The sequence below is a fragment of the Phalacrocorax carbo genome, chromosome 4 (assembly GCF_963921805.1).
Source record: "Phalacrocorax carbo chromosome 4, bPhaCar2.1, whole genome shotgun sequence".
NCBI classification, from domain to species: domain Eukaryota; kingdom Metazoa; phylum Chordata; class Aves; order Suliformes; family Phalacrocoracidae; genus Phalacrocorax; species Phalacrocorax carbo.
In genome coordinates, this window is record NC_087516.1 from 8,593,006 (window position 1) to 8,737,184 (window position 144,179).

Genomic DNA, 144,179 nt, shown 5'->3' on the forward strand with positions numbered 1-144,179 from the left:
CCCGAGAGGAGAATTCCCAGCAGGACCTCTCTGCAGCAACACTGCTTTTAACTTACCATTATAATGACCATAATTTAGTGCCATTGTATTTCTACCAGAGCACAACACACACACGCACGCACCCACACTGCCCAATGTTAAACATTAACCTTGGGCCTACTATTGACTGCTGAAGGCATCTGCTGCAATCATATGGGAAATACTGGGCATTATTTGGCTCTTCAGGAGACAAAGGCATACAGAGGTCCATGCTGTGTTGTTTCGGGGAAGAGCAGAAAATGTCTGTACAGAGTCAGTTTTAAAATCAGCCTTTAAATTGGGCTTTCATAACTTCTATTTCCAAAGGTTGGTTCAGTAAAGCACTAAATCTTTTCCGCAGCCCTAGGATTCAGAAGGCACAGAGGTTTCCTTGATGATCAACCTTGTTAGCTCCAAGGACCTATTCTTTCAGAGCCCTCATTGTATGGCAAGAAGAAAGAAAAAAAATGAGTTCTTGGAAGTAAAGACCCTCCTTCTGTTCAGGTTTGAATAAAGAAAGGGTCACTGCCCCCAGAGGCTTGCATCTCTCTTTTGCTGTTCTTAGACCACATAAATAGAAGAGTAACACCAGCCCGTAAGTGGAATACATCAGGTTCTGATCAGTACACCAAAGCTTTTGCAACACATGAAACTCATATATGCTGTCATGTGCACAGGGTGTCACCTACACGTTAATCCTCTGCAAGATTGAATGTGCAGATTCTTGTCTTTCTGTGGTGTGTATCTCCTGTTGCATAATCCCCGAACAGCACTCTGCCCTTGGAATGAAAATCTGAGAATGTTTTGAACTTTTTTTAACCTGCAAATAGAATGCTGGTGGTAGGATTAGTAGGTACTGATGGAAGAAGTATTAGGAAGTGGGAATCCTAAAAACCGTCTCCATTTCCTTTTTCTTCAAAGGCCCTGACAGGACTCCCTCCCCCTTGTTTCTTCTCACCCAAACTTACCAGCAAAATCCCTCCCACGAAGTCATCCATGACTGAGCCTTCTTTTGCTTTTTCAGTGTTTTGAAACACCTACCATGCATAAAAGCAAGATATAGCTAATGGAACTCTCCTCCTCTACTCCCTCATACAGCTCATAGTAGCAGACTAGAAGCAACCCACAAGATGGTCCTCTATGTGAGTCCAGCCAGCACCTTGCACATGGGGACAGCTGTCCCTATTAATTGCACTTGGGGGTATCTCAAAATCCAGTGATGGTCCTGTTTGAAGACACATAACAGACCCAAACATTTTACAGTCAAAGGAGACAAAATCTCATTGTTCCCTGATGTAACATGGGATGCTAATTATCCCACTTTTTCTAAAAAGAGCAATAAGGTTGTTGCATTTACCCAAAGCCATGTGAGAAGCTGTGACAGAGCCACTGGATAAGCTCAGGTGCCCTTGGTTCCTGCCCAGACAAACAATTCTTAGGGATGGCATTGCACCAAAAGCCTTACTATACACAGACTTGTACACGTCGAGGTGTGCAGCTGCATTGCCTGGCTCTCTGAGTCACCCACCCTCTTACAGATAAATGCAAGACTGGTTGGACAATATTTGCTTCTCAGCAAATCCAGCTGGCTGTTTCTTATCACTGCATTGATCTCTAGGTATGCATAATTTGATATTTTTTTATTCCAATGCCTTTCCTGGTAAGTGTTGGGGCTGACTGCTTTCTATAACCTCAGGTCCACCTTTCTCTCTTCTTTGAGGACTGAGATTATATCTGCACCCCAAAGCTGCCTGCTTTCCTTTGTACCCTCTGGTGAATATATTCAGTTTAACTATGTTCTCCCTTGTCTGTTCTTTTTCTTTTCTGTCTTGTGTCTTGCCATCTTTATATCACAGTGAAGCATATTTTTTGTTGGAGAAAACTGAAGCAAAAAGACATTAAATATGTCGGCCTTCTGTAGGTCATCTGTACCTCTCCTGTTCCTCATTAGGTAATGAGCTTCTGCCTGCTGCTGTCTTTTTCTTACTTTACTGTATTTATAGCACCTTTCTCCTTGTTTCCTAACACTCCTCAGTGGTTGTAATTCATTTAGCACAGCAACCTTTCTGCCCTACATGCTTATTTTATTCCTTGATCTCATCCTCAGTAATCTGACCCCATTCTCCTTTTTAAAATTATTCTTCTGGGACTCTCCTATCCTTATCCTACCCTCTGGCTATCTGCAGTGGGTAGAGATGGATCTTCTACAGTGAGTGATGTAGCCCAGCTCAAGTGGTTACTGCCCGTGAGGGGAGCTGCAGCTCCTCACCTCTGGCCATGCTGAGCAACCCTGCCAAGCCGTGGGACCTCACTCAAAAGGCAAGTCTTTATCAACAGCATAGCACTTAAATTACTCCCAATCTTTCCAGCCACCACAGACAGAGGGTATGACCCATATCTGGGCCATATCAGGAATATGCAGGGTGACATCCCCCTATCTGCACCCCATGTCACTGACACGCTGTGACAGCAATGGGTGGGAAATAGTGGGCCTCGATCCCATGCCCCATTTCCACCAGCAAAGGGCAAGGGAGCATCCAGAGGGGAGCAAGGCACTACAGAAACCTCTTTGTCCCCCATTAGTGAGGGAAAGCCACGGCAATCTGTCCCCGGTTTTCAAGTGTGCTGGAGACCTTAGCGTCAGCTTGAGGTTTATTTGATCTTCTTCTGCAGCAGGGACGAGCATTTGACTGTGCAGACCTACTGGGGCAAGGTTAAAAAGATGCAGGTCTGCCTTGCTCTGCTCCTCCTCCCTGCTGCATACAGGAACCGACACTTCCCAAAACCACCTCTGGAAAGTCAGCAGTGAACTAACATGATGCTGACAAAAGTAAAGCTGTTAAAAATGTTTGTACCTTTAAAACATGTATCTCCTTTGGCAAAAACTTCTGACACAAAAACCAAAAGCAGTCATTGCCGCACAGTAAGGACAACTCAATTGGAGGTATTGGGAGCTCTAGATGTGTCCCTGTGCATTTTGCAGAAGGGGGATGTCTGAACAAGAGAGGTTCAGCCGTGTTTGACTTCCCAAAGACATGAGGGAGTTGCAACCTTACCGGAACAGGCTCCTCCACGATGCCTAGCAGCACAGCTCCTGCACTGAAGTTCCTGCAGTGCTCTGCCATACCCAGCAGCAGGCTGAAGTGCCTCCTGCGTGACAGAGACTCCAGCCCCGTTTCATGTAACCTCACCAGAGGTGGCCCTAGAAGCCACTGGTAAGGGAGCAATGAATAAAAAAAAAACAATGCAGCCAAAGAGCTGATCACAGCCCCAGTCCAGATAAGAGACCGAAGAGAGCTGATCGCAACCGTCCAGGCAGGACACCAAAGACTTCATCTGTCCAGATTGGGCTTGGCGAAAACAAGAGTGATTCTGTTAAGTTTTGGCTAGGTCTCACCAGGTAGTTTTCATCCTTAGCAGAAGATGTCAAATAATTTGCAGAACACTCGCAATTGCCTTGATACATGCTGGCTCCACTGGCCAAGCATGTTTTTTAGGAAGCACCTTAATCCCAGCGCATACCTCCTCAAAACCCTTCCTCTCTGAGATTTCAAGGACCTGGCACTCAGAAGCTGAGGAAGGGGAAAGCTGTTGTGATTTCTGAACCAGCAGCCCAGGGTGTTTTATTTCACTGCACCTGGAGGCAAACCGCTCCAGAGAGCATCACCGCCTTTGTCAGAGACCACAGTTAATGAAGGGCTGAGAACAGAAATCAACAACCTGCACGGGCCCCTCTTACAAGCTTCCTGGATTAAAAGCTGATTTTAAAATATTTTAAAGATGCATTTTTAACTTCCATAACACTCGCTTACTCACATATATATATGACTACTGTGGTGTGCCAAAGCATCAGTTACAATATCACAGATGCCCTCTCCTGCTGGCACATCTCTAAACAATCTCAAACCTCTTCTTACCAAGAAAAGGTTGTTTGGTTGTGGTTTTTAATGCCTTAATTCTTTAAATTCAGGCAAACTCCAAGGAGTTTCCCAAAGTCAGCCTAGAGCCTGGATAGGAGATCAGCAGGGCTGGTTTATTTTTCAGCCCACAGCTGATCCAGGCCCTCGTCACTGCCTATCTCACCCCGTGTGACCTCGGGTGAACCAGCCTGACCCCACCAGCTCCCATATCAGGTTGTGTGAATGCAATCTAAATCCAGCAAGCAGCCCTAATTAATGCTTCTTATGTTTATTTGACTCACCGAAGATACGTGTCGACCTAAGTAGTAAATCTCATCGTTGCATAGGAACTACAGGGATCAGTTCATTTCCAAATGTGTCCTGGATAGAGCCCAAGATATCTAATACTGTGGGGAAAACACATATTGAGTGTCAAATTAAAGCAACAGGAGCTCTGCAACAAATGGTAACTTCCTCCTGGAAGAGTCAAAGATGGCTGTAACCGCTGATGCTTTTAAATGTACTTTCAGAGTATTAATAGAGCTGATTTAAAATAGTTCCTCTCACTTTGGTTCCTGCTTTAACTCATATCCAAATGCTAAACATACTGTGGCTGTTCCTGCTAATACGTGCTCTGACAAATCACAGCCGTGCATAGGTTTCCTTTCAGTATTTCCAATTTACTCTTTAATGGGAGACGAATGTGTCTTATTTGCTGACTGCTTAATGAATCTTAAAGAATTTCCAGGCATGCAGTGGGATTGTGCGTATTAGAACTGCTTGCACGTTGTTTTATTTGCTTAATTCTGTGCTCACAGGACATTCACCAGCACCTAGAAGTTGCACTGGCTGGTGCGACGCTAACATGTAAATCAGTATATTATGTAAAAAAATAGAAACTTCAGAGGGAGTATTCCCATTTACACTTGACAAGAATCAGAAACCAACATATCAAACTGACAAGATGTACACGTAAACAGTTGCTTTACTCATGTAGTTGTAGGATAGCTATCGCTGTCTGGCTTCGCACGGTAAGCTTCCTTTAGAAATACATCAAGTACCTCATCCTGGCAACTTCAGGTCTGTTTAATTTTATGCAGCTAGGGTTTACTCTTGATTATGCAGAGAGAGCCTTCCTTTTGGTGGCCATGCAAAGGAAAGATGCCTCTTTGTGTACTCGTACATACATTTTGGGATTGGATTTTTTAATTATTTTTTTTTAGGGTGACAACTCCACTAGGAAACACTTCCAGATGCAGTCTTGCTGACATAAATATTTATACTACCACCACCTGCCTTTCCACCTGCTCCCAGCCGCTGGCCCAGAGGTGGGTAGCATGGAGTAAGGGCTGGGGACAAGGGGAAATGCAGTGGGGAAAGAAGCTGAGAGGGGAGCCTGGGGCAAGGGCGCCAGGGCGTGAGGACAGCTGGAGGAGATGTGGAAGGGCAAGGGATGGAGTCATGGGCAGGCGTGGGGGATTTGTAAAAACATAACATGGAAAATATATTTTTGGCTAGGGTGTAATATAATTTTCCCAGGTTTTCACTGGCAAATCTGTTGGAGTCCAATGCTCTTCCTTCACAAAGGGGTTTGTGGGGAGCTGGGTTTCATGTGAGCTGCGGGTATGCGGCTACAGACACTGCAAAGAGCCTTCGGCAACAAAGAGCCAGATGCGGTGAGTTTGATCAGAGTCAGATGGAGTTTGGGGGAATAAAACACCCCAAAATAGATGGTCATTGGAATAGAAACAAAATGAGAAATTGTACATTGACCCTGAACTCATCTAACCGAAAAAAGGAATAAATCCCTCATTTTTCCAGCATAAAAACCTATGCAGTTTTCTAGAGACTAAGAGGCCTTAGATCTTACTGCTTTGTCTTTCTTACTGCTAGTAGGGCATTCAACCTTAAGAAAACCATTAAGAATATGTTTTCTCAGGCTATCCCAGGCTTTCTACTCTTCAATAGCAGGGGAAAAAAATGAATTAATATTATTCTGTTCATTTCAGAAACTGAGAGAGAAGCCTTAAGGATTTTCCTCTCAGAAGTTTTACTTTGCACGTCTCAACTATACCAAAATTAGCCACATTTACTACAGAATAACCCTATGAGTGTTTAGCATATATTTGAAATATACAGGCACGCCAGATAAAAAACAGCAGTTTGAAATCAGTGCACCAAGAGAAAAAGGCAAGGATCAGATCTGATCCTCTGGGGCTGGCTGCTGGCGAGCCTACAGCATGTGTCTGCTCTCCACTTTACTCCCAGTGCCCTTGATTTCTCAGGCTGTTTTGAAAGACAAAAAGAAAGTTGGTAATCATACACCGACAGATGGTTCCTTGGTTAGTTGCTCTTTATTTAGAGGGAAGCAACTGCGATTCATCAGCTTTTTCTTTTTTTTTTTTTATAGCTACATCATGGTGAACTTTCAACTCCAAATCTATTTCTAAGAAGTATTGTGTGGCAAATGTCTATTAATAACAAACCCTGGGCTGACTGGAAATTTCTTTTTTCCACATTCATATTCCATTCTTTGAGATGTTTTCACCCAATTTTTTTTCACTTTTCAATGACAGAGCTGCCTAGAAAGTTTTCCAGTGAATGCCATATTAAAATTATTGCTTTCGTGCCTATAATCAGAACATAGATGTTTCTTCATTATTTTTGGACTTCCTTTCTTTACCTTAATCGCAAATTGATAGCTAATGATCTGCTTGGTTTTTATTTTGATCCTAAACATTTTTGATTTATTATTTTGGGGCAAATATCCTTGTAGCACCTCCCTACGCATACCAGAGTTAAGCTGTATCTGTGAATAGTCCTTTTGAATGGCATTTTACAGAACTCTACGTGCACTTAAAGTTAAGAATGTCTCTAAATGGCTTTGCTAGATAGAAGCATGAACCAAAAACTTGGAAAGATTGGCTTTCTACAATAAATAAAGCTTGTGTTACAGTCCAGCTTGTGGCTGGGAGTTCAATTTCCTTTTGACCCATTTGGGTTGATGTAGGAGTTCATCACACTTCTTAGATCCAAATGAACAGCAATTTCTCCAAGATTCCTTAATTAAGGGAAAATCCTGTAAAAAACCCCAAACACTGAGAGACTCTTTGGGGGCTTCTGTTTCCTGTTCCCCACCTGAGCAGACATCAGTACAGGCCTGCACCAGAATTACTGAGTGCAAACAAACTTGCACATGAAGCAGCACCCAAGTTTTCTTTTACAGGTGTGGAGGGGACTTTCATTGATTCTTTTTTTCCCCAGCAGCACAAACTCTACATATAAGAACTACTTACTTTTTCAGGTATTAAAGTGGGTTAAAGAAAAAAAGGGTACTCTCTTGACCTTTTAAAAATATATTTTTAAAAATTTTAGATTTGAAAAGCAGAAGGGGACCATCTCTATACTTAGTTACCATAAAGAAATAAATGTAGCTGTTCTTATTCCTTTCAAAAGAATTCCTCTGAATTTTGCAAGGAAAAAATCTCAGGGAATTAAAATAGTCAATTTAATATCTTTAATTCTAAAAGAATCTGATCCAAGTCTGCTCCAAATTATTTTATGTTTAGATGTGAGGCTTTGGATTAGTCCATTACAAAATCTGTAAAGTTCAGATCTACCTCAAAACCAGTCCATAGCTGGAAGGCTCAGAGCCGAACTCAATACAATTTCCAGGTCACTCAGCATGATGCAAGTTCAAATTTTGGAATTTCTTCACTTTTTCTCGGGTTATTACAACTACCAAATATCTGCCGCAAGGTTCATTCTATAACAGGGAAAATGAGAGGATGAGTCCCCTTTCCACAGGGGTCTTATGGATATACTACATTGCTGTCCTTCTAGCCAAAAAATGTATATATCGATTTCCTATGAGGAATGGCATGATGTTAGTAGATCAGATCACTGACATGAACAACTCACTCCCTTGCAAACCATTGTCTTCCTTGTCTCTCTTCTGCAAAAAGCTCTCTTCTTACTGATAAAATGCCCATATGACTGGGCATTTCTTCAATTATTTTATCCTCAGTTCACCTGCCAGTACTTGAGCTTGCCCAAGTGCTGCTGAAAGGTATTAGGATGAAGCTACATTTTTGCCTGGGGAAAGAAGATTCCACAAGGAAATCCATTGGGAGGTCCCTTAGACAAATCTATCCAAAGGCCTGGATCAACTGTTTCAAGGATTTATTTCTTGTACATCCTCCTGCTGTGGTTCTAATTCATCACTACAGACAGGGCAGCACTGCCTCGAACATGCCAAGGCAGGCGCTACATGCTCACCATGGTGGAGACAACTACTGGGTGGCTGGAGGCATGTCTTGTAAGCCATGCCACTGCCCAAAACACCATCTTATACCCTGAAGGGCAAGTTTTGTGGTGACATGGTACCCCAGAGGGATTCGAGTCAGACAATAGGACTCATTTCTGAAATAACCTCATAGACTCTTGGTCAGAGAAGTGTGGCATTGGGTGGGTGTATCACATCCCCTATCACCCACAGACGTCTGGAAAGATTGAAGTAGATATAATGGACTGTTGGAGACTATGCTGAAAGGGAAAAAAAAATTTAAAAAGGAGGGCCACAAAAATGATCCAAGGGCTGGAGCACCTCTCCTATGAAGAAAGGCTGAGAGAGTTGGGGTTGTTCAGCCTGAAGAAGAGAAGGCTGGGGGAAGACCTTATTGCGGCCTTTCAGTACTTGAAGGGGGACTATAGAAAAGATGGGGGCAACCTCTTTAGCAAGGCCTGTTGTGACAGGACAAGGGGTGATGGTTTTAAACTAAAGGAGAGTAGATTTAGACTGGATATAAGGAAAAAATTTTTTACAATGAGGGTGGTGAAGTACTGGAACGGGTTGCCCAGAGAGGTAGTGGAGGCTACATCCCTGGAAACATTCAAGGTCATGTTGGATGGGGTTCTGAGCAACCTGGTCTAGTTGAAGATGTCCCTGCTCACTGCAGGAGGATTGGATTAGATGACCTTCTAAAGGTCCCTTCCAACCCAAAGCATTCTACGATTCTATGATTCCTTGCAGGAGGGCTTAGGATAGACTCTCTTGCCCAGCCAGAACTGTTCTTCTCCATCTCCTCATCATGAGAAATGGGCACATTCCCCGTACTTGGCCCAGCTGACTTGCCTTTCAGGCACCTCCCTCCCCCTAACTCAGTGGATCCTCCGGCTGCCCTCCTCCTCTTTAGTGGCCTCTCTCCTCTTCAGGCACTGATCTGAAACCCCCAAGGGTTACACAGTGGGCAATGAGATTAAGACTGGGATTTGTAAAGATGATGCCTTTTTAGACAGCTTAATAGGCCAGATGCTCAGCTGAGAATCAGGCCATCTGTCCACTCAAGATCTACCTGTACCAAACAGGTTATTACTAGCAGAACTGTTAAAAGAGAGAGGGAGAAAAATTGGGACTGCAAACCCAAAACCCAGCTACACAGGGAGGCAGAAGGACCTCCTGACACTAAGCACATGGAAGAGAAGATGTTTATGGCTGATAAAGGCTGATAAAGGCACTAGTAACACAGAGACAAACACAACTGCATGCACCATGAAAAACTTCTTTACCCTTTCAGCAGATATAAAGCAGCCCAGGAGTCACCAAAAAACATAATTATACTAGCTTTAAACACCTTTGCACTGCCAGGGTAGTGTGAACTGAGGCTCCCCTATAAATGAGAGCCAAGCCCAGTCTCCAAAGCCAGCTGCTCCTTTAGTGCAGTGATCTGTCTCCGTACTCGCTGATAAGCAGTCTATGCCCCGTGACTTACAATAAAAGGGAACGATGGTCCCTGAACAAACCCAGAGAAGAGGTATTGATTTGCAAATAGTTTAAAGAATATTCAAGGGTCATGAGCTGACCCTTTTCAGCTCTGACATTTTATATCAGGGAGGATCCTATTGAGATGGGAATTCATATCCTAGACATTGTTTTGTCTTGTTTCATAAATAAGTTGAATAGCTTAATTGATTGACACCCACTGCACTTTCCCAGCTTCCTCAGCCTCAAAAGTACACTGCTGTTTTCTGCCATAAATAATATGAACTTTCAATCAGCCGCCAGGCACAAAAAGGAACTGAAAATTCTTCATACAATAGCTGCAATCTGGCATACGAGGCACCGCAGGTCTAAAAAGGAGAGCAGTATTTGATATCACCAGGTATTCATTTTCTTCCTGCAGCAGCAACAGCATTTTCCTACCCAAATGACCTAAACCCTAAATAAGAAATACCCAGAGGCCCCTGCAGGGAGGAAGACCAGTCTGCCTCGGCATTTATGTGTGTCCAGGGGTTAGGAAATGGGTTTGCAATCCTGTGAACACAACATAGGGAAGGACTTGCTGGACCACCAAATTCAGTCCCTTGGAGGTGCCAATACAGCTTCCCCTCATCCTCCTGGACTCTGATCCAACTCCATCTCAACCTGAGTGAGATTATTTGCCCTCAGGCTCCCCATTTGTCCCCAGATCTCACTCCTCTGATGGTTACAAACCTCCTCCTAATTTCCAATCCATGCTTATTTGTGATTCATTGAGATCAAGCTGTTCTCATGGCAGGTTTATTCTTTTACTTAAAAAGCTCCTTTCGTCCCTGGATGTTTAGCCCCTGATAGATTTAGTGTTCATTTCTCCTCCTCAGCCTTGGTTTCACTAAGGGAAATTAATAAGCCACACACTTTGCATCTCTTCTTTTTAAGACATTTTAATGGCCTTGTCAGCAATTCTAGTGACTTTTGGTGAGCTCTTGGGTAAGCTTACAGCCCACACTTTCAAAAAACGGGTGCAAAAATGAGTTCAAAAGTGTTAAGGACTTCCTCTGGAGAAAGAAAAGTGTGGATGTAAGCACTTACCTTCAGTTGCCCAAGTTGGAAAACGTCGGCTTCTAACATCCCTGTGCTTTAATTTCTCCATCTGTAAAACAGAAAGGACAATACAGACCTCAAAGGGGAGTAATTAAGGTTTCTAAAGTGCTCCAAGATCTTCAAGTGAAAGGTTCAATTCTAAATGCGAAGCTCTTTTGTCTGTTGTTCTTTACTTGTTACTTCTTAAGGACTGCAAAGCCTGGAGAGATGGCACTGAGCCAGACTAAAGCCAAGGAAAGGCTTCCCCATTGATTACAGTGGGAAACTTTCATGCAAAAAATTTCATAGAGGGTGACAGGCATCAGCTGCTAAGACAGAGCAATAAAAACTTGGAGTGAAAGAATACTGACTGACACTATTGCAAGGCCAATTGCTAAGATCAGTAGTTTTTCATTGGAAGAAGCAGCAAACAGTTAAATCTATTTCTCTTGCTTGGCTTCAGAAGAAATCTCTCCAAGGCTGACCACCATACGCATCCTCATCTGTAATTAATAAATGTTTGGAAGGACACTTTCCCACTCAACATATGAAATTATAGATGATCCCTTAATTCCCCAGACATTTGCAAGCCTTGTCTTGTCAGAATTGAATTTACTACAGCTGATTACCCTGAGAATGCACTGACCTTCTTAGCTCCTGCTGTGGTCTTTATTTTTTTGATGGCAGATAATATGGGGACCAGAAACTGGGCACTTGGTAGTAGGGATTATGTGATACTAATGAGACAAAGCTTATTGTTGATGTTAACTGTTATTACCACTAAAAAAAAGTGCACAACTCCAGACAGATGGACTTCACTTTGTTATACCAGGAGGGAGCGATGCATTTTGACAGTAGCAGCATCTATTTAAAATCTGGATCACATCTGGTGCCTCTCTGAAGCAGACCATATCTGATCAATCAGAATTATGGCTCTTCAGTCTCCAGACGAGTTAGAAGAAATTCATTATCTGTTTTGAAGCCTGCTTCTCTTTCATCTACTGAAAAATGAAATAAGATTCATTGTCACTGGATCCATTTTGCTACTGAATGAAAAAAAAATAAAAAGGACAGTAATTAAACTAACTAGCAGGCTCCACATCTGAAGACATGATTAATTCTTTGAAACACTGCACAGGTAGGTACTTGGCTCACGCTAGGCTTCAGCCAACAGTTTCTTAGCTGATGAAATACATATCCTATGACTTATCTCCATATCTGGCTATTTCATAAACTCTTGGAAATACTCACATGAATTTTTCAAACTCTCTCAGAGGACAATATTTGTCTTTCAGGCACATTTAGCCCCTGTGCTGGCCATGCTGCTTGGGACATACCACCCTGAGAACAGCAATGTCTCCGTGGGGCCTCCTACCCGCAAGGATGTCTCCGCTTTCCCGTGTATCCCCTTCTGGACCAACAGTTTTGAATGCTGAAAACTGACACTGAAGTGCTGAGAATTCTTCCATGTGAGGTCTGCTGAACCAGAAAGATAGTGAGAGTCTGGGTTTGTGAATAACTAAAGCAGAATGCAAAAGGATGTATCCTGTTCTGCATCATCTGAATTTAATACAATTTTTCTGATTACAGAGAGAGGTTTTTCTTGCCTTTGCTGATGAGCACAGAAATCACCTCAACTACGATTTAGCCTCTCAAGTTCTTGTCATGGCATCCCTCTTTACTATGTGTTTTCTCTGAGGCCTGCAAGAGCACAGTTCAGAAAGTAGCCTTCTGAAAGCAAGGGACTTTTATTTCCCTCATTCACAACTTTTAACAGAAAACTTAAATTAAAAGATAAGGCATTTTATAGGTGTTATAACTAAAGCTAGTGAGAGAACAAAATGTTATTTTGGGGACAGGGAAACTCAGGCTTTATGTTCAAAACTATAACTTTTGAAGAACAATTTAAAATGCTCATCTACGTTTGTGAAATATTTCTCAAAGTTCATTGTCAAATTGCTATTTTTGATTGATTTGTGCTAATGAAACCCAGAGAAAACATCTACTTTCTTGAGTGGGGTGCAGGCAGTGACCGTAACCTTCCAGAGGAGCATCAGGTGTGCAAAGGAGACCAAAGCTGGCATTAATTTCTTCTGTAGCAGTGATGGATCAGAAGAAAAATTACTTTGATTGCTTATCGACCATGTCCAGATGGGTAAAGTACAAAATTGAGGTTATAATAGCTGCCTGCCCCAAAATGCCAAACCACCCTCAAAATTAGGTGAGGCAGCTCCAAAGCTGTTTATCTACCATGGGTGCAGGAATGTCATGGGAAACTTCACTCTGGATGATATATATCAAAATCTCCTGCTAGCAGTACTATCTTCTCTGGAATTTCTACAAATCATGGATGACAATTTTCTTACCAAGAAGTAAAAGTTAACAGTAACCAAGGTGGAAGTGATTATGTTTGATTCCTCTCCAAGCCAGTTAAAAACACATGCTATTTCAAGACAGCCAGTTTCACAAAGCTGAATCAAGTACAAGTCAGCTGTAAGCAGGAAGGACTGAAGACTAAATGTGATGCTGGCAATGAATAATTTAAAATTATTTAGCTAGATGTAAAAAGAACCAAATAACAACAGCAAAAATGAACTAAAACTGTAATTAAGAAAGCATGGTTCAAAAAACAATCTAGGATAGAAATGGGTGTAAAATGAACAATAATAAAGATGAATGGATGGATGTTTAGAAGATAGAAGTTGTAAACACTGAAAATACATGCTGGAGCTATATAAAATTAATAAGGAAGTAAAGGGACACAAGGAAATACATATGGCCAAACAAAAAGGCAGTAAGAAGCAGGTGTTTGAGTCCAGTAGGACCAAGAGTAACCCTACCAATACTACAAGCCCATGAGAAGTAGGAGCATCAGAATAGTCAGTAATAATGCAAAGAGTCAGAATGTTTAACAAATACATCTATTCCTTGCTCAGGAGAGAACCAGACGTTGTGTTCATATCATAAGGAGAGGATGAATATTTTCCATGCTAGCCATAAGCAACACCGATATAAAACAGCCACTACTAAAGTAACTTCTTAATGTCAATACAGTTGGCTACCTTGCACCAGAATTACCAAAACAACAGGTTAGGAAGCTCCTCCAGATGCTGATTTTAGTAACTCAGGTCCAGAAATGGCAGAAACTTGAGAGAAAGCAAATGTTATGGCAGTGTTTGGACACAGTAAAGGAAATGATCAAATAAGCATAAGTCTGTCAGCCTGACACTTACTGAGGGTAGTAATAACAGAAAATTTGATACAAGCTTTAACTGCTAAAGAATTCAAGCAGGTACTCTAAATAATAACATTTTGCAAGAATTTATAGGAAACAGAGCTTCTAAAAGTTGCTCATATAACCACTGCAAAAGACAGAGACAGATAGGTCCCATTGCTCTCATGTGTTCTCATCTCCAGAAAAGATGCAATATATTCACCTTATCCCATGGGTAAGAAATAGTTGGGGGTTAGGAAAATGTGTCTAAAAATTCAGACTTATGTTCCTTGAAAAACATTTGTTATCAGATTTGGAAGGATGGAGGAGGTCCTAATTAGGGCTGGTACAATTTGACATAATTTTTCATTGAAAATTACCAGCTGTAATCTGTAAATTTTTGCTTAGTTGTGGTGATGCAGTAATAGTTTTTTGTTAGTATCATATTTTAGCAATGGTATAAAGCTTTGAGGCAGTGCAATCCAGAACAGCTGCAGAAACCTAGAGCTGATATGAGATACTCTTCTCCCCTCTATTTTTACACACGCTTCAGTAATTAACCTCCAGTATAAAGAAAAAAAAGTATTTGTGAAAGAAGTAGAAGAGAAACAGCCAACCTCATCTAATTTCTACCCAAGTCAGAAACAGGCATGAAGCATGGTGTCTGTAAATAACTGAAACACTTTTCTTCAAATCTGTCATTTCTTTGCTGAAATAAGGCACATCAAATCCCTTGAGGTGAGACAAATTCCCTTTCTGTCCTAAACTTTCAGAAATAATCCCAGAACATGCTCACTGCTCCCAGATGGAGCATGCAACGGCAGGTTACTGAGTTCAGGGAATGACTGGGGTTCATGCTGACAGTTGCTTTGTGCAGTTATTTCTGCATTTTTCAACAGCCTTTTTACCATATGGAGACTAAACTCACTTTCAATCTCCAAACCATCACACCTGCTTTAAAACTGTCCGTTACTTGAGGGATGGGATTGAAACCCCAGATTAGGACATGGGAGCCTAACGAGGTCAGTGGAAACGGTCAATGCAGTCAGTGAAAACTGGAGGGCTATTGCCTGAAGAAGACACCCACTTTGATCAGCAGGCTAAATCCCACACAAATCCTTTTAACATCTAATTTTTCAGAGAAAATGATCCAATGCTTTGTAGCAGGAAAACAGAGCTGTCTTTTCCAAGGAAGTTGTTTGATATATGTTTCTCTCTCTAATAAAATTTCTCCTTAGGACTGTACAGAAGGCACTGCTTTCTGCTTTCAAGCAAATGTTCTTTCAAAGACCCCATTGTTCCTCAACTTCATGGAAACTTGTCTGCTTCACGGCTCTGTCTCTTAACGCATGACCTCTGAAGGGTGCAGCTACCCCCAGACTTTTGCAAACACCCTGCCTGTTTTCAAGAATAAGTACAGACCAAAGCTTTGCAGTGATTTCTCTCTGCTTTTTGTTCTCTTTGAGAGCATATTCTTCCTCACTTCTGGATGTGTCTGTTGACTCTTTTGAAGGAAGGAAAATGTCAGCGTTCTCCCAAATGCTGTGTGTGCCCTTCCAGCTCCAGCTGGGAAATAACACTGCATCTGAGCCAGGCTTGCAGGGGACGCAAATCCCTTGTACCAAGACTGTCCTCCCCAGTCAGACAAACTAGAGCCACCTCTGCCATGCAGCAGAGAGCTAAGAAATGACCAGCAATTTTCCTCAGGTCACCCTAAGCCATAACTTTCAATGCAAACTCCCCTGCTTGCAGGAACAGGGTGGGGGGTGCACAGTATAAGAATGCCTAAGATGTGAAGACACATTTGCCTCATGTCTCTGATAATCAAGATATGCTGCCAAACAACTGCTTATAGGTACTTGGTTATTGCATCATGATTTGCAATATTCCAGGATATATGTAAAAAAAAGACCTCAAACTGAGACAATACCCTGCAGCATCTCCTCTGGTGATAGAAATATATTTTCCACAGCTGCCAACTTCACACCCAAAGCAATGTCTGTTTAATAAACAGTGAGGGGAGAAAAAAACCCCAGTGTTTCATCAACAATTAGAGAAAACTTGTTAATATGTCAACAATCAGCTATTTTTGCTTGATGACTGTCACCCACTTCCAAATGAGACGTGTTTCTCAGCTGTTCTCATCTGGGACACAGGCACAATATAGGTATACACTAATTTTAAAAAGCAATCAGATAACCTGACTTATGGATTGCATTAAAAGGAATTTCATGGTGGAACACAGACATACGATTATCTTGTTCATATGTATGGTATAAGCACATTTTCATCCCAGTCTGGGTTTGTATTTTAAAGCTAATTACATTTAGTCAGACAAGATGAGGAGATTTTTAAGTGCGTTGACAGTCTTTTTGCTTTGCAAGCCATGTGAATTGCCAGTTATTAGCACCTTACTATCTTCTGATCTTCACCCCTGACATTTTTCTTCAAAGCCTTTCATTTCAGATTCTTTAGGTATTCTTCAGAGCCCTACCTAATCTTCCCATTTGAACGTCATCACTCACCTTCTGCACATGCCAAGCGTTACATTGCTTCTTGACTTACTTAACAATACAGCCTTGCAAGATCCCAAGGCACTTGCTGTCACAGCGCCTGATAATGTAAATACTCCCTGGAAGAAAAAGAAAGTAATTTTTTGTTTATTTCACTGAAATATTGCATCCTAAATTTTTTTTTTTAAAAAAAGTTATTAAAATCAAAATTTTAACAGTTTTTGTGGCTTTTATAAAATAAGACAAAACTCAAATATATTAAAGAGATACACTGAGCTGGACTGAGAGTGCAAAAAAACGTTCTAGTCCTAATTCCTAAAACCAAATAAAAATTCAGGATCTTGGCAGGAGTTAAGGTTCCTCCAGCTGAATTTCAGTAACCTGAGAACTTTAATAAGCTTGGCCCAAACTCTCCAACAGTTAAATCAGCCCACAAAATGGACCCCCTTCCCTGGGGTCCTCACTGGAGCACTCTCTGCCACCAGCCGAGGACATGTCCTGCTTGGTCCCAGCACCGCCGGGAGGTACTCCCCCTTTCAAAGCCAGCCAAGCCCATTGGCGTCACATGCGCCGCCTGCCCGGGACCGTCCCCTTTCTGTGCCTGTGCCCATTTGGCCAGCCCCCCGGCCCTTCCCCCAGCCCGGGCTCCTATCACTGCCGTCTGCACACGCACAGGTTGCAGCCTGAGCACCGTTTTGGCACTTCAAACACACACCACCTGTTTTGAAGGTTAACAGATAGTGACAAGTATAATCACAGCCTCTGCTGAAGTTTTAGCCTGCCAGCCAGCCAATTATGCTATTATTTTCTATAGTGTTTTCTCCCATGCACACATACCCCATCACTTTGCAAGGCAGCTCCGCAGGCAGTTGCAACACGCTCCATTTCAGAACGATGGTCACCTTTTCTTTGCCCCCTTCCTGGTGGTTAACAGCCTTTGACACCATTCCCCACCGTGCCAAGGCACTGCACTGTGATGCTGCTCCTCGAGAGACGCGTGGCATTAAGGGTGCCCCAGCAGCTTCGTCCACCTGCTGTTTGTCAGGGCCACCATGCAAGGTGAGGTTGCCTTGGAGCTCCATCCTCCCATTTTGCTTTTATGGGATCCGAGCTCCATGGCCAAGAGGAGTCACGAGCTGCCCCCATCATGGCTGCACGCTGCAGGACTGGGATTGCAGTTGGGGTCACTGCCAGGGCAGGAGGGGGAGGCTCATATATCCTTGTCTAAATGTTCCCACGACCAGAAAGTTCCTCCTAATCTCAGTGCAGGGGGCTTTCATTTGTCAGTGAGTGTGCTTTGACAGAGGTCTTCTCCCCAGGCAGCCTGTGCTAGTGTTTTGTACAGGGAGAACAGGGAAAAGGGCCTTAAAATGTGAGCATAGCAGCAACCCCTGTAGTACACAGTTTATTCGTGTTCAGTCCTACAGCCACAGTTCCCAGCCATTGCAGTGTCCAGAAAAACAGAAAAACACAGTGAAATCCATTGCTCTTTTCCACTGGAGCAGGCATGTGTTTTCTGCAGGGCTACACGAAGTGGATAGCCTTGTCCTTGTCCCAGCGATGGGGACACCAGCCATGTTCAGCAGGCTCACAGCATCAGAAGGTGGTGTCAGGGACAGCGCTGGCGTCTTCATGGAGAGAAGTCAGAGGCTTAAGATGCAACTAGAAAATGTGTCAGTATTGCTGTTTATGATGTGCCAGCATAAAAAAATGCACAGGGCTATCTCCTTTGAGGTGGGAAGGATGGATAAGGCATAAGGTTTTTCTCTTTGCTGACTTCCCAGCTGCCTAGCGGGGCCTGTAAATGAGCATGGCACTCTCCTAGTCTTGGGGAAGAAAATACCATTTCCTCTATAACTTTCTGGCAAAACACCGGTTTGGGGGGATCCACGATTTCCCTACAGACAGGAAGCTGATGGCAGCATGGTTTCCCATGGGGTCCCTTACTTGCTCTGAGTTGAGAAAGTTCAGAGACATGCGCAGGATCCATTTAAGGAGGTAGTCGTGGGGGGCCTGGGGTTGTCAGATGCCAAAACCTTGTACCAGCATCCCCTGACCTAGGGTTGCACTGGGGCCGCTTGGAGGCATCACATCCCAGGAGACAAACGGAAAGCCTTGGCATAGGAGGAATGAACCTAGAAGTGGTGCTGAGATGATGAACAGCTGGCGACAACAAGCCCAGATCCCACCCGCTCCATGCAGGGACAGGGCTGGGAGAGAGGGAGAAGAGGAAGGTGGGACCAACTCCTGTGCATTGCAGAGTGGCCTTGTGGTACCTGGATGTATCGGCTTCAAGAAATGGCAGATCAGCCTGACCAGGTACGTCTCCTGCCTGAACCATTGGATGGGAGAAGGGTCACGGCACATACCCAAAAATGCAGGTGAAGGTGGCCCTATGGGGAGGTTCACACCAGTTCATGGTCCGCCTGCTCCTGGTGGGGGACTGACACCCCTCCACACGCTGGAGCGCTGGCACATAAAGGCTGTTGTGGATGCTAAGAAACCAGAATGGCTCAGCAAAACAGTCCACAGAAGGGAATAAGTTATTTAAAGGGTGCTTGCCTGGTCTGTGCACTAGCAATGCTCTGTTTGGAGGCTGACAGCTCCACAGGGCAGAGCAGTACAAGGTGAGGCGTTAGGTGCCAAGTTCTCATCAGCCTTTTCCAACCACAACACTGCTGCTAAATTTAAACAAAATCTGTTCCCGTCCATTCTGCATGCTGTGCTCATCCCTGTCACACAGGCAACATGAACCTGATACCCCCTGCAGGGATTTATTTTTTTATTTATTTGTGGCCTGTTCACCTGGTGACCACCCATCCCTCCAGAACATCCCAGGATCTCAGGCACAGCCGGGGTGCCAGCGGCACCCAGCCACCACTGCATGGGAAAGGACGGAAAAAGGCAGTATAGTTGCTGATGCAGTGCACCCAGGGTCCTCAGGAAGCATAAGGATCTGCAGATTGTCCAGCGGTCATGTAACATGGGGCAATGTACCTTCCCCACTAAAAATAAAGGTTGCATTTGAACTAAAGTTATTCCCAAAGAGAGGTTAACTTCACGAACACAATTTTATTTCTGAGAGCAGATCACCTTGGCAAATGCTTTTCCTTTCTCTGAGAGAGGAGAGATGGAGGAAATGCCTGCTCAGAGCTCCTGTGTCCTCAGCTGCACGACAGGTCAGTAAAGAGCAATGAAACACCCTATCAACCAAGCCCATGCTATTAAATTCAAACCAGCGATGCCACACAAGTTTTCTCTGTATCGTATAATCAAACAAAACTGAAATTTCCATTCCTTTTCAACTGCACTAAAGTCGTTGGAATGATGTGTAGGCTAACACCAGGAGAGTTACTGCTGTAAAGAAAGCACCTGGGGTTTAGTTTGCACACTGCAGGGATGGGGGTTATTACCCATTTAATATATTTCTTTTGTCACGTATTAGAAGCAGAGCTTTTAGGAGCCTGAGAAAAGACATGTTTGCATGCTGCCTGTAACTAACACTGTTAGTTAAAACATTCTGTGTTATATTGCTAATAGGATATCAGAAAAACCCTAAACAGGAACAACAGCATTAGCAAAAAGACATCGGGCATGTCCTCAGCAGAAGGAAGAGACAAAACACACCTATATTCCACACTGGCATCCAAAAGTTTCCCATTTGTGAAAGCCAAACTATTGTCATGATCATGCATTTCTGAATGAAATCCAAGATATGTGGGTGGGTGGGAAAATGCCAGGGCATTTTTATTTTTTCTTCAAAGATTTATGAAAGGAAATAATAATATACAAAACCTTTCTACCAGGAAAAAATATTAGAAAAGGAAAAAGAAAAGGAAAAAGGGGGGGGGGGGAAGAAAGAAAAAAAACCCCACCAACAGCCAATTCCGGCTACACATGACCCTGCCAAAGCAGTTTTTTAAGTTACTACCCCAGGAGAGACCTGGGCTATGACTTGGGTTTCCCAGCGTTTAATTAATTAAAGTAATACATAACAACATTAAAGAATTTGTTGGTTTTGCCATGGTCAGTTTTGGCCTGACCTGGAAGCTGTGGCCAAACTACCAGGGCTTTCTTGTGTCTGGGTTTTGGTTTAGGTTTTTTATTCAGTAATCCTATAAGGACTGTCCGTGCTCTCTAAACAAAGCCAAGGCTGTGAGCACCCAATGCCACTGAGCCCAATCCCCCTGATGTGCCCAACAGCTCCCAAACACATGTCTGGACCAATCTTTTCCCCACTGATGACTCCAGCTGCTTACATTTAAAAGTAGATAGAGAAGACAGGAAATTCCCTTTTTCGTTTGTTTTCTTTAGAGTCTAGGTAACCTCAGAAACAACAAGGTGGGGGGCATTTTCAAAAATCTGATGTTGCGTGGTATCCAGGATTTGAAAATCAGAAGGCAAGACTCTCTGACGTTACACAGGCAAGTGTGCAGAGTAATCGCTCTGATAGCTGGACCCAATCTCTTCCGCATTTCTGCTTAGCAGGTTAATGCTGGATCACTCTTTGTGAACCTGCAAGTGATCTAGAGCAGCTACACAAGGCACGTGACCGAAGCCTTCACTCCAGAATAATCTGGAAGAAGGCTCAGATTTCTGTTCAATATCTGTTTTTTCCATGAGAAAGATATGAGCCCTGTCATACAGACTTAGAGACAACTCTGCTTATGATAACTTGTTAACAGGGTAGCAGAGAGATACAACTGCGTTAGCCTTTCAGTCCCTGTCTATGAAAATATGGATGCATTTCTGGGCTGTTGCTCAAGCCCAAATACCAGCTCAGCACCACATGTGTTTGGGGCACTAAATAAAGCCACCTACATCGCTAATGAATAACAGAAAATGGTGGTCAACAGGGAGAACTTCCTTGGACCTTCAGGAGAGGGTCATAGCTGAGCTAAGAGCAGAGACCTGTTCCGTGACACATAACCGAGAGCACACCCACACCACTGAGTCATTCCCCATCACCAGGAAAGCTGAATCCAGCCCTGGTGACCTCTCAGCAGACAAGCTGACCCCAGCATGCAAGGAAACAGAGGGAGAGCATCCACTTTCTTGACTTTGCATCTTGAGCACCACAAAGCAACTGTGTGGGGAGATGCCAGCCTCATACTGAGGTGGAGCATTTTCCTCAGTCCTCAGCCATGACTCTGCAGTTGGCCGTGCCAGGTCTGCCTGTAGCCACCCACCACAAGGACATCATGTATATGTTCATTTTAAATATAGAGAGGTGATCCACTGCCCCACCACTGTGCAGCTAACTGATGCTTAGCCAATTAGATTGATCGGAGTGTCCTAAATGGGATGTAGTCAGCATTTAAGTAGTTCATTGACAAAAATAGAAAATCAGAAGGACCTGGGAGCTATTTTGGTCTAGCCTTTGACTGTAAATGGTGTGGTTGATAGCTGAGACCACTGGCTCCATTACAAGTAAAAGCCCCGTCTAGAGTAAACAGATGAACTGACTCAAATAGACCAGCTTCTGTTTTTACGTCTTTATAAGTTCTTTCCTATAAGAAATACTCTTAACAAGGTCTACATTGTCTTATCCCAAGGCCCCTTACAAGGGAAACAATTAATCCCTGCTGTCTCCAATTATCTCCTCTCTTTCATGTGTATCCAATTATTGCTGTACACAAACATTTTCAGATTATGTCTTTTGATTCAGAATACAAATATCCATAAATGAAAATGTAGCCCATATCTTCTAGCAATATCAGAGGACTTGGTTTCCAGTAGATAAGATTTCTGCACTGAACCACATTTTGGAATGCCATATCCAGCCTCTGATCTCTGACTAACTTAATATTTGCCTCCCACTACAGCATTTGAGAAATGTTAATGGACTTTTTTTTTCCAGCCAACACCTGTGAGAGGGAGGGAAGTAGTATTTTCTCTGTTTTACAGAGGATCACTGTTAGCAGAAACAAGCTAAGGTCAAGGTTATCTGAAATGCCTACAACCCACCCAGAAACAGTCCTTCTGAGGTATTGAAAAAGGTAAGAAATTTGTTCAAAATTGTTATTGGAAGCTAAACTTCCCCTGACAGTAGAAGAACACTTAATCCAGAAAAAAACCCACCATCACAAATCCTAGTGGGTGAAAGCTGAAATAAAATACTGGAATAGATGGTATTTTAACTAGCTGTGAGGATAACACTACTGTGATGTCCCAAAAATGGGGTCCTTCAGTCCTTCAGTCAAGACTGGATGCCTTTTTCAAGCTCATTTGGAAGCTATGAGCTTGATGCAAAATGATATCTTATGGTCTGAATCATGTAGGAGGTCAGACTGAAAGATCATCATAATCCCTCCCAGCGTTGAAGTCTATGACAGATTAGTGTCTTTCATATGGATAGTTCTTGCTCTGAGCAGATGCTGAATTATTTCAGCATTTAAGTGTTTTGCTGCTGGCTCTGATAGGATTCACTGCTCCTACCGTGCAGCCTTCCAGCTCTTTATCTTCAAGAGAATGCTCTGTTGGTAAGGGCTGACATGAGCTTTGTTTTCCAGTCACCATTTTTTTATAACAAGCACTGGATCAAAAAATGGACTGACAACCCAAGATAAGACAGTGGCAGAATATCAGTTTACAGCCTCTTTCTCAAGACAGGCACATCCCAGAAACACCAACTGAACACATGGAGGAAATGCTTGAAAAACACTTCCTGTGCTGTTTTGTTCACATTGCTCCAACATGCCAAGGATTCTCAAGTGTATCTGCCTGGAAAATTTCTGAACAATACCTGGAATTCTAGAGTTGTGCTTTAGAGATGACACTCCTAATATGTCACCTTGAACTGCTGTCCCTTGAGGAGAAACCTACTATTAGAGTCCAGCCTAACTGCAAAATCATGGAATAATTTAGGTTGGAAGGGACCTCTGGAGACCCCTACTCCAACCCCTGCTTGAAACAGGGTCACCTTTAGAGCTGACTGCTCCAGTTTTGAGTATCTTCAAGGAGGGAGAGTCCCTAGACTCAAACTACTAGAAGAGCAATAAATATTGGAAACAAACTCTACTTGACAGCAGTAGAGGGTAGAGCAAGGGACAGTAATAAAGGAAGAGGTTCCCAAGTTGCAGCTCAGAAGCCTCAGACTGGCAGCTTTGAGATCTGTGACTGGAGAGGGGGTAGAAACTCCACCCTTGGAGGTTTTCAAGACTTGGACAGACAAAGGCTGATCTGGCCTGACTTACAGTTGGCAACAGTCCTGCTTTGAATGGGAGGTTGGACCAGAGGCCTCCAGAGGTCCTTTCAACCAGCGTGTCTATGATTCTGTAAATAAATCAATGGATCAATCAGTCAATGGAAGTCAACTTAGCTTTTGTAAAGGTAAGTCATACCTCAAAAATCTATTAGATATTTTTGAAGGATTGCCAGACATGAGGGCCAGAGCAGTTTGGTTGATTCACTGCACTTGGGTTTCAAAAAGCATTCACAGCTAGTAAAGGCTCTGAAGAAGTTATTGTCATGGATTATCACTAACTCATATCAGACTAAAACATAAGAAGTTAAAAGTAGCCATAAATAATTATACATATGCACACATACACATGCGCATGTACATATGTGTGTATATTTTTGTATATATGCACATTCTGGCATATGTAATAGCAGAAGGGTTTCTGGGAAGTCCCCCAACACCTTGTAACCTGTGCTGGAATTTCAGCTGTTCAGTGCAATCATAGTGATCTGGAAAGGGATGAGCAATGAAATGACCAATGATGAAGTACAAAAAGTTATCCAGGATGTTCAGATCTAAGCCTGAATGTGAGTAATTGTGGGAGGATCTCATGAAACTGAGTAACCACAGCCAATTAAACCACAGTTAAGAGTCGGTGTCAATAAGCACAGATTAATGTACGTGGGAGAAAACATCCTAGCTATACATAGGAAAAGGACTGAAGTAATTGTGAATAATTGTCTGAAAATTCCAGCTCAGTGGCTTTGAAAAAGAGTGTGATAGGAATTATCAGAAAAGGGCAGAGAATGAAATAAAAAGTCCACTGCATACCCTCAAATTTTGGAAATTTTAGACAGCCCTGGTCAATATTTCTCAATGGCAACTACAAAAGGTAACGCGGAGGGCAAGGCTGATCAGAGGCATGGAGCAACATCTGTATGCCAAGTGACTGCATCAGCTTTTCAGCATGAAAAGAGCTAATGTAGGGATGGGTCCCTAGATGCAATGACACCAGAAATAGGCTCGTCCATCTGTAGGTTTAATTTCACCTGGCCCTTGCAAAAAGCATGACTATTCACAACTCATATCAGTGCACCCAGATGCCACCTATAACATGTGCCTAAGGCCATGTAAGTATTTCATTTTGAGATGGCCAAATTACATGTATGTGGCAAGGTCTACCAGAACCCTGCCATTTTAATCCACAGAGGGAGGCTGAGAGAAAGGAAAGAAAGCAAGAGACAGACCTCTGACTCACAGGTGCTCGGGTGCGATAAGAATAAATGAGAAACGGTTCAAAACAGGCTGCGTCTTTCACACCCGCAGGCCTCATGATGGGACTGTAACAACCATGTCAGTCTTTGAGTGGCATCAGGAATGGCAGGGATTCGTTTAATGCCATTACTATTTACTTATAAATAGTATCAGTGGGTGGAAACTCCTATTTCCAGTTCTGTAAGGGAACAAATCATTCTAGAAGTCTTCACTCTCTCCAGAAATATTGGCACTGGGGACACGACAGGTTCAACAGCCTGGAGGACAGGGTCTGGACACCAAGAGCAGTGGACAGGACACTATATCGCGTGTGCCAAATTGGGGCTTGTGCACAAAATCTGTCTCACTTGTTACTGTTCCCAGGTAATGAGTCCAGTGAGAGAAAAGCAGTCTGCCCCATGGATCAAAAAGAGCTTTCTCCAGGTCTCAGCCACACATTGCTGTAAGAGGCAGGGACCTGAACTGACAGATGTTTTTGTGAGAGGTGAACAAATTCGTATTTGGTGGACAGTCCTTCTAAAAAGACTTTCACAGAAAGTGCTAAATACACTGGAAGATTTATGATGTAGGACATTAAAAGCTCAGATACCAAAACAATCAAGTTAGTAGCACCCATACTCAAGACCAGCTTTCCAGACACTATGTACAGACCCTTGAGCTCTTGGTATGATAAGCTTCATCCAAATGGATTTGGGCTTCTCCTCCTGGTATGATCAATGTGTAAGTCACAGTCTGGAGCTTCCTGGCAGTAGTAGTATGACTTCAGCATCTCACAGAATAACAAAGCACCAGTATAGAGTCCTGCAAAACCAAGCAATGCCACTTTTGAGTTTCAGTTGTGCCTGATGAGTTTCAGAAACCGAAACTCAACCCCACAGAGCTTTGCAAGTGGAGAGAGTGTCAGGAAAGTTGGCCAGCACCCAAGCCGTCCTGACAGAGGAAACTGGCACAGCTGTTTCTGAAAACACCTACTCAGTTCACCCATGCACCAAGCAGTTTTACAAGTTAGTCATTAACCACCTCACCCCCTCTGAGGCGCACACAAAGTATAACAACCTCATGATGTGGTTTTCTAAAGCCAAGTCCTTTGTGTACAAGTCCCTACACACCCCTTTGGGGTCTTGGTGAGGAGTGGAAGGAAGGAGTCTTGGAAGGAAACTCCCATGATGGTTTCAATGGTACTCTAGCTGCCAAAGAGGAAGCAGGATCCTCTGTGGGTGCAGCCCCAAGTGATGAAGGTGAGTTACAGAAAGTCAGCTGAGGCATTACCGTACCCGAAAACAGCTACGAGAAGTTGTATAGTGCAGTACCGTCCACTGGCAGGAGCTTGCCTGGGATGTGAGAAACCAGAGTTCCTTCTCCATCTGGTAAAGATGCAAATCCCCTTGTTGCAGGAAGGCGTGTTGAACACAGGGCTACTGGCACTACTGGATCAAGCCATGTCCTGTTGAAGTTGGCCCAAGAAGTAGCCACACAGGAAAGATTCATGGGGCTAGAAAGATGCCAGGTGGAGAGAAATGAGACTTGGTAATCTAGGCATTCAGCAGAGGCCTGGCTCCTACTTCTTGCTCCAGCTGGGCATCCTTATTTTCTGACCATGCCCCTGTCTCCAGGACAAACTGCATCACACCACTCATTTCCTCATCTGTCCATGTTTTCAGTGGCCTTGAAGGGCCAGGAGCAGATCATGCAGAAGAGGACCAGACCTTTTATTCGATTTTGAAGGGATCTACTTTGAGCGAGCTGGTTTCTGCCGTGGAGCCCCTGGCCCATTGCCCCCTCAGAGCAGGACAAGCCTTGTTAGCACAAGGGAGGATTTACCGACCACCTTCTGGCACTCGAGAAGGCTGCCAGCAAGCACGGGGGGGGCTGCAGTGAAAAGCTGGAGAGAACATTTAATAAACAAAAGGTTACCCTCCCCTTCACAGCAGTAACATTATGGAAGGAAACAAAATAAAAAGTGACACAGGGCTGAGATAATGCCCTGCATGCTTCCTAACGCTCTGATAGGGTTCCCACTGCCCTTCCAGCCTGGAAAGTCTGGGACAGAGAACACGCCCCAGCCGCGGAGCCCGTGGTCCTTGTCCCTTGCTAGCATCTTTAGGACCCTCCACCCCTAATTGATTTCTGCTAAACTTGCTGTCGTCAGGTCTTGAGCATTGTGGTACCACCCCTGTACCCTGAAGACTTCTTCCAGGCAGCAGCGGTGGTTGTAGCTACTTTCCTCTCTCGCACACAGTAATCTTGCAAGCCTGTGAGCTGCAGTCAGGGAGCGGGTCCGGTAGGTGGCATTTCCTCAGCTGCAGACGGGGTCTGGCCATGGCCGCGCAGCGAGCCGCGCGCCGCAGGCCGCAGGCCTCGCTGAGGTCTGCCACGCGCTCTCGGAGGAAGGAGTTTTACTTCCATCTGGCAGCTCTCAGTGCAACAAATCAAGCAATGCATTGTTAGTTTTAAGACAAAAGGGGAGGGGAAGAACAAAAGATCAGAGCAGGACTGATTTCTGTCTTGTCGTCCTCCCCAGGGCTCTTTCCTGTTTATGAAAAGTTTGCTGAGGGCTACAGATGAGCCTCAAGTACAACCTCTGCTCCAGACAGCCTCGAGCACTTGGGAGGAGGAAATTACTCCAAACTTGGCAACACAAGGCCCTTCTTTGCCTGCATGTCCTGCCACTCACTGGAGAGCAGAAAGCAAAACCTCTCAGAGAAGGCATGCGGAGCGCTGCTTTTTGTCACAGCCCTCAAAGTGAAGGCAAATGCACACTGAAACTGTGACGCTTAAAAGGATGCGGGGAACCCACCGGGCCACCAGAGTCACAGATGTTGTGGAGTCAACAGCACACCTAGAAATGAGGCTGTTTTCCCATGGGATCACACAGAGTTTCTTGTGGAAGTGGCTCAAAGGAAAGGAAGATCTCACACCTCAAGGCTGCTGAGTTTGCTTGCTGTGCTCACATGTGAATGTTTCTGGCCTACAAACCTCAGGCATGCTGCCAAATAGTTATGGGAAGACTTTCCCCTGTCCAAATTGCATTTGCAAGGAGGTAGCATTTGCTGCAGCACTTGCAGAGCCCTTGTTCCTGCAGTACAGACAGTTGTGCTGCCTCCTATCACTGTAACCCCAGACACTGGGCAGGGCTGGTGAGGAAAGAGCCAGGATTGTCATCAGTGCCCTAGGTAGGACCTATCTGGGCTGCCCACCTGGGAGGGAAAAGCCCAGAGCCTCTGGAGAGCAGAGGACCTGGAAACCAAACCTTGTGTCTTTCCTCCCTCTCTCTCAGGGTACGGGAGGAAATCTGGGAGAAAGTGCAAAGCTGCTCCTTCTCTACAGGGACAGGTCAGGATTTGATCTGCCAATAATGCTGCGAAGGACGATGCACAGACAACTCACACCTGTGCACCAGTGATCGTGAAAGGGACCTCAGGGTGATGAACAAAATGTCAAATAGCTTGGTGGGAGAAGACGGTAAAAGAAAGATTTTGCCCAGAGGAAATGGGCCATAGCACAGACCCCATCTCCCAGCTTACTAGCAAAGCTGCTGCTGCATAAACCTGAAGGGTTGAGAGCCTAAGGACCAGCCCTTGCCTTGCTGCCACAGCTTCAGCAACAACCATCGCCAGTAAGAGAAGCAAAGGCCTTTCCCCAGGCAAAGCTGAGGGACCTTTACTTTGCCAAGAACCTTGCTGTTCAGAATGACCAGCTAGAACATGCTCATTGCCATGCCCAGGGAAAGCCCTTCTGAGGCCCCTAGTGTATAAGGTGAGCACACAAACCACCCCTGCGTACAATGAGGCGTGCATGGGTGAGCAAGCACAGTTCGAAGGTGTGCTGTTGACCAGAAAGACGATGTTTTCCTCCCACATGCCAGCCCTGCAAATGCAGGCTGTGGTCTGAAGCCCCCTCCCAGGTCCAGCATCGGCAAGTGGTCTCAGTGCAGTGCCCCTTTGCTGTAGCTGTAGCTCAGGGAGACCATAGTCCTCTAGCACCCTGCTATGTCTGCTGGCATGGGGACACCCTGGCTGTTGGGAAAGAAAGGAGACGTCTCATCTTTCCATTTCCCAGATGAGTCTCCAAGGCAGGCAGTAAACAACCCACAGCAAACGGAGCAAATGGGACCAGAGAGACAGTAAAGCAACAGAGCCATTTTCAGACGGCTGGAGTGTTTTGCAAGCCAGGGGTGATTTAAGTGGAGCTGGCCCCAGATTTTTATGTAGGCAAGGCAGAAATAGCCTTTGTTGGCCAAAACCCAGCATGTCCTACAAAGGTAAGAGAAGGAATCAGAGGAGATCCTACGGGGTCCAAGCGCCGCGCACCCAAAGCATCCTTCAAAGACAGGACCCCACCCTTGCCCCTTGCTGGCACCACTGGTACATGAAGGTGCTACTCAAAACCGGACAGAGTTACAGTTGCACTGCATGAAAGATATCCTTTCCCGACTCTGGTTTTCAGGTTGTTTAATTCCTCATTTAATTTAACCTCTTCCCCAGCCCTGGAGCCCAGGGGCTGTCACCTTGCAGGGCTCTTCCCTTCCACAGCCTCCCCATGATCAGGTCCCTTTCTGGCTGGAGGAGCAGCCTCAGAGCAGCTGCGTACAGGGGACCTCCTGGTCCCCTGCGTGGGCAGCAAGGCTCCCCTGGCACAGCCAGACTCACGCCGCCCTGCCCTGGGGAGGTGAGGCTCTCGGCCACAGAGGGCAGTTGTTCTCCAAGGCAAAACCCGTAAGTGCCCCTCTGAGGGCAGGTCGGTGCCAAAGGACACTCTTGAGCTGGGGTGACACGTCGCACACGGGCAGTGGTCTCCATCCATGCCAATGCACTACAGGTGGCCACAGCAACTGCAAGCTGTCCTGAAACTGGAGCCTTTACAACTAGTTAGATAACAGATATGGTCCATTAGTTTGGCAGGCCGACAGGCCCCCGTGCCAAAAAGCCCATCTCTACTCAAAAGGGACACTGTTAACAGTAACTCAAGAGGATGCAACAGAAGAAAATAAACAACAGTTGAGGCAGTTGGCGTAATTGGCCAGCAGACTAAAATAAATTTATGCCAGCTTGTGAATACGGCTGCTGAGCATGATTCAGTGCATAAATCGTGTGGCACAGAGCACAGGGCAGGCAGGAATAAAATTAAGTAAGAGACAAAGGCCAGGCTGCCTCTTGGAGAATATCACATCCTCCCCCCAACGACCCAGCTTTTCCCATTTACACGCATTTCACTCACATGTGTCCCCTGACGTCATCAATGTATGGGTTTCCCAGCCAGCCATAATGTTTTTCAGGAGGGACATATGCCTGGGCCACTGCTAAAACAAATACCCAAACCCCCCCAAAACCAAGCAGAATTAAAAAAAGAAATTGTTCAGTAGAAAATCCCAACGATTTCAAGTGCTCTTTGAGCACCATACATGAATTACAAAGAGTGAGCCTGCCATTTATTCCTTTGCGGATCACTTTTAAGATCAGCTTTTGTTCTGTGCTTTTTAGAGCAGCTCGAGTCCAATTGACAAAAATTCCATTCCCAGGAGCACACAAGAAAGAACTGGGAGCCCTGGGCTGCACATTTCACCTTTACTTTTTTTATTCTAAAATATAAATGTTTGGCATGGTCTTAACACGCTGAGCCAGCGTCTTCCTTTATGCAGTGGGGTCGACAGCTTGGAAACTGGTATTCTGCAAGGAGGAAGGGAGGATGGAGGCTACAGGTTATGTGAATCACCTAGAGAAAAAGACACTTCAACCAGGGTAGATGGGACCCTACCAAACATGAGCATAACTGCTGCTTCTGGATCTTACAGGCAGCAGAGAAGAAAGCATCTCCCCTTTTCGTATCCTGACCTGGATACATATAAGGCAACTTAGACACCTACTCACCTCCTAGTTTAGCTGCAAACCACTTGCTCTCATCAGCCCTCTCTGTAAAACACCGACCTACCTTTTTTGCAGGAAAACTCCACTTCTTGCTCACACAAAGGTGGTTTCAAAGGCAGTGCAACCCCAATGCTCATGTTCTCTCCCACTTTCATAGAGACATCCCAGTTTATTGCCAGCTCAAGCCCATTCTTTGCAGAGAGCGGAGGGTCTCCTTCCTACAGAGAAAGCACTGAACAAGCTCCTAGCAAGAGCTGGTTTTCTTGCCTCTTTCTTCAAACTGATGGGCTGCTTGGTTGCCCCCTCAAATCCTGGTTTATTCACTCTATCTTTTTCAAAAAATAGTCAACTAAATCACCGTGCAAAGCAATGAGATCACTATAAACTCTGCAGAAGATGTCATCGCTGCTATCCTATGATTCCCTGAGTCTGCTTTGACTGCCTTGTTTTCCTGAGCCATATGGGAAGATACTGCCTCTCAGCAAAATATAGACGTGAGAATTCTCAAGGGTTATGCTTCAGATAACAGAGACACTAGCATTTCCTTGACAATTATAACTCTAAGAACTAGATTTTTTTTCCTTTTTTAATTATAGAAGAAATATTTGGGCCAGATTTTCAAAGGTTAGTTCAAACCCCATCTAGACACGGCAAATAAATAGCCTGGGTTTTCCCCAGAACTTAGAGGCTCTTTGAAAAATCAGGTCATAATAGTCACAGCAGGAGCTGCTGAAGGCAGAGACCTTCTACCAAACCCTGCCCCAAACAGCCTCCTGTGCCGACAGAGTCTCCTGTTTACAGCCTCCCACAGATCCTGGGAAGTAACGTCACACTGGTAGCATCAGACAGCTGGAGGAGGTGGGGACCACCGAAGTTAGTACTGTTAGATATAGCTGGCATATTTAAGCAAATACATTTTCATACCGTGATAGGATGCACAGAATCACTGAAGCCAAGGCCAAGAAGATGCACAGCAGTCATCTAGCCTGGCCTCGTGTGGCCTTCCAAAGAAGGAAACCATTTCCTTCTTTGAATATGACAAGTGCATCCGTAGCATGACCACAAAGTCTCCTAGGCATAAGGCATTCTAGGATAAGGTTAAGTAATTAAAAAGGAATTGTGTTTCTTGCCCATTTGAAACCACGCTGCTCTAGGAAAGCTGTTTGTGAGCACGTGTGGTTGTGCACAGACACGTGGAGCCACTGGCTGCTGCATCGTCTGACAATGAGGAGACTGTAACGTGCATCTTTGTACCTGCAAAGCCACTCATCCAAAGTCCTCCAACTGCCTTGCAAATATTAATTGATGATTCACATCCTGGGGACGTAGGTAAATATCAACTCCCCTGCTTTACAGGCAGATCAACTGTTGCATAACGCCAGTCAATGTCATTCTGAAACCAAAACCAAAAGGTCTTTTTCTGGTTTAAGGACTATATCCCATGCCCTGCATTGTGTAACACTACTTAATGTTACGCAACTATTTTTTCCCAATATTTTATAGTGTGTCTGTCTTAAATTCTGCTGGCTTCCATGGTTGTCTGTTCTGCAACCACAGATAAGTGTTCTGCTTATTTATTGGAGATCTCCCTTATCTGCAGGCTTTCATCATATGCTGGAGTCCCTAGCAGCTCCCATCCCTACAGAGCACCACCAAGCCCCGTGCGCAGGTACTGAAGGGGGCTGTTAGGACCCAAACCTCGACCAGATATCACTGGGGCAAGCTGTGAACCAGACACTGAGATGTTTGATGACTGTGCAGACACATCTGAAACCCAGAAATCCTGCATCAAGCCTGGGTGGAAAACACGTCTGCCCAGGTAACCACTAGCAAACCTAAGCCATCGCTCGATGTTCATTTTCAGCGTTTGGCACACAACTGCCCCCATTATTTGGAGAAACACCATTGATTAGAGGGTTTTTAACTCCCCAGACCTCCCTTGGGCAGTGGGTGTGTTAAACCACACCTCGTAAAGAGGGAGAGAAAAGGTGTGATCTCAGGACAGGCTGTTGCTGGGGAGCGACACAACCGCAGTGGCACATATCTCAGCTGTGGGGCAATTTCTGCTCCTTATTGTTGGGACCTTCTGCTGCTGCTTCTTTATTAAAGTACGCAAAGCCGGCCAGATTTAGAATAACCTTGTTTGCAGCAGATGTAGCTCCAGATTTCATAGCTCTGAGTTCATCTTCTGTTTACTTTGCTCTTGTTGGCCAAACCTGTGGTGAGCTCTGCTTGGGGTGACACCACCAAGTTACAAAGGCTGAGTAGATAAGGAGCAGGAGATGAGTTTCGCTAATGGATGCAAATTCAGCGTCAAGATATTGGGGTCAAGCAGAAAATGGGATTTCTTTTCCCTATTTTGTTTTTTTGGAAACAGGGTGAAACAAGAGTGCTATTCTTGTCCCAACTGCAACGTAGCTGGTGACAACTGATACTAAATGTTGTTACTTGACTCTCTTCCCACCACTGCTCCAATACCCCATGGAGGATGTCTCAAGGAAACAAACTCCGTTTGACAAGACTGTGACAAAACATGCAGCCCAGGAAGATCACCATGGGAGTAGCCAGAAGCTGGTTTTGGCACCAGCCCAAGGCAAGCTGTGATCTGCCGCAATCCAACCATCCACCTGCTTCCTTGTCTTGTTCGTCTTGGGCCTGGGATAGGGCAGACCTCACACTGCCTCTGCCCCCACATCACTCAAGGTATCCTTTTAAATAACTAGACAAGATACCATGCAGTCTTTACAAACACATCTTCTCAGGATTCATTGTGGAAGTACCGTGTTCATCCCACCATAAGGGTGGAGCACGCATTTTGACACCTATCTACCAATCCAATAGCTATGCCAGTGCTTGAGGGTAAAATATCTTCTAGGCAAGTTACCTTGAGCTTCAAACTGATTCCTCTTCCATGAGGACAACATGATGTGTCTGTCCCAGATCTTCCTCCTAACCCAGTGATGTTGAAGGGCTTAACCTAGGAACAATCACAGCTCAGCACGGGTGAGAAAGACGAAGAGTAAAGACCACTTACCAAAGGTGCTCTCCCTGCCCAGCAGCAGCTGAAGTTATAAAGCATCTTCTAGGTTCCTAAAAGGACCATTTTGTTCTTAGACAGGCTCTTTAACTTTTTCCTTTCTCTTTTTGCAGCACAGAAGGGGAAACACTAGCCTTGCTGACTGAAAACTTTGTTTCGTGGAGTGAAAGCTGGCAATACTGAAACATAAGCTCGAGAAGGAACCGTGCTCAAACGAATGCCCTATTGTGGATAAGTTTTCCTCTTAGCAATGGATCAACATAATAATACATCTGTAACACTAGATGCGTCTGCCTGTACTACAGCAAAGGGCCATCTGCCCATCTGCATATACGTTCAAAATGCTGCTGGGACAACCACGATGGCCTCTTAATGAAAGGCACTCAGCAATTAGTACTTAAGTGAAATTGTGCCTGGGTGGTTCTGAACGCTCATTTGTCCTTCCCACTCCAACGCAACAAGTGTCTGTAACTTTTTCCCTTTGTTTTATTCCAGCAATTTCTTTTTAAAGTCGGTGGGGAAGGATGAACACGTTCTGAGTCCTGCAACAGCAGGAGCTGAGTCAAGTTGTAATCAACATATGTCTGGTGTAAGCTGCGCGGCCGCGAATTAGAGGGGCAAACTGCTCATCATTTCCAAAATACCCACCTGCTCAGGGGCCAGGCTGCAGCAAAGCCATCCACTACGTGGCTCCATCTGTCTGATAAACAGGCTGCAGATTTGCTGAAAGCTGAATCATTTTGCCTCTATTTACTTCCTTTCTTTCCCTCTCTTCTCCCCCCGCCTTCTAATTGGAGCTCTCTTGAAAGGTGCAGACACCCACAAAAACAATGCAGCACAATGAGGCCAGCGTTGACGTTCGTTAAACCGCTTCAACCGAAGTCCGTGCCCAGCTGAGGCTGAGCAGGCATAAAGGAGACAGACCTTGTCAGTCTCCAGCCAGAGCAGGAAAATGAAAAAAAAAATTAACCAAGCTACAAAACAGTGCAGAAAGTCTATTTGGTGTGCGTTGTGTTTCAGCTATAGAAAGTAGCTGCAACCAAGATGCAAAGGGTGTTTTAGCACATGGGTCCTGCTGAGAAAACCAGGTGAGAGCACATGTCTGATGTTAAAAGTCCCAAGGACCAGCTCTCCAGGACCGCGCAGCAGAGAGGCAATGCGGGAGGGAGACCTGAGCATCCTTGTGCCCATCCCCAGCTCCACCACAGGCTCTCTCATCAGACCTGAAGTATAGTCCCAACGATTAGATCAAGCACAAGACTTGAGCACAGACCCCAGAGTGTACAAGAAAGTAGTGGAAATTTCGTCTGTTGGTACGGTAGTGTCTGAGCAGATGTAATCAGGAAAGCACAGCTTCTTGGAGGAAGGCTTGTCTTGCCATCCACAGCCCCAAATCATCCTGGCAGTCCCATTGCCAGTAAAATAAGGATATTGTTATCCCTGCTGCAAAAAGTGATGGCCAGGAGGCTAAATTGCTCCTAGCCTAGAAAGTGCAGACTGCTGCACGGAGTGTCTAGGCCAGGACATATTATGGTAACGAATTTCCTTCATCTAATCACTTATCCTTATTAGGGAAATGCTGGATTTCTCCTCTAATCAGACCTTCCATTTCACTTACAAAGGAGAGAAAAAAAAAAAAAAGAGAACTAACTGTGATTCTAAATACATTTTACTAAAAACATTAAACTTCTACCAGACAGTAAAGACATCCTGGGAAGGCACATTATTTTCCTGATAGCCTGGACTATCTCCATAGGAATCAGCTACATTTTTAGATGGACTACTTGAAAAAGGCATTGAAATTAGACAGTAAATGCTATTTGCAAGAATTAACATCAAGAGAAGCACAGATTTTCTGGTGAGAGAGTGAGAAATGGAGAATGAGTCAGGTTTCAAACACCTGACAAGCCAAAAAGGGTGTTTCTGGGGAAAAGACCTCCTCCCTGCAGATGGCGATGGGGTTTCTCCCAGCAGCAGCTCCAGGGCATAGGCAGGAGAAGGCTGAGAGGACCTGATATATGCATCAAGTTAAAGAATTTAGGTTGGGAAGAATATTGGAGAATAACATCCGCCACACACTTAGAAGTGCTGCTGCAGACAGCCAATACTGCTGCCAAGTGCAAACCTGCTTCAGTGTCTTAAATGGTAGCTCTCTTCCATTCATTTTATCCATGATCTGCTGTTTCCTTTGGCTTTGGAAACCCATCTACCAACCTGCCCATCCCAGACAACCTTCCTCCCCAAAAATCCTCTCACTGTGACGAGCAGCTTTTCCCCAGCGCCCCATGAACCCCCACTGCCTGTCGCTCCCCCCTGACTCCCCCACCCCCCCACCCCACTCCGAACAATGCAGTTAAACGTTCAAACGCCCGACAATTTACATGACTAATTGCAGTTCAAAGTTTGCAGGGGTGGATTTCAACACTGCCTGAAGTCCCAGACTGAAATGGTGCTCAGCCTTCAGTCAGATGAATAGCCGTTCATGTTTTTCCAGCCCTGCTCCCACCTCTGCCCAAAAGAAGGATGCAGGGAATCCATGCGACTGTAGCCCCAGCTGCACCGAGGGCAGAGCATCCCTGCCTCCCGCCCTTGGGCCACCCATAGCACCGCGCATTGGAGTTTTGATGGCCGCGGAGACATATGGCGTGCTTTCCAGGAACGGCTTTTACAGGAACCATGTGTTTCGCAACCATGCAGGTGAGAGGTGCCAGTGCAGCACATCCACCCACAGTGTGCAGCTCTGGGGAACTTTTGCCATTGGCTTCAAAGGGGAGCGCTCCCAGGCACCGATGCGTGTTTGGCAAAGGATTAGAAACCCAACCAACATCTCTGCAATGACTGGCTGGGAGCCAGCAAGCAAACAGCAGGGCCAGAGCCCAGCGGATGGGGTTAAGGCAAGATCAACATGATCGCTGTGTTACAGGCGTTGCTCTTGCAGGTGCCTGTGCCAGCACGCAGCAGCGTATCGCTCTCGTGTGGTCTCCTACCGCAGCACCCTCTGCTCCCCCGTGCACCCTCGTTTTGTAGGGGTCACTTCTGCTGCCCTCCTGCCTAGCACCTGCATGGCTAAGAAAGCTCTGGAAACAGGTAGGGAGGAAGGGAAGGAGAGATGCATTTCATAAAAGGTCTATAGGGCATCCTGACCCTGTTTCAGCCCAGCCCAGGGCCACTAGCCCCTGCCCCAGAGATTCTGTAAGATGCCAATCTGCAGTTCTGCCACAGCTCTCCCCACCGTAGGCACCGCTGAGCCAGGACAGACATGCAGGCTGATGTCCCATCCCATCCCCACAGAGGTGCCCGATGCCCAGGGATGCCTCACTCCCTGGCTGTGGGCACCCAGCTCTTGTTCCCCAGTGTGCATCTCCAAACCTGAGACGCCATTCCGTAGACCAGCAGTGGGATGCACCTGCCCCATGCTGGAAACCCCTATACCCGTTGTGGGAGCTGGGCTGAAGCCAGCTGATGTTGGCTGCATCGCGACCAACCCAGTTCTCTCCCAGATCAGGTGTGGACCTGGAGCTTTCCACCCTGTTGCAGAACAAATCTGACACTGGGGCAATAAGGACGGGGGCTACGCCACCCTATGAACCCCAGCGCCTCATTAGGGGGCTTAAAATGGGGGGCAATAACTTGGTACTATAAAACCACAATGTTTTATACCTCCATGCCTGGTTTCAGACAAACGTTCCTCATTACACTAGAGGTGAGGGCAGGAAGGAAGGAGGAGCAGGGCTGTGGACGGGGGGAGTGACTCGGCTCCCTTACAAAGGCCACTTGCACTGACCTTGGGGATCCAGCATTTCCCCCCCTCCCTTAAATAACTTGCAGCTTTTGTGCATGCCCTATTGTGGGGCCAAAGGTAAAGTTTCAGCTGGCAACTGACAAACCCCATCCCAAAGCATCACGGGTACATGCAACGGCCCGGCTAACGAGCAAGCCTATGTTACAAAGCCCAGCTTACCGCTTCGGCCGGTAGCCCAGCTGCCTTCCTGTGCCCCCCCCTCCATTTGCATAACTATCCATTGAGGGAGTGGGGCAGCCTCGCAGCTGAACAGCTGGCCATTCACAACATGGATTATATCACCCTTTTGTCCCCGTCTGGCTCGCTCCGCTTGCATATTCAAGCTTTTCCCCCTAGTCCGACATCTCCTGTGCTGGGGAGCCACAGTGGCACTCGAGGTGCTCCCGGCTCAGCCCCTCTCCACCAGTTCAGTTTGCTTGGGTAGACAAGGACCCGAGAAAAGAATGGAAACAGATCATGAGGGCAGAGCCCTCGGTGCTAGGGAAGTTTAAAGGAACGTATGGAAATGAGGCTGGGTGTTACCATTTGCAAGTGGATTTAAGAACAGGTGTAACTGAATACTGGAGGGTGTGAAAACGCAGCATTAGACAAATTAGCTAGCCAAAAACATTTACATTTAGGAGTCGCTCTTTTCCTGTCCGAGAGCTTCTAGGGTCACTGCTACAATTCTCAACAGCTCTTACTATGCAAGCAAGATAACACACCTTCAGGAGTTCAAGGTCTAGATAGCTTTGTGTATGCACAAACAAGACTTACAGCCTTCCTTACTTCCTTTCCTGCTTATGGGCTAAAATCACATTATTCTGAAGAGCAATGGTTTTCGGAAACTTTTCTTGGTGAGAACTCAAACAGGCTGGTGCCTAAAGACTAGCCCAGCCATTCCCACTAGCCCTGACTAAGGTGGACTGATAGGAATGCCTTTAAATAATGATCTCCTGTATTATATTTTTTTCTATTCAAATGTCTTTCTATCTGCTGATTTCTGTGTTTTTTCCCTCTTTGTTTCTGTCCCCATTTTCTCACTTGCCCTAGTCAGACTGCAATATAATGACATCTGAAAGCAGAACATTCACATTAGACAAGTCAGACACACTCACGCTGCCCTACATGGTGGAGAAGAGCTCCACGACCAGGTCACCCAACATTTTCCAGTACAAGATCCTGAATTTAGATTTGTTTCCAACGGCTTAAAGGTATTCAGACTGAAGTTCTTCAACGTCAGGTATTTGCTCTGGGTTGATTCCTTCCATTTGTTAAAAAAAAAAAAAAAGCTACATTGGTTCAGCATTCTTCATACAAAGATAAGGAAAAAATACACTATGCTTTGCTCAATTAAAAAACCAAAACAAACCATCAACCATCTAGCTAAGAAGCCTTAGCATCTATAGGGACTTTGGCAGGGTTACTGCGATCGTCACAAATCAGCCAGTGTCACAAATCAGCATCTGTGATTCCTCTAAAATTTCATCTAGTTTTGACCTTGCTTTAAGGGCTGGAAAAACACACCAGTTTGTAAATTATTCTTTGAGATTTGAGACTTTAGCAGCTCAACTCTCTAAATATTTCACATGTGCTGGGCACACGTCTGCTGTCCCAGCTCCCCGCTGCTGCACACGCGTACCACCCAAACCCTCCCGACAAACCAGCTCTGGACATGATTTTCCAAACTGAGAGGGGATGATAGATGTTACTGAGCAGCATGGGGGACAGAATGGCTTGATGTGGATGGGGAGACATTAGGGATGCTAATGAGGGGAAAAATTAGAAATAGACGGTCTTGTAATAGCCAGACCTTACAAAATCCAGAGTAAAATCCATGCTCTCTAGGCAGGGACATTGCTTTCTTGGTAAGTAAAAAGCTATGAAGACATCTGCAAAACATGCACCTTATTTCCCCTCTGGTTAATCCATGTTATCAAACAATAAACAAAGTAGCAGGCTGTTAGCTCACATAGTGAATGACTTTGTTGTGGGTCTTAAGATCATGACAATGCTGATGACCAAATCTGGAGAATGAGTATGTTTTCATACCTTTTTTCAGTGGAGGAGTTGTATCACGTAGCATTTTTAAAACTATGCGTTAAAGGGAGGTGAAAATTGCCAAGCCCCTCAGAATTAGCAAACAGCAAATGCAAGGCTGCCTACAGACTCGCAATTCACTGTCACGCACCTTTCTGCATTATGCAAGGTTCTCCATTCATGTAACGATGTGCTTCATCCTCCACAAGAATACATCTCATTCAGTGCATGGAAAACCCACTGGGAGGACAAAGCAGGGTCATGAAGCAAAATCAGGTTGTTATGTGCTGGACTGAAGCCCTATTAGCTGCAAAAAAGCAAAAGCTGCAGACAGTACAGGGCCATCCCCTCTCTTTTCCAAGATCTCCCTCTTCTTCCACCTGAGAATTATATGAGAATGGATTTTGAGGGATATCTGTTTCCCTGAGATGTGAGCAGCCCTGTATTTTGATGACCAATCCCTTTGCTACAGCACATGGCACAAGGGCTGACCTTTCCCTTGCTGTAGCTACCTAGCCATGAGCAACACCCCGACGCTTCCAGAAACCCCTTCAGACAGTGTCTCTAACCCCCCACGTGATGTAGAATAGCTCTAAGATGAAGCAAAGAAGAGCAAAGGAAAAGAGAGAAGGCAGCTGAACATCACCCCAGTCCATAGCTGAGTGCTCTGGGAACACGATCTCACTCCACGCTGCTCAGGGAGGAGCTCAGCCAAGTCTGTTTTGGAAAGTGGGACACAAGTTTTGAGTACCCATCAGAACAGCCCTCACTTTAAATTCACATCATCACTCGCATCAGATGAGCTTACCTGAATCAGGACACCACAGCTCTTTGTCCAAACTGAGACATCAAAAAACTTTTGATCTTGTGGTTTGGGTTTTAAAGAGTTTAAGAAGTGAAATGCTGCTCTATGGAAGTTTTAAACTTGTGCCTACATAGAGTTCACGCAATACTTGCCTGGCTCAGATTACTCGCAGCATAGATCTCTCAGTCACTTTACAATAGCAAAAAAACTATAAAAGCAGTACTGCTGGATGGGTCCAAGAAGCTGCAGACAGTGAAAGCACCCTCATTTTCCCCTAGTAAACACCAGCTTTTGGCATACCGATGACTATTGCATGGAGCAGATGGTGGTGGGAGCAGTAACTTGGATGATGTTAATTACACACAAACTCCAAAACAACTGATGTCAAAACCCACTTTGAAAACACAGCAGAATGGGCTGCTAAGCACGTGGCGGCAATGCTCCTCTAGAACTGTATTTTGTGTACATTAAAAAACTAACAGTCTCCACAAAGGGGTGCGAGGATAAGCGGCCGCAGCAGCAGGGTCCCAGATCCCCACTATTGGATGCTCATATCCCTTTATAATGCTGAGGAAAAGATGGAAGCAGCAGCCCACAGCTCCTTTGCAGGGTGAGCACACACAACACGTGCCACCAACCCAGCCCGCTCACCTCTTTTAAGGACAAAATCTTGAAAGAAACATCCCAGGTGATCTGCTGAGCAGCACTGGATGATTTCTAATGAGAGGATGAGCCCTGCTGTGAAAGCCCACTGTGCAAGCACACAGATCTATACTCTGGTACTTTAAAAAAAGAACACCGTATAGTTTGCAAAATAAACACAGGGAACGGGTTGAGAAAAATTATTCTGGCATGTGCCGACCACCACCGAGGACTACCCAACAAACCGGTGTGTTTTCAGAGGTTCTGCAGAGGGTAGCTTTACACCAACAGATAAGCAGCATCTTTACCTGCAATTTGAAAGTAAATGTAAATTCACCATGCACCACCCCACCAGAATGGACTTGGATTCAGACAATTACGTGTTTATGTTTTTCGGAAGGATGATTTAGCCCAAGCTTACAACATAGGGGCCTATATTGTAGCAAATGTCAACTCTGACTAGGATCTATAGATTACACTTGAACTATGCACTGGGAGCTCCTGCCTCTGCTCCAGAGCGCTTTCCTTGCCACATTTTTCTCAACTCCTCTGCCTCCAGCAGTTACTTACCTTATACCTTTTAGGCTTCCTTGGAGATGCAAGTCGCACAGATCCAAAGGAAAATGGGACGGGAAAGGACGGTGGGAAGTCAGCCAGCCTTTTCCCCTGCCCCAAAGCAAGCTGAAATGCAGCTATTGCTCCTGACAGATGCTTGCTCTTAACAGATCTCCATTTGTGGAAGAACTACTACCATCTCCCCACGCATCTGTTCAGTGATTCCCTGTACGTATTTTTTATTTCTATTTGGCCTTAGAAGAAACTATCACTCACCCTAGCTGCAATTTAATCCCAGTCTGCCATATGATTGCAAGCTCAGTTCTTTCAGTCCATCCTCACAAGTGCATTTCCCCAGTCATGCCACTCTCCACTGGACTCTCCACTTGAGTGCAGCATCTCAAGTTGCATACTTACAGGTGCTCCTGTGAAGCGCAGGATTATCTTGAGTCTCACCAAATGTATTCCCACTTGCAAACCTTAGCCCCGAAGCTTGCTTTTCTACCACCAGCAGGACAAACTGCCAGACCCCTGAAATAATGCTAACTAGTTGTTGGCCAGACTCTGAACTTGTGCAGTTGTTTAACCCTATCTAAATTTAGTGCCTTGCTGAAAAGGATCTTGTCCTTCCCCACCACCTCCTCCCTGTCAGAACCATTTCTACAAGTTGCCAAGACTATTTTGAATTCTAATGCTATCTTATCTTTCACATCTGTCCAGCTTCCTGTTGACTGCAAATTTAACCTGCACACTACTTTGTTATCCAGGCTGCTAATAAAAAAGAAAGATAAGTGACCTACAGCAACTCCCCCAACCCCATGCAATGCCGTGTTCTGTTCTGACACCGGGTGCGAGACGGAAGGAAACCACTCCCCCGACGAGAGCTGCTTCCAGCCTCGCTCAGCCCTACTACCAAATACAATTCAATCTCTGAAACCATGCTTTCCCTTTTTGCAAACCACCTTCTGTATTTGCCCAACAGCCACGACAGATTTTATTCTATGATTGAGTGCAACAAAGGTACCAATTTCATCATCTGTGAATTTCTTTTGGAGTAGGACTTCAGAGCTTGCAGGGGATGCAACGCCAAAGCCCACCCCATCTGAAGTAAGTTGTAACCCACACTTCCTTTCACTCTTGGTTCTCAGGGGGGATTACGTTAGCATCTGTAGACAAAGTGCAGATTCTGAAAGGAAGATTTCTTCATTTGCCAGTGTTACTGCACAGCTGTTCAACTGCTTATTTTCCTGCCACCCACTAATAAGAGCCTAAACTAGATAATTACTACTTCCTACTTTCATGAAACTTGTTCTTCAGTATCCAAAACCACTCCTTTCTGTTTGTGTCCATGAAAGGGCTATTTAGAGTTTTAACAGCTGGCTCACCAGGAGACCGAGTAAGCAGAACGTATCTGTACCTTCAGCTGGGAAACCCCTTCCTATCCGAAGCGCCTGGGTAGGAACGTGGCCTGTGTTAACTGGAAGCTGCGCACCTACAGAAGGGAACTGGGGAACCTTGCCTTTGAGGCTAGAGGAGTCAATTCATTGAGATCACAGCCAGACCACGTTTCAGCATTAGAAGAAATATTATCTGATCTTCTACTCTTGCTTTTTTTTTTTTTTTTTTAAACACTGCCTTATTAGTAGCTTCAGTTCTTGTTATTTTTTTTTCCCCCTTGACAAAGCACATCTTACCTACTTGTATTCATGCCCTGGGGTATTTCCTCCTTCTGCTTCTTCCAGGAGCTTGTCTTCCTTGGGGGAGGAAGAGCCAAATGGATCGCCACATTAGCTCTTCTCATTGCATGCCATTACACTTTTAACTAGAGTGCTTTCAAATCGGTAAATTAGCTTTTAAGTGATCCCAGTTGAACTATTGGCCGTTAATGCAGGATTGTAGCAAAGCTGATTCCATTTACTTATCTCTATTGCTCAATTAAGAAGAACTGCACAAAGAGAAGTATAGTTCTGCAACTAGTAATTGAATTAAAAACAGGAGGGAGCTGGGTTGTTCCATTACCCACAACTGATCACTGCACTACAGCATATTTCCCATCTACCCACAAGGGGAACTGGCTGCACCCCACTTGCTACTTCTGGAAGTAGCTGTTTCTGGAGGAAGCAGCAAGACTAGTGATCCTCAGTTGCATAAGATTATTTCAAATAGCTTTGTGCAAGCGTATGCCACCATCTGTACGCTCTGTACTACACCAGAGCAAGTATCAGTGGGGTGAGATGCACACGATTAACAGGAGCGTCGGAAAGAGCTGAGGTCTTTGCTCCAGCAGCAACTCCTTTATTTACTCTTCTAGAAAAAGTAGAATGCTTTTCATCAACAGCAAGCAGCTTCACTTCCTCCCACAGAATATGTATTAACATATCAAGAACCCATCAAGTCTTTTCTGTGTTCTTGTACCTTACTATGCCCTTACACCAGTATCAGTATCAGACATCACTGCCACTTACACCTGTAAGCCAGGAGGAGTCATTAAAGCAAGAAAAAATTTAGAGCTTCTTAGTGGCTACCCTAACTTTTAAAATTTTGTGTAGATACTGATTTATGTAAGCTGATTCAGTAATTAAAGGACAAGTCTCTTTATGATCAAAGGCTGACCCTAATCACAAGGCTGGAGCCTGTCACACCTTGCCACAGCCTTTGTCATATGCCTCAAGATATTTCTTATTATAATCACATTCCATTAGCGGACTTAAAATATGTTGCTGTATGTTGGTTTTACGGCACAAATTACAGTAGGAGTCATTTCAGCAGACTAACATGATGCACTGAAGTGCCATAATTTAAGCTTCCCCATTTCTATCCAATTTAAAACCATTTTAAGATTAATTTCCCTCTTGTTCAGGAAAATCCTTATTGTAGCTGAACTAACAAAATAAGTATGTGTTGCAACAGCCTGCAATGAATACAGTATTACATTTGAGATTATTACAGTGTATGTAATCACTTAGACACACTTCTGGGACCCAGCACAAGTTATTCCCCAGCTCCCCAGACTAACTTGACTTCACTTTCTTTTTCTGCCCTCCCCCTCCACCCAATTCTGCACCTAAGTACCATATTACAGAACCTGCCACAGCCTACACATTTTCCACTAGTAAAATTCATAAGCAGACACAAGTGCAAAGCAAAATGTCATTTTATTTGATTCAAGGACTATTTTCCTTCTAGTATTGCTGAAGGGATCACCTCCTGGGGAATTGATCATTACAAAGTCCCTGTCTAAAAGTTCAAGTGCTCTTGTTGTACATTCTTTTGAACCACAGAAAACATAATGACCAAGTAGGTGGGCAGCTACTTGCAGTTTTATCCCACCTAAATTAGCATTGCTTCAGGCTAGAAAACAATTCAAGTAGTAAAATCATGGAAAATGTTAACCTTTAAGGTCACTACCATATTTTGATCAAAAAGTTCTGAATGTATGAAAAGAATATTTGTACATGTTATGAAGTTTGTTTTTTGTTTTTTTTTTTTTTTTTTAACCAGACACTGTTGAAGATGGCAGTTAAGTATTTTTGGACCAGTTGCCAACCAGATGTAAGAGTTCTATCCGAAGGTTTATTACCAATTTTGTTATGCAATTCACTGTTCACATTAAGCTCTTTAACAAAAGCAACATATACCCGCACCAGAATCACTGTAGAGAGATTTAGTTTTATAGAATGCCCTTCTGAAAATTCATTTCAAAATAGAGATGCTTTTTCTCCAGAACTGTAAAAGCCATAAAAATGCAAAATATCTGTTAGGAAATCTTTAATCAAAATTATTCCTTAATGTTCAAAATAACATTTAACCTCCTACTTTTGTTGTCATCCACATATTGATCAACAGACTAAACAGGTAACAATGGTTCACGTTTTTCCCCCACCTGAAACATTTCTTCTAACACAGGCCCAAGATAGGCAATACAGAGATTCAGGGACATGGATTATGCATGGCAAAGGTAATCCTCTATCATTTTAATTTAGAACAACTCTGATCCTAGCACACAACTTGCAGTCTCAGTTGTTTTCAATCTGCTCTAGGTCCAAGTCCCCACAGTCTAGAGGGAAGATGCCTTCTTCGGTGCTCTCACAATCACTTGTGTCCTCATCACTTTCACATACTGCAGCTGCTTTCTTATAATCCCTTGTTTTGAAGCTACCTTGGCATGACCCATGATGCCTTACTTCATCCAGCTGCTCTTTCATCGGACTGGAACCAGGGGTGATGATGTTCATAAGATCATTTGAGTCACAGGGGGATGACACAATTGTCTTCATTTGTGTGTCATCATCATCATCTTCATAGTCAAGGGAGCAAAGACTTTTGGAATTTTTTAAAGTCTGCAATTAAAAAAAAATACATGAATATATTAACCATGACTGTACAGGAAGAACAGAATAAATTCCTTAAATTCTTGAATGGATTGAGAACACGTACTCAAAAATCAGAGTGCTAGACGTGTGGAAAATTAAAAAGAACAGTATTCACTTACTGCCCAATCTGGTTTTGTACAGACAATTTGCCTATGTAGCTTCCCATCAGTGATAGAAACTACCAGTCCACTTTTTTATGCAGAAAGTAAAAAACCTAGCTTTAGTCAGCTAAATGAGGAACAAGAGACACCCAGTTTGAAGAATTAGCTTTCTGGCAAATCCAGAGCATAGCATTTGGTAACATCAGCATTTAGGTCAGACAGCTGCACTGCAGCCTAGTCAACAATTCATTTCTCAAAGTTCCAAGCGTGCAGACAATGAGCCCTCAGGCCTCATCTCAGAGACAACAAGAGTCTGCAAGGCAAATGGCACATTTGGGTAACCTCAAAACAAGAGAAACCCAAGATTCTACTGGAAGTGTCTTAGTCTGGAGTCAGCTTAGTTTGTCTTACATTTGGGTGCCATTTGTACAAGAGTTCAGGATTTTCAGAACTGTTTATGAAGAGTATATTAAAAACAGACCTTTATTTAGACAGAGGAAAAAAGAAAAGAAAACCTCAATAAGCGTGCTGCCTCTGTCCCTCAGATAAAAGAACAGAATGCCTAAGCTCCTCATATAACTGTAAGGGATCCTTGACTAGAATCCAAAAGCAGCACTTAAGGAAAAATAGGGCTATATAGACAGCAGAAATTAGATTTTAATATGTGAGAAACTTCTAAATTCTGCCTAACCCAAGCATGCAGTGAGAGGAAGGTGAAATTGTCAGGACTCCTCTCAGAGGTGTAAGATCCAGGAGAATAAAGTTGTGGTGGCTTTGAGTATCTTACTGGTTAAGTGACTCCAGTTTCACATATGCATGGCAATTGTTTTATTACAAGATCCACAGGGAACAAGACCAACTTCCACACCCATTTTCAGCTTCCTCCCCCAATTTGTAATTTCTTAAGTATTTTAGATTTGTTGAAATATTCAGATGAAATAGGACACTTGCAACATTCCCAGTATGCTATATTCCAGATGTTCTTCCAGAGCACTGGATAATCTTTCTACTTCACCACTGCACATCAGCAGCCACGCGAGCAACTCACCAATATCACTGGGTGGTTTTTAAACAAAACTTTACAAATATCAAAGAAATCTGAATTACTCAACCTTGCCTGTATACAGCTGGATGACAGAGGAAAGCGAGGAGGCCTCACTGACATCAAGTGATTTGCCTGACCCCTTCGGGTCAATGTTACATATGGAACACCTTGCAGACAAACCCACTGCTACTCCGCAAGCTCATGCAGTTCCTTAGACATCCCTACATCAAATCTACATAGAAAGTTTGAGGGAAAGCTCACATAGAGGTAAAAAGCGGAACACTTGAGTTTTGGGGTTCAATCACAGCACAACCAGGCTGAGGAGCGAACAGCAGTACTGGTATGGGATGGAGGTTCACCATCACTGGTACCTCCCCACAGGTAACACGCTGCAGCAGCATTCCCCAAGCCTGCATCATATGAAAACACTTTCGTGCCACACACTTCACTACTAATCAGAGGTTTGTTACGCCTGTATCGTACACAGCTCTTCTCTTGCTCAAACAGCTTTTGTATCTTAATATACATTAGAAGATTAGTTAACAAGTCATGTTTTAGGCCAGAAGGATCTATAACAGATAATCTAGTTTGCTTGGACAGACACAAACAAGACCTCATTTAAGAGTTGATTTATGCCACTCCAAGACCTGCATATAAACATCAACTTTATGAAAACACGACTGTTGACCACAGTTCTGTCAGGAGGAATTCACCAAAGTTGTTGTTAGTCATAGTTAAAACCCACATGCGATTTTGCATGTGACTAGCATCAACAAAAATTATAACATTGCACGATCAAAACATTTTCTATTTCCAGATTTCATTCCCCTACGAACACAGTTTTGGTATAAAATACATTCCTGTTTTCAAAACATTTCTATATAGCTCGTTTACAGCTTATTCAAATACAAACATTTGAGCTGCTTTTTATTGACTAGGAGGTGTGAATTTCATTTACTTAAAAGCAAACCAGTATATTTTTGAATTAGAAAGTGTTAAAGGATATTTTAATCCTAATTCTACCTCACTGCTTTGAAAAAGAACACATTTCCTCTTGTGTATCTCCATATAGGGGACAATATTTTCAGTTCTTTAAATCTTATAGTAGGGACTGGGAAGGAAAGGGATCAAATAGGGGAAAGCTTTGAAAGTTCTGCTTTCAATGTTTTAGAAAGGAATTCCCGAGTTCCCCTTCAAAATATCTTTTATTCAATTTACTGCTAGAAATTAATCCAACCACACAGCTGTCTTTCTAGAAGGTTTGTGTACATAAATGGAAAATTGCCTGTTAGCTGTACTGTGCTGAAACCACTTGAATGGGAACTTTTAGCTGGTTTCAACACAACAGCAAGTGCATTCAACCGGTTCTTTGTTCACCCGCTTGTCACAACCACACCGAACTAAAAATAGGTGGATTTATTATCTCACAGCACAATCCCACTTCTTTCACAAAGCAAAAAGGTAGAAATTGCAATGCATTCAAGACCTCTAAACTGCAGCTTTACATGTTACACTGGTACAGTACCACACCTTTCAAGCACAATTGTGCTCAGTGGGGAGCCTGCGAGTACTTGCTCAATGGTCCTCGTTTTATAAAGGATGCTGGACTACCAAGACAAAAGAGTCCACAGTTGGCAATGGATAGAACTCAATCAGCTAGAAGTATTCTTTTGTGTGATGAAAAAAGAAAAAAGAAACTCAGTTTTAAAAGAAGTGAGGCGATAAAATGTCTGAATATTAAGAAAAAACTTTGTACTGAAAACAATGGAGGGGAAGGAAATAAAAGAAATCTCTCTAGACCCTTGCCATACAAAGCAAACAAGAAAGGCCCAGAGTAGCTTGAAAGGAAGCTAATGTCTGTACTCTTTACTAAACCTCCAGCTCAGAAACCCATAATACATCACTTTCCAGATATAAAGAGCAATAAAAAGGTTGTTTTTGTTTTACTAACAAAACTAGAGCATTTGCTACAGTAGTCAAGGGAAAAAAAAAATAAGTAATTTATGTGCAGGAAAACCTTATGTATAATGGGAGCAGCAGTTCTCATGCTTCTTCCCCATGCCCCCATCATACACACCAAGTCCACCCATTTTCCCCCTCGGTGTTGAATGGGGGTGGGAGATACAGCTGCTCTGAAGAGGTGCAGCTGCAGGCAGCTGGCACAAAGCAAGAAGCAGAAGCCTGAAACCACCCAAAAGCCCGAAGTCCCTCCCCTACTGCTTCTCATCACTAGTCATCACAACAGGATGGGCTGCTCCCTGAAGCCATAGGCTTAGGAAGAGAGGGAATTCAGACTGATTAGATTAGTTATCTGCCTTGCTTTCTGTGCATCCTGAGACTTTTGCCTATGACCACACAACACAAGATGCCACTTTAAGAGATACCAGCACACAGCGTTTCTTGACTGTTAAGGTCTCTACCAGGAATATGGAAGATGTGGGTGATGCGGTGGTCCTCATGAGGAGATCCTGGAATTTCCTGGAATACTGGCAATGAATCCAAGCATAACACACTAAGCAGGTAGCCTGACATAGCTTTTTCTGTTGCTTCTCTCTACCTAGCCAGTTGATGGAGATGGGGAAGGAACAAGTTAAATAGGCTTTGAGGGCTTCACAGGTCCTTGTTTCACTTCCTAGACTTACGTTTCCTATAGATTAGACTGGCTCAAAACGAGATGCCTTTGCTGTTGGTAACTCATACCATAGTTACGTTATATTTCAGAAGCACCTCATATAGCAAGCATGACATGTTCATATCTCAGACACTTAACCCATCCCCAAAGAAGTTACGGTTCAGCCTCAGTAATGAAGTCCAGCCATGCTACAAATTCATTATATTGAAAAGACATCATTTAATGAAGCCAGGACAGACTTAAGGAAGGACTTTAAGAACAAACTGTCACAAAAGACTGGTCCTAAGCAGCTCATCGAATCATGGTGAAAACTGCCTTCTGACCATACCATCGCCTGACTGACATCACATCCTACCACAAACAGATGTGAACAGCGTCCCTCCCTGCAAACTGAACTTTCACCTCATGCATCTAATTATTTGCATTAATATCATGACCTGTGACAATTCAATTTGGAGACATGTACAGCGTACATTATAAGTCATTGGAAATCTCAACTGTTTATATAGATTGAAAAATATCCTATCACAGCCCTAATCTCTGTCTTCTACTATGCATAGTGAAAAATAGTAAGGAAGATGCTGTGTTTATGTAACAAACTATGAACCTTTCTGTGGAGTAAAGCTCTTGACTTTGTCTCCGTCTTTTCTGTCTTGAGCAGCACTGAGTATTTTGTGAACACTTCAGCATACACAGATAACCTTAGCTTTAAGAAGCTTGCAGCTGAGAGGAAATACTGCTTCATCAGTATATAGTGCTGACAGGAAGAAAACAATGTAGTATTCCTCATATTATATGCTTGGGGCTTGCTAACACACTCTAAAAGTTAACAAACAACTGGGAAAGCTCCTCCCTGTTCATATGAGAAAAGGTGTAGAAATACATTAAGTTTTTAAATTCAAGTGTCTAAAAAATAATTCAGGTCAAAAACCACTACAGAGTTTTAAACTATACATTTAAAATAAACCAAAAGAAGCCTTTTTTTTCTTGCATTGAGCTACAAACCAAGTAGTTAAGAGTATGTATTTTGTGGAAACAGAATCAAATCCCTAGAAAATTCCTGACACCTTCATGGGAAAAGTCTAATCTCTGATCTTTGGGAACCAAAGATGCCATTCACTTTTTGTAGTTCTGCAGTTATCCTTCATTTTCCTGGAAATTTGATGTGTATTTTTAATATAAAAAATAGTGTTTATTTTTTCTGTAACTAGGAAGTAGAAAAGGCATGGAATACTGGATATGAGAGAGCAAACAACCTCTACCATTTTGCCATGTAATTAGACAATTATAATAACCATTCCTTACACCAGAGATAAAATACTGCCGCAGTTCTTGTAGTCAAACAAGGTACGTCCTATTTGCAAAGCCAAAGACCTAGTTAAAAAATCACTACAAGCTGACACACAGCAATATGGCTATGACTTGAAATCAAAGTTGTTCACTACTTTGTCTCTACTGTATCTTCAAAGGTTATTTTAATTTTTTAGATGTAGGTGCCCAGGAGGAAAAGTAAACTGACATCAACTCATTTCACATCAGATGCTAAACAGCATCATGAAGTAACAGGCTTTTATCTTCCACTAGCCAGACTGTTCTAGATTTAGGCATGCAGTTTTCTGGTGTAGCCTACCACGAAAGTTGATCTATTTATTGGCCTAGATTTTTATGCTTCTATTCTAAATTGTGCAACAGAATCCTTAAGTTTTATGAGCTTTAAGAACTTGTGATTTAATTTGGCTTTTTATTTAGTGTTACTAGTTGAAAAATACTATGGCTTAATGAAATAGAAATATTTAAGTGAAATGCTGAATTTGTCTAATTATACACATATGCAAGAACACAAGGCTGTCATCACATAAGATAACTGACAGAAAATACTGGAATGGTTAAAGTCTACAAATGAGAAAACCAAAATGCACAAAGACTGGGGGGGGTTGGGGGTCCAGTTCTCTGCCTGAGCACCACTGCAATCCACACGCATTGATCACCTGTGCTGGTGGGCAGACTTTGGGAACTGACTCAGGCACTGCAGTCTTAAGACCTGTATAGCAGCCTACTCATTGAGCTAGGAAACTTTCTAAGACCCAGTTAAAATCACTGCTATCACACCAACCTCCAGATAGCCACGTATGAAGACACAGGCATGGCAGATCCCAAATACCGCAGGGATTACAACCACCACAAGTTCATCCTGAACACCTACTTCCCTCTTGCCCCAAAGTCAGACATAAAAGTTACTCATGATAGGCAGTCCACATATAAAATAAAATTTCACATTCAAACTAAGTATCCTTTCCACGTAATTTCCTTGTAGTGGTTTGCAAAGATCATCTAAACTACTGAGAAGAAAACCCACAGGCCCCCTCAGAGCTATTAGCTCACCCCCCCATGTGTTTAGTGCACATATGTGCTCAATTAAGTTCCAACATTAACATAAGAAACTAAGGAATTTCAGTAAAGAAAAGTTCACTCTAAAGGTGTTTCTCTAAACTGAATTCAAGCAGCCAAAACACTACTACTGTTTTTTATTAATTCCTTTCTAAATTAAATTTTGGTCAGATAGCAGCAGTTTAGTACAGAGCTAACATACACTTACAGGAAACTCAGGTGCTGGGGTTTAGCAGTTTCCTCAAGTCCAGGACCATTCATTACAGAGGTTAACTTGTTTTTTAAAGACAAATTGGAAGTTTAATGAGTTCATGCAGTACTTAATGTAATACAGTCAAGAATATGATTCAACACCAATACTAACATGAAGAGGGTGAACATGTATATGACAATTTTCTCCTTATATAAAACCCAGGCCAAACTTAAACTGCATTTTTAAAAGTTTAGAACATGGAATTTTAAATAAGATGTTGGCATCTTACATTTTCTAGTTTGGTGGATCTGTGAACTGAAACCTTTTACCTTAAGTATAAATCATGTAATCTTTTATTATGAGACCATGGATTTACATTCTACAAACACCAGGCCTACCCATTTCACCTGCATGTAATTAAGTAAGAGTTTCAACTATTCTTAGTACCAGTCCAGCAAGCATAAATAGCTACAGATGCTATGAATTATTCCATTAACTAAAACAGAAGAGGCTCACAGTAGATTTAACTGTTCTGAACAGGCCAATAATCAATACAGTGTCAAAGTGGAACATAACATTTGCTTTGTTGCGCTGAATAATACAGTACAAGACTTTGGCCAGGGAGGAAGATTAAGCTAAACAAAACTACTAGATAGAGCAGCAGTGTTCATCTGAAATGCACTGATGTAGTAGAACAGAGGTTTCCTCAAAGGGAAAGAAGCACCACAGAGAAAAGACTCAGAAGGGCACTGAAATAGCAGGAAGAGGGGCCTGGAAGATGAGTTCTAGCTCTGTTACTGCTTAGGCAGCAGCTGCAGTCGGGGGTCTCTTGCAGGACCAAAGCAATTGCTCTGCCTTAAGGGAAACAACTGTTTGCACACCATCTAGTTATTTTTTTACTCCCTGCTTGACACAAAGCACATCTCTAACATGGATTATAAGGTGGATTTATCCACCTAATGGATAACTGAAGAGCTGGACATTGTGGAATTGGGCCTCTACTGTGCTTGAGATGCACAGGCTTGAGAGGCTTCAGTCTGGCAAATTCACATCAGCCAACTGCATTAACGAGCAATGGTGTGATGAACAAACAGCTGCACCGTTTGTGTTCATACAGGGATGATGGACACATCTGGTTTTGTAGTAGAAGGGCACAGTGGGAAACAATGTAAGCACATGTTCTCTCCCAGCAGAAGTGATTCATGTTTTGCCAGGGTTGTTCCATCTTTTCCGATTCAAGAACTTTTACCTCTCCTTTCAGAAAAGGAACACAGGCTCTGGAAACAAGAAACAGCTTAGAGCACATATTACCAGCTTCATTAGTAATATGAAAACATTTTCTTGAGATTTAGTTTAAATAATGTCCAATTCATACAGATTTTCGGAAGATGCATCTGGTTTTCTGCATTTCAAACTGGGCAATAAGTAGCACACTCACATTATTAGCATGAACTACACCCACATCCCCTCACATAGCCATATATATACCCCAACTACTTCACAGTTGCTTAAAACATTGATAACCCTGAACAGTACAAGAAAGCTGTTAAGAATATGATTGCTTGTAGTATCATCTCAGTATTCAGGATCCAAAACCAAAGAGACCATCCTGGGTAGCCAAAGCCTAATAAATAATCCCTCTGGCAGAAGAGCCAAGAGACCTGCATACTACAATCAGCTCTGAAGCAACGAGAACAGAAAAGCTGCCTCCAAACCCAGGAATTTTACTAGGTTTCTAGATTTCTAACTAAATGCACTCACACATGAAGAGAAAAAGCTGTAGTTATACTTCCACGAAACTCCTAATAACCAGTCACATTTTGAAGTTCACTTCACCATGCCAAACTCTCTTCTCAAGTAACAGGGTTTAAGCTGACTGATTATGCACCAGTGTAACACAGGACGGGATTTGACCCTTGTGGCTTCAAAACATGACCATACTGGCTTCATTTCCTGCCATTTATGTGTCATCTATTTTTATAGAGAACTTCCATTCCTGAGCTGTTTAGCCAAGGTCTTATTCCTTCATGACTTTGTTGTGAGCTGCAAACAATCACTTCCACAACTGTATCACATATGCACTGATTTTTGCAGAGTACACCCAAGTACCAAGTTCTCTTAAAATTCCAGGATGTTTTTTTTTAATCCTCAAGTCAAATATTAAGTGGATACAATGGGTCAAATTTATAAGGAATTGGAGAAGTGAACTCCAAATCCTGATTCTAAGGCGACCCTCATTAGTTACTGACAGATGTCAGCCTCACCTATATTATTGGGTTATGCTGGCACTCCATCATAACTAGCATTTTAAGGGATTCTATAATTGGGCCATAAAGTTCATTTCTGCCAGGGAAGGGGGATGGGAGAGAAAGGGGGAAACAACTTCAGCTTGGGGAACCTCAGTTCCCCTTCTTCAGACCAATTTTCTACTACAGAAATACTTGTCCAAAACAAAGCCTTAAGATCTTGTTATACAAGTGCAGGCAGGCACACATGGGTATATACACATGGAGACAAGTGCTGTTAGGAACCTTTTGCTCCACACAATACAAAAACCCCCATAATTTAACCATAAATTCTTGGAGGAGCATTAATTCAAACTGTAGGTGGACTCTCGCCACTAATTATTTCCAGAGACAAGTTGAACACAACACATTTGTTTAGAAAGAACAGAATTAGCACTTTTCACCCTCAATCTCCAAGACACATACTGCATTTTTCTAGTTTAGTATCTGATTTTGGACCATTCTGAACATTTCTGAAGCTGGGTGGCTCAAGAAGCACTCTCAACATCGAGTGACAAGCCTGCTACAGATTTCTTTTTTTTAATACTGAGTCAACTTGTGCTAAAACCTCTGCCTAGCAGATACAATTCACATAAGTTTTATTGGTTCAAATACCAAAGCTGACAATACTTCACCTGTTGATGCTCAGTATGTTTTTTTAAAGAAGTTAGTCAGGAAACCACATATGTATTCCTTTATCCTTCAGCTGCACTGAAAAACAATATGTGGTTTAATACACATCACACCAAGTCAGAGGAGAAACGAAGTATAAGCAGCGTCTCTAAGACAGTCAGTCAAAATCCTAAAGCACCATGGCAACACTAAAACTGAGCTCCACTTCTCACTGTATGGCCAACCTCAGTTTTCCTCTATTTTGTAATAAAAGTCAGAGTCTGCATGAAGAAGGTATACATTCAAGTATTACATACGCTTCCTTTTAAAAAGCCAAATTTGTTTATACTACCACAATTTGCAAACTTCCTAGCATACCATAAAAGCCTTTTAAGTTTTAGTCACATGGTTACTACTATAATGAAAACTGAAATCAGGAAACTCATCAGAAGTCTCATTTATTTAAAATTCAATTTCTGGTAATACTGAAGTTTTATTGCAGAAGCAAGCATCAGCAGCAGCATATAAAGGACTGAGTATTTTAAAGTATATGAACAGATCAGCTATTTGATTATCTGCAGCTAACCTTAACACCAAACCATCACCTCCCAGATCACTTACACAGAAAACATCTGCTTATAACTGCACTCCATTAAAAGTTGTTTTTAATTGCAACTTTAAACCCCCCATAAGCATCTTTTCAGTTTGTACACACATGAAAGAGCGTGCAAACAAAATCAATAGTCCCCATCCTAACAGAAGAACAAATTGACATGTCTGATTTAGATAAATTCAAATCAGTTCATTTTGACACGCTTGAGATCTGTTTTGCTTTTATCTCACCTGTGTAGCAGTACATACATGCAGCAGGAACTGATCTCTGCAATGCAAGACTAACAAAAGACAAAGTGACAGTTAAACTTAAGACTTCCCAAAGTGATTAATAAACCTCTCTGTAGAGAAAAGTCTCAGGTGAATCAGTTCGGTTTAGGTCTTTCAGAAGGTGATGCATTAGTCAGAAAGTGACTGTCAAAAAGCAACAGAATTTTCACAACAGATGATATTCAGAGTATGGAAGACCAAGGCCTTGCTTCAGAATTAAGTGTTCTTCCAGTCTGGTACTATAAAGACGCACTAATCTATTAATTCGATTACCGTGTTACTAAAAGAATACTGAATATTAAGAGAACCTGCTTTCCCAAAATTACCTCAGTTAAACTCAGAATTGTGACTCACTTGCTATTAAGTTTTAAAAAATTAAATCAGGATTTTATTTTTTTTTTGCCAAGAGATCTGGAATAAAGTTCCCATATGAATGATTAAACACTACTTAACTCTTCTGCTAGTCACCATCTCTTGCAATTTAGAGTAAGGAAAAAAACCTACTCCCCTGCCACCTGCCAACACCCAGACAGTAAAACCTGGGAAAAGCACTCTCACCTCTCTTTAAACCCTCTGGTGCTGCTTCAGTACATTAACTATAAGTACCCTATATGTAATGCTGAACCACAGCTCTTAACTCAGTATTGTATTCCAGACAACATCACCAATAATTTTAGCATAATCCAATTTCATGACAGGCTAAGTAATAATTAAAAAAGAAAATATCCACAGCTGGCTGAAACTTGGCTTTTGAGTTAATAGATGGCCCCTCTTCTCATAATGTCAAATGCAGCTGGTCTGGTACTCATTAGCTCTTTCAACAATGAATACTTACTTGTACATACAGGAACTTGCCAGAAAGGAAAAGCAAATCTGCAGCAGGTATTAAGCCTCCTCCTCCTCTTATCAGCACACTGCTTACAGAAAAGTACCATAAACATAAAAAGCTAATTTCAGGTCTGACAAAGCAACACAGTGCTGAACAGCCCTGAGAAGCTCCAGACATTTGTTACAGAATGCCATTTACAAACGAAGGTGGAAAACCTCTATCCTTAATGAGATTTCCCTTCCTTCACTATTGTCAAGGTTTATACTCCCTCACTGTCAGAGCACAGGGAACCTCCACCACAAGGGCTCACTTCATTAAATGCCATTTCGGGCCTAATTTCACGTTGTGACCTACTCTGCTGATGCAAAGAAAGCAATATGCCAGATGCTGTCTGCGCCTGCTACCTCGGTAGCATTTCATTCACTACTCCAAAAAACTTCCAGGCATCCATTCAAAACTAAGTACCCCCAGCCTGGTCTGTCCTGTTACAGGACAAAGTGCTGGCTTGTCTTCAGCTTACTTTTGATGCTTGCCTATCATCTCCCAGCCCAGCCTACTCCTATCTCCTTTCCTTCTTCCCAAGCCTACCGGAATTTGAACTTTAAATGGACGCCCTCCATGGCAACAATAGATAAAAAAGGAGCCTTTGATTGTTCATGCGTTTCAGAAGAGAAAGGAGGAGATTCATCCTGGCTGCGACCTCGCAGGAACTCATCAAGCACAGCTCCCCTTCCATTGCAATGGGATGCCTTAGCCTGTAGCTACTCATTCAAGCTCCCTGCATCTATGTTTCCATTCAAAGAGGATGAATTCTTCAGGTTTCCCCTGTTAAGGAATTAAATGTTGATCCTATGAATGAAGGGCAACACCAAGCTTGGAAAGCTGCCAAATGGTTCTCTAACACTCAGCAGTTTGGAGTTAATTCAATACTTATTGATATCTAGCAGATTTATAGCTGCATTATTTATAAGGAAAAAATCAGAGCCATATTTAGACCTTGGTAATAAACTATTTTTAGCACCATCTGTTTTTCTAGTTCATTCCCTTGCTTAGGCAAGAACACACTTTTTACCCAGTTCCTCCTTCCTTGTCCATTTAAAAGAATCCACAGAGCCTAAACCACACAAGTAAGGATCACACTGAATATTTGTTGTACAGCAACTCCTCCTAATCATGTTTTGGAAACCAAAATTGCTGGCTAATGACAGTCTTGGGCTGATATATAGTGTCTGTTATATTCAGTTACAAAACTGAACAGATTATTTTTAATGCAAGGGGCAATGTGTTTCACACAAAGAAAGTTACTGTCTGCAAAGAAATAACTGATCATTAACTGCATTAAGGCATCTGAGAAGTGTTCACACTCCTGGCAGTGCTTTTCTGGGCAATAGTTGCCATGTTTCACCCTCATTCAACCCAAAGATATTTTGTCACAAGTACGTTCTGCCAGGCCACACTGCTGTTAGACAGGGAGACACAAATCACGAGCAGCTGCTGCAGGCACCTTGCCTCTGCAAGATGAGGTGTTCCAAGCTGCAGCTGCCACCCAGTCAAAAGCTCCCCCAAACATCAAATTACCTCTTCAAGCTTACATTTATATTCTGCTTTTAGTACAGAACAACACTGGTGGCCTCTGCAGCATGACAAGAGGGACAGAGCGAAGGGGTTGCCAGTTCCTTTAATTCTGAGAGGTGCAAGGCTTTGGGTACTTGCATACTGATTAAGTTCTCAGAAACACACTTGATAGCAGCAATATATTCTTCTTTGTCTCCTAACTCTCAAGAGCTTCCTTTTTAACCGAAATAGCAGCACAAATATTTGAAAGCTCTACTGTTAATTGTGTCAGATTAAGAAATTTTAGAGCAAGGCAGAAAACTCATCTAAAATATGAGCTCACAGTGTTCTTACACTTTGCAAAGGGTAGCAGCAGTAAGGGTTGCAAGCTGGTCTACCAGGGCTTGCAGCAGAAGTCAAGCATTCCTGCCAAGTGGAAGACATTCAGCAAAACACGAGAATAAAACCCAGCATGTAGCACGTAGGTCAATTAAATTCTACAAATGCACAACAGAAACATACTACAGCCATTACAATGGGTTCCAACAAGGAATGTCGAGGACTCAGACTTCCAATCAATCAGTATTATTGGTTAATATAACATTCATTTGGCACTGGCCTTGTGACATTAATCTTAAGAGTGTGAAGGAACTAGCAACGCTTGGGATGCTTCCTTCCACTCTACCACTTCTTTCAGTTGAGAAAACAGGGCACAGCACTTCTAACAGCAGGTACAAACTGCCAGGTAGATGGAAGGGCTACTTGGCTATGTGACACAGTCGGGCCATTCCCAGGACCAGAGCCAGGATGCTGAAGTCTGCTCCTAGTGAGAAGCATCTCCATACGCCCTAGTGGCAACCGCTGCGCCCCATCTGCCAGACAAAGCTCAGTGGCTGCTACCAACTGATGTGCCGAATGGTCTGCCCTTCTCAAGGGGAAAAGCTCCAAATCTGTGCTACTTTGACAGGAGACATTTCAACGGACAGTCTGCCTCAACTGAAAGGAGTTCAATAAAAACCGTTCAAAGGAGAGTATCAAAGTCTGCAGTACTTTAGTGGCCATAAAGCACACAGACAAAAGCCAACATATACAGTAACTGTCGCAGTAAATTTAACAGCTATTGCCAAGTATAAGAGTAAAAGCCAGGCTTGCAGCTTGTAGTTCAATTCCCTAAGGCTATTGCATAACCTGCAAATACATTACAACATAAGAACAAATTAATACTGGTGATTAACCAGGAATGTAATCAGAGGATCTGGAAGTCTTCAAAATGCAGCTTGTTGCAAGCATTGCACCAAAGCACCCAACCTTCACATAGGCAAGGATGCTCACTTGTTCACACTTCGTATTAGTTATACATAACTATGCACTTTTACAGATTTGGAATATGCAACCTACCTTACTCCTTTTACAAAGTTTACACCTTATTAGCTAGCATAAATGCATATTTAGTATGATCATGCTTTAAGACAGGACTACAGGGACATGCGTTAGAGTTTCCAAAAGCAACTGGAAAAGATGATGGCAAGAAGAGCCAGGATAACGCTTGTCAGGATCTGCCCATCCACCCTTCCCTTACACACCAGATGGCAAAGGAAAGATGACAGTTATCTGTCCTTAAAAATCATCGCAAAGGACTGATTTACTCTCAAGTCCATACCCATTTGAGAGATGGCCGGATGCCAGTGAAGGCAACTGTGGCAAGTCAAAAGGGTCTGTACAAACTCCATTTATTTCCTGATCTCCCCTTTACAAGTCCATCACTGAAAACCTTCCTAAGCCAATATTCTTATATAGCAAGCCTATTATAAAGTTTAATTACAAATTTGAGGTGAGTCTAGAAGCTAAAACATGCTCTACTGCAAAGTTAAGTATTTCTGTATCATTAAATCCCATTAATCCATTCCTACTCACCTGACTTAGTACACAAAGCACTCTAAATTTAAACAAGCTAAAGAGCCATTCACCAACCCAACTGCACCCTTGCAAGCCCTGAAAACACATCTTCCTGTTCTAACTAAATGAGTTTTACAAGATTAAAAAAGCAACTTTTCTTCCTCTGGGACATGCAATTTTAACAAGCTTTGAAAATTCAACTTAACTATTTCTGGTTCTACAGTAACACATGCACAAGGTACAATCCTACCCTCTCCAGAAAATATTTTTAAATGCTTAACACAAGGAATACTATGCATTGAGCACTTACAGCAGTATACAATCTTTTTGAAATCATGAAGTCCATGTTTTGATTCAGTATTCCTTAACACAAGTACAGTGAATAAAATTCTCTAAAAAACCCAGCTTAGGCAAGCTATTATGCAAAAGTAAACTCCAATTAAAAGCTGAAAGGAGGGAGGGAAAAAACACACAACACACTAAGTTTACATTTTGAAGATTTAGAGCACATGAGGAATCTGAGCCTCTGGATCAATTTTATTATTGTACACTAATGAATAATTTCCAGTGAGGCTCTATGTTGACTATGCTTCAAGCACTTCCAACTTCTGCCACTCTAAGCACACACTAAAGCAGTTACGAGTAACCTTGAAACTCTGCAAAATAGGACACGGCAGTTAAGCCACAAGGCACCTGTCATATGCATTATAAGATCTTATTTAAAGATCTTTCATACTACTTGTACATCACAACACTAACTTTTTAACCTACTATTTCAATCTAAATACCCTTATAACATGCATTTTTTAAAAGGACAGGTTTTAACACACTAGCTGGAGTTGCCCAGCATTAGCTGAAGTTCAGAAAAATTTTACTCCTGCTAAACAATTTACGCCACAGTATTCTTATTCAAATACTGCAAACATTGCAAAGTTCTGCTTCTTACTGTTAATGTGCATTAGTCTAGGAGACAGCCAAGGTGCATACTGGTCAACTTAAAACAGAACTGAAACCTGATAGTTAAAATATAACTGAACAGAGGAAAAAAAGCAGCGTCATACAGTATCAACAGCCTAGCCTAAATAATACCTGGAATATGTAAAATCCTTTCCCAGAAGGACAGTACCTTTGCAGGACTTAACTTGTTTGACCCTTGGTCTTAAAGGCTCTATTAAATTCTGTTTCGGTTATGTGTGCGCGTTTGGTGGCCCAATCACATATAGTTTGTCTCAATCTCCAATCTACCTCTTGCATAAGAGAGACCGCATAGGGTACATGCCTTCTAGCTTTACTCTTCAGGCTAGGCTGAGGCAAGGCACTTTTTTTAGCAGGTCAGAAGCTAGAAACAAGCATTAGAGTGTGGTATTGGAGCCTCGTGCTATATGCGTCTTTCCTGGGTAAGGACAAGGTGGAAGGAGAAGAGAAGACACTCACACCCACAACCCACAGTGGATAACAGTGACTTCAGTCAAGTGCTAGAACATACAGAAGAGGGGGTGCACTGAGCCAGGCCCCAGTACTGATGCAGACCTGAGTATTATTGAAGTGTGGTATCTACCATTCCTTTCCCCTTACACTGACATGCACAGCATGTTCTTTTCCTGCTGCACTGAATCCTGTGCAAGAAACGTGTCCTTTTGGGAAAGAAATAATCGCTAATACTTTTTACTGATATAGCCAGTTACATAAAAAAAGTTACACAAAAAATTCTGCATGTAAAATTTCACGCTTTGATATTTCTCATCAAGGCAAACTATGTAATGATACCTGAAGCACTGGGGCACTGCAAACAGTGAAAGTAGTTAACAGTCCTCCAAAACGTAACCCAACATTTTATCCCATTGCATCATGAACATACCAACCCACCTTTGTGCTACAGATACTTCAATTTCAGACTTTTTATCAATGTGAGAAAAAGGCTGTTTTTTTGAACCCCCCCAAGATACTAAGACATGCTCCTTCTCCATTTTGAGGCAAATGGACACTACTAAGGATTTGCACCTAACAGAGGAAGAACTTGATCAAAAGGATGGAACTGGAAAGAGGCACTCAGAAGCGTGTCTGCATTCAGCTTTTCTGTAACAGTCGTTGTCCTTAAAAAAACTCACATCCTTCCTCACTCGGCAACAGTGAGGTAACAGGCAAGTCAACTCATTTGTGTATAATGTGGGGTCTTGCTACAACTTGTCCACTTAAAATAATGGGTTGTCAAACTGATGGTATGATTAGGGGAAGAAATATTTTAAGAGACCACATTTCCTTAGGTGATACTGCAAAATTATTTGTGCGAAAGAATGTTAGTACTGTTTTCCAATTAAAACCAAAGAGTGTTTCCCCACTACAAGAGAAAGGTGTTTGACAGTCTAAAGATATCCTTTGTCAAGTTGTCCTGTACACCTCGCAATAATTAAGCACAATGCAATTAAACACAAGTTTAGTTCAGATGAATTCACTGGCTTTCATGCAGCTGGAAGCAATGGTACCAGGTCACAGGAAAAAAATTTGTCCAAGAAGTTGCAAAAAGTTAAATAAATTCATCTTCCCTCCTTTCCCAGTTTCTGAAGTATTTTGCATATTTGCTTCCCCTATCATCATTCATCAAAATGCCCAGAAGAAAGAATTTTGGATGAAAAAAGTGATCTGGCAAGAAGATTAGCTCTAAAATGGTTTAGTTACACTTGACAAGCTATTAATTGAAATGATATTTTAGTTTAATCAGTTTATCAGTTTGTATACTTAATTTGAGCACTTTAGTACTTAGACATTTCCTTTAAGTTTACAACTTCCCACATCAATAATGAAGTTATCAGCACCCAGAACCCCAGTGTTGGCTGCTTAGTGAGCAGTTCGAACAAGCAGAGACAGTTCCATCTTAAGAACCGAGGATGTCTCTGCTGTTTTCTAGAAGCTACATGAAGGCAGTTAAAACTGAAGTACTAAAACAAACATCCAGATTAATGGAACAGCCATTTCAAAAGGCACTGAACGAGCTAATTTATTATTATTTTTTAATTACTACAGGTTCAAGACTATTTAAAAAAGGCTGTTAGGTGCATTAAGTGTGTCATACACCAGTATTGCAACTTAAAAAAACTAATGAAAAGCTACTTAGGCTTATGTTTCATACAGGGTGCTGCAGCTGAGACTCCAAAAAGCTTGGTAAGATAAGCTCTTCATGTTTTTACAGTTTTGCTGTTAAAAGTCAAAAGTACTAGTTTAGTCATCACAGATTTAACAGAAATATACTGTCAGCAAGATATATTTTTGACCTAGCAAAATCAAGCTTAACACAGAAAGACTTATCTACTACTTACCCTGCTGATGACTTGCACTAGAAATTATATTTCACCTCACTACCTTCTGCTACATTTCAGAGTTAAGAACTCCTGGTTCAGGAGCTGCATTTTGTTCTCCATCACTTCATTATTACAACAGACCTAATCTCGAAAGTATCATCTTATTTGCCAGTTAATGCAAATATTTACTTGAACTGTTTAATTGGTTATTTAAACTAGACAGGTGATGCCTGATCAAAGTATTTTCCTGAAAGTCAAATATACAACAGAGCAGATGTGTTCATGTGGCAAAGCAACCTCAAAATCTATGGTGTGATCTCCCATACTAGGAACAGTGATGAGAAACTTTAACTGTGACAACAGCTAGTCACCTAGAAAAAAAAGCTGCAACAGCTCCTGGTACCAAAACACGACGAGTCCTAACTTCATCCGGTGTTGCCCAAATACAAGCAGTATTTTTCACCTCAAGCCGACACCTTTAATCTTGATATCTGAAAGGCAAATCTGAAAACAGCTCCTTCTGCTGCACATACATAAAAAGGAATCAAGAGAATTATTCAAGAACTAAGAAAACCAAAGACTTCAGGACCTAAAGAAAAGCATGTTAAAATAACTCATTTTTTGGTCTCTGCTTGCACAGAAAGGTAGACAATTCCCAACATGTAGATAGGAAGCAACTAGCAATATTTGAAAGAACTTTAGTCTCATTTAGTCCTCTTAATTTTCTTTTGTATAGACTTGCCTAGAAATGACCACATTGACTTCTGCCATAAAGAACTTTTAACTCAAATCATTTAATCCTTTGCTTCAGAATGCACAGTAAGAACCTCATTGATCTGACTACTTGATTACTGGGAAATCCCCACATGGATTCCACAAACAGTCAGAGTCCTAACCAATGGACTGCACACTAGCACTATACACCACACCAAACTCAGAAAGTCTTTCTGAACACCAAAAAACCCACCAAAGATTCATTTTCTGCACTAATCCACTGAAATTCTAGGACCTCCTTTTCTTTCTCTGTGTACCAATCTCACAGGAAGTTTCTTGGGTGGAGACATGAAAAAGTTTTAAAACGCCTCTGAACTCTAACTGCATTACTAATACTAGTTCAGTTCTCACACATGCCCATTTCTGCCGTCCAAAGAAACGGACCTAAACCAGAATATGTTTCCAGAGAAAAACCTCAGCCCTGGCACATCTTTAGCCCATTAGAGCTGAAGAGATCACACACCCCGCTCAGCACAATTAATTGCAACTCAACATATTCTACTTATCCTTGCTGACATAATCAAAGCAGATTAGAACACTTTTCCATAGCAAAAGAAGCAATGCAACTGAACAACCAGACTTCAGTCTAAGGGGACCCATAACAACTCCATGACACAACTAGTCTTGGAAGTTACACCTTATCCCAAAAGGAGAAGGGTTAGTTCTTCAAGACGATACTATGACATAGCACTTGGCTTAAGGAGTCAAGATATAGTCTGTATTAAAAGCCCTGAAAGAAACTTGAGCTGCCTACAAAAAACAAACCAGTGAGCCTCAATACCTTAAGCTACTAAAGCATGCACAAAAACAAGTCCAGAGGAAAATAATTGTTTCTTAAATATTCTCCTCAACATCCGTCCAGTGGTCATCATGATCAGATAATTTTATAAGAACTACAGCTCTTCTCGTTTTATGTACTTAACAGCACTGGCATGTTTACCTCAAGCGCATCACACAAACCTGCCCTCAACTCTTATGCAGTCTACTTCAATGGCCAGCTAAAACCTCATGCAGTAGTTCTGCCAGACATATTGCAGTAAAATCAAGAACCTCATACAGAGGTGAGATCTAATCAACATACAAAACAACTGCAGAGGAATGGAGATGGCCATCTATAGACAATGCATATGAGGAGTGGTTAGATGGGGAGGAGGGGGAAGAATGCCCAAAGGAGTACATTACACTAACAGTTCACTAGTTGAGCAGCATCAGCCACATAAGGGAAGGTTGGAATATTTGAGAACTGGATTGAAATGATATCATGGGCACATTTATAGAAAAGCACAAGGTCACACTATCAAACTGCATCATGAGGAATTCATCAGTTGGAAGGGTCAGAGCAGGACAAGAAAAACAAGTGGCTGCAGTCACCAACACAATGCAGCCATAAAAGGAGTCAGAACAAAGCCAAAGCAGACCCAAAGCAGAAAAAATTAGTGTTTCGGGAAAAGAGTCTAAGGTAGGAGAAAGGTTCACAGAATAACTATTTCAGAAGAGCCCATTTTACTTAGCATGGGAAAAAGGACAATCAGCAATAACTGTTCTCTAAGTGTGCATACAGTAGAGGCATCAATTGGAAAGGAAGAGCTAGAGAACCAGCTCTAGAAGACACACTCACATAAGGACAAGTGATATATACCAGCCATGAATAAATTAATGAGAACGCTCTTACAAGCTTATTCTTCTCACCAGTTTTCTATTAGAAGCCAACCATGTTGGGAATCAACAATAAAATCCAGTTTCAGTTAAAACCCATGTTAGCTGGTGTTCACATGCTAATCAAAGAAAAAACTAGAACCACATCAACTTCTGCTTCATTCACTTGCCTTCTGCAGTAAATTGAAGCCTAGAAACCCATGTTCAACAACAGATTTCTTAGGTTTGGCTATACATCTATCAGCTACCACTTTTTGGAGATTTTGATGTTTCTACAGTATTTAAGCCTAACCAAGAAGGTTGTGGAAGAGAAACTAGTGGGGTGGGGAGAGTTACACAAGAACAAGCTTATAAATCTCAGAATATATTTAAGTAGATCACGAAAAATATTTTGAACGCAAGTTGGTCAGCGAAGAGTGAAAGCAGCCTAGTACACAATAAAATATTCCGAGCGCTATACCTTAAATACAGTAAAATAACAAGGAACCAACATTTAAACAGCCTTTGCAACAGAATAGGAACTCCCAGGCAAGATTTGAGAAGTATAAATAGAAATATTTACAAAAAGAACCTGTCTAAAGTTCTCTTTAACTGTATGGAGTACAGCAAGAGGAGACAACTAATAAATTAAATAAGTAGGAACCAGTGCATTTTAGTTGATCAACAAGCTTCCAAAAGGAAACAAAATGCATATTAAAACCAGAAAATATAAGTGGAGAAAGGCATCACTAATAGTCATTTATGCATATTTAACTTTGAGAAACAGTCCAGAATATCTTGCTTACTGGTTTTCAGGTTTTTGTCACCTATATTTTAAGTTGGAGAAGTAAAAACCCAGACCCTACAGGATATTTTTTTAAAAAAGAAAACCACCACTTTTAAACAAATTAGTGATACTCAAGCCCTCTTATTTGTTAGGGAAAGGAATACCACCCTATATCTTACTTTATGTACACAAAGCCTTTTCAGATGGAGAAAAAATCAAAACAGGTATGAATTACATGAAAGAATTTAAATATGACTAATCTGGAATTGATGTGTAGAAGGGGAAGGAGCTTTAATGCAGAGGGAGTTAGCAACAGCATTCAGTGTGCTAACAGTTCCATTGAGGTTTGTTCTTACAGGTTAGAGGTTATTACAAATATGGATGTTCACTAAAAATGCATTTCAACATCCTGCCATTCCTCGTCATTTCCTTCTCTATAATCTTGGGTTTTAACAGTTTCCAAGCATGAACTTCAAGAATCAAGTTACTTCAGCTGTAACTTAAAGGTAAGACTACTGATATAGTTTGTAATGCATATCACAAAACTGGACTTGACCCCCACTCTGAATGGATATAAACCAAATGTTCCCCCATGGAAGGAACAATATAAAGTCTGTTTCATAAGAAGGGAAAGACTTTACCACAACAGAGGAAAAAATACAATGTATGACAGCAGCTGAAGCAGCCAAGTAGTACTGTTTGCAATATTTCCCATAAGATATCAAAGCAAAAAAGTCCTTTTTCTAAATAAACAGAGGAGCAATTCAAAGTGTTCCAAACCTGTCACTCATTACGCTCTGCAGACAATATATTGTAGTGCTAGTTTGAATCTCTCTATTTAGGTCACAGTTCCTGCTACTTCCCCAAGTTACTGTGCTGCTCTGACATGGGACAGAGAAACACCTCAAATTGCCACTATTAGTTGGAGTGAACGTGGCAGTTCGTTGATTTTTGCTTTGTATGAGTAGCAACTGGTTCTTTCACTACTCTGGTTCAGACTCCTGTTCTCCAAAGTTATTTACAGGTGTGAGAGGAACATTCAAGGTAGAAGATCCAGCATTTATCAGTGACTTGTACCTGAATACTATTTATGCTTAAGATGTTGGAAGCCAAAGGGCATCAAGAACATCAGTTTTACAAATAGCACTGCTTGGGGAAATAATAATTGGAAGAGACAGGCATTGAGAGCTATTTATAGACCTAGAGCATAAACTGAAAAGGTTGTGGAGGGCAGCCTCCTTCCTTCCCCCCTCAAATGCCAGCAACCCCTCCTGAAGCACAGAATTATGCTTTTTTTAACCCATAGCTTTAAGGCACTAACTTCTGGATTGTCAAACTGCTGACAGTGGTAAAGAAAAACAAAACCAAAGGATATTCCCAAATTCTGTTTGGGAACAGAACTTTTGGGAAGCTCTTTTGCCACCATTATCTGGTGGCTGGCTGTGCCACGCATCCTAATTGTGATACTTGTGCCGTGGCTCCCCAGAGATCTTAATGTTTTTCAGAATACGCACTAAGACAGAAAAAGCCAGAACCATGCTTAGTGGATTACAGTTTAATACAGTAATGTTAAAGATTCAGAACCACAATCATTGTGGAAATTGGTTTTCTAAAAGTACAGGTATAAACCATAATGAGTGCTGTTTCAGTGAATAACGATCACATTTCAATAAAGACAATCACATTCAAGGCAGTTTGGACACTGGAAGGATGACCCTCTTGTTACAACAGTAGTGTCCAGGAGGGAATTGCGGGTGGGAATCTTGAGGGAGTTCACATGGCTTCACAGCTGCTTGATACTCTCAGGCCCAGCCCTCTAACATGTTATGGCTACACTTGAGTCACTTGGCGAATGTCAGGGTCACTAAATCCCAAGCCTAGCTAGCCAGGGAACATTTCAGTAACTTGCATAAGGCCGCTTCTACAGTAGCCCAAGGTCAGCTCTGTGTGTTAATGTAAGAACTGCAGATACTACCGCCTGCTGCTGTTCTGTGTGGTGGCATGACCGAAGAGAACTCAATTCTACTGGATCTTTCTGGTGGAAGATATAAGATCTTTCTTACTGCCACAGTGAAAACGGAGCAGGATTTAGCCATGCTCAGGACCAGGAGGCACAGCTGGTTTTCTGGACAGTTTATTCTCTATAAGGGAATCTAAACAGGATTTTGACACCAGACCAAAGAACTTGAAAAATCCCTAAACAGAAAGGAGCAAAGCAAGGCAGAGCGACAAAGATAACTCAAAGCCAAAAGGGACTTGCAGAACAGTAATATACAAGAAGCAGAATCCGAAGAGTGGCAAGCTGTGTAAACTACTTAATTCAGCACATGCCCTGATCTCACACAGTAATAAGAATTATTCCTGCTTCCAACGTTCACTTCTGTTATCCCCCCTCCAAAGGAAAGAGAACTTGCAGCAGCAAATGATAGTTCATAACTTCTTTATAAAACATAAGCACATGCAGACACACACAGATCCATAATGGGAAAAGCCAGCAACACTTAGGAAGAAAAAAGTCTTTAGACCATGAGGAATGAGTCAGGAGACGACATGCTGGCTTGCCAATTTCCAATACACACAGACATGTATTTTGTAAGGATGCTTAACTGCCATTTGACAAAACTGTTGATTCCCGGTAGCACAGTTTCATATTTTAGGTTTGTACCGTGTAAGATTCATCCTAGAAGAAAAAGGCTTACATCTGCTTTCTCAAGTCCTGTTCCTGAAGGAGCTGTTCAAGTACCTACCTTATTAGTTGGTTTTGTTTTTTTTCAGAACACAGTTGGGCAGAATAGCATCCAGATTCAACAGTAAGAGGGAAAGACTAGAGTCTTTTGAAACCACATGTCAAACCCCTTCAGGCACAGATCACAGATTCTGTGATTCTGTAAAAAAATATTCAAGTTAAGAAAGCCAGTAATCTGTCTTTGAAAAACAGCGGTTAAAAACCACAAGGCCACTTTTTCAAAGTTTGTTGTGACCTGTACAACTCTTGCTTTGGAACATAGTCAGCAGTTATGTTTCAGTATGGAAAAAGCCTGTTCTTGACAGCAAGATCATTTAAGGCATAAGATTGGAAAAAATGTTGCCCTCTAATATTGCTCAACCTGAAAAGCTATTTGTAACTAAATTAAGGATTTCATTAATTAGCAATTAGAGCTATAGGTAAAGGAACTTTTTCTCATAATGAAGGGGGGAATTACACAATCCGGATTATCCAAGCTCCGACACATCTGAAATGGAGCCCTAGATAGGCAGCAATCCCCCCCTCTTTTTTTTTTTTTTCAATCTAAGTAATTAATTTTGCTTGTGGCAGGAAGAGGTAAAAGCATCAAATTTAAGACTAGCATTATCTCCAACAACTTGTCAAACTGTAGGTTCATCCTCAGGTATTTGTACTGACACCACAGTAAAACAAGTCTCAGTTTACTAGGCCTGTTTTAATAAACAGGATTAGGAAAAATAAGAGCAAGTTCAAATTCAAGCCTGGTAGAGGCTGAACAGCATCTGCTGGTCCTGCCTGAAACATCTGCTCCCCTAAGTCTGAGCCTATACAACAAGCCTCACATGTGCCCTTGAGCTGCCTTAGGAAAAACTTTCCTACTCTAAGACACCCAGACACCTATTCTGAAAGGCCTTCCTTCTCAAAATGGCTGCTCCTTGGAAAATTAACAGCTTCAGTGTCAAAAAATCTTCATCAGTAACATAAGACTATCAAGGAATTACACTAGTTTTATACCAGCCACAGAGCTATACGTGAACAGCAGCAGATGCACTGATGTAGCATGGATTCAGAAGACCACTCATGGTCAGTAGAGCTATGAAGTGCTACTGGACTCTCCTATTTAATAGAAAGTGTGAGCTCTGATGGTTAAGCACCCCAGGCTACTCAAAAGCCTAACACTGCCAACTGGAAACTTCTAACTTGCTGAAGTAATTATTTGTAATACTCTTAAACTAAGCTAAAGCTACATAAAGTGAATAATCTCAAAAATAATTAGGTGAGCCTAATTCTACTTTTAAGTTTAAAATAATCTTTAATATATCAAGGATACTTCTGCTCACCTAAGTAAAATGAAGCTAGTATTACATGCATAACAATACAGGCAAAATACATCACTTGTCTCCCAAACTCTAGCAATGATTATTTTTTTTAATAGATTGAGCTGATCTCTGGTGCCCTAGAATAAACCCACAAGAACTAAGTGAACAAAAGAATCCCAACAGGTAACCCTGAGAACAATTCCCATTGCTTTTGTACCACACAAAATAAAGTGTTGGCATTTAAGGCTTCATATATTAGATGAAGTTATAAACTGGGTAGAAAGTGTTTCTCCACATTATCCCACAAAGAGACAAAATACCTGTCAGATGCTGAAGCTTAGCAGGAGCAGGACACTAGTTATCATTAGCTGTCCCACAAGTCTTATTACTTCCTCATATGGAAAGTTCTTAAGGAGAGTCCTATTCTGAAGCTTGGCAGTCAGAAGATGACTCACTTGCTTTGAGACAAAACATTATTTCTAAAATATTGCCTGTTTCATACAGACATTGTAATCACCATTGTATTCGAAAGAGGAAAACAAGGAAATGGAATTCAGCTTCCCTTCCTCTGAGTTCTCCTCATACAAAACTCAAACCACAGGGGTGGCAAGGGGAGTGAGGAAGGGGAAAAACAAATACTGAAGTGGTTTCTATAACCAAACCCCCCATAATTTCAAAGTAGGTTAAAATGACTGCACAACACTAGCATACTACAGGTTGATCACAGGAAAGCATAGCTTTTGAGAAGATAATGTATTATCACCAATGCCTTGCATACTGGCATTTGCCTAATAACAATTAAAACAAACGTAAGAATTCAAGTGTCTGGAGAACCCAAACTTAAAGCTACACAAGAGTGGATGTGAAAATAATTAAGTTAGCACATCTACATAACAAGACAAACAGAAGGAAAACTAAAGCAAGTGATGAAGGAGGACCTGTAATTCAGAAGAAGGAAAAACTGGTTTAACAGTTTTTCTCTAGATAACTTTTTGGAAAAAATTAATTGAAGTTCCCAATAAGCACTTGTTGAATGGGGGAGGGCGAAGTCTAATTCTCAATTATATGCCAGGTCCAAAAATAATTTGGAAGAAGTTGACAAGTACAGTTTCAACATCTTATTTCGTATTTAAGCATGTACTTTTTCAGCAGTATTGAACTGTATAGCTAACTGAACTGTAAAGTTCAAGAAATTGACATTACATATCAAATGCTATCAGACATGTTTTTACTTCATAAGATTGGTTTAAGGAAAAAACAGAAATGCTGAAAACAAAAACCCGGCATCCTTCCCAGTTTAATTTGTTGGACTCAACATGTATCATACCAAGCAAAGAGGATCATCAATCCAGTCTGCTGCTAAACAAAGTCTCCCACATCTTGCTTTTGTAATAACTGTGCTCTTAAGTTAGCATTGTTCTGCCAGGAAGCCCTTACAGCTTACACAATCAACTGTGCGTATTGCAAGCACAGAAGTTCAAACTGACCATTCAAAAAGAAAGTTAATTCCACAGGACAGTGTCTCTAAAATTAAATCCACAGCACTTCCCCCCCCAATTCTGAACTGAGTTACATGTTACTTATATGGACTTGGATAAAGCCCACAAGTTTTACATGAAAAGCTCAGACAAGTCAGTTCAGTAGCTACGCACCAGAGCACCATCTGGTATCCTAAGCCTTATGAAATTCATTGTCAGGTTAAGTTGTAACCTGACCTGCCTTTCTTGTAGCCAAGGTTGGGGAAGATTTACATAACGTTTATATCCCCCTAGAAGAATGGTATAATCTAATCTAATATCTTACTTCATTTTAGGAACCTAGATTCTTTTCTCACTTCCACAAGAATTCATCACAGCACATTAAAGAACTAAACCCCATGCTTCAGCCTAAGCACCTCCCCATCAACAGTAAAAGCTCCCAACACTTGCTCCCCAACCTGCCCTTTAATCATGGCAAAAAGGTTGTCTTTAGGCAATGCTGCCACACACATTTTAGTGAAGGACTCCGCTCTTTGTACAAGAGTAATTCTGATTTCACCTGGTACAGTGCCTAAACTTATTAGAAGTTAAAACTTAGTGTTGTTGCATTGCTTTGTTAGTTCAGCATGATACCCAGATTTAAAAAAGTAAATTAAGGTTTTCAAACACTTCATATTAAAAGCCATCTGGGAAGGGATAACGGTAACCCTGCTTATAGAAAACAAACATCAGTTTTCAAACACTGCAGTGTTAATAACTACGTAATTATAGATCAGCCTTTTAACTGATGTTAACAAAGTCACTCCTGAAATAGAAAAATTTAGAGACTTCCTACATTATTTTCACACAACAGATGTGCAGTTCATCTATTTAGGTTCAGAAGGATGATGTCTGAAATGACAAAAAACCAAACTCATAACTGATTGTCAGTGTAAAATACAGATTTCTAACAAGGCTAAAAAGCTGTCTTTAAACTTAAGACACTACTTATGCCACAAATGCATACTCCATAAAAATAGTTTAACACCCCCCTGAAAATACTACTGCTATTTAAGCAGGTCCTGCTCCAGCAATGGACACAGCAAAAGACAAGCACTACGTGCTACACATGATTAAGTTTAGAAAGATGCTAACAAAAGCACAGGTATATTTAAGCTACATGAATTCAAATATGGGAACAAATTCCTAGTTGAACAGACCCAACATATCACACCCTGAGTGGAGGCACAGCACTAGCAGAGGGAATGGCTTGCTTTCCTCAAGTCAGAAATCAGCACTGCTTTTCTATGTCAAGATTCCCCAAGCAGCTTGTTTGAGAAGGAAGACACTATTTGAACTAAACACTCCCCTGTATAAGGCTCCCCACTATGGATATATAACAGAATAAAGTTGAGTTGGTTTGGTTAGGATTTTTTTAAGATATGTTTGGAATTTAAGTCCACTTGTTAGTTATGTACATCTTCACTGCAGACCACAGGAAGCCAGGCTTTTTGTTCTGATGCAATACAGGTTAAGGAATAATTTTTTTTGCCTTTTTAAGTTTTGAAAACAGCAGTTGCTTTTTTTTTAAACATAAGAACTTCAACGTAGGAAGCAGCATCTGTGTAACTTCACAAAGAAGAGTAAATAAGATGACTGAAAAGCTTCATCACTTTCTACAAGATACTCATTTTGATTAACCTATTTTACTGGAGTACTCTGAAGAGCTTTAAATTATTAAGAGACATAGCTATTAGTTAAATGAATAGTCTAAATGTTTGACTGGAAAAGGTGATCTAGCTCAACACTTTAGCTGGTCCTACTTGAGTTCTCAGAGAGCTCTGCAAGAAGCCATAAGCCCTTGACTTATTTCTTACAGTAAGAACAACTGCTCATGTGTAATTCCTCTGACTCTCCTGAAAAATGCCAGACAAAAAGCACAATAATTCCTATCATTTTCACAAACCAGAAAAAACTGGACAAACTCCTAGTCTCTAGACACCATACTTAATATCTGCTATCCATCCTCCCACTTCTGCAGAGGTCGCTTTCAAATACTATTTGGAGTCTAAGAAAGCTCATATGTTTTCATTAACCCAGGGACCAGGAAGCTTCATTTAAGTAGTAAAACTACTTTTATTTCTATAAAGTATTATCTGTTACAACAGTAGGAAAGAGACCCAAAGATATGCGCCACTATCTTAAGTGAGTTCAAATGTGTTTTATAGCTTAAGCCTTTGCTTCCCACAAAACGGTTCTTTATCTGCTAAGAAAACCACATCCCTGAAGGCATTTAAAAGGCTACAGCGGACCAAATACTAGAAATATATATATTGTGGGAAGTAATCACGCAGAGATTTAGACAGGATGATTTAAAACATCTTTCCTCACCCATAATTTCCACAATTGGTTTTTACAGATTGATAGTAAGCCAAACAAATAATCACCCACACAAATTTCAACTCAAACTACTGTACATCATTTTTCATTTAATTTGAGGATATAGGAGGCATAATCACTAGTTGATGCATATTGCTCAAAGTTGAGGCCAATTTAACCTACAATCCAAGTCAAAAATACTTGGAAGTTTACCAGACATCTGTTATCCAGAGACAGGTGCAAAGAGTTAAAGGATATCTGTGTTGTCTCACCCATGACAGTGGTGCTGGGACTGTCACTGGTCATCACTGACGTTTACTCAGAAAGTCTCTCCCTTTCATAAATGCCACAGAAGAGCAGGCATCTGGGGAAACTGTTCCAACCTTCCACATCCTATTCCTCTTTCAAGAGAGGTTCTTCCTGATCTCAGCAATTTTTCAGCTTCTAAACTCATCTGCAATGAGTAAATAGCTTGACTAACCTCTAGCAGATCAAAGTCAACTTGCATTCCATTCTCCAAAATCCTACAGGCAGTAGCTTATTTTCACTCTTCTGAAGTTTAGAAAAACCTGCAAGTATCTTACTGTATCCATTTCCATTCAGACATTTGTCCTCCAAGTCATAAGTTTGGCCTTAAAGAAAACACACTTAGAATCTTGAAGTGCTGAAGTCTTTGGCCCCTTCAACACAGGGGTACATTGTATAGGCAAGCAGTAGAAACATTCTCCTTGAGGTCCATTGCTGACTATTTCTCTTTGGCTACAAGTTAAGTTTGTACCTAGAATTACACAAAGTGGATCCAACACTGATTTCCTTAGCTGGACAATTTTGATAGCCAGCTCCATTCCTTTGAACAAGACCATTGACCACTGAGCTTAAATTACTTCATGTCTTTTGAAATACAAGTAATCTTATCTTTTGCTTTCTTATTTTATGATCACTTATAGAAATTACTACCATGGGAAGAAAAAAGGCCCCAGAACTGTTTTTCAAAGCAAAGGTAGGCCAGGATTAGCTCTATTTTTCAAGTGTGAAGTAAAGGCTCCCCTAGGAACAGGTATTAAATTTTCAAACAAGAACCAAAATTCTGTCCCTGGCTCAGCTGTTCTTGCTTCTTAATGTTATACAAAGCAAAACTACTAATAAATTATGTTGCACATTTACATTTGCTACCATTTTATTGATTCCAGTCAACCCCAGCCCAACCCTTCACTTCATATAGCTCATCTGTACTGTACTTTCCACAAAGCATATTCCAAAAGCCAAGGGCATCAAGGGCACCCTGAAGCAGAAGATAGCCCCATACATACATCTGCCATCTACCTTATCTGAGAAGCAGCAGTGCACATCAATGCATCACTGAATTGCAAAGTGTCATCCACAGGTAGAAAAAAAATCAGACCTATATTCTTACCAAGAGATGCTGTACTACATCTTCCTGCAAGAGTAGCACATGAGCTTAAGTGATTAAGACCTGAAATTGTGTTAAATATTTCTCCCCGAATCACACCACACAAGTGCAGCGTGCTAGGCAGAGAACAGCCTTTGCTGACTTAACAGTATCCACAAGCAAAAAATACATCTACCCCAAATAATCTGTTTGTTCCCATTTTGACAGAGGGCTGTAAGAGACAAGCTTTATATAAGCATCAGGCTATTGAAAGCAACATGCTTACTATTTAGAGAACACAATCTGAATGAACTTCATGAGCCAGTATTTAACATACTTCAGCCAGCCCAGGCTTGGCTCACAGGTTACCCTGCTAGCATTGTAAGGGACAATATCACCTTTTTTACCTTACACAGGCTGAAACAGCAGCCTGTGAGAAAGCCTAACACAAGGCAGAGGCAGCTATTTCACCACACTACTCATGTGTAACACTGTCTTTTCCATGTCCATGCTTGAATTCTACTTATAGCAGTGACACTGTGTGCAGCATGGGAACACTAATCCACTTTGTTGTAGCATAATCAAAGCGAACAAATCTACTGTAACTATACCTAACAGGGCATACCTGGGAATTTTCTAGATAGCAAGAATTCAAATAACCAAGGAGAATGCTTCAGAGCTTATTTTGTTTCAACTTAGTGAGGCCACAGCATGGGTAAGTCACCTACCTGTCCACATACTGACCACTACAGCAACTTCAGAGAACAACAAAATAAAATGAACGCTTAATAGTTCTCAGAGAGCAATCACAAGTTTGTTACCCTGGTTTTGTCATTATTTAATTATCTATGATATCTCACCCTTGTATCTATCTATCCACATTGGCTTCTGCAAACCGGCCCTCACAAAGCAAAATTCATGTGGATGCAGAGATTCCACAAGCAAAATCAGGAGTTACCAAGAAAGTCTCTCCAGGAAAAGTAGCAGTCATCTGATCGAAGCTCAGTTGCAGCACTCGTGTTCTGCCCTTCACAAGATACCACCTCCTCATCACACCCTTCAGGGAAATTTATCCACCCCCACTATTCATCCCTATTTTGTGTGCATTTTTAAACTGTTGTGGAAATCACTATCAACTAGTCCCTCTGCTTACCCTCATACCTACGTGACATTAGCCTTGCTGTTTGGCCAGAGTTAACAAGTCTGACTAAGATGCTATCTCCTGAGAGATGTCCTCCTTGCTACGTAGATCTACAATCCACTACATCACTGTGACCTGAAGCATAAAGTCAATAATCATAAAGCAGAGACAGTTTAAGCTCAATTTACTTTTAGGATCAAAGCTATCGAAGTGTTTTCCTAACTGAAGACCTTAACTCCAAGAAAGTCAGTCAAGCATTCAGGTGTTTGGATAAGGTGATGATGAACAGTTTACAAAAATTGAACTGTTGTGGAATATTGTGGAGGTCCAAGACAACAGGTTAAAAAACAGACCTATTTTCTGTTGATAATCTATTTGCAGTTACCAGAGTTTGAGCCACTGATGCACACTTTGAAGGCCCCAAAATGCACACTGGCAGAAGCCAGGCCGTCATGCTGGAGGAAGTATCACATTGCACATTCATTGTTCCCGCATGCCTCAAAGCAGCCGTTCTGTCAGGCAGGGTGCCAGGCTACGCAGAGTTTGGCCTGACCTGGTGTGGCACTTGGGATCCTTCTCAGTATGAAGAAAATCCACTAATATGAAATCCAGATTACTTTAAAGCATTTCTAAGAAGGCAGAAGCACCCTGCACTAGAAAATCTATTTCAGACCCTAAGTTATTCAATGTTTAGAGACCCTTAGAATTTGTGTTGTCTTATCTAGTCCAAAGTTAACACATGAGATACCGTAGCACTGAATAGTTGCAACTACTCCTTACTTGGATTAAGGCAGCTATTTTGTATTAGCTATTTAAACAGACCGAAGACCACTTCAGATAACATGTTAGAGGAGTTTGCTGGGTTATTTTTTTGGGGTTTTGTTTGGTTTTTTTTAAAGCATGACACCAAGATATTTTGGGGGGGGCACTGCCATGCCACACCAATGAGTGAAGAATAGCACAAGAATGTTAAACACCAGAAGGACTTCAAACTGCAGTGTGCTGTTTGATCTGAAACAGAATTAAATATTATGGTCACAATAAAACTTGCTTACACACTGAAAAACATGTGCAACCTCTTGGCTGTTCTTTACTTGTCACACCTCAGGACTGACATAATTCATGAAGGAGAACATTTGAAAAAGCTCAGCGCTTTTCTGGGGTGGAAGAAGTCTTTAGTAATGTAACAGTTCTAACCTCCTACTACAGTTACCAGCCTGAACGCCACTGTTACTCTGTGGCAGCCTCTGTGACAGAGCTGATTAGCTGCAGAAGAGGCTCTTTGCCATACAGAGTCATCTTGAAGTACCAGGCTGATCAGATTCCTGCTGCAGTGAAGGAAGGCCAACACTCCTCATTGGAGCCAGCTTCTTATTTGGGTGATTGTGAACAAATAGCAAGTAGTCATAGATACTGTGTTCTGCTCTTCTACAACTCATAGTTATTCTTGCATACATAACTGAAGAGAAAGTAATTTTGAGTCCTCAGGGCCTGGAAACAGCTATCATATTTTGTTTTTCTACAGTCTTTTCCACATGTTTTTACAGCTGTCCTCATGTTCTAGAAGGTCTGAAGTTTCACAAGTCTGTATTTTCAGCTTCAAGTCCAGAAAAAGATCCTTCCAGAATTTAGCACTACATGACAGCTAAACAGTGGTGTACAGCAGTCTGCCTGATTGTTTCTATTTCTACATATGTTAATTACTCATTTTACTGAATATTAATGTAGTGTTTTCCATGAGAATTGAAGATATGGCATATTCTTTTCCAACAGGGCATAAAATATAAAAGAGGGGGAGTACAGTGAAGGACAGTATGAAGATCTGTGGAAGAAAATAAAATCAAAGCATATAGGAAGAAACAGCTTATGGTGTTAAGAGCTGCCCAATTTCTTTTTAAATCAGGACACATATTAGACTATTAAGAGGCAACGGTGGAAGGAACAAGCCATGAACAAGTACAGAAACTAAGGATAGATTATAAAGACAGATTAATACTCTGAATTTACTCACCCTACGCTAAGCTTAAAAAGCAATGACAATAGGAACTCTGCTTTCAGAATCAGACTTTTGATCTTCTAGCATTTATATTTAGCAAATTAGTAGGGACTGAAGCAGCAACCAAGCATGTTTTCTAGAACTCAGCTAGCAAAAAACAGTCACTAATGCAAAAACCAAACCCCACAAAAGAACACTGTTCACCCCCTTCTCCCTTTGAAGTTCACCCAAACACAGCTATTCAAGACCTTCACTGAGATACAATAGCACTTGCTTCAGATTTATCAAACTAAATGATTCATTTTTCAATATTAATTTGAGATAATTCCTAGCTGAGAGACCTTGAGCAACTTTGGCAGGTGTTTCAACACCACCTCTCAGGACTCCAGAGCATTGGCAGAAATGGCTGCAGACCCAGAACTCCTATCTTCATGCAGCTGTTGCTCCAATATACACCCACAATACAGAGCAGGAACTCTCCCTTCCCAGGACCTTCAGATCTATCATAACACGGTCATCCATGACTTTAGTATTGCTTGTGGAGAACTTATTATCTAATTACTGGACTGGTTTTGAGCAACTATTTGATAAGTAAAGCTTTAACATTTGAGGACATCAAAATATTTGCAGTAGAGCCATGAACAAAAATCCTTAAAAGCTCTTGTTTTCAATACAGGTCTTTCATAAACTGACTTAGAAGTGAATTTGAAATCACAGAAAAAGTATTTCTGGAAACAATAAGGAGCCATCAAGATACATGAAAGAGAGGTCTTACTGAACTTCCCCTCATCGTAGTCCTGATCTTCACTGAGCTATATGCAGATATAGGACACATCCACATCTCCTTGTATGACACTTCAAAACAAGTCTTCTGTAGTATTAGCTTATAATATTCTTGCAAAGCAGTAATTTTGTTTAGGTTTAGAGAGACAAGTTTAAGACCACGCTGTAAGTTTTAAAGCATATACATCTGCCAGGATTTGGGGAATGGGGATAAGGTAGGCTATGAAGAAATATGACTTCTAACGATGTAATGGGTAAGCAAGCTGCCGTTCTGAAAAACCTACTATGTCTTGAAAACTTGATTTTTTACTTCAAATGTTTTCAGTACTTGCTTAGTTTTTAAACATATGTTTTCATTGGAGTTTAGCATGTTTGGAATCTGATGTGTTTACAAACTATACTTTGTACCTTTGATTAAATACACAGTAGTATCTTTATAGGAAGATTCTACTGAAACAGCTGGAAAAAACCCATCAGGCCTTGACACTGTAGAATGAACTTTGTTGCATGAACTACTCAGCTTATGAAAACATAATTTTAAAATAGGTCTTGCAGGAAAAAAGTGATCAAGACCAGCTGAATATTAGTCTCATGCATTCTTCAATTCAGCAGCAGATCTACATAGCCAAGAAACTTTCTACAGACATGGGCTATATTAGGTCTCCTCCATACACACTATTATATGGATTACTTAGAAGGTATAACATCTGAACAACTGAAACTATTCTGCCAATCTGAAATATTGCATCTCACCTCTAGAGCCTGAAGAATGCAAACAGCAGCTCTAGTCAAAAAAGAAGGTTTTCCATTTTACATTCAGTTTCAATAGAAAAACCTGTGTTAGACCACACGGGCCATTGAAAGGTAAATCCACTAATATTTCTGGAGTAGATTAGGAAGCTAATCTCAGTGATTAACACAGCTAATCAGATCTTAACTATTTTTCTAACTAGTAAATATGCATCTTAACCAAAACTCAGAACCGTGTCTAGTCACATCTAGAACAGAACTGGTTACCAACCTTGTTGATAAGCAAAACACATGATTCTGTGTGGCTTGCCAACCAATTACCTACCCCACAGCTTCATAAAAATTCATACTTTTAAAGAAAATCTTTTAAACTAAGTTGTGTCAAAGTTATTAGAGAAGGACAGATGCCATCATACAGACTTTGCTAAGCAAAGTGGACATAAACTAGTTAACTCAGTGGACGTCCCATAGTAGACAGTTCAGTTCCAATATCTTATAGTATTTTTCCCATGCATTTCTAAAGCCTTCTAATACTAAGGTTCCACAGACTGGACATTTTAGCCAGCATCCCATTCTGTTCAGCTTTTCTTTTACACAGTGCATCAAATGCAGGGACACTGGTGCAGAACTATTTCCTTTCCTTACAGTTTTATTGCTACTTCTGCAAACTGCCACCTCCCCACTACTCTCAGATCTACTCACACAAACCTCCCAAGTCTGGTATCTACTGAAGACAGTAGTGTTATATTCTCACAAGCATAAAGTGTTCTCCAACCATAATGTAAGACTCAATTTTACATCTACAGAAGCTAAGTTATCATCTTCAGTTTTAAACTGCAGCAGTTGCCTCTGTGGTCAGAAGCTTTGAAAAAGCAAGCTGTACACATGCATTTGTGTTACATGCAGAGTATAGGCATGAACTGAAGTTTACCAGTTTTTAAATCATCACCTTTACTCTCACATGAAGGAAGTAGAATTTGGAATAACTGGAATAAAACATCTCTCCAAGCACCTGCAGTTGCCATATTAGAACACTATTTCTGTTTCTGACTGCTTATTAGCAGTTTCTTCAGTTAATTCCTTTATATAGGGGTTTGCTTGCTCTTACTTAGCTTTATGGAATTACTCAAACTCTAAAGGGAGGCTTAACCAAACAGATCTGCACCAAGATGACTTAAATCATTACATGCTGTTCTCTGGAAACACAGAGGCATAACTTTTTGCTACCCTTCCCCATGGCTTCCTTGCATTTTAAAATGAAGCCATTTTTATTTGGCCTCTGCTTCAAGCATCTTTTTATAGCTCTTTGTACTCTATCACACAGATTGGACTTCAAGAACTGGGCTTTGGTAGCAAAAAGTAAGTTAGTTGCTAGAGGGTATAGCACTGGTAAGTGACAGAAGCCTGCTATACTGCTGAAGGCTATACTTATCAGTACAAGAACACAAGCAAATCTGTAACTACAAATTAGTTCAGTTTATCTAGAAATAGCCTTTCTGCAAGAGTTCCCTTCACACACTGAGGAAAGGAAAATCTCACCCGTGTCATTTTAAAAAAGTCTAACGATGGTCTGTTCCATCGTACATCCTCCTCCCGTCTGCGCTTTAGCCGGCTTTTCTTTTCATTCAGAACACAAGGCTGAGAGCGGCATCTCAACAAGCCCTGACGCCGGCTGAGCTCAGGTGTGGAGGTGGGAGTGCTGTTGGCTGAAGGCAAGAGATTTCCCGTCTCGGTGATGTGCTCCTGGGAGAGGGAGAGGCGGCGCCTTGGGTTAAAGTCACAAGGGCCTCCAGAATTCCAGCGGGTACTCGAGCTTGTGCTGCCCTCGCTACTGTCCACAAACCCGCTGCTGGCAGAGGAAGGTCTGGGTACTGGTGATGTGTTGAAGCTGGTGATAGTGAAGACATTATTTAGTGACAGTATGTTTTGTGGGAGACTGATACTTGTGCTTCTCTGTAAGGTTGCACTTCCATGACTGTTGCAGCGTTGCAAGGTAGCACTACCTCCACTATTACACCGTCTCTTTGACACAGGAGTCCAAACCTTTGAATTGCCAGGCTTCCACGGTGACCGACAGCGAGCCAGCTCATCTGGCTCAGAGAGGGACCTACAATGGCGTTTCGTTGGTGGTGCTAAGGGTTGACCCGAGTTTTCATTAAGGTTTAATTCGCTTATCCATCCTGACACCATAGATGTACTGGAAGATTCCTGCTGCCACTGCAGGCTACCATTACTGGTAGTGCCGGTGCTGAATGGGCACACTGCAAAAGGGTAAGCTGAATTCCTTGTTGTGTCAGTCTGGATTGGGCAACCCCCATTTAAAGCTTTCCAAGGACTCTCTTCTGAAAACAAAAGAAAGATACAGGTGAAAGATGCAAAGGAAGTCGACAATTTGTTTTAAACCATGAATCAAACTCAAGCTTAGAAGGATGAGCCACAGATACCAGCTCTTAATCAAGATTTCACACTATAGTTACATAGTCATTTTAAAAGGTAGAAAATTACAAAAACAGAAAGATCAAATTATTTCAGAAGCCAATCCAGGCATTCCAGTATACATGTACCTTGTTAATGCTTCTTCCTGTATCTTGAAAGATTACAGCACTGTTTCATAGCAAGCAATAGGGACACATTCCTTACCTGCTTCCTAGTGCACAGCATATATCACAGTTAAAACCTGTAGCAGTGAACAACCTAAAGTACAACCAAATTGGATTAACAAGTAATGTGAGAACCCACCAGGGATTTTTTTATTTAGAAGAGCAGCATAATCTCTTCATAGACTGCTGTCCATTTGGCTTTTATACTTTTCTATTAGAAATACCTTACTAAAGAAAAGTTTCAAATAGATGAGGGCTCACATTCTGCGGTGTGAAAAGCTTTAGTTTAAATTAGAAACAGTAAAAAGTTAAATCAGACTAAAGATTGTTTCCTCTTTTTTTTTTGCTCAAAGTGTAGGAAAAAAATCTTAATTCAATGCATAAAATAGAGCATCCCTTAAGAACCTCCTGCAAGTATTACTGTGAATACAGACATAACCCAGAGTGCACAACTTCTCATCTGAAGTGGCAATACTGGGTTAAAAGCAGTCTGCCACTGAAGCCTCTCACTCTTTTGTGAAGCGTTTCTTTGAGAACATTCTGCACATTTTACAGCTGTTCCTCCACATTATACAATGAAGTGTAAGAAGAACTACAGCAGACTTTGGATTTGCAAATTGAAAAGCAGCAAAACTGTTGGCCAGTTAACAGTGCTTCATGCTTGGTTAGGAAATTTGCTAATTTAAACCAATTAGCCAAGTAAGTTTCACTTCTCCCAGATTTAAAAAAGGATATTTAAAATACCAAGTTTTCCCCCCCTACACTTATTTTAAGAACCTAGATATAGCCTAAACATTAAATACTTGTAGATTCTTATAGTTGGCTGTCTAAACTAAGTTTTAGAGTAATCAACAGATAAAAGATTTGCTGAGTAACTTTAGAAGTTGCAAACCCAAATAGTTGTACATGTTCCCTGCCCAAAGTATGTCATGGATTATCCTGTTTATTTGGATCTTATTTAAAGAACACCCTATTGTCTCAAAATCATTTAACTGTGCAGACAGCTGGCCTATTCAAACAACATGTTTTATTAGAATTCCTCTGTCCTTCCTCCTCCATTCTTTCAGATGGGTACAACCACATACTGTGCTTTGCCTTAAGCATGTAAGCTCTTCAAGGCAGGGACCATCCATAATTCAATGGAAGTAAAATAGCCAACACAATGGGAACCAGATAGTGTTTGAAACTCCTAGCATCTACTGTAGGACAATTTGCTAGCTAGGACTGGCCTGATTTTTAAAAATCCTTCAGAAGCTTTCTCCCAGGCTGGGAGATTGGTTTAAAGTTTACTGTAAAACACCAAAGTCAAGAGTTGCACATGTTTTAATTGTTTACGTGATAGTGGTATTTTATCTTAAATACCATTGCCCTTTGAAACCTCACACAAACCAAGATTCACATTTTATGGCAACTCCCACCGAGCAAATAAAAATCCTCCTTGTTTAAAGATACAACAGAACATGCAAAATTTTGAGCTCATCCCTTAAAGCGGTAAAAAGTTTACATATCAGTAAGTGGCATTTTTATTTTTGCTAGGTACAACTTACTCTTATTCTAATAGGACCAAGGGGGGGGGGAAAGGCAAGTAACACTTGCATGAAGGCACTGGACTTCAACTTATGGTTTGCATCATGCTGGATATTCTGTCTGGCAAAGTATGTAAGAAGGTGTGCAAAGCTGTGAGAGCTTTCTGCTAGCTGAGGAACCTGAAGAGATGTTTAGCATGAAAAACAGAATCGCTGTGCTTCTGTACACCACAGCAGATATTGAACCAAAGTGTTACAAGGGCTTTTACTATGCAAAGCAGATCACAAGTACAAAACTAACAACCAGCTATTCCCAGTATTGTTCAAAGACCAGCTTAAACCAGCAGGCTCTACAACAGTATGCTCCATCCCCCTCACCTTATTTACAAAAGAAAGGCTGCTTGCTATACCAATTACCTCACTAAAACACAGCTAAGGTTTCCGAAGAACTTACCGTTGATTTCAAAAGGGAACAAGCTGCCACTTCTATTCAGCTTCTCAGATGAGTACTGAAATCAATCAGAAAAAAAGTTTTAACTGCGTGAAAGAGCGTACACCTCAAGGAAACGGCATGCAGTTTTCAGTTTCCTTATATGTGCATTTCACAATGTCTTTAGAAGGACGGGGTTTTGCTGGGTATCTTGAAGAAAAATTCCTGAACAGATGGTCTTTCTAAATAAAACCTCTGGCACCTAACTACTTGCAACGTTTCCCGATATATTGCTAAGTATCAAACTATTTCAAGAGTTGCAACAATACCCCATGCGAATAAACTGCAAACTTAAGAGTGATAATTCACCCTTAATGAAAAAGCTTTGAGCTAATTCTCATTTCAGTGGAGAGGAAATTAGTCTAACAACTGGGTTTCCATTTTCAATCTTAAGGGTAAAAAGCAACACACTTCACCTTAAACTACAGGACAGATTCCTGTCTAAATTAAATGTACAAACTCTTAACGGTCCCCAGAATGAACATTGCCCAAATCAGGATTTACCCATATTTTACAGTTTCTTAAGAAAAGATGTAGCAAAATGTTTTCTTATTTCTTAAGTTACAAAAGCCATTCAAAAATATTTCCTATCTAAAAGTCATCTTTTTCAGGCTGACAGCTCTTGAAATCAGTTTCTTGGTGATGGTTCACTACTCAATGCAGAAACCATGCTTAAAGGGCTTCAGAGTTTATGATTAAGCCTGGAAGCTTGTATGCAGAGTGTTTTCTGTTTTTAACTAATTTTACCTAGAAAATATTACTACAAAGGCATTCTTAAAGGGTCTAGATTTCTCAGACAAGGAATAGAGCTTACTATCCAGACTCCTAAAAAGCATTATAAATAAACAGCGAAGGCTCCATCAGAGCCCTAGGGCCATTATTTATTCCTCCATCACCACCTCAGGATGGAGAGGAAGATTGTTTTAAAAAGAGAGCAGCACACTATGAACATGAACATTGTTTTTTGTGTATAGCCAAATAAGATAGCATTGTACATACACTTCCTTTCCAGATACAAAGTCAATTTTTAAACAAACATCCTTGGGCTACAAAGCCTTTTTTCTTGCTGTACAGCAACATACAGAGTGCTAGTGACAACTTCATGTCCTTGAGCCCCACATATAATATACAAACACTAAGCTATGGTAATATTCCCTTGCTGTTATTGTTTTAGAGGCAGGAAATAATGGAACAGATGAAAGGATAGGACAGCAATCATTTTTCATCTTATTTTTTATCAATGTCTGCATATATGAGACAAGCTGTTTGATTTTTCCTTTACATTTGCATCTGTAGATGCATTTATTACTTAAAGAAGCCTTTAAAAGGAGGTTAACAGCAGAACTCCCAGTTTGAATCTCCATCAGATTTGCAGTTAGCCATATTCAAACCATCTGAAGTTTGCAAGATGACAGCAGCAGTCACTTTTACTAGTTTGCTTTTCCTAACTGTAGTTGCCAGTTATTATAGTGTGCATATTTAAAAAACTAGTATCAATCGTTTAAACAGCTACTAAGTTTATCATAGAGAACACAAGAACACATTAAGATAACACTAGTTATATTTCAGCTGTTCCTGAAGGAAAAGCAAACAAATTAAAGAAACTTAAAGATAAGGTTTTTTTCAGCAAATTCCTCTCTCTCCAGTTTTGCCCAAATGAAACGCAATACTGACCTATTCAACTGTCAGATAATAGCTAAGGAAAATGTTTTTGGAACAAAATTCCAAGTCAAGAAGTCTTAAAGTTAATGTATCTTGAACCACGCGGAAAAGTGCAATATGAATGATTTAATCATAACATAATAGGGATGCCTGAAAGACTAGTCACACAGGCTAAGATCTTGGATGCTTAGAAGGAACAGAACCTCAAGGACAATCCCACATGGCAGTTAGATTGTTATTTAGTTTTTACAAACAGTATTCAGCCAAACACATCTTTAATAAGGTACTCTTCACAAATACCTGAGTTAGTTACCTACACTTTAATGCACCTTAAAAAGCCTTATCCATCAGGTAGCGACTAACTACTACATCTTTGACAGCTGCAGAGCACTGAAAGCATTTTTCAAGGGGGACATGGAAAAAGTGGGATCGCATACACACAGACTGTATTTACTACAGAGAATGACCACAATGTTCTCTAACGCAGACAGCAACCCCATCCTCATAGCTATTTCTTGTCAGCTTCTAGGGAAGTCTGTGCTCAGTTCTATGAGAAAGTAGACACATTACAACTACAGCTTGCTCTCTTACGCGATCATTTATACAGAATCCTGCTAAGTTACCAAAAATGCTAATTCTTTGGAGACTGAGACCAAAAACCCTCACTAAAGAACATCACACATGACATCATATGCAGAAAAGGGACAGTAAGCTGCACCATTTCCAGTAAAAGCTCAAGGCACTGAAATAAAGGGTGGCTAAGGGGAGAATAAGTAAAGAATCTCCTTTAGGATATATACTTGGCTTTCTATAACTGAAACTAAATATACTTAATCACTCTCTGGTAGCATATTTTAATGACGTTTGGAAGTCCAAACTTTAGTAGACTATCAGGCTGTAATTTTTTTATAGGAGGGAAGATCCTTTTATCTGTACATCACATGGCATAAGTCCCACTAGATATTACTGTAACTCAGCTCTCCTGGGTTGGCTATGCTTTACCCTCCCCCATTCACTCCCTTTGTGCTACAATCTACCTGTAGCTTCCTGAATGAAGAGCTCTTTTCTAACGATTATACTCGAGAAGAGACTACAGTTGATAAGATCCTTGTCAAGGAAGTCTGCTATCCTCTATATTCTAAGGAAGTCTTCCTTAGAATAAGGCCAAATCATTCAACAAGGTCATTTTCCTGAACAGGAAACTCAGGAGGTCATGCACATCCATCTTCCAACTACTGCTTTTTGAACAGATGTTAAACGCCCACCAAGATCTGATGCCCCTTGAGAAGTTTCCAGGGCAGGGGGAAGCACATTTTTAAGATGCAGCCACATAAAACAATGAAACTACAAGTTTCACCTAAGGTTGAAACTGTTTGCTTCATGCAAGAAAGGGGGTCTGTTTTGAAATGCTTGTTCAGAAGTGGGACGACTTCTGTGCATTTGGAGACTGTGCTCAAAAGGAAAGGAATTGTATGGTATGACATTTAGGAGAGCACTGCAAGTTTAAATTGGTTTACTGAGTCTTAGCAGCTGTTCTTTCGTTAAAATATTCACTTAAAAAGACACCTAGTCTTGAACTGAGTAAATGGAAAAGGCACACAAGTGAGACTGACAATGAATTGCAATTTACATCACTAATTTAAAAAGTGGTCTTTGCTAGCAAAAACCCAACTGTAACAAAAATAGTTCTGGCTATTCTTCTACATAGACTCCAATCTACTACATTAAGAACTTCTCAGCCTGTGCTATCCTCCTCATTACTCTCAATGACTTCTTGGTCTTCATAATTTTAAAATTGATTTCTTTACTCCAAGGCATTTTTTCCAGTTTCCAAGTATATTTGAATTACTCCAATTTATCAGCATTCTTCCCAAACCACAGGAAACCTAGCATTTATTATTCAAGTACTAATTTAAGCACCACCACACACGTGACATTCATTGTTTCAACAGGCCATGCCAGACCTCCACTTCTCTACCAAATATCCTCCAAGTATGACTAGATAGGGAGTTGTGAAAAGAAGCATTGACCTTTACTCAGAAAGTGATTAATTTAAGTCACATCTTCAACTCAGCCGTCAAGTCTTTCAGCTAGTAGATTTCCATCCAAATGTGTAAGCCCAACTCTAAGTACTTCCAACACAAATCAGCTTAATAAAAATTAAAAATAATGAAAATACATATGCACAGAAGGGGCTTATTGTAGACCACCTTCCTTCCACAAACTTGTCTGGAGATGCTCAGATTTACTTCTTAATACTACACCTTGAAGTCTTGCACCTCACACTTACTTCACAAATAGTAGTTTCTACACGAATACCAAGAAAACCAAGCTTAGCCAGAGCATACAGAAAAACCCTCAAGATGAAAATTCAAGAGATCTCTGTTCAAGGAAAGAGAGACCAGCTATTTGATTTAATGATGCCATCAACTCATGAAAGCCATAGTACGTTCACAGTTGTGAGGTAGAGTCAACCAACTAGCAATACTGTTCTACCTTGTGAGCTACAGTGCCCACTTGAGATAAAAGCAAGAAGGTTGTCCTAAGCTCTTTACAACAGGAAACCCAATGAAGGCAGGTGCAGCACAAGTCTGTACTACATAACCAAGCATGCACTGGCCAAATAAATGACCATGCTAATCTTCCAAACTGGTGTAATTCAACAGAGCAGTAAAGAAGCTCCAGCCAGTGTTTTACAACATACTGAGGCAATAGGTAAAGAAAGGTACTTGGTTATCATACAGCTTACACAAGTGAAAGAGTGTACTATGTTCTATACATGTTGTCTTTATACCCAGCTTGGCTACCTGAAAGGTAAACAGCTTTGAAAGGGCTATTTGTTTGTTTTTGTAACTGTCATTTATGAGCTATATTACAGATTAGCTTTTCCCCAGCTATTTCATCTACTTGTCCCAAGACAAGCACTTGTGCAGGTGCACTGTGAAAGGTATCATGAAACTGATATGGGTTAACATTAACCCAGGCAAGAAAGGTCTTAATCCTCGATCAGCTCAAAATTATTTACCACATGGTCCCACAGAACTTTGTGCCAGCACAAGTAGTGAAAGGTGCAGGCAAGACCATTTCAGAATTGCTCAAAATCAGTGTAAAAGCAGTAATACATCCTTCTCTGCTCTTACAAGTCTCTGGTCCAAAAGTACAGTGACTACCAGTAAAAGAACACCTCGGTTTCCAAATTTATGCAAGCTTTAGTGCCTCAAAGCCTAGAAATTACTAGACACCACTACAAGTTTAGAGGCAAGTGCTGCCACTGGTTACAGGTCATCATTGGCTCACACCTAGGCCCAGAGTTTATTTACAAGTGATGAGCTCAGCAGCTCAAGAATACAGCAGATTCTCCTACTAACTGCATACCCCAAGTGCTTCATCAAGCTAGCCAAAATAAATGCAAGCTGAGTAAGCACTTCCAAGGGAGCCAACATCATTCCAAGACCTTATATCTGCCTTTCAGGAATAGAACATGTTTAAGGTAAAGATAGTAAAAACAAGTACTTTATCAGAAGAACCTTAAATGGAGCTGTCAGTGTTAAAAATAAAATCGTTTGATTAACATCTGTTATTAGACATCCTTACTGGACAAATATTGGACAAAGGGTCAAGTATTTCACACAAGAATTGTAGGTGCATGTGCACAAACTCCACCACGTTCAGGATATGCTTCACATGGTTTGGGCTTGTGAAATAAGGAAGCGGTTCAGCTACTGAAGTACAAGTTACAACAGAGGCAGAATCTTACTGTTGAAGTAACTACATACACTTCAGTTTCAATTCTAGAATTATATTTTTTTAAAATAGGAGAACTAGAGTTGAACAATACTTCAACATTTAGCCAAGTTAATTTTTTTTTATATCCCACTGGTATCCTAAAGTTTGACCTACAGAAGGGTGCCACTGCAACTGAAGTCAGTGAAACAAGGATAGTACGTTACATAAAGAATAGAGTCTCAGGGGGGCACCCAAAATTGGCAGGAGTCTATTTTGCATTACTCACTCTGGGCAGATAATATCTCATTTCACAAGTGAGGTGAAGAGAGATTCCTTAGTGTCTGAATACAGATTAAACCAGCAGAAAAATAACCCAGTAAATATTACAAAACTTTTCAGAGAATCAAGCATGTGACACACTGATAGAGCAAAGATCTACTAGCATCAACAACAGTCTGATAGTCAGTAACCTGACATTCAGTTCAGCTGTATTAACTTGATAACCTGTTCCTCTGCCCAGTGCTGATAGTTACCTACATGGTGGTCACTGATTTTTGTAATAAAATACTGTTGTCGTATCAAGCACTTGGCTATACAAAGTAAAGACTACTTCACCACATATCAGTTCTTGCATTTTTTTGTTAGGGAAAAAGGAATCCCGAGAAGTTTTGATAATTCTTTTCAGTCATTAACATACTTTATATTATGAAGAGAACAGGCTTTATACTAATTATTTAACCTAACAGCTTTGTTTTTAAAAGATCATTAAAATAAGAAAGCATCATTTCAAGCAGAACCCTACACTGAAGTTTCACTTTTTCCCGCCCCCTTACAACTCTCATCCACCTTGTAAACCAGTCCTAACTTACACAGCTGAATTCTGGCTCATCTACATTCTTGAATTTGTTATGGAGTTTTGAGTTACTTTTAATCTGCATTTCACATTTATTACATGTTATTTTGGTAGATCCTTACCAGATTAATATTGTATGTTTTACACGTCAGATCATCCAAGCTCTGGTTCTGCAGTTTTTCTGTTATTAGTGTTACCATGGTAGTTGTTCCTTTTCCACTGCTCACACGGAAGTGTTGGAGGCTCTTCAGTCTCTTGTTTCAATACTCATGAGCCATTTCTGTTTTGGTTTAAAGTCTTGAGATTTATGCTTCCATCTTATTGCCAAAGTTTATTTCCAAATGCTGTCAGTGTACCATGTCTGATTTTCTGTAAAATTGGGGCAGAAAAAGGAAAAAGTCAGAAAAATTCTTGTGTATATCATAGTGTTGTAATAACAGGACTCATGTCTGGATCATTGATTTGTCCAAGTACACCCTCTAACCAACGCTATTGCCTGGCATTTCAAATTACATTACAGATTATATTCATTAAAGAATACTCCTATTGAGATTTCATTTATTACAGCTTCAGAAGGGAGATGAGACTCACATAGTAAAAATCAGGATATTATTTGGCTGTTTCCATTACTAAACTGATTCTACCTAGGATTTTTATCCAAGGCAGAAGGCTTAAGCTTTTCTTCATTTAAATTACTACTGAAATCTCAGCCAGGTGTACTAGAACAGCATATTAAACAGATACAAAATAGTACAGTAATAGTAAGTATGTTTAGCCATTTTAAGACATTGTACCATATTGTTTCATGGCTAAACTCTTCTTAAAAGGAGAGTGCAGCAGTGGGTAGCTCAAATGCTACATCCAGACCCTCAGCTGCTTTTAATATATTCCCTGTGTTTTTTCTTAAGTTATATAATTGCTACCTGTCAGCAAACACCAGATCTTAACTCGTAAGCAGGACAGATTACCATACCTGTAAAAGCATCACTGACAAAAGCTTAGGAATCTTTATACTGTAAGCAGCCATCTAAGCCAAAAGCACTAGGTTCACTGGCTGCCTCTTCCTAGCCTATACATCCTCTACATACTCTCTACCCCTCTCTCTCCCAAGTATCAGTAACCCTTAACCACTGCAATATCATTCCTTGCTGTCTTCCAAAAGTATCAGCTGGCTATTTTTACCACAGCAAGTGGAAGAAAAAAAAAAAAAAAAAAGAGACCTCTATTTTCTTCAACACCACCTCATTCTTCCAGTTCAAAACTAGAACACAACCACAGGACTTCAGCTTCTTAATTTCTTTCTTCTATCATCAAGTCTTTCAGACTCACCACAGTTCTCACATTCACCTCCAGTTTTCAGAACCAAGTCTACATCAGTATTAATTGTAATTTCTTCACACTACCTTCAATGAACCCCTTTTCCCATAACTTTGCCTTAATAACAAAACCATTGTTTCTCAACTCATGCTGACAATCCATTAGTGATGTGCATTAACCATTCTTTCTTATGATTTAAGTTGGTCAAGTGTATTCAGTGACTGCTTATAGAATAAAAAAGGGAAAAGATCCACTCACAAATACTTCAAAATTTAAATGAATCAATATGAGCCTTGGGGAAAGAACACTGATGCTGCTAGGCCCAGAAGTTTATTTCCATTCGGTAGGTTTTAAAGTCTATTAAGTGAAGTAAAAAAGAATAGCAGAAAATAATAATTTTAAGTCATAGAATCACAGGATGGTTTGGGATGGAAGGCACCTTTAGAGGTCACCTAGTCCAACCCCCCTGCAGGGAGCAGGGACATCTTCAACTACATCAGGTTGCTCAGAGCCCTGTCCAGCCTGACAAGTATTTCCAGGGGTGGGGCATCTACCACCTCTGGGCAACCTGTGCCAGTGTTTCACCACCCTCATAGTAAAAAATTTTCCTTATATCCAGTCTAAATCTACCCTCCTTTAGTTTAAAACTATTAACCCTTGTCCTGTCACAGCAGGCCTTGCTAATGAGGTTGCCCCCGTCTTTTCTATAGTCCCCCTCCCCATTGAAGTAGTGAACAGCTGCAATAAGGTCTCCAACAGCCTTCTCTTCTCCAGGCTGAACAACCCCAACTCTCTCAGCCTGTCCTCATAGGAGAGGTGCTCCAGCCCTCAGATCATTTCTGTGCCCTCCTCTGGACCTGCTCCAACAGGTCCATGTCCTTTTTTTGCTGCAGGCTCCAGAGCTGGACGCAGCACTGCAGGGGGGTCTCACCAGAGCAGGTTAGAGGGGCAGAATCACCTCCCTCGACCTGCTGGCCACACGGCTTTTGATGCAGCCCAGGATACGGTTGGCTTTCTGGGCTGTGAGCACACATTGCTAGTTCATGTCCAGCTTTTTGTCCACCAGTACCCCCAAGTCCTTTTCCGCAGGGCTGATCTCAATCCCTTCATCCCCCAGCCTGTGTTGATATCAGGGGTTGCCCTGACCCAGGCGCAAGACCTTGCACTTGGCCCTGTTGAACCTCATGAGATTCTCACAGGCCCACCTCTCCAGCTTGTCCAGGTGTCTTTGGATGACATTCCATCCTTTTGGCTGAACGGGATGAATAAGTGAACAGTTCCATAAAGTACTGCCTCCTTTCCACACTGCTATTTATCAGCTGTTTAAGTAATCAGTAGTAGCAAGAAAAAGAGCCACTTGAGTCCATGACCCAAGTTAAACTCATTTAAAACAAAGATATTAATACTATTAATGGTAGTGTTAGATTATCTTTTAAGCCTGTTGCCTTTGAGTACATCCTCAAGTATCATTTTCACATGCTAACCTTGCACTTTCACCTTCACAGAAGTCTGCTACATAATGGCCTCCCTTAGCCTCAGGGCTGTCCCTCAGTAATGATTTCTGCCTATCATTTGACCTCATTCTTATATCTGCTTTTATTTGCTGTAAGATACAATGCTTACAAGTGCTCCTCAGCTATATATAGTGTTACCCAAATATCTGGAGAGTCCACTGGTCTGTTTTTATTGACTATGTCCTATATTTCAGGAAAGCACCAAACAACTTGAAGTATTTACCACATCTTGTTCTGAAATCACACTAAGTCAAAGACTCAAGTTCATAGACTCACTGGTGAAGTTGCATATACCATTTTCAATGTAAGCATCTGCCAAAGCAAAGTGCAGTTCATGAAATGCTATGCAAGTGTGTGAACAGAGTAGTATTTAGAGTAGCATGATCAAATACTATAATGTCCCTTTTAAACCTGGTGAAGTTTAAACTACATCTAGAAATCCAGGAGTCAAAAGAAAGGCTGACTGGGGTCAGATATTGGCCATATACAGACTGAAAATATACTGAAGCTGAGAAGCTTAGTAACTAGCACAAAGACCTTCAGATTCATTTTAAGGATTAAGATTTCCACAACTAAGAGGCTACTATTAAGAACCAGCTGAAGAGTTCAGCAGGTGTTTAATTACTTTTCTGTTTGGAAGGGCCATGTAAGAATGCATGTTTTCCCCCCCCCCCAAGGAAAAACCAATTCAATAAAACTACCAAAGGCAGGGGAGGAACAAGGTTTTGATCTGTAATCAGTTAACTACAACATAGTTTGTTTTGCTTGGTTCTTCTAATTTTCAAGTGTTTCACTGAAATTAAGTCAGCATATTCAAGCTAGAGTAAGGAAAGAATATACAGAAGGATATTAGTCTTAGTTAATGAACCAATACATTCAGTTGCATGAGAGGATAAAGGGGAGGCAAATGAAATAATGGATTCTCCAAGTGCCATGCTTCTATCTGAATTGTACTGTTACCCTACCATATACTGAAAGGAACAGACTTGTAACCATTCAGGCCCTTTCTGACAGCATGCAACCCAACCAATTCTGAAACACAAGCAAAATGGAAATTCAAAAAAGTTTCTCTTTTTAGCAACTCATACCAACAATACTTTTTTAAATGAGACACTGCATAGAGAAAGATTTTTAAGTATGTGTTTAAGGGCTACATGGGATGGGGCTGAAAAAGTAATGTTAGCCAGACCAGCCTTTGTATATCAGCTCCTAGTTTCTACTGCTTCCTTCCATCAGGAATTCCATTTCTCAATACCAAGCACAAATCCTAGGAGTACAAGTTTAAGTTCAGGTCACAAGCATCCTTTGGAAGTGAATTCCCTCCTCATCCTCCTTTAACATGCTTTATCCCACATCATGGACCAGTCTCTCCCAGAAGTAATCCACTCTGAAACAAAGCCAGAAGGTGCACTGCAGCCACTATTAGATGTTCAGCATGCTGCACTAGACTAACACTGGTCCAAAGCAAGCCACCAGGCTAGGCATATGCTGCGGACATCAGTACTGTTTTACACTACAGACCTGTTCCTACCAGGCAGTCGCCTTGCTAACGACAACATAATGAACATTTTACATGGGAAGAATGTTACCAACATCACATTCCTGCCAATGAAAGCCAGTTTGATATACCTTAGCTGCCATCACAACTGCCAACACATTTTCTTCCCTGGCTATTTGTTGGCCAGAGCAGTATGCCAGCACAAGTGTTTTTGCTACTACACAGAGAACTAGATCAAGGAATTTTTATAGTTGGATACAAACAAAACACTTCCTTTTGTCCCTGGTAAAGGTTGTTTTCCAGCTGGATCAGTTCCCCAGTCTGGTTTGCCGTGAACTGGACAAATGGTTGTGCAGGCGCACTGTGAGATGCCGACACTGTTATCAAGGTGCCTGTCCAACTACAGCGTCAGGGAAGAAAAAAGTCCCACAAGAACACCAGTTGACATTAGCATTTCCCACACTGAGCCAGGCAGATTCTCCTATAATTAGGAATTAGATCTCCCTTTCCAAAGCAAGGTTTGAACATGTTTTGCTCCTATTTTCCTTTTCCAATTCACACTCCTTTGACTAGTCAAACTTTCCAGCCCAAAGTGATCTGAAGTCAGCCCTGCAGCCTCAACAGCTTAACTCAGAGTGACTGAAGTCCTGGTTCACTATAGTTGAGCTATTTACACTCAGTCAGGAATTGCTTCCCTCATCTTTGCTAGTTAGCAGTGGCTGTTAGGGGCCAGAAGATTCTTAAAAGTCACTCTAGCTTTGTTATGCTGTTGTAATTTTAAAAATTCATCATTATATATTTTCAATCATTACAAGCTTTTGGCCCTCAAGACCCCCTAGAAGGAAGTTCCTTACACTACAGAGAACTCCTCGTGGTATTTTCACATTGGGGGGCATTTATTTGTTTCAAGATCTTCTGCTGTGGTATGTATTTAATGCACCCACAGAGACGGTAAGCTGTTTATTTTACGTACTTTTTCCACCATGTTGTCTTTCCAGAGGTGGTTAAAGGCAGCTAACTTTCAGTCTCTTTATCACGCCCTTTATGCTTATCAGGCTGAATCCCTCTTAAACTGCTTGGTACCTCCTCAAACTAATAGGATTTTCAGTAATAGGAACCATTTGACCATCCTTGCTAGGCTAACATGGATCCTGCTGAATTTGTATTTCTTCAACTGCCTGACACCATAAATCTTACCACAATCAAGTTCTGCCTACCATTGTAAATACATGCCCTGCTTTCTATACAACTTGTAAGCACACCCTGAAGATACACACCTCTGCTGTCACCAAGTCTCTACAGGTAGCAGCTAAGCCAGGCGTGCAAGTCCAAACACTAAGATCCTCCAAGCCTTGAGGTAATAATAGGCCTTGGAACTCCAAACTGGATGAAGTCTTACAAGATTATGGCCATCTTTCCCTTAGCACACCATCATTTATGGAGCCTGAGTAGGTAGAAGAGCGAGAAAACTGAGCCATGCAAGATAAACATGCATAACAAAAGATGTAAGTCAGTCTCTGTCCTGGGAGAGACTTAACCTTACTAGGATCTCCTTAAGCTGGGGGAGTAGAGGTGGGGGGCAGGAGGAAGAGTAGCTATTTTTATTGCTGAAAGGCAAACTAATGAAAATAAAATAAATGGAGTATTTTAAAAAAAAAAAAAATCAATCTCCAAACATAAGCCAAAGCTAACATTGCTTAGCTGGAGAATGAGCTGTGATGGAATCAGTAGCACCATTATCTCCGGTTTGAACTTCTGTTCTATAGCACATTCTGAAGTCTGAGAAAAGTAGAGATTATTCCACCTCCATAGTACTACTAAAGAGAGGTTTATTTCTTTAAATAAGTTTAGCCACAAATAGTAATGACTTGTAAAATCTCTGCCAAAAATTAAGGGTGGAGATAGAAGTGCTCGTGTCACGAATTCTGTATCTTCTCAGTGATGTCACTGGGGTCTTTTTTTGGAAGATTACTAAAAATATGGATTGCCCAGCCCCCCAGTCTACTCAAGGATGTCAGCAGCTCATCCAATTTGACAACCTACTTTCAAAGAGATGAAGAGTCCTGATGAAGAACAAAAAGCCAATTCAAAAAAATCTCTCCTTGGCTCTAAGAAAGCAAAGCAGCCAGACTCATTTCCAACCCACTCCTCCTCTGCATTCTGCAGGACAAAATGTTCCAGCAACAGCTCATCTCACTGGGAAAATTTACATTTGTTTGAAACACTTCTAACCATTTCTCCTCTGTCTCTGGAAGTTCCAACTTGGATAAAGAAGAAAAGATCACAAGATTTTAGGTGGTTTCCCCATAATACAAATGTAGGTGTTTCTTGATGATCACAATTCCATTTTTTCTGCCTATGGGACTAAAATTATTCAGTGAGAACACAGAGGGTCGTTCCCTTTTATATTCCTTCACATTATTTCCTAGTCTTTGCTCAGAGCACTACATGGAACCCTCATTACCAGCAATCCCATAAAGACATACTTATCAAGCTCCCAGCAGAAGAAAAGGATTAGTTAGAGTCAAAATTCCAATTCGGATAAGTAGGTCCTTTAAAATATTATCTCTGCTTCAGCAAGCCAAAGCAGCTAATCACCCCAGCAGTACTAACTCCAGATCTAGATGATTTTGCTACTAGACTCTAGATGAAAGATGTGATTCTTTTTGCCTCCTGGCACTTTCTGCAGCATCCAAGAAACATTTCAAAATTGAAACATCACACAAAAACTGATCAAGTTTTAACAGAGCATTGTCTGTCCTATCCTAGTTATGCTTGAAGCAAGACTCAAGTTGAAAGACCAGCTTTTTAGAAACTGTTAAACTAATAAATACTTTGTCATCTGAAAAAAGCTACATAATGCCTAGTTTCTTGCAGTGCAAAATTCCAGCTTCCAAACGGAAAGAGAACATTCTACTCTTAAAACTACACGTTATTTGCCATAGTGCTAAGAAGTTCACAGGGAGGCTAAGCATTCCTTGTAACATAAGTCTATTAATAACTTTTAGCCAAGAAAGGCTCTCGATAGCAGGCATTTAAAGAGAATTATTTGGACTCTATCCTTTTTAGCACTAATCTGCTGAGTGGTTATTCTGCAACCTTCCAAAATTCTACATCAAGTCTAAAAAAATAGAATTTTCATTAGAAAGTTTCCTGCAGCTATAAAATTATTCATCAATGTTTTGCAGGTAGGTAGAGGGGGACACCTCAATTTCTAGCATGTTATACTTTAGGGATCCTTTCTTAATGCACAATTAACTAGCACCCCTTTGTTTAATGAGGTTCTCTAACAATAAGTTTAAAAGTTTTCTACTAGAGCAGCAGGTTTTGACCAAAACAGACAAAGAGTTTAACACCCTGGTTTGTATTCTGGAGAAATTGTTTCACAACCATCTAGCAAATCCTGTTTAAGTAGTAGTTCCTTTCCCTGAAAGGTTCATATGTGACAAAATAAGGTAAGGCTCAAAACACTCTCTACACATGCTAGAACTCAAAATGAGGCCTGAGAATTTAGTTCCAACATTCGCAATTCAGAGTTTCTTTTAAAGACTAAGGAGATTTCTTGAGCTACAGAATCTTAGATTTCTCCATGCAGTGTTTCAGAAGGCAGCTGTTATTAGAAGGAAGCCTCAACATTAGGAGGTGTTCAAGCTTGGATCAAGGTTGCCACAACTCCAACATAAAACTGCAAAAAAAGAAAAATAATATAAAAGATGCCTTCTAGCATAACTGATGGCCACTGGAGTCAAGTTTCTCAGATATTCCAGACTCAGGAAGCACAAGCAATATCAAGGGCTCAAAACTGAAGAACACACTGCACTTCGTGTGCAAGACAGGAGTATATTTCACCATTCTAAGGTTGAAAAACTGGGATTTGAGTTATCACCTCCATAGATAGATGAGAGTAAATATTAGGTCCACTTGCCTCAAATGCAGAAAATCACTATGAGCCCAGAACTTTGCTGTTTTGACCCTAAAGTATCATCATTCCAACACCAACTAGTCACTGAGACAGCTATGAAAAAATATAAACGGTTACTAAAATAAGGCTGCATCCTACACGCTTCTACTCCATCTCCCACACTTCAGATGCAAGAACTCCTATGAGAAAGAAGCAAAGCCTCAACCATCAAATACAGCCTTTGGACTGTTTTACTTAAAATGCAACACATTTTGGCAAATCCCTTTAACTCAAAAGGAACAAGTAGCACTCTGAATTTTGACTGAAAAACCAGACCTTATTCAAAGCCTCCTTTATGAGATGGAGAAAACCTGCAAGCCGAACACTAGAAGTACGCTAAAGAGAGTATCCTGGCTTAAGATGGTGGCTTCCAGTTTGCAAAATTCACAGCCAGATGCTGTGCTAGAAAGAGGTTAAAGGTAATACTTCACTACACAGATTTCTCAGTCTTCAGATGCAGAATTCATCCAGCTTGGCTGAGAAACACATACAAAATAAAGACCTGAAATTGTTTAATAAAATTTGAATTAGAAACAGAAGATTTTACTCTTTTATACAATGAGCTGTTGTCTGTAATAAATACTGCCCTCTATTTCTCAAGTTACTATCAGGTGGTTAGGGTTTATTTTTAAGCCAAGAGGAAAACCTTCTTCTAGAAAGGCAAAGGAACAGTGGAGATGGGGGATGTTAAGCCTTTGTCACAGTTTATAAAGAGTATTTCTCAAAGCAACAGAAGCAGTGGAAAAGTAAGCTCAAGAGACCTTTTTCCAGGTCATACCTAATTAAAGCAGGGAACATATCACCACAGAAAACTAGGGCTAAGAACTCAACCCAGCCAGAGGTTGAAGCATTTATTATTGTCAGCTCGTAACAGTAAGAAGTCTCAGACTCCCAGGTTTAAACCTGTCTTTCAGACTTGAAGACAGCATAACATTCACATTACAGACAAGTCATCCTGCATCTTTTAAAGTATATTTGGCAGACAGGACAACAGATGAGCTGTACTTTGTGTCTGATCCTGTACCAAGATGCTTTTCTAAGATGCTTTTTTTACCTACATTCTCCTTCCTAAAATAATCTACCACTATTTAAATGACAGGCAAAGATTTCATTAATTTTGCTGAAGGATATTCACATCTATGTTTGGAGTTCCAATTGAATTAGCCATCAGCATTGGCCCATGACCAGTCATCTCCCTGCAATGTGCAATTTGGACTCCTTCCTCCCCTTTCTCAGCATTACTGCCAAAAGCACAAGACTACATTGCACAGTGTTGAGGAACAGGAAGCCTGGTTTACTGAGGCTTTTATCCATGAACTCCAAGACCTTTGCTTTTACCATAATTGCAAACTAAATGTGCTAACAGTCATTATTTCAATAATACGGTAGCTCAAACTAAGAGTTATTGCCTGTTCAAGTAGCTCAGAAAAAAGCTAGTGTGCAGTCACCACAAGAGTATTACTGCAACTTTCAGTATATGATATCACTGAAAGTTTGGAATTCAGGTCCTTCAGGAATTATTTCTACCTCCACATACTGTTTCTAAAATATTCTATTTAAAGCCAAGGGAAGTACTTATTTAGTACACAAAGCCTCCAGTAAGATACAAAATCCAGATTCATTAGAAATAATTTGTATAGAGAATATTAGTGTTTGAAGAAATATCCATACCACCAACTTAAGCCTACCACACTCCCACTAAAGCAAGTGACCCAGATTATATAAGATCCACAGTATTTTATTTTACTGTAAGGCTTGTGGAAAAAAACCAACACATCAATGAAAACTAACTGGCCCTACTACTGAGATATTTACTTCATCCCATCAGTCAGAAAAAAGCCAGGGGGGACCGTGGCACAGATAAAGATAAGCAGTAGTCCCACCTACTTTCTCTTAGTGTTTGCCCTTAAAAATTGTAAGAGTCAAACAGGCACAAAGACATGCTTTAAAAACACTCAGGCCTGAAGAACACATAGCACTGACCCTTAACTTGCATGGCAGTGACAATGATACCCTCCATGATAGACTGAAATAATACCAGTACTGAAATACTGTTATATTACTAAACCCTATGGGCTTGGAGCTAAGGGATTATACAAATCTCTCCCATACATCCTGCTCCCAAAGCACACACAGCTAATAAACCTTGTATTTGCCTTCAGGTTCATTCTAAAGAGTTTCAGACATCTGGTTGGCTTGTTTAAAATAAAAGGCCCAACAAGTACATTTGTTTTTATGATCCTGAGTGTGAAATGCTCTTGCTGGAGGCCTCAGGCCAGGTGAAAAACACTTGTGTTAAGATGCTACTTCATGGCATTTCAGGGATCTAATGAGCTATATAATCTGTATATAATAGGGAGACAGGGAAGTCTCCCTAACATTAGCTTGCATACAACTACAGAAATTAAAAACAAGGAGCCTATAGTAGTCCAAATATTTTGCAGCAAATAGTACAGCTGGTGAACTGCAGATACTGCTAAATTTAGAACAAGTGCTTAGCAGTGTTCTGTAAATATCCATACATCTCAATGCTTACAGTAACATGCATTACACTTCTCCCTGAACCTTACTGTCCTAATTTTTCATACTAATAGTAGTAATTCCCCCTCATGACATGAAGTACTATGCCCAATTTAGTAGGGCAGTTTCAGTCTTTGTCTCAAAATTATAACTCTCCAGAAGATCACTGTGCAACTGTACCAAATAAGCACATGTATGTGCATATCCTTATTTTAGCCAATTATAAATACACTATTTACATATTTTCATATAGAACCCAAACATCTGAAAAAGCAAGTAACAGGAAGATCTATGCAAGAATAATGTTGTATGCAGCCTTGCATACAGTAGTTAAAGCTTTCTGCTTTATCACCTATCTTGAAAGAACACAGAAGTGCACTGAACAGATACGAGATATGGTGCAAAACAGACAACCAAGTTCCCTCTCACAGCCCAAACTTGTTCTCAATCACAGCTGACCATCTGTAATTTGTTACTCAAGGAACTTGAATTCATCTGGCAAGAGATACCACCCCAAGAGGTGGAACACTGAAAGACATCAATTTTTACAACACCCATCCAGTTACATGATCCATTAGAATTCAGAAGAAAGCCTGAACAGCACACAGCTTTCAAGCAGCAAGAATTTTCTTTAACATAAAGAGGTCAGGTATTACACAAATACCAAAACTGAATGCTAGTTTGAAGAATTTGCTGCTGTTGCTCCTCAAAAGATCTGCACTACATATATACTGCTCTACTACATGTGAACCCTCAGTAACAGTCCACAAATGCTCCAAGTATAAGGAGACTGCAAATTAAAGTCCATTAATATAATGGAGTTAAATACAAAGACAAAAGCAGCACATGTCAATACTGTGTGTGCTTTCAGCATTCAATTCAGATATCGCTTCAGGTGTCACCAGGGACATCCCTCTTGCCAGACTTCAGGTACTTCAATAAAAATTAGTTCAGTTGAGCTACACAGCTCTTATTAGTTCACTATACTGTTCCAAAAGCAAGGTAACTACTTTCTTTGTCTATGCATTCAGCCTTCAACAGCACACTGAGCAGCTGGATTCGGGAAATGCTGTGCCAGAGGTCAAACCAAGGGGTACACAATTGCACTAGGTATTTAGGAAAAGCGTTTTGCAATCATAACATGAACTAAAAGAAACCTCACAAGACAAAAGCATTACCACGTAAGACAATGTTAAGTTAGAGAAAAATAGTCTAAAGCGAACTCCATAACTACAGTGTAGTTTTTGTTTGTTGAGGTTTGTTTGTAGATACTGAAAGACAACCTTCTGCTCAATCTGCTTGATGAGAAAGCTCAGTACTTTCACTGTGCAGTACCTCAACACTATCAGCTGTTTAATGAATAAGCCATTAATTCTACAAGCAAGTTCTCTGGAAAGATCCATTAGCCAAAGTAGATTCATAGAAGTCACTAGGACTCCAAGTCACGAAGCTTACTCACACAGCACAGGCTATGAAGCCCTAACACAAAACCATGCTTTTGCATGGGAAGCAGACAGGCATAAGGTGCTGATCAGTACGCAAGTGGTATGGACCACACATTAGTTAGTATAGGGCAGAATAACTTAATTTTATTTCAGTGCAAAATGCCAGGTAAAAAGTGAAAATTGAGGAAGTAGAAGAGCCTTTAGTTTTATTCTTCATTGATTGGGACAAATTTAGCAGCTTTAAATGGTGGCAGGTAAGTCACTTGGCTAGCAAGTCAAGCATAAAACATCTGCAGACAACAACAGTGCAAGAGAGGACAGGACGGACCATGAGTGTTTGGAAGGGAAATCTGCGTCCTCCCACTTGGGCAATTATCTTTACAGATGGCTGCATTCTGACAAGATCAGCTTCTGGTAACCAAGTTGAAGGGCAAACCAGTAAAGATTTATCTGATAAAGTCAACAGTATGAGAGATGCAAGCATGTCCTTTCAGCTCTTCACCTGAAAACTCTCAATCTTTCAAATGATCTTTCAATACTGATAAAAAGTGTGTTTTATCTAAACACACTTTAAAATAGGACTCTGAAATTACATCTGGGTTTCTGGCATCTTCACTCATGCAAAGGTTAAGCATACCATAGTCAGCATAAAGCCGTAACATCTTTTCTGCAGAAGACCTGAAACCACCACGTTAGGGGGAAGTCACTGGCTGAGCACCTGGACCCAAGAAGTACTGAAGTGATAAACAAGGCTTCGACAGCTGCAGCTTTTTCTGCAGGTGCAAAAAGCATTTTCATTTCAGTTTGGCTCAGTTTAACAGTTAGTTCAATAACTAGTTCAGAATTTAGAAGCAGGTTTGGTTTTATTTGATCCTCTCCAATCTTGTGCTCAACTGAGAAAAGGGGGAGGGGAATGGAAGGTCATCCCCCACCCCAAGCAGTTCCAAAGTTTAAGACTATATATTTAACAGGGCTATAAAGTGTAGTATCAGGGATACATGGTATTCTGCAACAAATTTATTACTAAGATTTGAGCATCACAACACAGAAAAAAACTCCCACAACCAAGTATTATCCACTTTGAAAGAGCCTTTCTGAGCACAGCTCCCCTGTACCACCCTCTGTTGCAGGTTGCACAGCCAAGCTTGCCTAACAGCATCACCAACAGCAGGATACATCTAACTAAACAAGCCTGAAAAAGCATCCTAACAAAATCCCTGTTTCTGTTAAGTATTAAGGAGCTTGGAACAGTTAATTCAGCTGAACATGTTAGAGGCTAAGCAAGTAAATCCCACACAGAATATCTAACCTGAAGGCAGGAACTGCGATATGCCTTGCTGTACAAGCAAGCGCACAAATGCTCCATGCAACAAGCACAGCATTAATTCTCACTGTACCCACACCCCAATCATTGCTAGCCACCACCTCTTCAAGGATAATATGGGGGATACTTCTCAGTCCTACTATTCCACAGCAAAAATTGAAGTTTTGGGATAGCAGCATGAAGCTACTGATCTTAACAGTTTGAAGAAGTGTAGCGATTCTAAGATGTGGCATTATGCAAATACAAGTTTAAAAGCCCTTTTACTTTTTCATAACATTAAGAATAAGCAACTATACTTCATCTTGTTTATCAAAATACAAGCAAGTATTAACATCCAATACACTCATCCAGTACACTGAATGTGGATGGCAAAATGTGTATTAACTTCTCAAGACCAGGAGATGCTGCCATATTCTGGGTTAGAAGTGATCACTGAAGTAATCTCAACTAACAAATGTTCAACATCCTTAGAGAAGGATTATCAGACTTTCTAAATCTCTACTCAATTTAAGACTGCAGCATAATTTGAAAGGATAGATGCCTGTCCCCTTAGAGCATACAGTGGAAGGAATGGTTAGAAGACAAATTATTCCGGCTTGTAGCCAACTGCATCAAAGCTGTAACTACACTCAACTATATCTGGGTGATGAGAATAAACTGCTACATATGCAGGGACTATAAACAGGGTAATGATTAGAGCAAGACTACGGAGATTACTGGAAGGTGGAGACAAAGTAGTTTTAGAGTTTACAGGGAAAGATGCTGGAGAAGCAACAGTGAAAAGTATTTATAGAACTGCGCCAAACAATCCCAACAGAGACAGGGCTCAGAGAAGCCCATTTCTATGAAGCACAAGATTCATTATGTGAATCAAGTTCGGCAGGGGAGGTATCATGAGATCTAAGATATCAAAGAGAAGAAGTTGCACCCATAGAGATGTCAACAAATACTTCCAAATACAAACCCAAGAAGAATACCCTAAAGAAAAGTTAGCTCCAAGTAGTGGGACTTATTCTTTGTGATGCAAGAGAAATTTCATCAAGAATGGAGAGCTTAAGACAACCCTAACTACAGAAAACTTCAGTCATTCTACACCACCTGCAATTATTTGCAAAGTACCAGATTTAGGCTGTTATATGGTATGTTGGAGTACAGACAAGAATAGGCCACACTTCAAGAAAAGTTTTGGACATCAGTTTCTGGAGCCAGGCCTGCCTTTGTTCCATGTCTGCTTTCAGAAAAAGGTCAAAATTCATGTGATTGCTCTCTAATTCCCTGCATACCAGTAGAATCCCAGGGGAAGGATGAACCCTTTGTGAGCACTAAAAGTCAACAAGGAGGTGAGTAGAACCCAGCAGGATATCAGAGTAACAGGGTTTAAGGACAAGAGAACCTACTGAGGGAATACACCTAGGTTTAAAGGCTTCTGCTGTTGGGCAAGCAAGCAAAGGCTGTATACTGAATGCAATACTTAGTGGATAACCAACCACCAGTGGTTGAGAGCCCACCAAACAGGAACTCAGCTCAGTTCACCAATTTCTTTGTTTCCCATTGTCTGCTGCTGGCAGAGGAGGCTTGTTACAAGCAGGAGAAAGGAGGAAGGACTACAAGACAGCATTAAAATTCTGTGTAACTGACAAATTGGAAAACTTATGAAAGAAATGGTATACAATCCAGTTCTGAAAGGTACTCTCAGGCTGGATTAACCGAGCAAACAGGAAGGCAAGGTCTGCAGAAGAAAGCTGTGGGCTAGGTTGGATCAACAAGCTGACCTTGAAACAAATGTTAAGCTGTTGTAAGAAAGTCAAATGTATCGGGATGCATGAACAGGAATATCAGCTCCAGGGCACATGAAATAGTCTTTTTACTCTACTCAGCACAGGAAAGCCTCAGCCAAAGTACAAAGTTGGGCTTTAAGCACCATGCTCAAAGACCAATGCAAATTAACTTGAGAGGAGAAGAACGATTAGAGCTAAAAAGCCATGACCTCTTGGGAAGAGCAGAATACACTAGTTTTATTTAGGCCAAAAGTATCACAAGGCTGCAGGGTAGAGGGCAAGACCCAAGAAAACAGGAACATGACAAAGAACAGTTCAAATATTTAAGAGATTACTTACTACTGGGGAAAGAACAGCTGTCCCTCATGCCCAAGGAATTAGGCAATAAGCTTGACCTGTAGTAAGGAAAGTGTCTAGTTCCATATTCAGGACAAGTTCTAATGCTGAGGACAGTAAGGAGCTGCACTGAAGAGAAAGTAGAGCTGCTCAAGCTTCTTTTATCAACTACATTAGATTTGCAATACTGGTGTGGGGCAGGGGACTCACAACCAGCCTACACCTTTTTCAGCCCTATGTTTTTTTTAATCACTACCTCAATTTCAAGCCACTGTAATACCTTTGCTTATCTTCTTACAGTGTATGTTTAGTTTGAATGAACTAGAAGTTACTCTTCTGATTTTTCAAATTAAAGCTTCAGGATTTGCATGTTCAGGTTACTTTACAACAAAAGAAAAGCCACACCTGCCTCATACTTTCTTCATGAATAAATAAACCAACTCGAATCATCTCCCATAGCAGTATGCAGATTTCAGTAATATTGCAGTATCGTGTTGTACCTTTCTCCTCTGACCAACAGAAACCCAAGCCGATTACTTCAGAAAGACCTGCGTGCTTAGCCTTCTAACAGCCTAGAGCAGTGATGTAATAGCTTTCATTGATGTGGTGTCAAAGCACCATCACACAAACATATGCACACACATTTTACTACAGCTATAGCCTTAGGCGTGGTTTGGACTTCCTGAGGATGGAAAACGCTACACACAAACCAAATGCTCCAAAATAATACCTAATATACCCAGGATTTTACAGGTGGGGAGTTGAAGCAGACAGCGTTAGTTACAGTCAGAGGAAGTCTGTGCCCAAAATAAGTTACTTGTTCACATTTAAACTGCAAAACTCTAAGGTCACTAAACTGGGAAAGAACTAACTCTAAGAACTGAAACACAAATAGGACACCTACAAAGCATACAACAGTTAGAGACAACAAACTATCTTTTTTTTCCATCTTCTAATAGTTTCAATACTACAAGTATTTATCCAGGTACTTGCCACTTAATTTAAATGCCATTCTTCTGATTTGAGAAACATGAAAATAAGAGCAGCAAGTCCTTATCCAAAAATTGAACCAGATGGTCTGGTCAGGATGAAGCATTAATGGAAGAAGCTGAGGCAAGCAAGGGCTTGGCTACCTGTGTGCAAGTGGACTACCACGTGTACTGAAAAGTGAGCAGGCTAAACTTCACATATACTCCAGTGCTAGCATTATATTCTTCTAACCAGCAACTCTGCTCTTGTATCTTAACCTTTGGTAGCCCTTACAGCAGGCAACAGGCACTTCAGTTTAGCCTCAAGTTACTCACACTTCTCAAATTCTCCAAGTTTCAACTCTGGTGTTCAATTTCATCACTTTAAAAGAAGAGGTCCTAGGTACACAACTCCTTCCTTTCCCCTTCCCAACAGAAGAAATATATAGTATATTTTAGCCAATTAAAGTAGTTATTGAATGTTCTTTTCATTACTCCTCTCTCCTCCTCACTAAATACTGTGTCAGATTATGCTCTGGAGCACAGCAGTAATCTCGAGGCATGCTTACACCCCACTACACTCCATTCCAGACAGTACATAATGATTAATTATTTGCCACTACTATTAGACCAAGACAATTGAGCATAAAGGTTCCTCTTTTAAACTAGGATTGTCATTCTAAGTTCATCATACACCCATACAAATGGATCCAAGGTATCTAAATAGAGACCATCACTTCAAAAAAATCACACCCCCAAACAGTCCACAGAACAGAAGTTTCCTATGTTATGAAAACAAAGCTGTTCGTGTCATGATACAAAAACCACCTGCAACCTCAGTGGCCATATACATGTTGACTAAGAAATGCTGAGCTGCAAGAGACAGAACCCAGCGGATACAGACCCGTCCAGCCTCACACGCATTTCTAGAACTGTGTTGATTCATAACGTACATCATACCTGAGGCACCAAACTTAACTGTTTTCATGTTCTGCATGTTACTTTTGACCATGGAAGCTGATAAAGCAACAGGGTTTGTCAGATCCTAATGACATACAGTTTTGACACTTGCATCCTTCCCTTAATACGGTAAGTTTTCAACCCTCTAAACCAAGAAAGTCAAATCAACAGAAACAAGGGGATGTAAAGGAAGCAGTACCTTCAAAACAAAAATCTTCCCTATCAGCAAGCCTTGGAGGGTAGAATAAAGAACAAACATCACAGTATCCAGTAGTCACTGTATGAAATGAAGGAATACTCTACAGCAAAATCTAAAGCCACAATTAAGGTGAAACCTAATACATGTGCACAGCACTGAAGGAATGATTTAGTGCCATTGACATCAACACAAACTGCATAGAGCAAAATTAAACATGCTGCAATAATAATTTGAACTGCACAATTAGGTTAAAAAACACATTTACCCTACAAATTAAAAAACCTCCCAAACCCCTCAAAGGCATTAATGCTGTTCACAATGCTATTTGAGATGCAAATTAGAGACCCGAAGTTAATATAACACCAACAGAAGTTCCTATTATTCCCATTCATGGCTCAAGGGGAGGCGACAGTAGAAGAGAAGCCACAGCCTTGTTGTATCAGGTCTTATTAGGACAGTTAAGGCTTTTGTTCATTTTTAAAGTTAACCCACCTTAACTTCAGTGTAGAAATTGCCAAATTATAAATGTGATCTTTGATAAACCCAGAAAACTTAAGTATATTAACAAATAAACAACAAGCCAGCTGCTGAGGCTGGCTGGAGTTGGGGGGGTGGGTGTTAAGGACAAACAAGTACTCTTCAGAAGAATTCAGCTCCTGTCTTCCAGCATCACAGATCTCAGTCTAAAGCACAAAAGTAAAGGTATAGACAGTGCTACTGCAGTTATTTCTTCAACTATTTCCTGTACCAGCTGGGTTCCAATTTTAAAGCTCAGCAAATGCAGAAACAGCTTTCTTCCATCTCAAGTGCCTTTCCCACAGTCACATGTAGGTCTTGATATACTGAGTCATTTTTGCAAATGACACTTCTAATGACAGCTCTAGGCAAACTATTGTTTGATTTCACACTCTATCTGTACAGACAGACTTGAACACACTGAAAAGCAATTGCCATCACTGGCACCACAAGTATGTCCAAAGCTCCAGGCCTACAGTTTGAGGTATCACTGACAGTATTATTCCCTCTACTTAACTATACTAGAGTTTAATTTTCACAGGAACTTAAATCAATGTTGTCATACTAAATTCAGAGCAGTGATGCTAACATCAGGTAATCAGAACCCTTGATCTTACTGATAACACCCAAACAAAACACAAGCGATGGCCTGCATTTCACTAAAATATAATCAAGTTCAAAGAGTGGAAAGCCAGTTATATTAGCTTCCATAACTCAGTAAGTTTCCCAACTGAAACACCTCATATTTTCTAAAGCATGATACTCAACCGCTTGCTTAAACAAATACTGCTGTCAGTAAACTGAGAGTCATAACCTAGATAATGTATTAAGTAACACCCCTGCCTACTTCCTCCCCTCAACCTAAAAATTAGCAGAAACATGGCTTTCAGAAGTCATTTCTGCCCACTACAAAACATTAGAAGTTAGCTGAGGGGTTTCTTGCCAGCTGGTTGATGGCATTATTTTCTAAACCAGCTGAGCAGAAAAGGCAAAACAGCACAAAAATGTAGAAATAGCAATATTATAGTTGACAGTTACCTTGATTTCAGTTTTTCCTATACTCAACAATACTGCAATATCCAGTTGGGTTATCACAGAAAAGTTTGTAAGACAGCCTAGAAAGGAGTTAAAAATGTCTTTTTTTATAGGCCTCCTTTTGAAGGGGAAAGAAAATTCTGAAAGACGACCATTTTCTGAAAATACGACTGCCTCAATCCCCCTAGCAGAGTGTTTATAGTTACAAGAAACCAACTAAGTGCAGATTTTTATACAGACTCTCTTTCATCACTGGATTGCAATACTTTGTGTGGTTAACAAGATCTTAGCCGACAGTGAACTTCATGACACACCAAAAAACAAGTTGTCAACATAAATGGCTACCTCTCAGGTATACACAGTCAATAGATTAAAACAAGTTACCCACTAAGACAATATCAGCCACTACAGTACAGCAAGTTCAAGTAGCTGTTTTCCTAGCCATGTATTTCTTCCCTAGAATTAATGAACAGGGCTACCTTCTGCTCATTAACCCTTCCTTCAGGAGTGCTCACAAAGGCCTTCACAGGTTTATGTGTGTAGCTTCACCTCCCCAGTAAGCTTCTGTTACTTGCTGTATCAGAAATAAAAGTTACAGCTACTTCCGTAACAGACAGGAATCTCTTACATGTTCTACCATAATATATTTCAAAATTTAAGTTTATATGTAGAATGTGCAAGACTAAAGACAAGGTCCTATAAGCATTTACCTGCAAGATCATTCTTACATGAATATCATCTCAAGAATGTAGTAATCTAAAAATAGTCCAACAAGTTTATTTTATAGAAATAAAAACGAAAGTTTGAAGCAAGCTAAAAGAAGCACAAAACTTGTGGGCTTGCAGGGGAGAGGGAAATTCACTCTGCCAAAAGCAAAAGTTTGTTTATATTATGGCCTTCAAAATACACAAAAAGACATGTAAATCACAATATAAATACTAATATTTTTCCACTAAAGGTTTAACAAGATTTCTTTTTACTGTTTAACTCAAAGCAGAAACAGAAAGGACAATTTCTTAAAGCAAAACTCAAAACCAGCATTAAAAAGTGTATGAGCAAGGAAAGGATCACGTTTGGAAAGTTTTAAGTACACCATGTTTCTAAAGGGAATAATCTATCAAACCACAGGAGGTGACTAGAACTGCCATCATCACTGCTAACACAAAGGAATGTAGATTGGGGGGAGGCAACAGAGGAAGGGGGAGAAAGAACAGGGAAGGGAAAAGGAGAAGGAACTAAAAAGGGAGCTACAGTAATGGCTACCAGACTCTCAAGGAATTCCTATAGGAAAGAATAAATCCTTCATGCCTTTTTAAAATAAAGCAATCTGTGCAATAAATTGCTGCTATCTCAGTAACATTAAGCTTTCAGTTTATCTGCCCACCGTATTTTCACAAATACGGTTTCATGCCATACACTAAACTTCCAAAGCTTAGCACAATGGTTGTGAATACAAATAGCATTTCTTCTTTCAGTCTCCTCATTCTTCTGAATCATAGTACTCTGCAGAAAAACAGCTTTTCAAGAGGAAGTGGGGAAGTTTAACTACCCCAAGTTTAAAATACTCCTTTACAATTATTTAATCAACTTTAATTCTCAAGTTAGAGACAATAACTACAGGTTACACACTGGCAGGTAAAGGCCACTAGAGGACAGCCAGATTACCACAGCATGGAACATCCTGAAAGGATATCATTAGGGGATGATCTTGCAGATCAGAATTTTAAGTTTACATCTCATATGCAGCATGTACTTCCACACAATGATGTGCAGAAACTTGTACTGACAAAAAAAATACAGATTATTAAAAATAACAGACATTATTATGAAGATTATTTCCCAAAAATTAAAAATAAATGAGTAGTAAAACCCATTTTCTAGGTAGGAGTTCCACCAGCAGTTAGACCAGAACTACTCGGAATGTATGTTTTAGCTCCCTACACATAGTGACCTCCTCCTGCCTCCGAGTACAGTTCTTCCAGGCATTTTCAGAAGCACAATAACAGTGAAGATACAAGCTCTTTGGGCTTGATCATGTACACCACATCCCCAATAAAACCAGATCAAGTCACATGCTTCATTAGGAAAGTTTTTGCTATTCAAACATTGTACTCCAGATTTCATAAGCATAACTCAAAGCAAACAGACTATTCACCGTTAAGACACATCCAGAAACATTTCAATTCACCACAAGATACACAGACCTACTGCTTCTTGCCAAAAACGGCTCTGATGAAAATATTTCCTAGCAGTCAGGTATATGAATGGGAGGCAATGTAACAGTAAAGGCTGTAATAACTGTTCTCAGGAGCTAATTTTAACGTAAGCACAGCAAACAAGAAAACAGATTTCTCCACCTGGCCCAACTCGTCCCGAGGCCCAGACCTCGGCACGCACGTTAAAAGCCAGTGTTTTATCTGGTCTGACTCACCAAGCCAGCCTCAACCTCCAACCTGAAAGTGGCAGCGCTGCTACCGAGCGCTATTTCTGTAACGGCCGCTTTCTGCACGGGTACGAGGGCTGCATCATCCCCCTAAAGAGAAAACGCCTTAACTTTCAGATCTCCACCAGAAGAGTTCAGATAACTGACGCAATGCTAAACCAGAGGTTCATCTGCAACGGCCAGCCTTTCTGTCGCACGAGACCTGAAGCGACCTCCTTAAATAGCACCCAAAATTTCAAGAACGCGTTTCTATTAACCCTCGTGCGGGCACGAAGGCACCTAATAAGCCAAACGATCAGAACAAAGCCACGTTACTGCCCTTAGAAAAACCGGAATAACACAAAGAGCCTGTTTGCTCATCAATATTGGACTTTCCGACCCAACTGGTGTTACGCTTACGAGCCATATATCAGAAATCAACTTTCTTATTGCTGAGGGAGGGGAGGGAAGGAAATAATCACCGTTTTCACCCAGGAATCATTCTGGAAGGCAGCTATTGTGAAAAAAACATGCCCCTGCTCTGACGTAACCCTCTCCCTGGGAGCGGAGGGGAGACTCGCCTCGGCACCCGCGGGGTACGTGCCCGCCGGCCGCTGTCCCGCGGGGCGGGGGCACGAAGCGACGCCCGGTCCCGGCCGAGCCCCGGGACCGACCGGGAACCCCCGACCCCCCCCCCCCCCCTCCCTCCCGCCGGGCCCGGCAGGCCGGAGCCCGCACCGGGAGCTGCCCCGCCGCGCCTCGGGACACCCGGCCAGCCTAACGCCACCCCCAGCGGCTGTTGTTAAGACTAATAAGTTGGGGCTTGGGGCTTTTTTCCTCCTTTTGCCATCTGCCAGGGCTGCGGGCAGCCGCCGTTCGCTTCCACACGAAGTCTCCAGCTAATGGCATGGCGAAGGGAGCTAGCCGTTACCTCCGGGGCTGATAAACGAGCGCGGCCCCCGGCTCGATACCGATAATAATAATAATGAAATAATAATAATAAACAGCGATAATAATAATGAAAAATAAAGCACCTACACCTGTCTATCTAATTAAGGAGACGTGCAGCCTGCAGCGCCAGGGCAGCGGGAGGCTGCCGCCGCGGGGAAGGGCAGCTCGGGGCTGACACCCCTCTCCCCGCAGGGTCCCCCCCCAGGGCGGCGGCGCCGGCCCAGAGCTGCGAGGTCCCCGCAGCCGACCGGGCTCTGCAGAGCGGCCCGGGCCCGGCCGCCTCCCCTCCGCCCGGCGCTGACTCCGCGCCGCCGGCCACCTCCAACGGCCGTTACCTGCCGGCTGCGCCCGCCCCTCCGCCAGCAGGCACAGGCGCTGCGCCCGCGGCCTCCCCCGATCCCCTCACGGCAGCGCCGGCCGCCGTACCTGCGAACACCCTCCCGCCCGGGTCGCCTCCCCTCCGCCTCTGGACCAGGCTCCTCCACGGCGAGGGAACAAAACACAGCCGACTCCGCCCCCTCCCGACTCCCATTGGCTGGGCCGCCCGCCCGTCGAACTTTGACCCGCTCTGCCATAGGGCGGCGTGGGGGCTGGCCCGGCCCACAAGAAGCGGGGGGCGGGTCCGTTACTGGCAGGGCCGCACAGCTGTGGTGCCGGGTGGGAGGAGGCGCCGGACTACACCTCCCAGGCAGGCATTGCGGCGCCGCCGCGCCCTCCTCTCATTGGCTATCCAAGGTAGCGTGTGGAAGGCGGTTACGTCACCGCGTTCCCGGATGGAGCCGCAAGGAGGACGCGGGTGCGCGTGTGGCGCAGCGAGCGAGCGGGGTGCGGTGGCGCCCGGCCGGCCAGGCTGCGCATGCGCAAAGCGCGCGGCGCCCCCACCCGCATGCGCACTGGCGCAGAAGGGGGATACCTCAAGCGGGCGGGAATGGCGGCGGCGGTGCTCTTCAGGGCGGCGGGCCTGGGGCATGGCTGGGTGAGGAGGGGGCGGGGGTTATCTCTCGCTCGGAGTGGGGCCCGAGTGGCCGCTCAAGGCTGCCCTGCTGGGTTCGGGCCTTGTCAGTCTGCGGGCGATCTCCACCAAGGCCTGGTCTGGTCGGTGGGTTGCCGGTTGCGCCCAGCCTGGCAGCACTGGCAGAGCGTCTCCACAGAATGGCCGAGGTGCGGGCACCCGGGCCTGCGGCAGTCCCGGGGGGAGCAGGAAGGGCACCCAGGGCTTCCCCCAGAAGCCGTTGCCATGGCTTGCCCTAACCCGCTCCCGCTGCTTAAGTTACCTTCCCCGTGGCTGGTTTTTCCCCGTTTCCTCCGCAGACGTGCTGCTCTGCGCCGTGTAACGGTGTGGTTACACTGCCCTCTGCTTGCCTGCTCCGTGCTTCCCTCAGCCGGCAGTTTCCAGACCAACCTGCTGAAAATACCTTGGCTTCATTTCCCACAGGGGTCCTGCGTGGACCCGAACTGGTGCCATCTTCTCTCATCTCTCAAAATGGAGGCCAGAAAAAAAAAAACAAACAAAACAAACAAACCAACGCCTGCTTCTTATTCTGCAAGAAATGTTCCTATGGGAGTTTTTCAGAAGCAGTTATGAGTCAACCATAGTGAGGAAGTGGGATGTGTTTGGACAACAATTAAGCTGTACACTTGTCAGGGCAGAGACTGCTTTATGTGGGTGCATAATCCTTCACATCATGAGAAACCAAACCCTGATTTACTGTTGCCTACAGGCCTAACATTACTGAGATACAGGTATTTTTTATTAATGGTGACTATTAGCAAGCTCTTCTCATCCCATTACCAAGCATCTGTTATTTCAACCTTCTGCAACCTGTTCTTCAGTGTTCGCCCATGGAGTTGTATTTCACTGCTGCGCCTTTCCTTTGACCCAGAAGTTTTTCAGCTCCCTTTACTTTATTCTCTCATAAGATTTTGCTGAATTACAAGCCCATGGTGCAATAGATGCCTGAGTTAACGTTGCAACGCAGAGTCCAACCCAAAACTCTGTTCCCGAGACATCCTTGCTTCAGCTTGCTTATTTTCCAGGCTTTCAAATTTTAACCTTAAGACACCAGTAACTTAAAACCAATTTTACTTCAGACAGCATTATCAGGTTTTGCTGCTTATTCTTCATCACTGTCCCCTCATCTTTTACACCCTGTACAGCCGCTGCAGTACTCAGTTTCTTGAAGATTTTGCATATTTATTTTGTTTTGATAAACCTTAGGCTGAAATATTTTCAAATAATTTTCCAAGATACCTTTCCCAAATTATACAATTAATATTTAAATTAGTGTACTAGTTCTGTGTGAGATTTCTCTTTAGTAAGATCTTGTGAGTGATTACACACAGAAGAGTACACAGCTTTCTCCCATAGTTCAGTCCTGGCTCTTGAAATGCTTTCTGGTTGTGCTCATTTTGCTCCCGGCCTTATTGTGAATTCTAGTGCATGGGAAATTGTAGTTCATCTGCTTTCATGATCCTGCCCATATCTTTGGCAGGGATTTGGCTCCGTCTGTAATCAGTTTGTACACAGAATTCCCCACTGAAAACAAGTTATCCCTGAAGCATTTCACTGCTAAATCCTTATCCAAACTTAGAATTCGCAATTCAGGTTGGTTTTTTTTTTTAATGAAATAATAATGTAATTTTATCTTTCACAACCATTATGTCTAAGTATTCCACTGGAGTTTAGCAGCTCAGGTGTGAGATTTTGATGTAAAATTGTTTCTCCCTCACCTACAAATTCAACCAATTTCATAGCTGTGAAACATTAATGTTTTTCTCAGTTAAACCACAATACTTTCCTCCAGCCTCCTGCACTATTTCTGCTGCAAGTAAGGTCAAGCCAGAGGGAACTTGGTGTTTCTGAAACTGAACTGCCTCTCGACTACAACTGTTTACTTCCAGCTATGGCTGCAGCGATGGGGGAGGCATGTGAAAAGAGCTACAGCCGCACTCCCCTAGCCGTCAGTGCTTCCGCTCTCAGCTTCCACAGGCTGGATATTTCCAACTAGGGTAAAACCTTTGCAGTAATTAAATTATCTTCTGGATTATATAACTCTTAAATCTTCTTTATCTTCTTCTATAGTGCTCCCTGTGATTCCTGATTTCTTTTATTACTTTCTATTCTTTTCTCCAACCTTATCAGCTTTTTTGCCATTGTGACAGTGGCTGATACTCTCTCCTGTTGGGGTGGAGCTGTCTTCAACTGTCTGTAGTCCAAAAGCAGGTGGGAAGCTGAACCACAGTCTAGTGATGTTACAGAGGTGGTACCTCCTGTGATCTGCTGGTTGCATCCCAAAATTCATGGCATGGGCAAATTGCATACAATGGTCAACAAAAGCTATGGGACTGGGGTGGGAAATAGGAGTGAGCGATCATATCTGAGACAGGGCAGGTGGTACCTTTAATCAATGTCACTCAGTACTCAGCCGTAGTCATCTTTTATTTTATACCCAAGAGTAAAGCTCTGGCAGGAGTCCAGTTTATAACTCAGATCTTGGTAAACACAGACCTAAACTTCCCTCACGACAAGGTTCGATAGTAATTGTCTAGCACTTTAAATATCTAATTACAAACATGCTACCACATGTTAAAGTGGTCGGTGTCTGTTCACTCAACTGTGTGTCTCCGGGAAGGGCCATCTGTTTCCAACAAAACAGTGAGACATGAATGTAGACAGGTTTCTAAATTTAAAAAAAAAGAGAGAGGAAGAACCCACTAGAGAGAGACAGACACAAAGCTGTCTTTGCAATAAAGCACAGGCTGAAATAGGTGCAATCAGAATGAACCTCAGGAGAAAGTTTTCACCAAGGGGAATGGATGCGTGGTATGATTGCTCTGCGATACCCTTCTGGGGATTATGTTGTGCAGCTAAACTACTGGAGCAGGCATATAGAAATCTTCACTACGAATACAGATGATACGTTCAGTTTGGTCCGTCTTGACACCTGTTTTCCATACAGGAATAGCAGTTCCTCTTACATCCTGTCTCAACACCTAGCTCCTAGATCCAGTTATTCAAGAAAGGGAATGTTTTCCCCTCCTTAGTCAGAACGTGGTAGATAGGCGAGAGTGACATGCTGGCTTTGCCTCTTACACAAAAACAACAGATAGACTTTAATGCTACGTGCATGTTACTGCTAAGCTGTTGCCAATTTAGGCAAATTACCACCTAAGATCAAGAAGGGAAACAGAGGAGACTATGCAACTCGGTTCTTTTTTTGTTATTATTTTCATACCGTTTGTAGATAAGGAGCCCAGCATCTATTTGATGTAGTTAAAGAAATGAAGTGCAAAAATAGTTCAGGCACTCTGTAACATGCACAGCTGCTCCTAAGGTTCAGATGAGCATTTCCAAAACTATTTCAAACTGGTAGAAAGCTATTTTGCTGATTTTGCTGGGTACACTGATCATTTTTTACTTAGCACAGCATTAGTAAGCTAAAAGTTAGTGTATTTTCTACATACAGTGGTCCTCTTACAATGAGTTATAGAATACAAGTGAGTTGGAATAGCAAGTCTCAGGTAAATTTACCCCAAATAATGGTATTTCTCTTCTTGCAGCAATCACTGTTAGTTGTTCATCTGTTTCCCCATAAAGTAAGTATAATAGAAAAGGGGCCTCTGTTTGAAAAGACAAATTTATGAAGGCATGTCAGAAAGATTCCAGATCCAATAAAATCTTTCACTGATCCTGTTTCCGTCATGGTCACTTTGCCGACTCCCTCAGGAGCAAGGGAGCAATGTGCATTCCATCTCCCAGCCCAGGGAGTCCCCACGCAAGGGGGTGAAGAAACAAACTGGACTGACTTTGGAGTCCAACACAGAGCAGGTACAAGAGACACTGCTTAGGTACAGAGGGATCCTGTGGTATCCTGTGTGTTTTGAGGGAATGTTTGAGCATGGCTGAGCCTTATCAAAGATGCTTTTCACACTTCTCCATTCTCTCTGTTTAGCAGTTTCACGGCTGAGCATACAGGTTCTGGGCACAAGAGGAAGTTCTGCCGCTAATTATATGTATCAGTTGGTGGTTTTAATGCAAACCTTGCTCAGACTGCTCAGAGGAGTTTGCTGTATAATGTACTTTTCCTTACCTATGTTCAAGGGCTTGTTATACATGAGATAAAGCAATAAGAATGCTAAATAAATGAGCTGGAATTGAGAAATAAAGCAGTGTTCAGCATCAAAATCTGAAACAAGTAGAGGGCTGACATCCTAGGATATTAGAGTCAGGGGTCTCTCGTATACCACTACAAGTTGGCTAGACATTATGTTCTTTGTGAACTCTTAAAAGGATTTTGAAAATGTTGAGTTAATCATGACCAGATCAGGTTTTATTGGATTTCATGGAAGGGTGACTCCATCCCGTGCCCCCTGTACACAGCTGACTTTTCCTACACCCAGCCTTTCACCTCCATTACCTGCTATTCCAGCTAGACAGTTGCCGGCTTCTTCTTGAATTGAGCCATCTGGCCAGGATATACTTTGTTTTTCAGGGTATGAATTAGCCACAGGATTTCAAAAAGGGCAAATCAAGCTCCAAGTGCTGAGCCAATGCAGCATTGTTCTGCTTTTCACTGCAGTCCCCTAGGAACAGTCCCACTCATGAGAACTCTAAATTGCTAAAAGTTCAGCCAAAGCATCTTCTGCCTACTCAAGTTTCTAGTCCTTCCTACATACGTTTCCAAGTGCCTTGTTCTTTTCGCAATATACAGCACTTCCTTCCCAGACCTCCCCTACACTTGCCTGCTTTACCAAATGGCTTATTCACCTCCTCGGTGAGCCTTTTCTCAGCCCAGAACTTTTCCCCAACTTACCTCTCCTTGAAAAAAGCCAGGGACAGTGAAGGCACATCAGTTACCTGCATTTGGTGCAGCCAGGAGGGCTGCATGTGTTCACAGAATCACAGAATGGTAGGGGTTGGAAGGGATCTCTGGAGATCATCTTGTCCAACCCCCCTGCTTGAACAGGCACACCCAGAGCAGGGGGCACAGGACCGTGTCCAGGGGTGTGTGAATGTCTCCAGGGAAACGACTCCACAACCTCCCTGGGCAGCCTGTGCCCCTGCTCTGGCAGCCTCACAGGAAAGAAGTTTTTTCTCATATTGAGGTGGAACTTGCTGTGTTCCAACTTGTGCCCATTGCCCCTTGGCCTGGCATTGGGAACCACTGAAAAGAGCCTGGCCCCATCATCCTGACACCCACCTTTTAGATATTTATAGGTATTGATGAAATCCCCCCTCAGTCTTCTCTTCTCGAGGCTGAACAAACCCAAGTCTCTCAGCCTTTCGTCATAAGGGACATGCTCCAGTCCCCTGATCATCTTTGTGGGTCTCCGCTGGACTTGCTCAAGCAGTTCCACATCATTCTTAAACTGGGGGGCCCAACACTGGACACAGTACTCCAAATGTGGTCTCACTAGGGCAGAGTAGAGGGGGAAGATAACATCCCTTGACCTGCTGGCCACACTCCTTTTAATGCAGCCCGGGATATTGTTGGCCTTCTTGGCCACAGGGGCCCATTGCTGGCTCAGGGTCAGCTTGCTGCCCACCAGCACTCCCAGGTCCTTCTCAACAGAGTTGCTTTCCAGTAGTTCAGCCCCCAACCTGTACTGGTGCGGGGGGTTGCTCCTCCCCAGGGGCAGGGCCCTGCACTTGCTCTTGTTGAATTTCATGAGGTTCCCCTGGGCCCAGCTCTCCAGCCTGTCCAGGCCTCGCTGGATGGCAGCACAGCCTTCTGGTGTATCAGACACTCCTCCCAGCTTGGTATCATCAGCAAACTTGCTGAGGGTGCCCTCTGTCCCATCGTCCAGGTCATTGATGAATATATTGAATAGGACTGGACCCAGTACAGACCCCTGGGGAACACCACCAGTTACAGGCCTCCAACCAGACTCTGCTCCACTGATCACAACCCTCTGAGTTCTGCTGTTCAGCCAGTTCTCTGTCCACCTCACTGTCCACTCATCCAGCCCACACTTCCTTAGCTTGCCTGTGAGGATGCTATGGGCGACAGTGTCAAATGCCTTACTGAAGCTGAGATAAGCAACATCCACTGCTCTCCCTTCATTCACCCAGCCTGTCACGGCATCACAGAAGGCTATCAGGTTGGTCACGCGTGATCTTCCCTTGGTGAATCCATGCTGACTGTTTCTGATAACCTTCTTGTCCTCTCCATGCCTGGAGATGACCTCCAGGATGAACTGCTCCATCACCTTTCCAGGGACAGAGGTGAGGCTGACTGGCCTATAGTTTCCCAGGTCCTCCTTCTTGCCCTTTTTGAAGACTGGAGTGACATTTGCTTCCCTCCAGTCCTCGGGCACCTCTCCTGTCCTCCACGACCTTTCAAAGATAATGGAGAGTGGCTCAGCAAGAACATCCACCAGCTCCCTCAGCGCTCGTGGGTGCATCCCATCAGGGCTCATTGATTTGCAAGGATCCAGTGTGCATAGGTGATCTCTGACCCAATCCTCCCCAACCAATGGGAAGTCTTCCTTTCTCCAGATCTTCTCTCTGATCTCTGGGGGCCGAGATGCCTGAGGGCCAGCCTTAGCAGTAAAGACTGAGGCAAAGAAGGCATTCAGTAACTCTGTCTCCTCTGCATCCTGCGTCACCAGGGTTCTCAAGTTTCCACCTTTTCTGCCAGAACAGGGCTTATAGAACTCTTGCAAACGCCTCTAGTGATTTCCAGTAAAAGGACAGGGAAGACTGATCACTAGCAAATAAATGTGATTAATAAGCACTGTTACTTAAAGCGTGCTGTGCACAACGTATCACACTTTCACCATCCTTAACACAGAATTTCTGTGAGCCATTTTGCCTGCTTCTCATTTTTTATGACTTGGGTTTTTTTGTTTGGGTTTTTGTTGGTGGTGGGGGTTTTGTTTCATTTTGGTTTTGGTTTTTTTTTCATTTTAAGGAGATAGTTGTTAACACTGTTCTATACTTCTCTGTTATTACTTATCCAGAAATCTGGGGGAGCAAGAAACAAATTCATTTTCCTTTGGAAACACGCTGGTTAAGTATTCTCTTAGTATAAGAATTGTTTATACCTGCATAGATATGAATTTCTTTTATTCTACCTCAAAGTCTGCTGAGAAGTGGGAGAGGATGTGCAGTGGGCAGTGGCATTGTATCAGGCATTAATATCTTTTACCAGTTTCCAGGAAGCAAAGATCTTTCAAACGTGAAACCTTACTGGAAAACAAAGTGGTTGCAAACCAGTAATATCTGTATTTCACTTTGTCTCATTGGCTGTCGTTAGATAAAGAAGGAACTATTTTAATCATCAAATCAAAACAAGGATTTAAGGATAAATTTTCATTTGCATTTCATCCGAGCAGAGTGATATATACCGGAGGATTGAAACATGAAGTCTTCACATAGATTTGTGCATGCTAATCATCAGGTATAGTCATGTACTGAAGGGTTTTCTTTTACGTCTTATATTTCTAGATAATCTCCCCTCCAGAAGGCAATTCAAATGCCATGTTTCTACTCATGCTCCCAGACCTGCCTCCTCTGCTCAAACTAAAATTGCAGCCTGTCTCTCTGAAACCCCGTCCCAGATATGTAACTGACAGATCAAGCCCATTGTGACTCAGAACTTTTAATTTTCTCTCACTTTCTCGTCAGCTAATACAATCTTCTCCCGTTCATATCCATTCAAACTGCTGCTGCAGTGGGTGTCTAGCCACGTCCTTTAGCCACACTAGCCTTCTCCTTCTAACTCTGCACTGTTGTTTTTGTTCTATCACAGGATCACAGAATGGAAGGGACCTTCAACCCCCCTGCCATGGGCAGGGACACAATCTCCCTGTCTTTCCATTCAAAGCCTTTCATAGCCTATTCTACCTCTATATACCTTTCACTAAAGCAAAGGCAGCTTCTGCCTCTTGAGCCCCCAGACACTATGAACTGCTCCGTAAGATCACCTAGTGTGACCTCTGCTCACCTCGGGCCTTCACATTTAGCAAAGATACTCATATATTAAACCCAATGGTTTCAATTAAACTAAACCATTTTAGTTCTCAGGAGACTAACGTGTGTTTCACAAGCAGAAAACAAGAGTGATCACCATTGCCTGAGGCTTTTATGATGGCCTGAATGATTCAGGAGGTCAACCAGGCCATTGGCTGTAGAGGAGGGGGATAAAAAAAGACAAATGAACCTTCACATCCTTGCTCCCTGACTGGGAGGGAAGTGTCTTCCTGACCCCGAGCCAGCCCTGTGCAAGGGAGAAAGAGACATCCATCGGTCCTGTAGAAAGTGGGGTTTCCTCATTGCTTCAAAACACTCACTTAAACTGTTCTGCATTTTGAGCTACGAGACATCTAGAATGCCTCTGAAGAAGGGAGGAGATAATATTTGAGCTAATGAATTTTAAATATCTGTTTCAGTGAAAACTGGTGCCTTTTGGATGCATTTCAAGATTGACTTGACTGAGATGCAAGTCCTGACTGAATCTTTTCCTGCACTTAGGGTAGGTGAAAGCCTCAGAAGTTTGGGGTTTTTTTCCTGTGTTCTCTGTTGTCTTAAGACTGCAGGAGCTGGTTAAGTGGCTTTGCCTTCAGTGGGTACACTGGTAGCGTGTCTTCTATTCACCTGGCTACTTCCATAAATTGTGGAGGCCTCTAGACCTTTACCAAATTCAGTTGAAGTTGTCCAACTGGTTTTAAATGTATTGCAGCATATACAGATATGCATGGGCAGGCACAGATGACACACACTGGTGGCTGTGTGTTTGGAAGAGGAAAGCAGGGGAGGAATAATTTCTCCATCTGAAACTATTCGCTAAAGACAGGAGATTTGATTAGAGCTGTTATTTTAATACTGAACTGGGATTGTTACAAGTGTTTTGGAGGCTGTGCACAAAGCCTTACTCCCAGAAAGAACTGAGCAGGAAGACTATGATACAGGTACTGGGTTGAGGAAGAACCAGAGAGACCCTCCAGCCCCAAACCTAGCACGCATGGAAGCCCCATGGTTTCTTCTCAAACCTAATGAAGCATCTCACGGTTTAGTTTAAATCAATGGCAAGCGCAGTGCATTGCTAAGTAAGCAGCAATGCATATTTACAATCACAATTTTTAAAAAACGATGTGATTTCAAACTGCAGTATTATCTAACAAAATGAGGGCCACCGGAATCCATAATAAAGATCAGCCATGGAACCTCTGTTGTCTTCTTAAGGTGGGCACCTCTTGGCTTTCTCCTGTGCCAGTCTTCAGGCTTCTGAGAAACTCTCTCTAGGTATCTGCAAGGTTCTATCGTTATCTCTTCTCATATCCCCTTGCAAGGTCTGGCTTTGCTCTGAGCTCAACAGAAGCTTGACAAAGCCTGCCAGCGGTGTGCTGAAGGTGCTGCCAACCAGGCTGATCGCCACACACATACTCTTTTCCCTTAGCTCTGGTGGCAGCCTGCTTCTCTCCTCTCGCCCCATCCCTCCTTTGGCAATTCTTCAGGCAAGGACTATTGGTGCAGTGCCCAGCGTAACGGGGACCTGGACTATCACTAGAGTTCCTAAGTACTTTGGGATGATAAATATAGGGGTAATCAGCAAGCAAGATTTCGCTTTGAGGATTCTTGGGGGGGTGTTTTCTGCAAAGCAAAAATTGTAGCCTGCCCCCCAGGAAATCAGTTAAAATATTCCGCATACAGATCTGCAGATCTCAAGTGCAGAGAGGCCACCGTAAACAGCTAAAAGAATTTCCCTCCCCCATGCTCCGAGAGTTATCATCAAATATATTTTTTGAGGAAGAAGTGCAATCTTTGAGTGTATGTTTCCTCTTTCTGTTCATTTTTAATGTTCTAAAGCCAGTGGGTACTTCATTTGTAACAAGCATCTCTAACTTTGTCATCAAGATAGCCGTTCTGATTTTTTTTACAAGTAGTGCATTTTTAAACTCATTATATGTATGTATGTCTGTATGCTAAGGCCTTATGTGAAAAAAATTAAAAGCAAACTTCACAAGAGCAATGTAAGGCTCGGCCTGTTTTTTTTCCTGGTTACCAACCTTGTACAAATTAAAAGCACATTAGCCACTTTGAAAATAAATCTGACTGCAGTTCAACCTCTTCTCTTTGGAGTTTTAGTTTGAAGATAGCAGTGGCATTCCACCGGCTAAGCCACTTGAGTGAATTTCCTGATTTTCCTTGGTTGCTTAATTTCCTGTTGGGCTCACATTTTGCCTAATTCAAGACAAAAAGACCCCTATAAATGGGATGAATGATTGAAATTGCAGAGCTGGACATAGTAATTTGATTGCAGTTCAGCCTGTGCCTCTCTGAACAGAGGTAGGGTTTCTGAGACATGTATATAAGTAACTCTAAAAATGTCTTTAATTCAGCATTTTCTCCCCTTATTGAATTACCCATCTATGCATCCAAATCTGTCTTCTCCTTGTGTTCGGGCTTTAATGTGTGTCCATGACAAGTTTCCCCCTGTTATGACATCACTCTTAAGTCTCTAAAACAGGACAAAAATAAAACAATAGGAAGTGCTACGGTCTGTTACTAATAAAAGCTCTCTAGCAGTCCTTAGGAGTACATTTGGAGCAGATCTCCTTCTCTGCATTGTTTTTCCAGTGATAGGCTTTGCATTCAACTTTTAAATACTCAGGATTGTGAATGGGACTTATTAGCAAAAGCCTATAAATAATGGATACATAGTACATACATTTTAAGTCTCTAACCTGATTGTTCCACACATCTTACCTTTATATATTGCCTGTCATGCTGTGTCAAATTACTAAACTATAAAAGCTTAAAGTAAAACTGTTGGCTTTTTTCTGATGTTCCTTCCTCAGTGAAGAATACTCGCTTTATGGGTTTATTTATCAGTTAGATCAGTGGAAGGTTTTAGGAATTAAAAGATGCACTTTGCAGTTTTATCTGAACACCATCGTGCTGGGCTCAGCCTGATTTTTCCTGGGAAGGCTGCAGTCTTTCCACAGCACTAACAATGGTCTGGGAGCTGCCCAGCACATCGCCTGTGTGGGGCCAGAAGCTTTAAGGGTTCCAGCTCTGCATAGATCGAAGCTAAACTAAAAACAACACCCTGTTATGAGGTCCTTTTCTAGAATATCTGTTATCCAAGTACTTTTCTGTCACGAACTTGCTGGTGGAACAGGTACCAAATTATTAATATAGGTGAGCTGAACACTTGTTAAAATAAAACGTTAGCTTGGCCTTGGATACTTGGGCCTGATGATTCTGAAAGGGCTGTTGTGAACCACATTTCCAGCAGCCTGATTTGCTTCAGACGTGACAGACAGATCCTGCAGGAAATGAAAATGCTGCGTCTTCTTTCCTGAAAAATATTATTATTATTCTTAAGCTTTACTCTTGTATGTGTCTTTTTTTCAGATGGTCTGTTAGTGGCAGGGATCTATGTTGTACATCTGGTTAATGGCCTAGAACATCATCACTGTTTACAGTTATTTCCAACAGGAACTGAGATCAAAGATCAAGTTAATGGAAGAAAGAACAATGAAAGATGAGAGCCAGTCCTCTGTTAGGAGGGACTATATTCTGCCCTTGCAGAGCTTTATCTGATAAGTATTTTTCCATCTCTGATGACTATAAGCCAGATCCTGTGATCTTTACATTGACCAGCTTTGTGTTCAAAACTACATCAATAAGACCGCCTGTAATTTGGGCACATTTCTAACCCACTGCCCTTTCACTTCTCAAAAAATCCATTTTACCTAGCAAGAGCTTTATAATACTGCCTCTAAAAATACTGTGCCTAGGCATCCTTACGGTCATGAACCAAGTGTATTGGCTTTTTCATTATTATGGCCTTGATCCGAAGGTTGCATCATCTTCTGTGTTCTTGCAAGTGGAAGAATATAGGTTGAGACAGGGAAAATAATTTTTCAGAAGAGCCAGGTACACATGGATCCAACAGCCTCTTGAAACCTTACAGGCTAGGTAGGTCTGACAGTGGGCTTCAGGTTTCCATCTGTATAGCAGCAAATTTAAAAATGTGTGTGTAACATAAAGAGGGCCAAGATGCTGTGACTGATTTGGGTGGTTCTATTTTTATGTTCTTTTATTTTTAAGCTAGCTAGAAGCAGCCATGGTTTAAATTAAACCCATCACTTCCACATAATTGAAGAGGGATTTACAGAAGACGCAGACGCTTTTCATGCCAAACCTTGTGCATGTACAGAATGAGAACCAACAATTACAATTAATTTCTGAGCCCATATTCCGTACCCAGGAAGCAGCAACGTGCCTCCTTATCACCACAGATGCATGGGGGAAGGGGTGTTGTAGGGGTTTGATGCATTTTTTTCAGTGCTGTCAGAATCTCGAAGTTGTGAAACGCCTTGGATTTGTTTTGCATGCGTTTGTCCAGGCTGGCAAGAAAGTGCTTTATCTAGCAAGGTCTGCAGGCTGGGGCGGCAAAGGGTCCGGCAGCATTTGAAAGGTTTAACTGAAAGTTATGGCAGACAAAAGTGGCGACTGTTGCATTCCACCTGTTATCTCTGGGAGTCAGCAGCACTGCCTTCCCCCTCCAGCTTCCCTGCAAGTCCTGGCAGCACCGAGATAACATTTCATTCAAGATCTGCTCATGCCAGGTTATCGATAAAGTTAGGAGAACGAATACCTTGAGGGAGCAAGGCGAGATTTTCAGTTGCCTTAATTTATGGGCTAAGTCTAGCCTGGTACAATGGAAGTCGGGCTCTCAGTGTTCTTTGTCACCCAGCTTTTAGAGGATGTCATTTTACTATGGCAGGACATGAAAGGGGGTTTGAAGAACACTTTGCAGTGATGGTGGCTGACTACTGCATTTCTGGTTACAATTAACAGCACATTCTCACCAACTCTGATTCTGCTTATTCACAGGCCTGGGGCAACGGGAATAGCTTTCTTTTGTCCCACACTCCTTCATCACCATGGCAACAAATAGGCAAATATTATAAATATTTTTTTTTGCAAGTAGACTGGTAAGTTTTCAAGACCACACACACACACACACACACACACACACAGAGTACAGGTAGTTCAGACTTGGGGACCAGCATGTTAAAACCATGGGTTTAACCAGTAACTTGGGCTGCGGCCCGGCTCCATGCCAAGGCCCGTGGGAAAACAACCTCACAAAGTCTCATAGCGCACTGGTGACCACACAAGTATGTGGGCAATGCCCGGTGCCAGCCTGTGGCTGTTGTCACCAGCAATTAAAGGGAGGTTGAAGTCCCCTCCAGCACCACCCTGAGCTCATCCTAATTGTGCCACTGGTGGAAACAAAGGTCAGCCCTTTCGTAGGGGTTTAAAAGTTGAACTTGCACTCCCAAGGACGCTGTAGCCCACAGCCCTTAGGGACACCACGGTCACTAATCTCTGTGGCCTGGGAAGCAAAGTCACCATCCGATTTAATAAACATCGGCCCCAAATGGAGGGGCAAAATGAGCAACATCAGTAGGTCATCCAACACCGGGAACTGAGGGAGGGGATTCACCCCTGCCTTTGTGGAAGTCAGAACCCTTGCATCACCGAGAGCCCACTGGGCAATGCTGTGCAGCAGCAATTACAGCGTGGGGGCTATAGATAAACATGGACTTCTGATTTCTAGTTCAGAGTCTGGGAAGAGATCCTTGCCAGCCACAGCTGCTGGAAGGTATGGTGTCTTGGCATGGTTGTTAGACTGACGGATCATCTGGCATCAGACCCGAGGAAGCTTGAAGGCTCTCATCTGCAGCCTCTGGATCCAGAAGCTAGCCAGAAGGTCTTGAGTCTTTCCCCAACCTGCAATTTGTTAAGCAGCCTGCAACATCTGTATCACTAGAGTATTTCATGGGAAAGTTTTCTTTTTGTTGGTTACGTGTTGCTGCTTGCACATGTTGTTTTTTCCCTGTATCTAGACCATCTATTCTTTTCAAGTGACAGATACTAAAAGTAGTAAGCTGTAAAAACATGTACCACCAGAGTTATAAAGAAAAATCTCTTGGGAGACGGTAAAACAAACCCAGTCCCAAACACCCTCCCCTTGCCCACGTTGCCAAACCACCTCCTTTTCTACTGCCCTGCCAACAACTCAATTCTTCCACAATACCTACAGAGAGGGAGGTGGTAGCAGATTAAAAAGGCAGGTTCCTCCCTCACCGAGGTTTCCCAGCACGTATTGCCGGCCTGGGGAATACGGGGGAAAGGGAGAGGAAAGGCTGGCTCTGCCCTGTGTAGGGCCAAGCAAGTTTTCAGCTGTATAAAATATATTAAATTCCAATCTCGCTGGAGCCGGTGTTGAAAGATTTCAGCAAGGCCAACACTTGACCTTTAGCAGACAATAGCCCCGGCCCTAATTGGCAACTGCTCATTGTGCGTTTTCATGTGTTTTGAACAGGCGGGTTTCATGCTCATTCCCCTGTAGGCTCAGGTCTGGGGCTGCGAGCGGGAAGCGGCGAAGGTTTGGTGATTTCTGATTGTTCTATAATGCCACCTGCTGACTCGAGGGCGACAGTAGCCAGCGTATGAAAAGTCCTTTCACAGAGCCCTGCTTTTAACTTTAGTGCTATTTATATTAATGGGATCATTCAATGCATTTCACTCATGTTCTGATTTAGAGGCCAAGGACAGACCTGAGTTACAAATCGTAAGTGAACACCATAAGATATATTGGACACTAACTATATCGGCTTATTGTGCTTCCGTTGGGTTGCAACTACGAAATACAATGAGGAGGTGATAGAAAAGGTCTTGATACGCAAAATATTAAAATGTTGTTTATAACACACTATGCTTTTTCATGATTGATGCAAGCGGCAAACGCTTATGTGCCAGCACTACAATGCACCTTCACTAAACGGCCAAGATGATAGGAGGGGGAAAAACATAAGTGGCAACTTTACTTCCAAGGGAGGCCCAGATCTTACTCCCTCTACAAGGATGATTTCATCATCTGTAGCAATTCATGCAAAGACACATAGCATAGTAAAGAAGCACCTATCCAGAGAAAGGCTCCAAATCATCTACTTTGCTAAGCCTGGGTAAGTTCAAATACGGATCTGGAGTGGATGCCACAGTGCTGATTTAATCTTTTACCAAACTGAAAAATCATGACCATTTTATCTACCAAAATTGTCACTTCCTCAACTCATCCCATTACACCAGTTGGCCCTTGTTCTTCACCACTTCGCTGTCTTGACCGAAATCCCGTTTTCACCCCTATCTCTGCCTGAACCCTTTATCAAAGCATCTCCTTTGCACAGCATATGTGCTCTCAGCACAGTTCAGCTGTTCCTGCTGCTCTGCCCATGATCTGCTGCTCCGCTCACGTCCGCCTCTCATGTTCTCTTTCCTTTAGCTCTTGTTCTGCTTTTGCTTCTGGCACCAACCTTGTCAGCTCCGTAAGTATCTTTTCACTCAGGTCTCTACCCGTCCCCCCCAGCAAATCCTTGCATCTTGCTTATGAATTCGAGGTTGATGCTCAGGGTACATTTTTCAGAGGGCTTCTGGCATGGGCAGCTTGACGCTCTCCAGCGCAGTGGAGACAGGCACTGCAGAGCCTTTGCACCACTCTCCTCCTCCTGGCACCTTAATGGGGTCTAATTTTTGTGCTGGCCTCCCACACACTTAATAAAAGACGCACATTCAGGCAGGCTTTGTGCCCAGAACACAATTAAGCATCCAACTGTCCGATCTGTGTGGCCAAATCCTCGGCATTCCCGGGGGTTCTCAGGTGCAGGTTCACACTGGTTCATCAGGTTTCCATAGGAGGGAGGAAATGTAATTTAGCTCTTTCAGTCTTAGTCATTGAAAATAAAAGGGGAGTAAGTGAAGCTTGTCTTTGGCTGTAGGAATGGCAAACAAACCAGGCATGATTCTTTATCTTAAAGTGAAATTTGCAAGTGAACAAGGCATTATAATTGATGCAGATTTAAAGATACAAGGTGAGGCTATTCTGTGTTTAGGTTTAAATGACAAACCTTATCTCACTTTTCCCATCCCCTCCCTTTTTCTTCCCTTGCACAGCAGAATGCTTAACAATAATTTCTTCAGACCCAATCCTCAGAACTGCTGTTCCCCACAACTCCAGCAATTTTTGGAGAAGCTGGAGATATTTAGCAACCCTGAAAAAATCCCCCATCAAACCTCTCTTTCAACACACACTGACCACAGAAATGTCATAATACCTGAGACGGGCAGTTTCCTACGTGCTCTGGGTCATTCTCTGCCACTAACAAAAATATTACATGCCATAAAAACAACCCAAAGCCACAACACAGAAAAGAACTGGTGCATCAGCCCACGTGAACATGTGGAGGGACACAAAGTCTGCCCAACTGATGTAAAGATATATATATACTGAAGATATATCAGCTCTGTTTAATTCCAGAGCTGAATCAAACTCAAGCTCTGGACTAGTAACTGTGCACCCTGCTAAAATGGCAATTCCTTCCCTTGTCTAGCTGTGGCCTGTGCCCAGAAGTACCTTCCCAGGGAACGCCTGGCATGGCTTGGGGGACAGCAGGCATTTCTAAAAGGCAGTGTGGACAATCCAGAGCCAGCTCTGGCTCCCTCCATGGTCCTCCAGCATCATCTGAGCAGGCTTTGTGTCCTCATGCTGCATGTCAGGGCTCACCGAACGTACACACCCTCAGTTTCATATTATGGAAGCACCAGCTTGATGGGACACAGCACAGCCATTGCATTGCTTTTGACACTTTGAACTTCAAAGTATGATGTCTTAGGCCTACGAGGCCACCACATGGGCCCAGAGACCACAGCATCATAGACATACTATACGTAGCCAGGCTGTGCCACTTTTCTTTGGGCCAGAAACCAACACCTCCTCTTGTTTTATTTAGCAGCACAGATGTTACCAAGGAAAGGAAACTTTCCACCTCCTAGGACTTACCAGGTGGCCAAGACTTACACTATGAACTCTGTTATGAGTTTAACCCCAACTGAAACACTGAAAGATGCCATGAAAGACTTGGTCTCTTCTGTTTGTTCAGGCAGTGAGAACAGGGGGGTTAGAAGACAAAAGGGAATGGCTGATGCCAGGAAAATAGTCTAGGACAAATGGGAAAGTAAAGAAAAATTATTTTATAATGTGTAGGGGAATAGACAGGGATCGGCGACAGGAAGATCACGGGATGTGACGGAAAGATAGACTCCTCCCCATAGGAGTGGCAGGAACAGGAAGCGCAAGAGCTATATAAGCGTGTGACGCAGCTAAATAAACGGACATTTTGTATCCATCATATTGATGTCTGTGCATCACTGTCCCCAGGGTGGGTAGAGCCCTGTGTCCCGGAGATATGCGGCCCAAGATAAGTTCTCCCGTAGAAGCGTACAGCTACAATAATGGTGCTACTAAATGACAGAGAGCTATTAGTATACAAATGCATTGCATACTTACTATGGGAGGGAGGATCTGCATCCATCTAGAGATGGAGCATAACCTTTATCTATCTCTGATCACACCAGCTTCCTTTGCGCGTAGTTGGGCATTGCACTGATTTTGCCCCTTGGCTGTAGCTAGGTAGGAAAGATAAAGTGTGCAAAGGAATAGAAGCTGCAAAACCACTCCCACTTCAATGCAAAGCAAGGTACCACAGGAGGGTCCTCACATTTTGATTTGCATTTTCCAACTATTGCAGAGGACCTTGAAAATGACCATCATTTCACTGAAGACAACACTGTCCACTGGAGTATTTGACTGCGTGGAGGCAGATGACCCTTTGATGAATTAGCTAAGGTTTGAAAGAGGTGCACAAAGAGGGGGGCAACATGTTGGACAACAAATGGAAGCTAAGCACACTTGGGCATCCTGAGCTCTAGGGTTGGGGTTTTTTGCTTATAACTAGTAATTGTTGAAATTGCTGCAAAATTGTTGAAATTGCTGTGGGATTGTTCTGTTGTATATAGTAAAAGGAATACCTCAATAACTGGGTGGGTCAATCTTACTACATTACGTACTCTAAGAGCAAGAAGAACCCAAGTCAGGTTGGGATAACAACATTTAAAACAAGGTATCTAAGAAAAGTGCGTATTTTTGGTCAGTACCTTCATTGAAAACCATTTCTTATTGCACAAAAGCAGGAGGACGCAGGAGTGAAAGACAGACAAACAATGAGAAAGAGTGTTTCAGTATTGCATGGGAGTGTTCATCAGATTGGCATTTCTCTGCCGCCACCTCTAGCTCCATCCTTAATACCGCTAGATTCACGCAGGGAAATAAAAGGATGTTGCCCTCAGAAGCTGACCGGCAGGAACTGGGATGAGAGGGGAGCAGTGAGGATGCTGAGCAGGAGTTTTGCTGTCGTAGGTCTGATAGTGACAGAGGGAAGGGATATTTTGAAAGGCTGAGCTACGATGGCATGGCTGTCCTCTGCTGGAGCCACCAGGCTGGACAGCAGTGACAGGTGGGCTCCTTGGTGTTTTCCTGGATATCAATCAATCACAATTCTCTATCCAGAGAAAAACAAAACATTTGGCAAAAAGGGAACCACCACCATTTTGCCATTTTTTAAAAGGCTGGCAGCATCTGCAAGGATGCCCAGCAGCTGCAGCCAGCACCACGCTATTTCTCCAGCTTCCAGTTTTCCAAATGACTGTCACCTTCCTCCTCGCCCCACTCTCTACAGCTGCTGGAAACCCATTCAGTCTTGTTTTTCTACCCCCACAAATATCCCTGCTGCCCCACCCTTTCGTTTTACCCAGAAATATCATAAACAGGTCTTTGCTCAACTCTTCTAAATCCTTAAAAATACTGCCAAATAAACCAAATAAATCAGCTGCAGCATCCTCATTGATGGAAGCTAGGTAACACCAAGCCTGGGAGTCCGAAGTGTTATGGGACAGTTACCCCACATTACAGTAGAGCACATAGCCCATGCAGCCGTACGGTGTTATGGCAGTAGGAATCTAATTCAGTTTCCATCTTCTCATCCCCTTTCCTGAGGCAGCCAGCCCTAAGGGCCCAACTGGCGCTAAGTAGCTGGGCTTTTTGTCCAGTGCACTTTGCCACCTCACCAACAAGCCTGAAATCACTAAGCTTTATTGGAAGGAGGGAAAAATGACAGGTCCCAGCTCTGTGAGGTGACATGTGATCCCTGCTGCAAATAATAAGAGGTGAGGGTGTTTGATATTTTAAAGTGCCCATTAAGACTTCTATCGCCTGGCCTGGACTTAACCTAGAGACTCAGAGGTGAAGTGTCGAACCCTCATTCCATGTTCCTCTTAATCTCTTGATCTAGTGGATGTTTATTCTGTGTATAACCACTGCAAGAAGCAAAAAAGGAAAGAACAGACTGTAAAGATTTTAAGTAATCATCTTACCATTTTTAAACTCAAATACAGTTTGGCACAGTGTATAATTGCCAATCTGTGCAATACATACTAGGTAGGTGCATTTGCTTTACTGGGCAGATCTCTTCTGAGCAAACCAAAAGGCTGTAAGTTTAATACGGAGTTAGTGTTTCATTGTATTTTTCCTTTTATTAGTTATATATTTATTCTGTTTTCAGTGAATGCTTGAAATGGAGAGACTGTGAGAAAAACTTGTTCTGGATGGTGACTCTGAAGAACCAGAGGTCTGAATTTGCAGTCTTTTTGCTGCTTTCTCAGATTATTGGTGCAAATTAAAGCAATGCTGATATTTTCATTCCCGTTTGGAAATAAAGGCAGGACAAGGAGTCAGACTGGAGACCACAAGTAGCTACCTACTATTTGCAGCAAACACCAGATGGGATATTTTTCAGACAAAAGGGGAAGCACCAGTAAGGGACAGCCTGCTTGCTTGTCTGGTTTAGAGCAATCTTAAGGCTTTGCACTTTGGTAATCTTCCCAACCCAGCTCCAGATGTTATGTCTGGCTGGCTGGAGGGAAGAAGGGAAGATATGCAGAAGAAAATGCACGAAATATCCAAGATCAGAAGTTATGAAGTCTCAGGCATTCATAAAAGATGGGAGCTCGCCAGCTCTTCCACATATGGGACGGAGGTTTGAAAGTGGGAAACAATTGCCATGTGCTACCTCCCATGCCATGGAGGTTACGCCACTGGCCCTCCACAGCTGGAGATGGAGGAGGATCCTCCAGAGGGAAACCCAGTTAGCTGGTAGCATTAGAGGTGACATAGGACGATCTCATCATCTCGTCCAGGAGAAACATCACCTCCTACCACACTACAGCTGACTGGTGATAATGACGGCTGGGCTCCTATTACACCCACATCCTTCACCTGGGGCAAAGAGCAAGTCATGTAGCTGGAAACTTTGGGAAACAGCCTTAAGAACGTAGTCAGCAGTGAGAGACGAGGTGTCACTGTGACTTATGCTGGGGGGAGTGCGCAGAACCAGCGCCAGAGAGGCTGTGCTCCCCATCAAACGTTGGCGGGGCCCCAGTGCTATGCCCAAAGCCTGCTGAGAAGCAAACTCTAGCTACTGAGAAACTTTGCAGGGCTTCTCTCTCTGTAGAAGAAAATGGACAGCCTGCCATGGAGGCCCACTTACACTTCTTCCGTAGCGGACTGTTTAATTCAGTGCCTCAAACCAAAGAAATAACCATTAACACTAAATTTTCAGGTCCACTGATTTTCCTTTGCAATTTATGTAATATAAGTGTTTCTATGGGAAAGGGAAGAAATGTGGGGTGGAAATTAGTGGCATAATTTATAGCTGTGGGGATGGGAGAAAGAGGACCTTGCATTTAAGAGTCCCACTGCCTTTCAGAGACCTGGGGGCTACCAAAATCAAGTTTCATCTCCTGCATAACAAAGGACACAGGATTTTCTGTAGCTGTTGTCACAGAAGCCCAAGATAAAGACACCTTATTTTCATTTAGACACTCCAAGGGATTTAGCACATATCTGGGCAGGCTACTGTCAGGCGTAGCCACCACTGTCACCACTCTGTGCCTTAATTTTAGTTAGCTAATTCAGGCTTCATATCGCCCAGCTAGAGGGACCAAAATATGATTGAGGAAGCTTTGAAATAAACACCTGTACAGGGCATTGTGGATCACAGGAAGGAGGTGCTGCAGAAAGGCAACTTACAGCTGAAGTCAAGTCACGAGTTTCTCTGGACTGAACGTCTTCGGTACCATGTTTGCAGATGCCTTAGTTATACCCTATTTCAGGTATAATTCATGTTACACCAGACAGAGGGAAAACTGAAAAAAAGTGTTCGTCGTTTGGATAGGTCAGCCAGAAGACTGGCGGATTCAACACTCTCTTGGATGACTGACTCAGAGCTCAGGAGATGTAACAGAAAAGGACAGATAGTCTTATGTAAAACAATGGAGACACAGAGAGGCTTTGAATATTTTGACTCCGCTGACAAAAAATTGCTGACATTTGCCAATAAAATTGGTAAAATATTCACTGAAGAGCAAAACACCTGTCTTTCAAGACCTGTCTTAATATTGAATGATGCATTAGCTGTTGATAGAAGTAATTAATACAGGGCTTGCCTGAAAGGAGGGCGGCTTGTAAGGCTGGAGAAGTGTGTGAGAGAGGATCTCCTGTCTGCAGACCCACCAGACAGTCGGTTCTGATGCCACAGACATCGCCATGGCTTGGCATGGATATGGACTTGCAGACTGAAGAGCCATGCTGAATTTGTCTTGTGGATCATCCCCAATAGCTGCAAGCGTTAGGTCCTTCAGAGCAACGTGCGAGAAAACAAGGAGGATCAGCGTGACATGACCACAGGAGATGTTTGTTCGTTTACATATGTGAGATTTATATCTCCTTTGAATTAAGGATATGAGCCACTGAGAGCAGCAAAATGAGACAGTATTAACCTCCCCAGAGTGTTCATAACCAGCCTTCCTTGATCTCCGTTTTTTAAGAAGAGCTTCAATTGCAGTACTGGCTGGAGCTCAAGAGAGCTCTAAAAAAACCCCCTCTTATATCCTGATATTGTTTAACAGGGCTATGGATAACTCATGCTTCATCTTCAGTTTCTTCAGTTACCTTTAAACATTATCTGAAATGCTTCCCAGATGATTGAATTCCTGAAAACAGATGTATTAGGAAGAATCATTATAAATCCCCCATTGCAACATGAACAGCAAGGAAAAAAACCTAGTGCTCCAGCCACCCCAGAACCATGTTGTTTACACCTGGCAGAGGAAAAAAACTTGTCCTGTGGTACAAGTTAGAATTCTTTTTTATTTATAGTGTGGTATTAAAAAGAAGCATATGCGTTAGTTAGATATTTACTGCCTAAAGCAGAAGGTCATTTTTGTTTTATAGATAAAGTACAAGGCAGAGGTGCAGCAAGGGAAGCAGTCCCTGCCATGCCTCTAACCTCCTGAGGGACGTGGGGCGAGTCGTTTCTCTTCTGTGCTTCAGATTCCCCATCTGTAATTGGGGCTGATGTGAAACACCTTCTTGGGGAAGCACCGGTGTGTAAAACCCATGTATTGCTGTCACGTGCATTTTCCCTGGATCGCCCTGAGTTTCCTGAACCACCCTGTATGGCTGGTTAGATTTTACATTTCCCCAAACATCTTCAAAAGGAACGTGAGCCTTTGTCCAGCTGCAGTCCCATATCCCAGTTCATTTCACAGGCAGCTCAGGCTGTTCCTGCCTGCTACCCTGGGATGCTGAAATCTTGCACCACACACTGCACTTTGATGTGGCATTGGCACAAGGAGGATGCTCCCCTCCAGCGATGCACAGAATGAAGCCATGCAGTGAAATGCCAAGTCCAGGCACGGTCAGGACAGATTCCACGGCTCTTGTGCTGCCGCCACTGCCTCCTCTTCACTTTTCCTTTCCTGTAGCAATTATTGCTCATCAGCACAGATTAACAATTGCACAAGCAAACCCTCGGAACAATTTAATTCAGGGCCAAGGGCCAATCTTAGTGGAGCTTTGCCACCGACTTTGAATGGGATTGGGATTTAGCCCTGCAGCCTTCCTCTGTACTTCCTCTTTTCACCCATTCATGTGCTGCACATGTGTAGCTTGCTGGCAGCTCCCCCGGCTTTGGGATGAGGCACTCCCAGGTATGAGCTCAAAAGTTGCGCCCGTAACCTCCTGGCGTTCTTCTCCACCCACTCCCTGGCCCTGTCTTTCTGCTAAGAGTTGTTCCAGCCATTTTATGGTTTCTTTTAAATGGTAGGAGAATAAAGACAAAAATAGATCTCAATTCACTCATACAGGTTTCTCTTGGACTGTGAAGAATTTAAAGGTCCTCTCACCTCACCTCTTATTTATCTAGTAGCCCCAGGTCTCATCTACATGAAAGAGTTGCACCCATTCAACTAGATGTTAATTTAAACCAATTCATTAAACTAATACAAACCCTGGAGCAAGCGGAGGGATGGATGCTCCTGCACCATATTAAAACCAGACTCCTATCGGTTTGCTTTAATCTGGTGAGAAACTAAACCAAAGGAAGGAGCACCCATGGACAGGTTTGCTCTGGTTTTACTGAACATATGGAAAAGAGCAATGCAAATCACGCCAGGGAGTTCTCACTCAGCAGAGCTCTGCCGCTTATTCGCCTGCAGGGACCAAGTCATGACTTGAAACAAATGCCTTCCACTCCAACCCACTGTCTCTGGTGTAAGACTTTGCTTTCCTTTCTTGCAGAAGAGAAGCAATCTGTCTCCATCTTAATGCTTTAGAGAGGATTCTTCAAGGCATTTGGATAAACCTGCTTCAGCAGACAAGCTCCAGCAGATCTGAAAAGTGCTGCTGCTCCCGGCTGCCCGCTCCAGCCGCTCCTGGCAGGCAGCACAGCTGCCAGAGAGCAGGCAGGGGCGAAATCGCCTCCTGGGCTGCTCGAGTCACAGCCCAGTGCCTCCACACAGACTGCCAAGGACACGGTGGGAACCGAGGCAGCAGGTTTTGCAGGAGGTTGGTTGGAAAGTTGGCACACAAACTTTGCTGGAAGTGCCATGACCTTCCACACACCAAGCAGACAAGAGGGGAGCAGAAGCTTCTCATGCCACCCCTGAAAAGTTCACCAGAGCTGATCTATCTGTGCCCTCGATCCTGCCCTCAAGCTCAGCCATTTGATGGAGATCTGGAACCTTGAAAAAATGGCCGGGAGCCTTCAACATACACCCAGCTGCTGTAAGCGTCTCTCTTGCCCTGGAGTGAGTTGTGGAGGTCTCATACCTCTTACCCAACACAGGGTCTCTGTTTCAGGTCTTTATTTCATGACAAGTGTCCCTGAAGGTGGTAATAAAGTCATAACAGTGGTTCCATACCATGGTAATAGGGACTAAATAAGAAGCCAGGTAGAGTGTAGCTCACCTGAAAAGACTGTGATGTCGGTGGGAGAAACAAGAAGGAAAGAAGTGCAAGGAACACCACCCAAAGTCCCAAGCAAAGTCACTACTCAATGAAAACAGTCCCAAAAAAGAATGAGAGGAGGGATGGGACTGGAGCATTTCTGCTGTACAGCTCCGCCCTCTTTTTGGTGGTTGGAAAGGACTAAATCGCCTGCTGTTGATATGTAATGAGGCTTGTAGAGAACATGAAGCCAGACTGCTCTTACAGGGGCCTAGTGAGAGGATGAGAGGCAATAGATCCAAGCCACATCAATGAAATTCCAATAGATATTAAGAAAAAAATACTTCATGATGAGAGTGGTTAAACACGAGGCCAGAGAGATGGTGGGATCTCAACTGGAGGAGATAATCAAAACTAAACGGGGTGAGGCCATGAGCAACCTGATCTAATGTTGAAGCTATCTGCCTTTTGAGTGAGAAGGAGGTTTGACCTGATGGTTTTCTTAAGTCCCTGCTGATCTAAATTTTTATGTTTTGTTCAAGGAAAATAAGGCAGAAATTGCTTATCTGAAGCCAGCTTCCCCCATGTTCCGAAGACCAGGGCTGTCACACAGCTAGTAAATTCACCTGGCTATTACCCAGATGTTTCCTCTTCCTGAAGAGAGAAGGCAAAAAGAAAGTTAAGACAGCCAAATATCTGCAAAATGGTGCCAATCACGGCAGTGCAATCCTTAGAGTAACACAGAGATTTTCTGTCAGGAAGATGCAAGTGGGAAAGTGGAAGCCTACAGTGAAAACTCCTCAGCAGCTACCTACCTGCTGAGTGGGCCACACTGAGATGTCTTGGCGCTGGGGGCCCCATCTGGGCTACAGAAGTTGCTGAAATGTTTGCTGAGGTTGGTAATATCAGCTGGCTTTCCCTTGCGTTGGTAGGCACTGGGACTCTGGGTGCCGGTGGCTGCTGACAGGTTACGTCAGTGAGACACGCTCTGAGCAGCACCACACCACCGTGCTTAGACCTCCAGCAGCAGCCACAACTCCTACATTTCCATCGTTGTGAGTATTAAAGGCAGGAAGAGTAACAGAGTCACTGTTAATACGGGCAAAACCCCTTAGCACATGTAGGTGGGGACAGTGTAAATATAATGAGGTTCTCATTATTTAAGGGGAAGAAGAGATAAAAGAAGTGGTTTTGCAAAAGGTATACAGATTTTATAAATATTTGAATATTTTTTAGCTTTTTTGGTTTTGTTTCGAGATACAGATATATATTTTAGGAGAAGCATGAAACTTACACAAAATTTTCAGCATACTGGAGAAATCCTGGTGTTTTTTGATAGCTCTGGTTTTATATTCCTATGGTTCTTCACATCCAAGGGTGTCAAATTATCGTGCCAAAGTTTTCATGGATTCAAAGACATGCTTAAATAAATTTGCATGATTTCTAGCTCAGGAAGCCTTTAAGTCACAGATAGCTGGAGGCTAGGAGAGCGTACCAGAGAAATCTCGGAATGTACTTCTGTCCTTACCTTCTTTTCTAGCATCCAAGAGAGACAGGATACTGGCTACTTGTTGTCTTTGTATTCTTAACCAGCTCCTTACATCTTTGGTCGGAGGAAGGTGCTGATGGGTACTCCCTCAATTTCACTCATCCATTCATCCTTGGGATTGACTCTTGCGGTTTGTCCATACCGCAGCACCTTCTGCTCGCAGACTGAGGGTATGACCTCCCCCTTTCTCCCCACCCATCCCTCACATTGACCCTTTGCTGTGTTGATTTGGAGCCCTTTGAGATGCAAACTCTTTTTTTTATTCCCCGCGTGGTTTCCTGCCTGCTTAACGAGTTGATTCAACGTGTGCCAGAGCTGGCCCAAGGGAGAGAAAGGGAAAGCACAGCTGGAAGCAGAAGGAAGAAGAGCAAGATTTTCCCTCACCATGACAAGCTGTTGGATTTGCTTTTGCTGTAACAGAACTTCTGCCTTCAGGCACAGCTCCACCCGACCCGAAGATCTTTGGTACATCTCCAGTGCACTCTCACAGCCTCCTGGTCCTTCTCCATTTTTGTGCCAGCTCTGGCTCTTTTTGTGACCTTCACTGAGCTAAATCAACTGGCTGATCTACCAGTTATTTGGCTTACAAAGGGGTCTGACAACTACAGGAGATGATGGTACAAAATAAGTAGCAGGACCATGTTCTTGGCTGGAGATAAAAGGAAAGGGGAAAGAGTAGGAGAAACCAAGGTCCTCCCTTTCAGCAGCAGTGAATTGTTAAACTGCTCATACCTAACTTCGTCTCTATCCATCTTTTGAGTACTTTTCCATTTACAAGGGCCAGGGTCTTAGCACAACAGCCCCAAAGTCACTTGCCATCAACACAGTGGCACCAGTCTTCACGCAAAACTGCATCAGATCTTCCAGGCTTGAAAGTTTCTCGCACAAGCTGGAGAAGAGAGGCCACTTGTTTGAGTATCGTATAACACTTTCTCATGTGGTCAGGCTGAGCGAAGCCGTCCCATGAAGGAGGTGAGATGCACCAGGGGGAGGCTGGTGCATCACAAATGGACATTAAATCATAGCAGCTTTGCCAACCTTAATACTCTTGAACTGCTACACTTGCAAGAACCTGAACGTGGCTCTGGCAAGAAAGGAAGAAAAACATTTCCTTGTATAATATTTACTGCACAGCAATTCCAAGGGGCAAAGCACCAGAAGCAGGTTAATAAATAGGTTGCAGACTTAATGTGCAAAGTTGTCTGGTGCACCTGTTAGATGAGCTGGGGGACTCAGTACAACTCCTGCACAGTAGGGCGCTTACAGTGTTTTCCAGTGTTCCATGCCCATGGTGGATTGAAGGAGAAGTACTTGAGTTAAAGTACCACAGGGAAGAAGAGCCTCTTTAGGAAGAGTTTTCTTAATAGTAAAGATACTGAAGCACTGGAAGTGATTCCCTGGAGGGGTTTCAGAACCTCAGTGATGCATCTGGTGTTAGGAAGAGGTCTGGCAGTGTGATGGGTGAAGCTGCTCCTACCTTGGGCACAGGCATCGTCTGGAGGTCTCTTCCAGTCTTAAATGATGCTGGGCATTTTTAGGCCTCGTTTCAGCTGTTGAGTTTGACTCACCTCTTCCACTCCACAAAAAAAGTTGTGGTTATAAATTATAGCCAGATTAGAAGGATCAGTAAAGAGTGTAAGAATGCAAAAGCAACTAACAGATTTTAAACTCTGTTGGGCTGTGACTTATATAAACAATTTTCTAGTGGCTGTGACCACACAGTGACAACACAAAGAGAAAATGAGTCTGCTCTGCTGTTTCTTTGACAATACACTACAACTACAAAGGGTGAAGGAGCAAGTTCCCAGAGATCTCACAGAGCTTTCCAAAGGTCTTTTGATAATTGCTGCAGGATGCCTCACAGACACCCTAATCTTGCCTCTAGCTGCTCATGGGAGATGCTAAAGACAGTCAAATTACAACTGTATAGGTGAGAATCCAAATCTGACCACCCAGATGGGCCAGCTGGGTGCCTGGTGAGGGCCCTATATTCAGAAACCATATTCAGCAAGTCCACAAGAAAAGAAGCCCGGCACAATTAACACACTGCTGTAGCCTAGAATAAGAAATCAGATGGAGGCAGAAAACCCGATGTAATACAACTTGAATTACTTCTCTGCCACAGGTGGTGTTTGTGGCCTTCCCAAACACCTGATCTGGGAGGCATCTGAAGTCAGTGGGAGGTTTCCATTTACTGCAGCAGATCTTGTATCAGACAAGTTATCTGCAGAGCATGTATATATGAGTGTCTTTCAGCCCCCAAAGTCCATTGAACTAGCTACCTGGTCACGTCTGTACAAGTGCTGAAGTTATTTTCTAGTATGAGGTCTAGGCATAGCTGGGGGGAGAGGTTGCTTAGAGAAGGAATCTTAATGAAATTATGTTTTAAAGTATAAAAGTGATCCTCCTATTGCCAGGGAAACTTGGTGATTTTTCATACTCCGTTGGTCTGAAGGCCAGTTTCTATTTGCTCAGAAAGTGTTACAGAAAGATGACAGAGGCTTTAAGAAATTATACTGAAACGGGTAGCATAGTGTCACTGGGCTTGTCTTTTGTCTGGTTAAAGTGATTAGAACTCAGGCAGTGGTAAGCTTTTGATGGTGAAGAGACACTTTTCTTCAGATTCCTACACACAAAAGACCTCTCAGTATTTTATGTCTGCTCCATAAATACACCCACCCCAATACAAGAGATTAAATCTTTGGACACAGAAGATAAAATATATTTCAATTGTATTTCAGAAATGGTGCAGTTATTGTAAACTCACAGCTGTAAAATAAAGAAAATAAGTAAGAATATAAACAGTTTCTTCCAGTCAGCCTACACGTGCTGACAGGAGAAACAAGAACCTGTACCTCATCTTGTTTGGACAGCATGGGAAAGATGGGGGGGACAGCGAGAGCAGCTGCAAATAACTGTGTCTGTTTCAAATTCAGGG

The 144,179-nt window shown here is 42.3% G+C and overlaps 1 protein-coding gene across 3 annotated transcripts; it reads right to left on the bottom strand.

The window, feature by feature from the left end:
- Nucleotides 1–45,133: 45,133 nt before the first annotated feature.
- On the bottom strand, nucleotides 45,134–114,996 carry FAM53A (family with sequence similarity 53 member A). 3 transcript variants are annotated; one of them, XM_064448947.1, is made up of 5 exons: nucleotides 114,917–114,996; nucleotides 91,869–92,115; nucleotides 85,470–85,524; nucleotides 82,429–83,231; nucleotides 45,134–46,007 (listed from the first exon to the last, which is right to left on the bottom strand). In XM_064448947.1, the coding sequence occupies exons 2-5, from the start codon at nucleotides 91,944–91,946 to the stop codon at nucleotides 45,684–45,686; spliced, it is 1,260 nt and encodes a 419-aa protein (XP_064305017.1). In that variant the 5' UTR covers nucleotides 91,947–92,115; nucleotides 114,917–114,996; the 3' UTR covers nucleotides 45,134–45,683. The 3 variants fall into 3 exon arrangements, with proteins under 3 accessions (XP_064305017.1, XP_064305019.1, XP_064305020.1); XM_064448949.1 differs by lacking the exon at nucleotides 114,917–114,996 and adding an exon at nucleotides 114,826–114,899; XM_064448950.1 differs by lacking the exon at nucleotides 114,917–114,996 and adding an exon at nucleotides 114,578–114,694.
- Between the last annotated feature and the right edge of the window lie 29,183 nt (nucleotides 114,997–144,179).

Excerpts from the sequence above, each read along its gene's own strand:
- FAM53A (XM_064448947.1), bottom strand. The coding sequence starts at position 91,946 with ATGGTAACACTAATAACAGAAAAACTGCAGAACCAGAGCTTGGATGAT. Across the intron at positions 85,525-91,868 it reads AAACATACAATATTAATCTG|TACTCATCTGAGAAGCTGAA; the intron begins GTAAGGATCTAC and ends GATTGATTTCAG. Across the intron at positions 46,008-82,428 it reads ACTTTTTTAAAATGACACGG|ACTTTAAAAAATTCCAAAAG; the intron begins GTGAGATTTTCC and ends TTTTAATTGCAG.